Source organism: Salvelinus fontinalis, chromosome 6 (genome assembly GCF_029448725.1).
Source record: "Salvelinus fontinalis isolate EN_2023a chromosome 6, ASM2944872v1, whole genome shotgun sequence".
Taxonomy (NCBI): Eukaryota; Metazoa; Chordata; class Actinopteri; order Salmoniformes; family Salmonidae; genus Salvelinus; species Salvelinus fontinalis.
This window is the reverse complement of record NC_074670.1, coordinates 33408409-33552587: the sequence shown is the minus strand read 5'-3', so window position 1 is coordinate 33552587 and position 144179 is coordinate 33408409. Positions and strand designations below refer to the sequence as shown.

Here is a 144179-nt window from a genome sequence, read left to right as displayed (position 1 = left end):
AAGGATGGGACAAAAAACTCTCAAACTATGAGAAACAAGATTCTCTGGTCTGATGAAACCAAGATTGCACTCTTTGGCCTGAATGCCAAGCGTCACGTCTAGACGAAACCTGGCAACATCCTTACGGTGAAGCATGGTGGTGGAAGCATCATGCAGTGGGATGTTTTTCAGCGGCAGGGACTGGGAGACTAGTCAGGATTGAGGGAAAGGTGAAGGGAGCAAAGTACAGACATATCCTTGATAAAAACCTGCTCCAGAGCGCGCAGGACCTCAGACTGGGGCGGAGGTTCACCTTCCGAAAGGACAATGACCTTAAGCACACAGCCAAGACAACGCATGAGTGGCTTCGGGACAAGTCTCTGAATGTCCTTGAGTTGCCTGGACTTGAACCCGCTCGAAAATTTCTGGAGAGACCTGTGCAGCAATGCCCCCATCCAACCTGACAGAGCTTGAGAGGATCTGTAGAGAAGAATGGGAGAAACTCCCCAAATACAGTGTGCCAAGCTTTTGGCGTCATACCCAAAAAGACTTGAGGCTGTAATCTCTGCCAAAGGTGCTTCAACAAAGTACGGAGTAAATGTGATTTTGATGAGGGGAAAAAACTATTTAATCCATTTTAGAATAAGGCTGTAACTTAACAAAATGTAAAAAAAAGCCAAGGGTTCTGAATACTTTCCGAATGCACTGTACTTCCTTTCATTTTTTTTAACTGGTACCGGTCTGCCTTCAGGCGAGTCTCGTAAGGCTTGTGGACGTGTTCGTGAGAGACTCACCTATACATAGAGGTGTCATATTAGTGTTTGTGAAATACTGTTTTTTGGGATGTCTCAGGGACTGAATACTGATGTGATGGTAACTCGGGCCAGCTTCCACCACAGATATCTATAGCTGAAACAGACTGTTTTCTTATGCCAATTAGTTTTCCACAGGGCCACAGAAATTGACTTGAGTGTCTCGTTCGTTGTAAGGAGGAGATCAAGGCACAGCGTGATATGCATACATTCTTCTTTTAATGAAGAAAGAACATTGAACAAAGTAACAAAGTAACAAAACGAAACGTTAAGCTATACAAAACGAGTGCTGACAGGCAACTTCACATAGACAAGAACCCACAAATACCCAAGGGAAAATGACAACCTAAATATGATCCCCAATCAGAGACAATGATAAACAGCTGCCTCTGATTGGGAACCAATTCAGGCCACCATAGACCTACATATGCCTAGACTTACAAACACCCTTAGACAAACTAAACCCTAAACAATACAAAACACGCATACCCACCCTCGTCACACCCTGACCTAACCAAAATAATTAAGAAAACATAGATAACTAAGGTCAGGGCGTGACAGTACCCCCCCAAAGGTGCGGACTCCCGACCGCAAACCTGAACTTATGGGGGAGGGTCCGGGCGGACATCTACCCTAGGTGGCGGCTCTGGTTCTGGATGCCGCCTCCCCTCTTTACACTGATCCCTCCGCCTTTGTAGATCAAGACCGTCGATCATCGCCGGAGGCTCTGGACTGCGGATCATCACCAAAGGCCCCGGACCGGAGACCCTCGCTGGAGATCCAGGGCCGGGGACCGCCGCTGGAGGCCCCGGACCGGGGATCGCCGCTGGAGGCTCCAGACAGGGGGATCGCCGTTGGAGGTTCCGGACTGGGTACTATCGCCGCAAGCTCCGGACTGGGTACTGTCGCCCGGAAGCTCCGAACTGGGTACTGCCCCATGGAAGCTCCGGACTGGGTACTGTCGCCCGGAAGCTCCGGACTGGGTACTGTCGCCCGGAAGCTCCGGACTGGGTACTGTCGCCCGGAAGCTCCGGACTGGGTACTGTCGCCCGGAAGCTCCGGACTAGATACTGTCGCCGGGAAGCTCCGGACTGGGTACTGTTGCCGGAAGCTCCGGACCGTGTTCTATCGCCGGAAGCTCTGGACTCTGAAAGCGCACTGGAAGCCTGATGCATGGTGCCGGAACTGGTGGTACCGGGTTGAGGACACGAACCTCAGGGCGAGTGCGGGGAAGAGGCACAGGCCGTACTGGATTGTGGAAGCACATTGGAGATCTGCATCTTAGAGCTGGCACAATGCGTCCTGGCTGGATGCTCACTTGAGCCCGGAAAGTACGGGGCGCTAGCACAGGACGCACTGGGCTGTGCAGACGCACCTTACACACATTACGCAGAGCCGGCGCAGGATATCCTGGTCCAAGGAGGTATACTGGAGACCAGGAGCGCTGAGCCGGCACCATCCGTCCTGGCTGGATGCCCATTCTAGCCCGGCAACTGCGAGGAGCTGGAATAAAGCGCACCGGGCTAAGAATGCGAACTGGAGACATTGTGCGCATCTCTGCATAACACGGTGCCTGACCAGTTACACGCTCCCCGCGGTAAGCACGAGTAGTTGGCTCAGGTCTCCAACCTGACTCAGCCAATCTCCTCGTGTGCCCCCCCCCCCAAAGAAATTGGGGTTGCCTCTCGGGCTTCCTTGCTAACCGTGTCCCCTCGTATCGTCGCCGTTCCTCCCAGGTCCAGGATGTCCTCCACTCATATTTCTCCCAGGATGTTCGCTCCTCATTCACACGCTGCTTGGTCCTTTTGTGGTGGGTTCTTCTGTCACATTCGTTGTAAGGAGGAGACCAAGGCGCAGCGTGATATGCATACATTCTTCTTTTAAATGAAGAAAAAACACTGAACAAAGTAACAAAGTAACAAAGTAACAAAACGAACGTGACGCTATACAAAACGAGTGCTGACAGGCAACTACACATAGACAAGAACCCACAAATACCCAAGGGAAAATGGCAACCTAAATATGATCCCCAATCAGAGCCAACGATAAACAGCTGCCTCTGATTGGGAACCAATTCAGGCCACCATAGACCTACATATGCCTAGACTTACAAATACCCCTAGACATACAAAAACCCTAGACAATACAAAACACTCATACCCACCCTCGTCACACCCTGACCTAAACAAAATAATTAAGAAAACATAGATAACTAAGGTCAGGGCGTGACATTGAGGCTGATTTTGTGAAATAGCACAGTTACAAATAGAAATCAAACTGGATGGACATCAGAAATAGAGGAAAGACTAAAAACAAACGAAATATAACTATTGTAAAATAGATTGTGTCTGTAAAATGTGATTAATATGTATAAACTGAAGGTAGAATCCTAAGTGATATTGTTAATTAGTTTACTCCAATTGGGGGAAGGGTGGTAGGGTTTGCGTGGAATAATAAAGGTATTTTCTAAAAATAGAATGTATATGTATGTATGTATATATGTATGGGTATGTATGTACAGTATATATGTGTATATGTATGAATGTTAGTTTATGCATATATATATATATATATATATATACATATATATATATATGGGTATGTACGTGTATGTATGTATGTATGTATGTATGTATGTATATGGATATATATATTTACCCAAAAATGTATGGGGGATTGGAAATGATGCAGACAATTACATTGATGGAAGCAACAATCTAGCCGCAATATTAATGCTGATCCACCCCTTCATAAATAAATAAAAAAGAGGGTTCAGGGAGTGGGACATTTTGGAAGCAACTGAGAATACCTGTGTTGTTGATCTTAGCACATATTAATGGTTTAAAGATGCACTATGCAGAAATCACTTCTCCACTTCCTGGTTGCTGAAATTGTAATAGTTTGCTAGTTTGAGTTTGTGACAAAACAAGCAAGTATAGGGCAGAGAATCATTGCACCTGTAACGACTGTCCTCCTCCTCTTCGGATGAAGAGGAGGAGTAGGGATTGGACCAAAGCGCAGCGTGATGGTTTGACATAACGAAGTTTATTAAAGTCAAAACGAAAAACGAAAACACTTCAACAAACTACAAAATAACAAACGAACGTAGACAGACCTGAACAATGAGAACTTACATATAACACGAAGAACAGGTATAGACTACAACAAACGAACGACAACGAAACAGTCCCGTATGGTGCAACATACACAGACACGGAAGACAACCACCCACAACAAACAATGTGAAACAACCTACCTATATATGGTTCTCAATCAGAGGAAAACGTAAAACACCTGCCTCTGATTGAGAGCCATACAAGGTCAATTAACACTGACACTTAACATAGATACACAAAACATAGAATGTCCACCCCAACTCACGTCCTGACCAACTAAACACATACAAAAATAACAGAAAACAGGTCAGGAACGTGACAGCACCATCTAAATATATTTTCCATAACCAAAAAAATATTGTTTTTTCAGCTACTTGAAGCTGGTGTTCAAAAGTTAAAAACAAAATTTAAGCACAGGAAGCATAAACATAGCACACTCAGAACAGATCTACCGCTTCTTAGAATTGCTTTCAATGAGAATGACAGATCTATGACTCACATTTCTCTGTGGATTTGGTCACATATTAACTTAAGTTACATAATGCACCCCCCCCCCCCCCCCCAAACAATGGAGTCTATTAATGAACCCCAGAATCAATCTAAGTAGCATAATAAAGAAATCAAAATCAAAATATGTCAGATTAAACTAGTGATATCTGCATCGAACGCATCCGCGGTGGAAGGTGACCGAGCTAAAGTGATGTTTGTCAGGCCCTGAGACATCCCAGAAATCGTTCTTCTCACAAAAATGTCTGTAGCATCCAAACAGTTTGGCCTACAAACTAATATCATCACTCTATGGAAAGATGAGACTCTCATGAACATGATGGTTTTGAGGTACAAGTTTAAAAAATGAAAATTTGTGCCTGCCCAATAAAAGGGGTTAAATATGTTTATCCTAGAATTTTAAGAAATGGGCTATAGTAGTAAAGGCAAATTCAATATTTTATCAAATCATGTATTTTAAAAATAAATTGTTTTTAAATAGTTCCTAAAATTTCAGAGCTATACTGTAAAGAAAGCTCATGAAATAAAACAGTTTTTATTTGTTTACACATATTTAACCCCATTTTTTGGGTAGGCACAGAACTTCCTCTGTACTTCCATTAATTTTTTTAACTGGTACCGGTCACCTTCAGATGAGTCCCGAGGTACTTGTCGCAGAGCAAAACAGAGACCCCCGTCTTGTTCATGAGAGTCTCATCTTTCCATAGAGACAGACACTTCAAAACCTATCCCTTATGATTCATTTTTTTACTGTCTTTTTGGCCATTTATGAATGTGTTATTCAATCGGTTTCTATGGGCTATAGTAGTAAAGGCCCCCCCAATGGCTTGGACTTTTAGAGGTTAACGAGAGATCACCTCAAGACAGAACTGTGTCTAACATAGGCTCAACATAGGCCCTTCATGTTTTTGGGTCTTGATTTGAAACGGACCTTCTAAAGGCTGTAACTTTGGCAAACATGGAGTCCAACTAATATAGACTGACATTTAAACTGGTATGCTTTGTGAAACAATTGGTTTCAGGCTACTAACAGCCCATCTGCTTGCAAAAATGTCTAAAAACATGTTTTCACCTTGTCATTATGGGGTATTATGTTTAGATGGGTGAGAATTTTTCATATATTTAATCCATGTTGAATTCAGTTTGTAACGCAACAAATGTGGAATAAGTCAAGGGGTATGAATACTTTTTGAAGGAACAGTAGTTAATTATAGTAGCCTTGGTGAGTAACCCCCACTCATCAGACTTTGCCATGTAATCCACCCACCCACCCCATCCCTGTCCCCATCACTATCCAACGGTCCCTGTCCAGGATTGTTTAATTATTACATTGAACAAAACCCTGCTAGTGCCAGGGGTGAAAAGGTGACGTTGACACAGTGTGTGTGCTTACGGTTCTTCTCGTCACTGACAGGAATATGTATCTCAGTTTGGCCTGTTATCAAACACAGGCTGACCCAAAGATAGGGTCTACCTAGGGTTGCAAGTTTTCCAGGTGGATGTTTCAGGATAGGTCTTGAACTATGCATCTGTAGGCCTCACAAAATTATGCAACCACTTGTGTGTGTGTGTGTGTGTGTGTGTGTGTGTGTGTGTGTGTGTGTGTGTGTGTGTGTGTGTGTGTGTGTGTGTGTGTGTGTGTGTGTGTGTGTGTGTGTGTGTGTGTGTGTGTGTGTGTGTGTGTGTATTCCACATCTGTTGCTATGGGGTAATTATGTTAGGGACAATACAGGATAGTTCACAATAATTGTTTTTTCCAAAATAATAGTAATACATGCATGTTTTGTAATGCCAATCCTGGTTATAGGTAACAATCCTTCGTATGAACTGCCTACATTTTTACACATATTATCCATTAATTGTGGAAATGCATTAAGATATGCAAATGTTTTATTATATATTGAAAATATATATATACGCAAACATGTAAAGTGTTGGTCCCATGTGTCATGAGCTGAAATAAAAGATCCCAGAAAAGCTTATTTCGCTCAAATTTTGTGCACAAACTTGTTTACATCCCTGTGAGTGAACATTTTTCCTATGCCTAGATAATCCATCCACTTGACAGGTGCGGCATATCAAGAAGCTGATTGAACAGCATGATCATTACACAGGTGCACCTTGTGCTGGGGACAATAAAAAGCTTCTCTAAAATGTGCAGTTTTGTCACACAACAAAATTCAAAAGGGGTGAAGATATTAATTAACAATAATTTTGTTCAAATGTGCCAATTGTTCAAACAGACCCGCAAGGTAGATGGATTCTTTTAAATATGTTATTGAACCATTAACAGATTTGGCTCATTAATCTATACGTTCCAAATCATAATGATCAACGCTTCATTGGAAATATATATAATAATTTATCAAGCCTACAAGCAATACAATATTCTATTATTACGGCGGGAGATTATAATACGCTTTAATTACCTCAATGGACCGTAAAGAAAATCACACTATAAACTATCACCCTTATGCACTTAAGAAAATCACGAATATCATAGATATATTGGAACTATTTGATATAAGGAGGCTTAAATATCCTGACCTACTGAGATATACATGGGGGAGGCTCAATATAGCTAGTCGTATTGACTACTTTCTTATGTCATTCTCGATGGCACCAAAAGTTTAAAAAGTGTTGATAGTGGACAGAATGCGGTCGTCGGACCATCAAATAATTGGCATATACATTACTCTTACAGAATGTCCACGTGGGCAAGGATGTTGTAAAAACAAATAGGATGACAACTTGATTTTAACCAGGACAAAATATTTTATAACTGACGTTTTCCGACATAACGAACTGTAGGTATAGCAGATTCCCTTATTGTATGGGACATTTTTGATGTGCCTTTAGAGGCCATGAAATTCAATACTCATCTTTTAAACAAAAGCAATTTAGGTCAAAATAATTCAGAATTACAAAGGAATAGATGGACTAACAGTACAGATAGATAGCAATAAAAACTGAACCACAGAGGCACAGAATACGTTAGAGGAAAAACAAAAAGAAATGGAAGAACATACTCAAGAAAGATCAATTGTAATATATTATGAAAAATAAAGCGAACTGGATAGAATATGAGGGAAAATGCACCAAATAATTTTTTCATCTTCAACATAGAAATGCGACCAACATTTTTTTCCTATTAATAATGCAAAATTAGCAGAATATAACTTTTGTGAAACATCACAGCACAGTTGAAAAATATATGGCAAATAAAACAAAAAAATGCATGGTGTTCAGAGATAGATGGGGGGGTTTAAGTGAAACTGATGGGTGTGACTAACAATTACAAGATAACTAATGTAAAATATACTGTGTCCATAAAATGTATATAGGTTCAAAACAATTGTGAAACAGCATAGCTGAAAAATATATGGCAAATAGAAACTGATTGGTGTTCAGAGATAGATGGAAGGGGTTGAGAGTAGAGGAAGGAGGGGACTAAAAGACTCTCAGACCGTGAGAAACAAGATGCTATGGTCTGATGAAATCAAGATTGAACTCTTTGGCCTGAATGCCAAGCGTCACGTCTGGACTAAACCTGGCACAATCCCTACGGTGATGCATGGCTATAGTAGTAAAGGCCCTCCCAACGGGCTTGGACTTTTAGAGGTTAGCGTGAGATCACCTCAAGATAGAACTGTGGCTAACATAGGCTCAACATAGGCCCTTCATGTTTTTGGTTCTTGATCTGAAAGGCTGTAACTTTGGCAAACATGGAATCCAACTAATATAGACTGACATTTAAACTGGTATGCTTTGTGAAACAATAGGTTTCAGGCTACTAACACCGAATCTATTTGCAATAATGTTTTCACTTTGTAATTATGGGGTATTGTGGTCACATGGGTGACAATTTTCATTTTTTTAATCCATTTTGAATTCAGTTTGTAATGCAACTAAATGTGGAATAATTCAAGGGGTATGAATACTTTCTGAAGGAACAGTAGTTAATTATAGTAGCCTTGGTGAGTAACCTCCACTCATCAGACTTTGCCATGTAAGTTTTCCAGGTGGATGTTTCTCAATAGGTCTTGTGCTATGCATCTGTAGGTCTTACAAAATTATGCAACCATTTGACTGTGCAGATAATGAAGAAAACATGGCAGTTGGTGTTCAGTAAATAGGTACATTGTTTCGGATTGTTTCAGCTAGTTTTTCAACGTTAGTTGATTGCAAGCACTTTCCTAGCAAAACCACGGTAACAAGATTATTTGAGAAATACATCCATATAGTACTGACTGTGTGTGTGTGTGTGTGTGTGTGTGTGTGTGTGTGTGTGTGTGTGTGTGTGTGTGTGTGTGTGTGTGTGTGTGTGTGTGTGTGTGTGCTGATTCATTATGAGAGACACCGAGCTCTCCTTGGGATTTAGGGTGTTTCTGTTGTTTTGACAGTGACTGTATCATGCATGACCAGGTGACTTGTCTTGAAACCAGATCTGAACTAATGGAGTTAGTTAGCTTCGGCTTTGATAATAGCACATCCATGTCCATTTACTGATAAATAATATAACTTTTTTTGCCATTTTGTATTATTAAGTTGTTTGTTTCAGTGGTTAAATATAATTCACAGAAGTTCCACAGGTCCAGTACATTTCCAACCTGTATATCTCTGATAGATTTTGAGCTGTTTGTTTTGCTTAACAGTGGACTTTCCAACTACTCTTATCAAGCCCGCTGGTTACCCAACTCTACTGCTGGGAAGTAACGCACCCCACAGTGGATTCACCCCTGAAACTCCTCCCACAGAATGAGCTAACCCTAGACAGGATAAAAGCCAGGGCTGGAGAGGGAAGGCACTATTACAGACCCAGAATCAGCGGTGGAGATGTGGGTCGGCAAGTTGCTGTGTCTGGCCGCTCTGGCTGTAGCCCTCTCCTTACCTACCTTATCTGATGCAGCTGCACTACAAGTGTTGTCAGCTCCTAACCTGCTGCGTGTGGGCAGTAATGAGAACATCTTTGTGGAATCTCAGGACTATGCAGGAGGTCCCCTGAATGTTAAGATCATGGTGAAGAACCACCCTACGCAAAGCAAAGAGCTAGTCTCTAAATTAGTGGTTCTGGATCAAGCGAACAACTTCCAGGCTATGACACAACTGGTCATCCCAGAGGGGGACCACTTTGTGGATGACCCCAAGCAGAAGCAGTATGTGGTCCTGCAGGCCCAGTTCCCTGACCGCCTCCTGGAGAAGGTTGTCCTGGTCTCCTTCCAGTCTGGATACATCTTCATCCAGACTGACAAGACCATTTACACTCCGGCCAGCACCGTCTACTACAGAGTGTTCTCTATGACTCCTGGCCTGGAGCCTCTGACCAGGGAGATATTTGAGGACAAGGAGGTCGCCAAGAACAAAGAGATCGCAGTCTCTGTGGAGATCATGACTCCTGAAAACATCACCATCTTCAGGGAGATCGTCAACCCAGACAAGGGAGTCAAATCTGGACAGTTCAAACTCCCTGACATTGTCAGTTTCGGGACCTGGCATGTAGTCACGAGGTTCCAGAGCACTCCTCAAAAGACCTTCTCATCTGACTTTGAGGTCAAGGAGTATGTTCTGCCCAGCTTCGAGGTTAGTCTGAACCCAGCTAAAGCCTTCTTCTACGTTGACGACAAAGACCTGACTGTTGACATCACTGCCAGGTATCTATACGGTAAGGAAGTGACAGGGACAGGCTATGTGGTGTTTGGTGTCATCACAACAGAAAACGAGAAAAAGAGTTTCCCTACCTCTCTGCAGAGAGTAGAGATCAAAGAAGGTAAAGGAGTGGCTTGTCTGAAAAAGGAACACATCACACAGACTTTCGACAAAATCCATGATCTGGTCAAACAGTCCATCTTCGTATCAGTCAGCGTGTTAACAGAGGGTGGGGGCGAAATGGTAGAGGCAGAGAAGAGAGGGATCCAGATTGTCACTTCGCCATACACCATCCTCTTCAAGAGAACGCCCAAATACTTCAAACCTGGCATGCCCTTCGACGTCTCTGTTTACATTACGAATCCCGACAACTCTCCAGCAAGTGGAGTGGAGATTGAGGTGACTCCAGATAATGCTAAAGGGGTGACCAGGGCCAACGGTTTTGCCAAAATATCACTTAACACCGTGAAATCAGCCACAGAGCTGGCAATCACTGTGAAGACCAAGGACCCGGCGATCCTCCCCAACAGACAGGCAGAGGCCACCATGAAGGCTCTCCCCTACAGAACTTCTACCGGGAACTTTCTCCATGTCGGGGTTGACTCTAATGAGCTGAAGATAGGAGACCCCATTAAGATCAATCTGAACCTGGGACCCACCCCCATACAAATCCATGACCTTACATACATGTTCCTGAGTAGAGGTCAGCTGGTGAAAGTGGGCCGATTCAAAAGACAGGGCAACGCGCTGGTGACACTGTCAGTGCCTGTCTCCAAGGAGATGCTTCCGTCGTTCCGCATCGTAGCGTACTACCATGTGGGAGCAGCTGACTTGGTGGCAGACTCTGTCTGGGTTGACATCAAGGTCTCCTGCATGGGCTCACTGAAAGTGACATCGACCAGGCCCAAGGCATCCTATGAGCCTCGTAAGGCTTTCAGTCTGACCATCACTGGAGACCCGGGAGCTAAAGTAGGACTGGTGGCTGTAGACAAGGGAGTCTACGTTCTCAACAGCAAACACCGTCTCACACAGGCCAAGATCTGGGACACCATAGAGAAGCATGATACAGGCTGTACAGCTGGAGGAGGAGCAGACAATATGGGGGTGTTCTACGATGCTGGTCTGATATTTGAGACCAACACTGCTAAAGGGACTGGGATCAGAACAGACCCCAGCTGTCCTGTTAGTTCTAGGCGGAGACGAGCAGTGACCATCAGTGACGTCATCACTAGTATGGCCAGTAAGTACAATGGTCTGGCCAAGGAGTGTTGTGTGGCCGGGATGAAGGACAACACCATGGGATATACCTGTGACAGACGGGCCCAGTACATCACAGATGGGGACGTCTGCGTCCAAGCCTTCCTTGTCTGCTGCACTGAGATGGCCTCCAAGAAGATAGAATCCAAACAGGATGCACTGCTGCTCTCACGCAGTGAGGAGGATGATGATGATGCGTACATGCGGTCTGAAGACATTGTGTCTCGTAGTCAGTTCCCTGAGAGCTGGATGTGGGAGGACGCCAATCTTCCTGAATGCCCTGACAAAGAAAAGCATTGTGAGTCCACATCTTTACTTAGGAACAACTTCCTAAAGGATTCCATCACCACCTGGGAAATAACAGCCATCAGCCTGTCTAAAACTCATGGCATCTGTGTGGCAGATCCGTTTGAGATGATAGTTCTAAAGGAGTTCTTCATCGACCTCAAGCTGCCCTACTCAGCCGTCCGCAATGAACAGCTGGAGGTCAAAGCAATCCTCCACAACTACAGCGAAGACCCCATCATTGTGCGTGTGGAGCTGATGGAGAACGGTGAGGTGTGCAGCTCAGCAAGCAAGAAGGGTAAGTACAGACAAGAAGTGAACATGGACGCCATGTCCACCCGGGTTGTCCCCTATGTCATCATCCCTATGAAGCTGGGCATGCACTCCATTGAGGTCAAGGCATCTGTGAAAAACTCTGGCAGCAATGACGGGGTGAAGAGGGATCTGCGCGTTGTGGCTGAGGGAGTGCTGGTCAAGAAGGAAACCAACGTACTCCTGAACCCGGCTAAACATGGTGGTGAGCAGACGTCACACATACCCAGTGGAGTGCCCCGAAACCGGGTGCCAAACTCTGATGCTGACACACTGATCAGTGTGACAGCTGGAGAGCAGACCAGTGTGCTGGTGGAGCAGGCCATCAGTGGAGACTCTCTGGGCAGTCTGATAGTTCAGCCAGTCGGGTGTGGGGAACAGAACATGATCTACATGACCCTGCCTGTCATTGCTACACACTACTTGGACAACACCAAAAAGTGGGAGGATATTGGCCTGGACAAACGGAACACAGCCATCAAGTACATCAATATTGGTTACCAACGTGAGCTGGCCTACCGTAAAGAAGATGGCTCCTACGCTGCCTGGGTCAGCAGACAGAGCAGCACCTGGCTGACAGCATACGTGGTGAAGGTGTTTGCCATGTCCAGTACATTGATCAGTGTTCAGGATAACGTGCTTTGTACTGCTGTCAAGTGGCTGATCCTGAACACACAACAGCCAGATGGAATCTTCAATGAGTTTGCTCCTGTCATTCACGCAGAGATGACGGGCAACGTGAGGGGATCGGACAATGACGCCTCCATGACAGCTTTTGTTCTCATCGCCATGCAGGAAGCAAGCTTACTGTGTGAGGAGTCTGTCAACAGCCTACCAGGCAGTATGGCTAAGGCAGTAGCGTACCTCGAAAAGCGTCTGCCCCACCTGACTAACCCTTATGCTGTAGCTATGACCTCCTATGCTCTGGCCAATGCAGGGAAACGGTACAAGGAGACCCTACTGAAGTTCGCCTCTCCACAGCTGGACCACTGGCCAGTCCCTGGTGGTTACCAGTACACGTTGGAGGCCACGTCGTACGCCCTGCTTGCCCTGGTCAAGGGGAAGGCCTTCGAAGAGGCCGGCCCCATAGTCAGGTGGCTCAACAAGCAGAAGAAGGTGGGAGGGGGATATGGATCCACACAGTCCACCATCATGGTGTTCCAGGCTGTGGCTGAGTATTGGAGCCACGTGAAGGACCTGAAAGACTTTGACTTGAACATCAACCTAGAGGTGGCAGGCAGGGCATCAGTCACCAAGTGGTCCATCAACAACAAGAACCAGTTCCACACTCGTACAGACAAGGTCAAGTCCATAGACAAGGACTTGACTGTAAAAGCCTTAGGAAATGGTGAGGCGACCTTGTCGGTGGTGACACTCTACTATGCCCTGCCAGAGGAAAAGGCCAGTGACTGTGAAAGCTTTGACCTCTCTGTCACCCTCACTAAGATGGACAAAACAAGCCACGAGGACGCCAAGGAGTCATTTATGCTCACTATTGAGGTGTTGTATCGGAACTCAGAGAGAGATGCGACCATGTCTATTCTGGACATCGGCTTGCTGACCGGCTTCATTGTAGACACAGATGATCTGAAAAGGTTGTCCACGGGGAGGGAGCGCTACATAGAGAAGTTTGAGATGGACAAAGTTCTATCTGAAAGAGGATCTCTCATCCTATATCTGGACAAGGTGTCCCATAAGTTAGAAGACAGAATATCCTTTAAGATCCACAGAGTACAGGAAGTGGGAGTTCTACAGCCAGCTGCCGTCTCTGTATATGAATACTACAACCAGAAGCACTGTGTGAAGTTCTACCACCCGCAGAGGGAGGGTGGTACTCTGAGCAGACTGTGTATTGGAGACGTGTGCACGTGTGCGGAAGAGAGCTGCAGTATGCAGAAGAAAGGCGAGCCAGATGTCAACCGCATAGACAAAGCCTGCGGCGCGGGACTGGATTACGTTTACAAAGCTACGGTGGTGGACTCGAAGTTGACGACACACACAGATACTTACACCATGAAGATCGATTTGGTCATCAAGCCAGGTACTGACGAGGGAGTGGAGGGGAAGAATCGTGACTTCATGGGACTGTCTTACTGTAGAGAAGCTCTGGGTCTAATGCAGGGGAAAACATACATGATTATGGGGAAGTCTGAAGACCTGCACAAAGTGAAGGATGAAGGACCGTTGGAGTACAAGTATGTCCTAGGTGAACAGACATGGATAGAGTACTGGCCCTCACAACAAGAGTGCACATCCAGAAACTACAGAGAAGTCTGTCTGGGCATTGATGAGTTCATCAACCAGATCACAACCTTCGGCTGCCCTGTTTAGTTTCTCTTCTTGCTTTGTTAAATACATTTTTTTGTATCATTGCAATCCAGGTTGCATGCCCTGTCATAAGTCATTGTAACCTATAGAGTGTATGGAGATGAGTTTGACCACTTGGAATATATTCTGTTAGAAACTGACCAGTAAATGATGTACACCGTGCATAAAGAATTTTTTCTTTAAAGTTAACATATGATGATGACGACTGCAAATGGCACACTTATACATTTAAGTGTGCCATTTGCAGTTGTCATCGTCATTGATTACTATGACATGGTCACATTTCTATGGCTTTATTTTAGCACTAAAATGACCCGGCCTGCTGTAATAAGCATGAAAGAAATGCATTAAAAAACATATTAATTCTAATTCCTTTGTGTGCATACCACCAGTCATTATGGGGATGTAATTTTTTATTGGTTTTAAACACCAAACAAAGACATTTAAGTTTACGGTTGAGTGGGATGGTAACTGTTTCTGTTCACTATTTGAGCACCAAAATGTCCAAATATCTCATTCTGGTCCATATGGCAAGTCAGTCAGAGTACTATATATCTTTAGGCACTTCATCATTGTTTTTACCAAATGCGATCAGGATTAACAAACATTTCTCCTGCCCCATATGGCACGAAGCAAATAAGATATACTGTATACGTATCAGTCAGGGTAATAGACACTTTCATCACTGCTTTAACCGATGTGGAAACTTGTTGATAGAAACAAGATCATTTATAATCAGGGGTTAATATATTATGAGCAAGGTTTTGACATTAGTGGTGCAGACAAAGGACACTGACCCTTACCAGGAGGAAGTTTGTCCCCGTCATTGAGCTTTTGTTTTACAGACATGTCATCATGGGAGATATGCAGTATGTATTTTAGCAGACAACAGTTGTAGTGGGATCACACACACACACACACACTGATGCGTAACCTTTCATGTAAGCCTTGGGGATGACACAGCTAAAGGGCTCTGAGTGTTTGAAGGACATTTCAGTCTCAATCAGTGAAGATTAAAAACAAAAATACAAACAATCACCCCACATTAACCATAGCCCAACATCCTCACTCTCTTCCTGAACCCAGATGACAAAGCCTGGTGCTGACATGCGTCCTTTGTCGTGATCTTGTCAACATTCTGATTGTGTCCACATTTTTTTACAGGTGTAGACAATCCAAAATACACATTGTGAACTAATTGTAATCAGATCTTTCTGACCACATCCAGAGGTAGTCAGGCATGCATTGAATTTTTGGTATTATTTTTTTGAACCTTTATTTAACTAGGCAAGTCAGTTATGAAGAACAAATACTTATTTACAAATACGGCCTACACTGCATTGTATCTGGACATCTTACAAGTGTACAGATCTGGTTGGTAAAACAATTTAACTCATCAATATACTGTAGCAAAAGTAAAATGATTGGCTAAGCATGACATTATTTTGAAACAATAACTCTTTATTTGTATTTATTTAACTAGGCAACTCAGTTCAGTACAAATTCTTATTTTCAGTGATTGCCTAGGAACAGTCTGCCTTGTTCAGGGGCAGAAGAACAGATTTTTTGACCTTGTCAGCTCAGGGATTCCAGCGTTTCAGTTACAAGTCCAACACTCTAACCAGTAGGCTACCTGCACATGGAAGGACCAGGAAATCTGGTCATAATGCAGAGAGAATGGACAGATAACACATTGTAATACTCTTTATTATTTTAACAAACCTAACGCAATGGTAAATCTAAGCGCAGGTAATATTGCTACAGGTTCAGGGTTGTGTCAAAAATATTTTTGCTATTTTCCCTATCACAATTATCGGCTCACTTGCTGGAGTTGGCACGGAAGGGCTGGGTTTTGATGAATTAACAAGTTGTCGGTGTGTCGAGGCTTGGACCCTCACTGGCCAATCAGAACATGCTCCATGGCGAAATGTGTGGTTGCTTTAGGTTGTGTATTTACAGTTTTTTATGTATTGCCATGGAATCAACTCCAATTCCAATGTTAGTCCGTTATAGTTTGTTAAATGGCTTACATAAACGAAATAACAAACTATAGACATATCCTATCTTTGCCAAATAGGCTAACTAGAACCAGTTTGCACATTGTTCTAAGTAATTGCATGGCCTCAATCTCATTATCACTGATATAGGGGCTAGGCCTACTGTAAACTGCATTATGGCTGAGCATGGACATGACCACCATTGTCAATAGGCAAGATTAAATTCATTACTGATGAGGCCTAAAAAGAGAACAAATAATTCTAATCAAATTCTAATCAAAATTAAACAAATTGTTTTAAATAGGAAAATGGTATGTTTGAATCAATGTTACTGTTTCAACGTTATAGCTTGAGTAAAATAACATACAGTACCAGTCAAACGTTTGGACACACCTACTAATTCAAGGGCTTTTCTTTATTTTTACTACTTTCTACATTATAGAATAATAGTGAAACATCAAAACTATTAAATAACCTATATGGAATCATGTAGTAAGCCAAAAAGTGTTAAACAAATCGAAATATATTTTAGATTTGAGGTTCCATATTAGCCACCCTTTGCCTCGATGACAACTTTGCACACTCTTGGCATTCTCTCAACCAGCTTCACCTATAATTTATTTCAATTAACAGGTTTGCATTGTTAAAAGTTCAATTTGTGGAATTTCTGTACTTCTTAATGAGTTTGAGCCAATCACTTGTGTTGTGACAAGGTAGGGTTGGTGTACAGAAGATAGCCCTGTTTGGTAAAAGACCAAGTCCATATTATGGCAAGAACAGTTCAAATAATCAAAGAGAAACGACAGTCCGTAATTACTTTAGGACATGAAGGTCAGTCAATCTAGATTTTTTTTTTAACTGCTACGGGGCTGCCTTCAGGCGAGTCTTGTGAGGCTTGTTTTTTGGGGGATGTCTCATGGACTGACAAATACCGCTGCACTGTAGCTCAGACACCTTTCACCACAGATATCTCTAGCGTAAAAAGACACATTTCGATTGGGATTGTTTTGTTTTGCCAATTAGTTTTCCACAGGGCCACAGAAATTGACTCAAGAGGGTTAAGGGAGCAGGACATTTTGGAAGCAATTGAGAACATCAGTGTTATTGATCTTAGCACATATTGATGGTTTAAAGATGCACTATGCAGAAATCGCTCCTCCATTTCCTGGTTGCTGAAATTGTAATAGTTTGCCTAATTTTTGAGTTTGTCACAAAACAAGTAAGTATAGTGCAGAGAGTCATTGCACCATCTAAATATATTTTCCATATCCAAAAATATTGTATTTTCAGCTGTTTGAAGCTGCTGTTCAAAACCGAAAGGTAAAAACAAAACTGAAGCACAGGAAGCATAAAATAGCGCACACATAACAGATCTACCGCTTCTTAGAATTGCTTTCAATGAGAATGACTGTTAAGGCTGACGCTTTCCTCATCCTCAGACGAGGTGAGGAGAGAAGGATCTTCAGACCAAAATGCGGAGTCAGGGAAATAAGCCATCTTTTTATTTATAACAACGATGAACTGATGAAGATGGCAATACGAAAAAACAAACACTTTCAAAACTTACAAAATAACAAAACGTAACGAACGGAACCTGAACATAAACTCACATCACAAACGTAAACTCACGAACAGGAACGTTACATCAAAACACACGAACAGCCAAACAGCTCCGAAAGTGAATAACATCGACAACGACGAAGACATCACAGGAGACAATCACCCACCAACAAACAGTGAGAATGCCCTACCTAAATATGACTCTTGATTAGAGGAAAATGCAAACCACCTGCCTCTAATCAAGAGCCATACCAGGCAAACCGAAACCAACATAGAAACAGATAACATAGACTGCCCACCCAAAACACATGCCCTGACCAAAAACACATAAAAACTAACATAAATAGGTCAGGACTGTTACAGTACCCCCCCCCCAAGGTGCGAACGCCGGGCGCACCAGCACAAAGTCCAGGGGAGGGTCCGGGTGGGCAGTTGACCACGGTGGTGGTTCCGGTTCCGGACGCTGTCCCCGCACCACCATAGTCACTCCCCTCTTCTTTCTACCCCTTCCACTGACCACCCAAACATTACCTTCCCCTAAATAAACAGCTAGCACCGGAACAAGGGGCAGCACCGGGACAAGGGGTAACACCGGGACAAGGGGCAGCACCAGAACAAGGGGCAGCACCAGGATAAGGACCATCACTGGAATAAGGGGCAGCACCGGGACAAGGGGCAGCACCGGGACAAGGGGCAGCACCGGGACAAGGGGCAGCACCGGGACAAGGGGCAGCACCGGGACAAGGGGCAGCACCGGGACAAGGGGCAGCACCGGGACAAGGGGCAGCACCGGGACAAGGGGCAGCACCGGGACAAGGGGCAACACCGGGACAAGGGGCAGATCCCGGCTGAAGGACTCTGGCAGGTCCTGTTTGGACGGCTCTGGCAGGTCCTGGCTGGACGGCTCTGGCAGGTCCATGCAGGCTGACGGCTCTCGACACTCATGGCAGACTGACGGCTCTCGACACTCATGGCAGACTGACGGCTCTCTACGCTCATGGCAGGCTGACGGCTCTCGATGCTCATGGCAGGCTGACGGCTCTCGACGCTCATGGCTCTCTGACGGCTCTGGCTGCTCATGGCTCTCTGACGGCTCTGGCTGCTCATGGCTCTCTGACGGCTCTGGCTGCTCATGGCTCTCTGACAGCTCTGGCTGCTCATGGCTCTCTGACGGCTCTGGCTGCTCATGGCTCTCTGACGGCTCTGGCTGCTCATGGCTCTCTGGCGGCTCTGGCAGATCCTGTCTGGTTGGCGGCTCTGGCAGATCCTGTCTGGTTGGCGGCTCTGGCAGATCCTGTCTGGTTGGCGGCTCTGGCAGATCCTGTCTGGCGGGCGGCTCTAGCGGCTCCTGTCTGGCTGACGGCTCTAGCGGCTCCTGTCTGGCGGATGGCTCTGTAGGCTCATGGCAGACGGGCGGCTTTGCAGGCTCATGGCAGACGGATGGCTCAGATGGCGCTGGGGAGACGGATGGCTCAGATGGCGCTGGGGAGACGGATGGCTCAGATGGCGCTGGGGAGACGGATGGCTCAGATGGCGCTGGGGAGACGGATGGCTCTGGCCGGATACGGCGCACTGTAGACCTGGTGCGTGGCGCCGGAAATACCGGACCGTGCAGGCGTACTGGCTCTCTTGAGCATTGAGCCTGCCCAACCTTACCTGGTTGAATGCTCCCGGTCGCCCGCCCAGTACGGGGAGGTGGAATAACCCGCACCGGGCTGTGTAGGCGAACCGGGGAAACCATGCGTAAGGCAGGTGCCATGTATGCCGGCCCGAGGAGACGCACTGGAGACCAGACGCGTTGAGCCGGCCTCATGACACCTGGCTCAATGCCCAATCTAGCCCTACCAGTGCGGGGAGGTGGAATAACCCGCACCGGCCTATGCACACGTACAGGAGACACCGTGCGCTCTACTGCGTAACACGGTGTCTGCCCGTACTCCCGCTCTCCACGGTTAGCCTGGGAAGTGGGCGCAGGTCTCCTACCTGCCCTTGGCCCACTACCCTTTAGCCCCCCCCCAAGAAATTTTAGGGAGTTACTCACGGGCTTTTTCGGCTTCCGTGCCAGACGCGTTCCCTCATAATTCCGGTTCCTCTCTCCGGTAGCCTCCGCTCTCCTCAGTGCCTCCAGCTGTTCCCATGGAAGGCGATCTCTACCTGCTAGGATCTCCTCCCATGTGTAGACACCTTTTCCATTCAATACATCGTCCCATGTCCATTGCTCCTTCTTCTGTCCCTTACTCCGTTTAGCATTCCCATACCGCTTGGTCTCTGTATTTTGGTGGGTGATTCTGTTAAGGCTGACGCTTTCCTCATCCTCAGACGAGGTGAGGAGAGAAGGATCTTCAGACCAAAATGCGGAGTCAGGGAAATAAGCCATCTTTTTATTTATAACAACGATGAACTGATGAAGATGGCAATACGAAAAAACAAACACTTTCAAAACTTACAAAATAACAAAACGTAACGAACGGAACCTGAACATAAACTCACATCACAAACGTAAACTCACGAACAGGAACGTTACATCAAAACACACGAACAGCCAAACAGCTCCGAAAGTGAATAACATCGACAACGACGAAGACATCACAGGAGACAATCACCCACCAACAAACAGTGAGAATGCCCTACCTAAATATGACTCTTGATTAGAGGAAAATGCAAACCACCTGCCTCTAATCAAGAGCCATACCAGGCAAACCGAAACCAACATAGAAACAGATAACATAGACTGCCCACCCAAAACACATGCCCTGACCAAAAACACATAAAAACTAACATAAATAGGTCAGGACTGTTACAATGACAGATCTATGACTCATATTTCTATGTGGATTTGTTCACATAATAAGTTACATTATGCATTCCCCCTCAAAAAATGTGTACATTAATGAACCCCAGCGTCAATCTAAGTAGCATAATAAAGAAATCAAAATCAAAATCTGTCAGTTTAAACTAGAGATGTCTGCATCGAATACGTTTCAATCCACCACATCCGCGTGTGGCGGCCTTACCCATCTGTGGTTAAAAGTGGCCGAGCTACAGTGGTGCATGTCAGACCCTGAGACATCCCAAATATCGGTCTTCTCACAAAAATGTCTGCAGCGTCCAAACAGTTTGGCCTACAAAACTAAGATGATCACTCTATGGAAAGATGAGACTCTCATGAACACAATGGTTTTGCAGTTCCAGTTTAAAAAATGAAGTTTTGTGCCTGCCCAATAAAAGGGGTTAAATAGGTATCTCCTAGAATTTTAAGAAATGGGCTATAGTAGTAAAGGCCAAATTCAATCTAAAGGGGTCCTAAAATTTAAGAGCTATATAAGAAAGCTCAGGAAATAAAATGGTTTTATTTCTTTACACATATTTAATCCCATTTTATGGGTAGGCACCTTTGTACTTCCATAATTTTTTTTAACTGGTACCGGTCACCTTCAGATGAGTCCCGAGGTACTTGTCGCAGAGCAAAACAGAGGTCACCGTCTTGTTCGTGAAAGTCTCATCTTTCCATAGAGACAGACTCTTCAAAACCTAATTCCTTATGATTCATTTTTTTACTGTCTTTTTTGCCATTTATGAATATGTTATTCAATTAGTTTCTGTGGGCTATAAAGCCCCCCCAACGGCTTAGACTTTTAGAGGTTAACGAGAGATCACCTCAAGATAGAACTGTGGCTAACATAGGCTCAACATAGGCCCTTCATGTTTTTGGTTCTTGATCTGAAACGGGCCTTCTAAAGGCTGTAACTTTGGCAAACATTGAATCCAACTAATATAGACTGACATTTATGGGTATGCTTTGTGAAACAATGGGTTTCAGGCTACTAACAGCCCATCTATTTGCAAAAATGTTTTCACCTTGTTATTATGGGGTATTGTGTTAAGATGGGTGAGAATTTTTCATTTATTTAATCCATTTTGAATTCAGTTTGTAACACAACAAAATGTGGAATAAGTCAAGGGGTATGAATACTTTCTGAAGGCACAGTAGTTAATTATAGTAGCCTTGGTGAGTAACCTCCACTCATCAGACTTTGCCATGTAATCCACCCGCCCACCCCATCCCTGTCCCCATCACTATCCAACGGTCCCTGTCCAGGATTGTTTAATTATTACATTGAACAAAACCCTGCTAGTGCCAGGGGTGAAAAGGTGACGTTGACACAGTGTGTGTGCTTACGGTTCTTCTCGTCACTGACAGGAATAGGTATCTCAGTTTGGCCCGTTATCAAACACAGGCTGACCCAAAGATGGGGTCTACCTAGGGTTGCAAGTTTTCCAGGTGGATGTTTTTCGATAGGTCTTGTACTATATATCTGTAGGCCTCACAAAATTATGCAACCACTTGTGTGTGTGTGCGTGTGTGTGCGTGTGCGTGTGCGTGTGCGTGTGCGTGTGTGTGTGTGTGTGTGTGCTGATTCATTATGAGAGACACCGAGCTCTCCTTGGGATTTAGGGTGTTTCTGTTGTTTTGACAGTGACTGTATCATGCATGACCAGGTGACTTGTCTTGAAACCAGATCTGAACTAATGGAGTTAGTTAGCTTCGGTTTTGATAATAGCACATCCATGTCCATTTACTGATAAATAATATAACTTTTTTTTGCCATTTTGTATTATTAAGTTGTTTGTTTCAGTGGTTAAATATAAATCACAGAAGTTCCACAGGTCCAGTACATTTCCAACCTGTATATCTCTCTGGTAGATTTTGGACTTTCCAACTACTCTTATCAAGCCCGCTGGTTACCCAACTCTACTGCTGGGAAGTAACGCACCCCACAGTGGATTCACCCCTGAAACTCCTCCCACAGAAGGAGCTAACCCTAGACAGGATAAAAGCCAGGGCTGGAAAGGGAAGGCACTATTACAGACCCAGAATCAGTGGTGGAGATGTGGGTCGGCAAGTTGCTGTGTCTGGCCGCTCTGGCTGTAGCCCTCTCCTTACCTACCTTATCTGATGGAGCTGCACTACTAGTGTTGTCAGCTCCTAACCTGCTGCGTGTGGGCAGTAATGAGAACATCTTTGTGGAGTCTCAGGACCATGCAGGAGGTCCCCTGAATGTTAAGATCATGGTGAAGAACCACCCTACGCAGAGCAAAGAGCTAGTCTCTAAATTAGTGGTTCTGGATCAAGCGAACAACTTCCAGGCTATGACACAACTGGTCATCCCAGAGGGGGACCACTTTGTGGATGACCCCAAGCAGAAGCAGTATGTGGTCCTCCAGGCCCAGTTCCCTGACCGCCTCCTGGAGAAGGTTGTCCTGGTCTCCTTCCAGTCTGGATACATCTTTATCCAGACTGACAAGACCATTTACACTCCGGCCAGCACCGTCTACTACAGAGTGTTCTCTATGACTCCTGGCCTGGAGCCTCTGACCAGGGAGATATTTGAGGACAAGGAGGTCACCAAGAACAAAGATATCGCAGTCATTGTGGAGATCATGACTCCTGAAAACATCACCATCTTCAGGCAGATCGTCAACCCAGACAAGGGAGTCAAATCTGGACAGTACATCCTCCCTGACGTTGCCAGTTTCGGGACATGGCATATAGTCACGAGGTTCCGGAGCACTCCTCAAAAGACCTTCTCATCTGACTTTGAGGTCAAGGAGTATGTTCTGCCCAGCTTCGAGGTTAGTCTGACCCCAGCTAAAGCCTTCTTCTACGTTGACGACGAAGACCTGACTGTTGACATCACTGCCAGGTATCTATACGGTAAGGAAGTGACAGGGACAGGCTATGTGGTGTTTGGTGTCATCACAAAAGATAACGAGAAAAATATCTTCCCTGCCTCTCTGCAGAGAGTAGAGATCAAAGAAGGTAAAGGAGTGGCTTGTCTGAAAAAGGAACACATCACACAGACTTTCCACAACATCCATGATCTGGTCAAACAGTCCATCTTCGTATCAGTCAGCGTGTTAACAGAGGGTGGGGGTGAAATGGTAGAGGCAGAGAAGAGAGGGATCCAGATTGTCACTTCGCCATACACCATCCTCTTCAAGAGAATGCCCAAATACTTCAAACCTGGCATGCCCTTCGACGTCTCTGTTTACATTACGAATCCCGACAACTCTCCAGCAAGTGGAGTGGAGATTGAGGTGACTCCAGATAATGCTAAAGGGGTGACCGGGACCAACGGTTTTGCTAAAATATCACTTAACACCGTGGCATCAGCCAGAGAGCTGGCAATCACTGTGAAGACCAAGGACCCAGCGATCCTCCACAACAGACAGGCGGAGGCCACCATGAAGGCTCACCCCTACAGAACTTCCACCGGGAACTTTCTCCATGTTGATGTTTGTTCTAATGAGTTGAAGATTGGAGACCCCATTAAGATCAATCTGAACCTGGGACCCACCCCCATACAAGTCCATGACCTTACATACATGTTCCTGAGTAGAGGTCAGCTGGTGAAAGTGGGCCGATTCAAAAGACAGGGCAACACACTGGTGACACTGTCAGTGCCTGTCTCCAAGGAGATGCTTCCGTCGTTCCGCATTGTAGCGTACTACCATGTGGGAGCAGCTGACCTGGTGGCAGACTCTGTCTGGGTTGACATCAAGGTCTCCTGCATGGGCTCGCTGAAAGTGACATCGACCAGGCCCAAGGCATCCTATGAGCCTCGTAAGGAGTTCAGTCTGACCATCACTGGAGACCCGGGAGCTAAAGTAGGACTGGTGGCTGTAGACAAGGGAGTCTACGTTCTCAACAGCAAACACCGTCTCACACAGGCCAAGATCTGGGACACCATAGAGAAGCATGATACAGGCTGTACAGCTGGAGGGGGAGCAGACAATATGGGGGTGTTCTACGATGCTGGTCTGGTATTTGAGACCAACACTGCTAAAGGGACTGGGATCAGAACAGACCCCAGCTGTCCTGTTAGTTCTAGGCGGAGACGAGCAGTGACCATCAGTGACGGCATCACTAGTATGGCCAGTAAGTACAATGGTCTGGCCAAGGTGTGTTGTGTGGACGGGATGAAGGACAACACCATGGGATATACCTGTGACAGACGGGCCCAGTACATCGCAGATGGGGACGTCTGCGTCCAAGCCTTCCTTGTCTGCTGCACTGAGATGGCCTCCAAGAAGATAGAATCCAAACAGGATGCACTGCTGCTCTCATGCAGTGAGGAGGATGATGATGATGCGTACATGCAGTCTGAAGACATTGTGTCTCGTCGTCAGATCCCTGAGAGCTGGATGTGGCAGGACGCCAATCTTCCTGAATGCCCTGCCCAAGACAAGCACTGCGAGTCCACATCTGTAATAAGGAACATCATCCTAAAGGATTCCATCACCAGCTGGCAAATAACAGCCATCAGCCTGTCTAAAACTCATGGCATCTGTGTGGCAGATCCGTTTGAGATGATAGTTCTAAAGGAGTTCTTCATCGACCTCAAGCTGCCCTACACAGCCGTCCGCAACGAACAGCTGGAGGTCAAAGCAATCCTCCACAACTACAGCGAAGACCCCATCACTGTGTGTGTGGAGCTGATGGAGAATGACGAGGTGTGCAGCTCGGCAAGCAAGAAGGGTAAGTACAGGCAAGAAGTGAACATGGACGCCATGTCCACCCGGGTTGTCTCCTATGTCATCATCCCTATGAAGCTGGGAATGTACTCCATTGAGGTCAAGGCATCTGTGAAAAACTCTGACAGCAATGACGAGGTGAAGAGGGATCTGCGCGTTGTGGCTGAGGGAGTGCTGGTCAAGAAGGAAACCAACGTACTCCTGAACCCGGCTAAACATGGTGGTGAGCAGACGTCACACATACCCAGGGGAGTCCCCCGAAACCAGGTGCCAAACTCTGATGCTTACACACTGATCAGTGTGACAGGTGGAGAGCAGACCAGTGTGCTGGTGGAGCAGGCCATCAGTGGAGACTCTCTGGGCAGTCTGATAGTTCAGCCAGTTGGGTGTGGGGAACAGAACATGATCTACATGACCCTGCCTGTCATTGCTACACACTACCTAGACACCACCAAAAAGTGGGAGGATATTGGCCTGGACAGACGGAACACAGCCATCAAGTACATCAAAATTGGTTACCAACGTGAGCTGGCCTACCGTAAAGAAGATGGCTCCTACGCTGCCTGGGTCCACAGACAGAGCAGCACCTGGCTGACAGCATACGTGGTGAAGGTGTTTGCCATGTCCAGTACATTGATCAGTGTTCAGGATAACGTGCTTTGTACTGCTGTCAAGTGGCTGATCCTGAACACACAACAGCCAGATGGAATCTTCAATGAGTTTGCTCCTGTCATTCACGCAGAGATGACGGGTAACGTGATGGAATTGGACAATTACGCCTCCATGACAGCTTTTGTTCTCATCGCCGTGCAGGAAGCAAGCTCACTGTGTGAGCAGTCTGTCAACAGCCTACCAGGCAGTATGGCTAAAGCAGTAGCGTACCTCGAGCAGCGTCTGCCCCACCTGACGAACCCCTATGTTGTAGCTATGATCTCCTATGCCCTGGCCAATGCAGGGAAACTCAACAAGGAGACCCTATTGAAGTTCGCCTCTCCACAGCTGGACCACTGGCCAGTCCCTGGTGGTTACCAGTACACGCTGGAGGCCACGTCGTATGCCCTGCTTGCCCTGGTCAAGGTGAAGGCCTTCGAAGAGGCCGGCCCCATAGTCAGGTGGCTCAACAAGCAGAAGACGGTGGGAGGGGGATATGGATCCACACAGTCCACCATCATGGTGTTCCAGGCTGTGGCTGAATATTGGAGCCACGTGAAGGACCTGAAAGACTTTGACTTGAGCATCAACCTAGAGGTACCCGGCAGGGCATCAGTCACCAGGTGGTACATCAACAACAAGAACCAGTTCCACACTCGTACAGAAAAGGTCAAGTCCATAGACAAGGACTTGACTGTAAAAGCCTCAGGAAGTGGTGAGGCGACCTTGTCGGTGGTGAGACTGTACTATGCCTTGCCAGAGGAAAAGGACAGTGACTGTGAAAGCTTTGACCTCTCTGTCAACCTCACTAAAATGGACAAAACAAGCCACGAGGACGCCAAAGAGTCATTTATGCTCACTATTGAGGTGTTGTATCGTAACTCAGAGAGAGATGCGACCATGTCTATTCTGGACATCGGCTTGCTGACCGGCTTCATTGTAGACACAGATGATCTGAAAAGGTTGTCCACGGGGAGGGAGCGCTACATAGGGAAGTTTGAGATGTACAAAGTTCTATCTGAAAGAGGATCACTCATCCTATATCTGGACAAGGTATCTCATAAGTTAGAAGACAGAATTTCCTTTAAGATCCACAGAGTACAGGAAGTGGGAGTTCTACAGCCAGCTGCCGTCTCTGTATATGAATACTACAACCAGAAGCACTGTGAGAAGTTCTACCACCCGCAGAGGGAGGGTGGTACTCTGAGCAGACTGTCTCTTGGAGACGTGTGCACGTGTGCGGAAGAGAGCTGCAGTATGCAGAAGAAAGATGAGCCAGATGTCAACCGCAACACTACCGTGGTGTCCTAGGAGAACAGACATGGATAGAGTACTGGCCCTCACAACAAGAATGCACATCCAGAAACTACAGAGAAGTCTGTCTGGGCATTGATGAGTTCATCAACCAGATCACAACCTTCGGCTGCCCTGTTTAGTTTCTCTTCTTGCTTTGTTAAATTTAAATTTTTGTAATATTGCAATCCAGGTTGCATGCCCTGTCATAACTCATTGTAACCTAGAGAGTGTATGGAGATGAGTTTGCCCACTTGGAATATATTCTGTTAGAAATTGACCAGTAAATGATGTACACCGTGTATAACAACATCAAAAAAATCTTTAAAGTTAACATATGATGATGACGACTGCAAATGGCACACTTATACATTTAAGTGTGCCATTTGCAGTTGTCATTGTCATTGATTACAATGACATAGTCACATTTCTATGGCGTTATTTTAGCACTAAAATGACCCTGCCTGCTGTAATAAGCATGAAATAAAGCATTAAAAAACATATTGTCTCTTTCCTTTGTGTGCATATCACCAGTCATTATGGGGATTTAATTGTTTATTTTAAACACCAAAAAGAGACATTTAAGTTTAAGGTTGAGTGGGATGGTAACTGTTTCTGTTCACTATTTGAGCACCAAAATGTCCAAATATCTCATTCTGGTCCATATGGCAAGTCAGTCAGAGTACTATATATCTTTAGGCACTTCATCATTGTTTTTACCAAATGCGATCAGGATTAACAAACATTTTCTCCTGCCCCATATGGCACGAAGCAAATAAGATGTACTGTATACAAATCAGTCATGGGGTACCGTAATTTCCGGACTATAAGCCGCTACTTTTTCCCACGCTTTGAACCTCGCGGCTTATACAATGACGCGGCTAATTTATGGATTTTTCCCGCTTTCACAAATTCATGGCGCCAAAAAACTGAGCACCGTCACATAATGTGACGTAAATTGAGCGCGCTCAAACTTCCCATCATTCTGAGTACGGTAGTCATTTTGTCACCCTCATCATGGCAAAGACACGGAGAACTGCATATGATGCAGCTTTCAAGTTGAAGGCGATCGATCTGGCTGTTGGAAAGGGAAATAGAGCTGCTGCACGGGAGCTTGGCCTTAATGAGTCTATGATAAGACGTTGGAAACAGCAGCATGAGCAACTGACTCAGTGCTGAAAGACAACAAAAGCTTTCAGAGGGAAGAAAAGCAGATGGCCCGAACTAGAAAATGAGCTTGAAGACTGGGTCAACACACAGAGAGCAGACGGCCCGAGGTGTTTCAACTGTGCAGATCCGACTGAAAGCCAAAACAATCGCCAAATGAAGTTTGAGGATTTTAGAGGTGGACCATCGTGGTGTCTAAGATTTATGAGACGTAAAGGCCTGTCCATCAGGGTACGGACGAGTCTGTGTCAGCAGCTCCCTCCCGACTACGAGGAAAAAGTTTCAAACTTCCGTAAATTCACTGATGCAAAGATAGCGGAGCATTCTATCGGCCCGCACGACATCATAAATATGGACGAGGTTCCTCTGACGTTTGACCTGCCTCTCACTCGGACTGTCAACAGGAAAGGCGAATCATCCATCACGCTGAAAACAACTGGGCATGAAAAAACGCACTTCACCTGTGTTCTGAGCTGCACGGCATCGGGAGAAAAGCTTCCACCGATGTTGATTTTCAAACGCATGACGATGCCAAAAGAAAAATTCCCGAGAGGAATTGTTGTGAAAGTCAACAAGAAAGGATGGATGACGGAAGGCCTAATGCATGAATGGCATACGGAGTGTTATGGCAAGCGACCGGGAGGATTCTTTCACAAGAACAAGGTATTGCTCGTGTTGGACAGCATGAGGGCCCACACAACAGATTCTGTGAAAGAAGCCATCAAGAGGACAAACTCAATTCCAGCTGTGATTCCTGGGGGCACAACAAAGTATTTGCAGCCACTCGACATCAGTGTGAATCGTGCATTTAAGGTGGCACTCCGTGTTCAGTGGGAGGCTTGGATGACAAGTGGGGAGAAATCCTTCACTAAAACATGCGAAGAGCAACTTATGGTCAAGTCTGCCAATGGGTCCTGACAGCGTGGAGCATTGTCAAAAGATCCACTATCATCAACGGGTTTCGAAAGGCTGGACTGCTGCGTGTTGAAGAGGGCAGCATGAGCTCAGCGGGGAATTTGCCTCCGGATGAAAGTGACAAGAGCGACAATGAAAACGATCCAACATCGGATGAATCAATTCTGAGGCTATTCAACTCCGACACCGAAGGAGATGACTTCAGTGGTTTCAGTGCACAGGAGGAGGAAGATAGTGACCAATGACTTTCTTGGTAGGCTACTGTTTACTGCAATTTTTTTTATTTTTGTTACAAGCCGTGTTTCGTTAAAGCCTATTTATTTTTGTTACAAGCCGTGTTTCGTTTAAAAGACTATTTATTTTTGTTACAAGCCGTGTTTCGTTTAAAGGCTGAGTAAAGTTCATTTGTTTCAATGTACCGGTAGGCACCTGCGGCTTATAGACATGTGCGGCTTATTTATGTACAAAATACATATTTTTTTTAAATTCAGTGGGTGCGGCTTATATTCAGGTGCGCTTAATAGTCCAGAAATTACGGTAATAGACACTTTCATCACTGCTTTAACCGATGTGGAAACTTGTTTATAGAAACAAGATCATTTATAATCAGGGGTTAATATATTATGAGCAAGGTTTTGACATTAGGGGTGCAGACAAAGGACACTGACCTTTACCAGGAGGAAGTGTGTCTACGTCATTGAGCTTTTGTTTTACAGATATGTCATCATGGGAGATATGCAGTATGTATTTTAGCAGACAACAGTTGAAGTGGGATCTCACACACACACACACACTCACACACACACACACACACACACACACACACACACACACACACACACACACACACACACACACACACACACACACACACACACACACACACACACACACACACACACTAATGCTGAACCTTTCATGTAAGCCTTGGGGATGACACAGCTGGAGTGGCTCTGAGTGTTTGAAGGACATTTCAGTCTCAATCAGTGAAGATTAAAGACAAAAATACCAATAATCACCACACATTAACCATAGCCCAACATCCTCACTCTCTTCCTGAACCCAGATGACAAAGCCTGGTGCTGACATGCGTCCTTTGTCGTGATCTTGTCAACATTCTGATTGTGTCCACATTTTTTTACAGGTGTACACAATCAAAAAACACATTGTGAACTAATTGTTATCAGATCTTTCTGACCACATCCAGAGGTAGTCAGGCATGCATTGAATATTTTGTATAATTGTTTTTAACCTTTATTTAACTAGGCAAGTCAGTTATTAAGAACAAATTCTTATATACAATGACGGCCTACACTGCATTGTATCTGGACATCTGTAACGGTCCTGACCTGTTTTATGTTGTTTTTGTATGTGTTTAGGTCAGGGCATGTGTTTTGGGTGGGCAGTCTATGTTATCTGTTTCTATGTTGGTTTTGGTTGCCTGGTATGGCTCTTAATTAGAGGCAGGTGTTTTGCATTCTCCTCTAATTAAGAGTCATATTTAGGTAGGGTGTTCTCACTGTTTGTTTGTGGGTGATTGTCTCCTGTTTCTGTGTCAATGTTACACCATACGGGATTGTTTCGGTTTGTTCGTGCGTTTATGTAGTCTGTTCTTGTGTCGGCGTGCTTCGTGTATTTGTAAGTTCGTTTGTTCAGGTCTGTCTACATCGTTTTGTTATTTTGTTAGTTATATCAAGTATAGTTCGTTTTCGTCTTAGTTTGGTCTGTTTTGTTTATTTAATAAATAATCATGCATTCACAACCCGCTGCGCCTTGGCTCGATCACTACACCTCCTCTTCTTATGAAGAGAGAGAGGAACGCCGTTACAGAATCACCCACCATTCCAGAGCCAAGCAGCGGAGTAATTGGAGTAAGGGACAGGAAAACAAGGACTCCTGGACTTGGGAGCAGATATTGAATGGAGAAGGTCCCTGGGCTAAGGCAGGAGAGAATCGCCGCTCTCAGGAAGAGAGGGAGGCAGCTAAAGCCCAGGAGCGGTGGTTTGAGGAGGCAGCAAGGAGACGTGGCTGGAAGCCCGAAAAGCCATGGGAACAGCTGGAGGCACTGAGGAGAGCTGAGGCTACCGGAGAGAGGAACCGGAGCTATGAGGGAACGCGTCTGGCACGGAAGCCCAAAAAGCCCGTAAGTAATTCCCAAAAATTTCTTGGGACGAGGCTAGGAGGTAGTGGGCCAAGGGCAGGTAGGAGACCTGCGCCCACTTCCCAGGCTTACCGTGGAGAGCGGGAGTACGGGCAGGCGCCGTGTTACGCAGTAGAGCGCACGGTGTCTCCTGTACGAGTGCATAGTCCAGTGCGGGTTATTCCACCTCCCCGCACTGGTAGGGCTAGATTAGGTATTGAGCCAGGTGTCATGAGGCCGGCTCAACGCGTCTGGTCTCCAGTGCGTCTCCTCGGGCCGGCATACATGGCACCGGCCTTACGCATGGTTTCCCCGGTTCGCCTACATAGGCCGGTGCGGGTTATTCCACCTCCCCGCACTGGTCGGGCGACCGGGAGCATTCAACCAGGTAAGGTTGGGCAGGCTCAATGCTCAAGAGTGCCAGTAGGCCTCCACGGTCCGGTATTTCCGGCGCCACCTCCCCGCCCCAGCCTAGTACCTACAGTGCCTACACTACGCACTAGGCTATCAGTGCGTCTCCTGAGCCCAGTTCCTCCTCCACGCACTCTCTCTGTAGTGCGTGTATCCAGTTCGGTGCCTCCAGTTCCGGCACCACGCACTAAGCCTCCTGTGCGTCTCCAGAGCCCTGAACACACTGTATCTTCTCCCCCTACTAATCCTGATGTGCTTGTCCTCAGCCCGGTGTCACCAGTGCCGGTACCTCGCATCAGGGATAGAGTAGGCTTTGAGAGTACAGTGTGCCCTGTCCCTGCTCCCCGCACTAGTAGGAAGGTGCTTATCCTTAGCCCGGTGCCTCCAGTTCCGGCACCACGCACCAGGTCTACAGTGCGCCGTATCCGGCCAGAGCCATCCGTCTCCCCAGCGCCATCTGAGCCATCCGTCTCCCCAGCGCCATCTGAGCCATCCGTCTCCCCAGCGCCATCTGAGCCATCCGTCTCCCCAGCGCCATCTGAGCCATCCGTCTGCCATGAGCCTGCAAAGCCGCCCGTCTGCCATGAGCCTGCAAAGCCGCCCGTCTGCCATGAGCCTACAGAGCCGTCCGCCAGACAGGAGCCGCTAGAGCCGCCCGCCAGACAGGATCTGCCAGAGCCGCCCGCCAGACAGGATCTGCCAGAGCCGCCAACCAGACAGGATCTGCCAGAGCCGCCAACCAGACAGGATCTGCCAGAGCCGCCAACCAGACAGGATCTGCCAGAGCCGCCAACCAGACAGGATCTGCCAGAGCCGCCAACCAGACAGGATCTGCCAGAGCCGCCAACCAGACAGGATCTGCCAGAGCCGCCAACCAGACAGGATCTGCCAGAGCCGCCAACCAGACAGGATCTGCCAGAGCCGCCAACCAGACAGGATCTGCCAGAGCCGCCAACCAGCCATGAGCAGCCAGAGCCGTCAGAGAGCCATGAGCAGCCAGAGCCGTCAGCCCGCCATGAGCGTCGAGAGCCGTCAGCCCGCCATGAGCGTCGAGAGCCGTCAGCCCGCCATGAGCGTCGAGAGCCGTCAGCCCGCCATGAGCGTCGAGAGCCGTCAGCCCGCCATGAGCGTCGAGAGCCGTCAGCCCGCCATGAGCGTCGAGAGCCGTCAGCCCGCCATGAGCGTCGAGAGCCGTCAGCCCGCCATGAGCGTCGAGAGCCGTCAGCCCGCCATGAGCGTCGAGAGCCGTCAGCCCGCCATGAGCGTCGAGAGCCGTCAGCCCGCCATGAGCGTCGAGAGCCGTCAGCCCGCCATGAGCGTCGAGAGCCGTCAGTCTGCCATGAGCGTCGAGAGCCGTCAGCCTGCATAGACCTGCCAGAGTCCCTCAGCCAGGATCTGCCAGAGTTTATCAGCCGGGACCTGCCCCTTGTCCCGGTGTTGCCCCTTGTCCCGGTGTTGCCCCTTGTCCCGGTGCTGCCCCTTGTCCCGGTGCTGCCCCTTGTCCCGGTGCTGCCCCTTGTCCCGGTGCTGCCCCTTGTCCCGGTGCTGCCCTTTGTCCCGGTGCTGCCCCTTGTCCCGGTGCTGCCCCTTGTCCCGGTGCTGCCCCTTATCCCGGTGCTGCCCCTTGTCCCGGTGCTGCCCCTTGTCCCGGTGCTGCCCCTTGTCCCGGTGCTGCCCCTTGTCCCGGTGCTGCCCCTTGTCCCGGTGCTGCCCCTTGTCCCGGTGCTGCCCTTTGTCCCGGTGCTGCCCCTTGTCCCGGTGCTGCCCCTTGTCCCGGTGCTGCCCCTTGTCCCGGTGCTGCCCCTTGTCCCGGTGCTGCCCCTTGTCCCGGTGCTGCCCCTTGTCCCGGTGCTGCCCCTTCTCCTGGTGCTGGCCGTTTATTTAGGGGATGTGAGTTTTAGGGTGGTCATTGGGAGGGGTAGACAGAAGCGGGGGGTGACTATGGTGGTGGGGGGACAGCGTCCAGAGCCGGAGCCACCACCGTGGTCAACTGCCCACCCAGACCCTCCCCTGGACTTTGTGCTGGTGCGCCCGGCGTTCGCACCTTGAGGGGGGGGGGTTCTGTAACGGTCCTGACCTGTTTTATGTTGTTTTTGTATGTGTTTAGGTCAGGGCATGTGTTTTGGGTGGGCAGTCTATGTTATCTGTTTCTATGTTGGTTTTGGTTGCCTGGTATGGCTCTTAATTAGAGGCAGGTGTTTTGCATTCTCCTCTAATTAAGAGTCATATTTAGGTAGGGTGTTCTCACTGTTTGTTTGTGGGTGATTGTCTCCTGTTTCTGTGTCAATGTTACACCATACGGGATTGTTTCGGTTTGTTCGTGCGTTTATGTAGTCTGTTCTTGTGTCGGCGTGCTTCGTGTATTTGTAAGTTCGTTTGTTCAGGTCTGTCTACATCGTTTTGTTATTTTGTTAGTTATATCAAGTATAGTTCGTTTTCGTCTTAGTTTGGTCTGTTTTGTTTATTTAATAAATAATCATGTATTCACAACCCGCTGCGCCTTGGCTCGATCACTACACCTCCTCTTCTTATGAAGAGAGAGAGGAACGCCATTACAACATCTTACAAGTGTACAGATCTGGTTGGTAAAATAATTTAACTCATCAATATACTTTAGCATAAGTGAAATGATTGACAATATCTCTCTTTAATTTGATTATTTAGGCAGGTCAGTTAAAAACAAATTCTTATTTTCAATGACGGCCTAGGAACAGTCTGCCTTGTTCAGGGGCAGAACAACAGTTTTTTTGTTTTTTTGACCTTGTCAGCTCGGGATTCGATTTTGAAACCTTTCAGTTACAAGTCCAACACTCTAACCAGTAGGCTACCTGCCTATGGAAAGACCAGGAAATCTGGTCACAATGCCGAGAGAATGGACAGATAACACATTGTAATACTCTTTATTATTTTAACAAACCTAACGCAATGGTAAATCTAAGCGCAGGTAATATTGCTACAGGTTCAGGGTTGTGTCAAAAATATTTTTGCTATTTTCCCTATCACAATTATCGGCTCACTTGCTGGAGTTGGGACGAAAGTGCTGGGTTTTGATGAATTAACAAGTTGTCGGTCTGTCTAGGCTTGGCCTCTCACTGGCCAATCAGAACATGCTCCATGGCGAAATGTGTGGTTGCTTGAGGTTGTGTATTTACAGTTTTTCTGTATTGCAATGGAATCAACTCCAATTCCAATGTTAGTCTGTTATAGTTTGTTAAATGGCGTACATAAACGAAATAACAAACTATAGACGTATCCTATCTTTGCCAAATAGGCTAACTAGAACCAGTTTGCACATTGTTCTAAGTAATTGCATGGCCTCAATCTCATTATCACTGATATAGGGGCTAGGCCTACTGTAAACTGCATTATGGCTGAGCATGGAAATGCCAACCATTGTCAATAAGCAAGATTAAATTCATTACTTGATGAGGCCTAAAAAGAGAACAAATAATTCTAATCAAATTCTAATCAAAACGAAACAAATTGTTTTAAATTGGAAAATGGTATGTTTGAATCAATGTCATTGTTTCAACGTCATAGCTTGAGTAAAATAACATACAGTACCAGTCAAAAGTTTGGACACACCTACTAATTGTCACGTTCTGACCATAGTTCTTGTGTGTTTTGCTTGTTTTAGTGTTGGTCAGGATGTGAGCTGGGTGGGCATTCTATGTTGTGTGTCTAGTTTGTCCGTTTCTATGTTTGGCCTAATATGGTTCTCAATCAGAGGCAGGTGTTTTGTGTTGTCTCTGATTGGGAATCATTTTTAGGTGGCTTGTTGTGTGTTGGAATTTTGTGGGTGGTTGTTTCCTGTCTTTGTGTTTTCTCTGCACCAGATAGTGCTGCATCGGTTTGCCACATTTGTTATTTGTAAGTGTTCACATTTTCGTCTTGTTGATTAAATCATGTTGAACACTAACTACGCTGTGTCTTGGTCCGATCCCTGCTACACCTCCTCTTCAGACGAAGAGGAGGAAGGCTGCCGTTACACTAATTCAAGGGTTTTTCTTTATTTGTACTATTTTCTACATTGTAGAATAATAGTGAAACATAAAAACTATTAAATAACACATATGGAATAATGTAGTAAGCAAAAAAGTGTTCAACAAATCTAAATATGTTTTATATTTAACATTCTATATTAGCCAGCCTTTGCCTCGATGACAACTTTGCACACTCTTGGCATTCTCTCAACCAGCTTCACCTAGAATGCATTTCAATTAACAGGTATTTTTATTTTACCTTTATTTAACTAGGCAAGTCAGTTTAAGAACAAATTCTAGGAACAGTGGGTTAACTTCCTTGTTCAGGGGCAGAACGACAAATTTGACCTTGTTATCTTTCGGTTACAAGTCCAGCGCTTTAACCACTAGGCTGCCTGCCTTGTTAAAAGTTCATTTGTGGAATTTCTTTCCTTAATGAGTTTGAGCCAATCAGTTGTGTTACAAGATAGGGTTGGTATACAGAAGATGGCCCTGTTTGGTAAAAGACCAAGTCCATATTATGGCAAGAACAGTTCAAATAAGCAAAGAGAAACGACAGTCCATCATTACTTTAGGACATAAAGGTCAGTCAATCTGGAAAATTTCAAGACCTATAAAAGTTTCTTCAAGTGCAGTCGCAAAAACCATCAAACACTATGATAAAACTGGCTCTCTTGAGGACCGCCACAGGAAAGGAAGACCCAGAGTTACCTCTGCTGCAGAGGATAAGTTCATTAGAGTTACGAGCCTCAGAAATTGCAGAACTGTTCAGAGGAGACTGTGTGTATCGGGCATTTATGGTTGAATTGCTGCAAAGAAACCACTACTAAAAGACACCAATAAGAAGAAGAGACTTGTTTGGGCCAAGAAACACGAGCAATGGACATTCAACCGGTGGAAATCTGTCCTTTGGTCTGATGAGTCCAAATTTGAGATTTTTGGTTCCATCCGCCGTGTCTTTGTGAGACACAGAGTAGATTAACAGATGATCTCTGCATGTGAGGTTACCAACGTGAAGCATGGAGGAGGAGATGATGTGGGGGTGCTTTGCTGGTGACACAGTCTGTGATTTTATTTAGAATTCAAGGCACACTTAACCAGCATGGCTACCACAGCATTCTGAAGCGATACGCCATCCCATCTGGTTTGTGGGACTATCATTTAGTGGGACATTCATTTGTTTTTCAACAGGACAATGACCCAACACACCTCCAGGCAGTGTAAGGGCTATTTGACCAAGAAGGAGAGTGCTGCATCAGATGACCTGGCCTCCACAATCACCCAACCTCAACCCAATTGAGATGGTTTGGGATGAGTTGGACCGCAGAGTGAAAGAAAAGCAGCCAACTTGTGCTCAGCATATGTGGAATCTCCTTCAAAACTGTTGGAAAAGCATTCCATGTGAAGCTGGTTGAGAGAATGCAAGAGTGTACAAATCAATATATTTAGATTTTTTTACCTGTTAGGGCGAGGTGTCCTGCTACTTCCGGGGTAACTGGAGGATGCGCAATTCAAATAAATAATCATCGAAATTATGGATATTAAACATTTAGGTACATATAAGTGTCTTATATCAGTTGAAAGCTTAACTTCTTGTTAATCTAACTGCACTGTCCAATTTACAGTAGCTATTACAGCAAAAACATGCCATACGATTATTTTTTGGACGGCGCCCCACATCAAATATTTTTCCACTTGGTTTCATAAATTCACAAATAGCAATTATTCACTTACTTTTTAAAAATCTTCCTCAGATTTGTCATCCAAAATGTCCCAGGTATAACATGTAATGTCGTTTTGTTAATAAAATCCTTCTTTATATCCCAAAAAGTCTGTTTAGTTTGGCGCATCGATTTGAGTAATCCACTCATTCAACATGCAGAGAAAGGAATACAAAAATCTAAAAAAAACGATTTTAGCAGGTGCGTCCTGTCTTCATGGTGCTTGCAAACACGTATTTCCAAGACTGTGTCCTTGTACTAAAACTTAGATTTCTTATTCGTTTTTGAAGTTACAAGCCTGAAACCTTGTTGAACATAGACTGCTGACACCCTGTGGAAGCCATAAGAATTGCATCCAGGGAGCTAATTTTCAGTATGACCTTATACTTGAGGATGGTCTCTCAAAAAATAAATCTGGCTGGTTTTTCTTTGGATTTTCTCTTACCATATCTATTGTGTTATATTCTTCTACATTATTTTAACATTTCTACAAACTTCAAAGTGTTTTCTTTCCATTGTTACCAATTATATGCATATCCTTCAGGGCCTGAGCAACAGGCAGTTTACTTTGGGCACGTCAATCAGGCGGAAATTGAGAAAAAAGGGGCCTAGCCCTTAAACACTTTTTTGGTTACTACGTGACTCCATGTGTGTTAGTTCAAAGTTTTGATGCCTTCACTATTATTCTACATTGTACAAAATAGTAAAAAATAATGAAAAACCTTGAATGAATAGGTGTGTCCAAACTTTTGACTGGTACTGTATGTCTAATTAAATATAAAATTCAACATAATTTCACCAAACTTTAGGAACACCTTCCTAATGTTGAGTTGCACCCTCCACTTTTGCCCTGGAAATAGCCTCAATTTGTTGGTCCATGGACTCTACAAGGTGTCGAAAGAGTTCCACAGGAATGCTGGCCCATGTTGACTCCAATGCTTTCCACAGTTGTGTCAAGTTGTCTGGATGTCCTTTGGGTGGTGGCTTTTTCTTGATACACACAGGAAACTGTTGAGCGTGAAAAACCCAGCAGCGTTGCAGTTCTTGACACAAATTGGTGCGCCTGGCACCTACTACCATACCCCGTTTAAAAGGCACTTAAATCTTTGGTCTTGCCCATTCACCCTCTGAATGGCACACATACACAATCCATGTCTCAATTGTCTCAAGGCTTAAAATTACTTCTTTAACCTGTCTCCTCCCCTTCATCTATAATGATTTAACAAGTGATATAAGGGATCATAGCTTTCACCAGGATTCACCTCGTCAGTCTATGTCATGGGAAGAGCAGGTGTTCTTAATGTTTTGTATATGCAGTGTATAATGAATATAGAATGAGAAAAAAAAATACATTTCTATGTGGAAACGTCAACGCAATTTCTACGTATGCATTGTTCTGATGATTATGTTGGAATTAGATTGATGGAACAACCTGTTAGTGAGGTTAAGTAAATGTATTTAAGTTGAAAGTTATCCCCATTCAATGTTTACAACACCAGTTGAAATGAGGTGAAAACAGTAGTGTTTGATGACTTTTTTTATCCAATGTATTTCCCACACTGATTCCATGTCACAATATGTTGACAAATTACATGGAAAATGTTGATTCAACCAGTGTGTGCCCAGGGGGGGAGGTCCAGGGGCTCAATCTGATGTGGTTAAGGAGATAGAAGGTACTTCCAGTTCCATTGAAATACCTGGCATTCAGAGTTGAATATGAGAGAAACAGCATGCCTGCTCACTATTCAAGTGCTCAACTCTGAGGAAGTACATTTCCTTTGCTGCTCAACTGGAAAAGTAACTTGTCAAATATACTGCAAGCCTTGACCACCACTTCTGTCATGACCATGACTACTTCCTGTCCCTTTGCTAAGTTTAGCCTCCCAGGGCTGGCCAAATCCAGTCCTCTAGGGCCTGATTGGTGTCACAGTTTTGCTGCCCGTCCCAGCTAACACACCTGATTCCAATAATCACCTAATCATGATCTTCAGTTTAGAATGCAATTTGATTAGCTGTGTTTGCTAGGGATGGAGAAAAAGTGTGACACCAATCAGGACCTCGAGGACTGGAGTTGCCCACCCCTGCCGGGAGTCTAACCTGACCCAGTAAGGTGAGCAGCAGGTCAGTGTGGGTAACCAGAAGTGGGTGTCACTCTGTGAATAGAATTGTCCTTTAAATCAGACCGAATAGGAGATAACTCAGAGGCCACTGTCGTGGTGTATGGTAGATTTGTTTCGCCACTCCCCTCCTTCTCATTCAAACTCTCCAGGGTCCCAGAGCAGCTGTTCTCACATGTCACACAAACACTATGTCACACATGGATACACATACATGCACGCAGACACACGCATCTTATTGACCCCTTGGCAGTAATTGACTATGATCTGAGAGGTCGGAGGTCATTGATATAATCATTTTTCAATGGAGGATAAATTAAGAATGGTAAGATTCAGTGCTGGTCTAGAACCATGAACTGAGCAGGCCACAGGGAGGAAGGTAAAATTATACAGTAACATAATTGTCTTGAAAATGTTATTTATTTTGTTTAAAGGACAGAGAGGGTAATTGAAAGTTCACACCCTGAAAGGTTTTTCAAACCATTTGAGAAATGTTTAAACTACTGGATCATATGGTTTTAACATTCAAACCATTTCTATCCAGGGTATTTTTCAATTTAAGTGCTAAATTTGGGTGGTGGTGATATGAAAAACAACTTGTACTAGATAAAAGTAGTGCGTTACAGAGCTGCCTCGCGTAACCCAGTGGAAAAGAAGACACTACAGGTGCTCCCCAGAAAACTGTAGGGAGTCCGCCTGTACTACACTGAATTATAGCCCTTGTACTGAGGGCCTGATTTAGCTAGCCAATAATAACACAAGCTTGTGCCATGGAGAATCTCCTTTCTACTTTACATGTATCTGGCCATCATCATTATTCCTTAATTGGAAGGCATCCAAGAGGCAGTGCTACAGTAGCCTACAGCAACACATTATTACTGTAGCCATAGAAATAGAATGCCTAGAACATTACACTTATGGGTACACTTAACAGTAATTCTACAGTATTTATATGATTGTAGACTGCTACTGAAGGTGCAATGGGATTAATAGAGATAGAATTACTAGAATGAGAAAAGTCCCTCAGACCACAGCATTTTGACAGTACACTCAATATGTAGTAATTATATTTCTATGACTAGCTGTCAAGCCTACTCCTGCACGCTCCCTCCGGCGCTCGACTAACCACCAGTCCTGGCAACCCACATTGCGCACAGCTGTTCCCCATCATTAAGCACACCTGGACTTCATTACTCTCCCTTAATTTAGCCCTCACCTACTTGAGTCATCAGGCAGTGTAGGTTCTGTTTTCATGTCCAGACGCTGCTCTTGTTTTGTAACTCTATGTTCGTTATTATTAAACTCACCACCTGCACCTTCTTCCCGGCTCCCTATGTTGTCGTCACAGTAGCCTGCTACAGTACTAATGTGCAGTGCAATATGGTTGATACCCAACTATCCCTGGGAACTGAAAATAACCACAGCCTCTGGCAAAATTGAAGCCTGAGGCTGTGCTGGGCTAACGGCTGGGGATGTCGTAAACCGTGTCCACTGTCAGCGCTGAAATTAAGAGACAAACAGCTCCAGCAAATCAAGGCTATGTCACCGACTGAATCCGAGACGTGAACTCCTTGATTGAACCATGGTATATGGTGCAGAGAGTCAGTGACCACATCGAGCCGGGCTCCACAAGGGGGCAAAAAGGGGCTTAGCCCCATCAGTTGAAACTTGTGCCACCTCAGTTTACATTTTCTGAAATCTGCATCTGTGCTGTATCAGCGTCGTGGAGAGTGTGTATGTTTATGTATAGGGGGGCTATGGAAAGCCACTGGGTGGCTAGGTATGACGCTGCTCATCTAGGGTAGGCTATGTGAATAACGTGATACGCCTCCGCCTATAATATTTGATTTAGATTCATAAGGACGGGGTCAAGTTTACAGTTGAAGCTGCTTCACTCAACTCTGCCTCACGCCCCACTATTACAGAGTTTAGTAAGCTTTTTAGCCAGCTGTAAAAGGCGTTAGTGTTATTAGCCTATTTCGCTCTAACCAGCTAATCTGCCACTGCCACAATGGATATCAGAAATCAAACCACTGAGGCCTCCGCTGAGCCCAGCAATGATGATGCTGCCGAGCTCCAGCTAGCCTTCCACTAGTGCCGCCAAGATAATTGCTCCACAGCCTGCTCCACTTACAACTGTTCCTGATGATCTTGGAACAGAGGAACCAGCCCAGTTTAGCCTATAGAATCATACACTAGCCGCAGGTTTTCTGTAAAAATAAAAATAAATTAGTAGCAACTCGTTCATAGGAAGAGAGTGGCTGTAATACTCGGTTACTGCAGATTACTTCTTGGTCAAAAGCACTCAATGGTCTCAGCATTTGAACTTACATTTTTATTGTGGTATAGCGTGATATAAGAAGAATTCAATATAATTTCAATGCAAGAACCCAAATGGGTATAGCAACATATCGGTATATTTCATCATAGAAATAGATAGCCTACATTCTATTTTTATGGTAGCCTATTGCTTTTTGTGATTGTAAATGGAACTGTACGTACACTGTACGTATAAACATAATTTATTGCTTGATTGATTACGTTGGTGGGTTGAATTTGATCCACAGAAGTGTATTGGGACATATTACAATGTGTTGCTGAACTAATGAGCTGCATGATTTTCCATGTTTTACTTTTTTAGGATAGGGGGCAGCATTTGGAATTTTGGATGAAAAGCGTGCCCAAAGTAAACTGCCTGCAACTCAGGCCCAGAAGCTAGGATATGCATATAATGTGTAGATTATATGAAGAGACTTACTTGGGCAAAGAAACATGAGCAATAGACATTAGGCCAATGGAAATCTGTCCTTTGGTCTGATGAGTCCAAATTTGAGATTTTTGGTCCGCTGTGTCTTTGTGAGATGCAGAGTAGATGAACAGATGATCTCCGCATGTGTGGTTACATCCGTGAAGCATGGAAGAGGAGTTGTGATGTTGTGGGGGTGCTTTGCTGGTGACACTGCCTGTGACTTATTTAGAATTCAAGGCACACTTAACCAGCATGGCTACCCCAGCATTCTGCAGCGATACGCCATCCCATCTGGTTTGCGCTTAGTGGGACATTCATTTGTTTTTCAACAGGACAATGACCCAACACACCTCCAGGCAGTGTAAGGGCTATTTGACCAAGAAGGAGAGTGCTGCATCAAGAAGGAGAGTGATGGAGTGCTGCATCAGATGACCTGGCCTCTACAATCACCCGACCTCAACCAAATTGAGAGGGTTTGGGATAAGTTGGATCGCAGAGTGAAGGAAAAGCATCCAACAAGTGCTCAGCATATGTAGGAACTCCTTCAAGACTGTGTCGAAAAGCATTCCAGGTGAAGCTGATTGAGAGAAGAGTGCCACGAGTGTGCAATGCTGTCATCAAGGTAAAGGGTGGCTACTTTGAAGAATCTAAAATCTAAAATATATTTTGATTTTTTAAAACATTTTTCTGTTTACTATATGATTCCATATGTGTTATTTCATTCTACAATGTAGAAAATAGTAAAAAATAAAGAAAACCATTGAATAAGTAGGTGTGTTCAAACTTTTGACTCGTACTGTATCTATACAGCATATGCTTCCCTTCTCAACAACACCTGTCTGTTCTAACTTATCACCAATATGCTTGTATTCACAATGTCGTGCACCAAAAGGGAACATTGCATTTCTTCAGAGGACTGCAATGTGTGCGCCGATTGTCACAGACCTAAAGGACTCGAGGGCCCACACCACTCTACATCAACCCAGGGGGTCCTCATCAAAGAGTGGCCCAAGGAAATGCCTGAGTGAAAATTAATTCCAAAGGATAGGTCAGAGGCCATAAGAACCCGAGGGTCCACTCCATACATCAACCCCAGAGGTCCACACTCCTCATCAAAGAGTGCCCAAGAATGTGCCTGCATGAAAATGAACTCCAAAAGTTGTGTCAATGCTCCACCTTTCTAGAGTCAGCTACTTTGTGACCACTGTGGTTGGGCCACCCCCATGGGATGTGGGCCCTGAGACCTCCCAAACAGCAACTCCATAACAACAGGCACTGTAGGGAGGTGATAGGTTCTGGTGTGTGTGTGTGTGTGTGTGTGTGTGTGTGTGTGTGTGTGTGTGTGTGTGTGTGTGTGTGTGTGTGTGTGTGTGTGTGTGTGTGTGTGTGTGTGTGTGTGTGTGTGTGTGTGTGTGTGTGTGTGTGTGTGTGTGTGTGTGTGTGTGTGTGTGTGTGTGTGTGTGATGGGGTTTGGGGCAGCTGTTAGAAACCCTTGTCTCTCGTCAGAGCAGTTGAGAGGCCAGGTCAACTTGGAGGTGGAACAGCACCTCCAGGGATAAAGAAATGGGCTTATTTGGAGTGCCTGCCTTTCTGTGGCCTGCCATTAATGTGTTGCCATCAGATAGCAGCTGTGTTAAGGGATCCTGTTGTTGTTGCTGAGCAGATAAAGGGGGGTGCAATGTACTGTATTAGGGGAGTGAGTGGTGTGTGTGTGTGTGGTCTCTCTAGGGTTTTTCATGGTTCAGATGCAGGCATGGCTTGACCCCTCACTGACCTGTCTACCTCGTTAAATCCGGCAGTCACAGACGACACATTTGCGCTTCCACACCGTTTACAAGATTCCACGGGTCAAAAGGTGCAGGGGGTTTACGACAAGAACAACAGCGGACGCAAGTGGCACCACGTCGTGAATGGGAAGTGAGGCAGAGGTAGACATGACTGCCAAAGGCATCAGGCTTTTTACAGTAGTTGGATAGGTAATGGTAGAATAACAGACAACCAATGTTTGTCTGAGAATACCCAGATAAAATGACAAGCAAAGTCATAGAGGACTGAATTAGCTCTGTTAATTCCTGTTTTACCGTTCTCTATAAGGCTAACTCTAATGGCCTCTCCACCCTGTGAACAAGAATGTGATCTAAGAATAGGGTTGATATGGCAACATCTCCAGTACACCTATCAGCAGGCCGGCCGGGCAGCTCTCCGTCCCCTGATGAGGAGATAATAGACCGATAGATCAAAGTGATGTTGCCAAATCTGCACCGCCACTATGTCACCCAGCCCTGCTATCCCAGGAGTGTGAGTGGCATGCCCTAACTCTGACCGACAGGCACCTTTATCCTGCTCCATGTCCGTCAGAGCCTCGTAAATCTAACGAACACACTCTCTCTCTCACACACAAACACGTACAAACACCCACACCGCACCACACCACACCACACCACACCACCTCTCTCTCTCTCTCTCTCACTCACTCACTCACTCACACACACACACACACACACACACTTCTCCTCTTTTCACCCTCCATTCTCTGAGAATTCATTCAGCACCTTGGCATTGCCCACTGCCCCGTCCATTACTCATTACTTGTCTGCTGACATCCGCCTAAAAATAGTGCCCCTCACCCTCTAGGCAGCACTATGGGCAAACTGGTTCTTGACTAAGTGGATGAAGAGAGGGAACACACTAAAGCTTGACTATGACTATAACATTTCTATTGAATGACTGTCTTTTATGACTGTCTTTTAGATATGTTTGGGATTTGAATGTGTGAATCGCTATCTCTCTATGACACACACTGTCTTTCTCTGGTTTCGCTGGTAGGCTACACCATTGACTGAGAGCAATGGAGGCTGGCGGGAGGAGCTATAGGAGGACGGGCTCATTGTAATGGCTGGAATGGAATAAATGGAACGGTATCAAACGTATGGAAACACACATTTGACTCTGTTCCATTTATTCCATTCCAACCATTACAATGAGTCTGTCCTCCTATAGCTCCTCCCACTGGCCTCCACTGACTGAGAGAGTGAACATGTGTGGGCAAATGTGATCTGTGGTTTGACACCTCTGTGTTGCTGGGCTGCCCTCTGCTGGGCCGGATGAATACAGCTGTTAAATAGATTTTATAGTGACTATTCTAATCTAAGCAACTGCGTCAGTCGGCTAGATGTTATCCCAGTGAGATAAGATTTATACGGTTAGATCATGTGCTCATAAAAAGACGAGCCATCTAGTTTATACTCTACAGGGACACGTAACATTCTATCAATATTCACTGATCCAACTACACAGGGGAAGTTAAGTCAATAAGAAAACCATTACGTCATTGTTCCAAGACATGAATCAGGCCATACCCGAGTAACCAAACTAAATGTGATTCAAAGATAGAGAAGAGATTCTCAAAACATTACAGTGACTTCTAAACACACCAGTAGTGCGGGGAAGGCACCTCTGTGTTTGGGGTAATAAGTCAAACATACTTCTCCCTAGCCAAGTCCATTAGTGTCTAGCATTAAGTCATAGTCATTAGACTCGCCAAGGTGCATTAGCAGTTATAAGTCAAATTAGTCAAATGAGAGTTACGCGTGATGATCAGTACTGCATGTGTTTGCGTTGGGGAGTGGAGGGACATAAATCGTGCTGGTAATATAGTCCGGCTGCTTTGCAGGGAAAACGAATGGCGAAACAGCAAATGGCGAGCGTTCATCAACATTGTCAGCCCCCTCTCACCACCAGTATGTGGGAGCAGTGATGGGGTAAGAGCATGGGAGGCATGAACACCCACTGGGTTTTGGGAAAAGAATACCAAATTGAAGGGGACAGCTGAGCTAAGTCACTGTACCCCCCTAAAAGATAGAGAGAGAGAGAGTCTCTCAAAACCATCTCCAGATCTGGTTTGCTGGTGGTTGTGGCATTGTATTTTGTTGCTCAGGCTGTCAACAGCGTGTCTAAATGAGTTGGCATTGGACTTTGAAGGCAAAATATGTCCGACTTGTGTGTTTCTGATAAATGACGGACATTAAGAGAATCGATGAGCACATTCAACCTCAACATAGTCTACAGTGTGTCTGTCTTTTCAGCCTGGTCTCGCCAGTTTTTTAACAACAGTGTTTTCTTGGTCGTATTTTTGCTGGTTTCGAGTGTCATTCTAAATCTCATCCATCCAGATTGTGGACAGACTATATACAAAAGACAAGAAAAATAAAAATAAAATAAGGAAAACTAAACCACAGACTACTGGACAACAATGTTCTCTTTAATAAGACTCCCGATACTCCCTTTGACCCTTCAATACACAACGAAATATATTTATAGCATATACACACACCAGCATTTCATTTTCAAACACATTAGAATCTGTGGAATTTCGATGGAGGTGGCAGCATATCGTGCTTCTTGCTCAGGTTTAGAAAAAAACTAAACTGCACTGATTTTTAAAATAGTGGGATGGAATGCCCTTGTGTACATTCTGTTTCAACACTGATTAAACTGAATGGATCACTGATTTGACCCAAGGCTTACCAATCCTGAATCTGGAGTACCCATGCGTGTGCTGTTTTTCGTTCAACTAATCCCTTGTTCATTTCTATAGTGCTCCTTGGAGACAGCTGACGCTGTGCTGCAACAATGTCATTCTTACATTGTCAAAACGTTGTCAAATGTCTTCTTCAGTATTTTGGAGACATTCTATTTGCAGTGTAGCTCCATTTACAGAGCATTTACAAATACGTTTATAGAGACCATATCATTACATTTCCAATACATATTAGTTACTGGGAAAACCTTGAAAGGCAGGAGTTAAGTAAGCATTGGGATTCCTTTCATAAATTCACACACAATTTATTCCACAGACCACTCTCCCTCATTTATTCCAACTCTCAAGTTTTCATTTACATTATTCACATATAGCTGTACCCAGTCCTTACATTTCTCTTAAATAAACTAAACATTAGAAACAAAAAGCCAACTTACTTCTCTTTCAACTCGTCATCATAATAATAACAACAACTACTCATTTGTGTCAAATGTGTATTTTTCACCCCCAGGGCTACTGAAATCTACCATGGATGATACTGCTGTGGAAGAATTGATGCCGCGATATCTTCTACCATCTACAAATGGTAACACTGATGCACCCTGTCGGGTGGCGATGACGTCATATCCTGTTTTTGTGTTTTGCTTGTGTCTTTTTTGCAGAATGCAGAGTTGTTGCTTCTTCTTCATCTTCTTCTGCCCTTTTCCCAGGGAAAGTTTATGTTTTTTGTGGCCTAGAAAGCAGTCTGTGATTGGTTTGGCACAGATCATAGGGGATGTGCACCTTCGGGAAGAGGGGGGCCCTCACCCGTACGAGTGGAGGCTGGATTCGGGAAGGGGGGGGGGGGGGGGGGCTAAGAATCGCCTTTGTGAGTGGCACACCTCACAGGACCTCTGGAGAGATAATAAACGGAGAGGACAAGATGAGGGTCAGTTTCAACACAGTGATACACCACACAACAAGAAAAAACACCAGCGATCCAAAATGGTGTCCATTTAGAGACGTTCTGAATGCGCCATCTGAATGGTGAGCCAAAATGGTCGCCAATTTGAGCATTTGTAAAATGTGTGAGGCGGACCCACCCTCACTGACCATGCTAAAGACGAGGCTTATAAACCCTTGACCTGGCAACATTACTACATTTTAAAAGGTCCTGAGTGCATGTCACAAAGGGCATGAACCCATAAGGCTTTATAGGCTTGTTTTTATAGGGAAATGAAGAGGCTAATCAAACCAAGCACCAGAGGCTCCAGGCAGAATCCTGACTCCTTTTAATGACGGACCATCAACGACCATTCAGTCGCCCATCATGTGAGTGAGTGATAGCTAGCTGGCGCTACGAGTGTGATAAACACAGTGTGATTGATGCTAACAGTAGCAATAGATTGACAGAGGCACCTGTCAGGCAGCTAAACGGTCCACCACACTAGCTCACAAATATCGCCATTTGAACTAGCCCCCGGTGGTATGTTTAGAAATAAACATGTCCCCGATTCCCAATCTATGGAATTACATCATAACATTCAATCAGTGTCGATACATTAATCTCCCCAGTCACAAACCCCCAGCCCCACGGCCATAAACCAAATAACCCCTCCAAGTCATCATGGTAAGAGAGTGCGGGGTATGCAGACAGGGCAGATTAGAAATGTGATGTTAACTTGTGAAAGACTGTGACTTGAAGGCAGTGTGAGTGGCAGAGTGAATTCACTCGGATAAAAGTGGTTTATATTGTCTCGTCTGGCTGCAGCTCTGCAGCCCAGGTGACCCTCTTCTGTTTGCTTTGGATATAATGTATGACCTGCTGGCAGGCTGACAGGTGGGGACTAAGCCCTAGGGGGAGGGTGGAGGGGCGAGGGGCAGTAATGCTGACCCCGCCGTGGGGAGGGGGGTGAGGGTGACGGGGGTACATAACTGTGCCGGGGTCCTGTTTCCATTCCTGGCAGCTAGCTAGCTCCCCAACACTCAGGGAATTTGACACTGGGTGTTGAGCCTAGCGACCGGAGCTCTGGGAGTGAAAGCAGTCGGTATTAAGATACCTCACTCCCTCCGCCTCTCTGTGTCACCTTAGGCACTCTGGGGGCTGGAGGATTCCCCCTGCCACCTTCTACCTCCCTCTCTCTCCCCCTCTCTTTCCCTAGGGACACTCACGTACGCACGGGTGACGACTTGCATCTGAGACGACACTAAACCGACCGGCTCAGTCGGACGGGTCTTCGTTGCCAAGGACAACACTACGAACCCATGGCGCCTCTTTGTGGCACGTTGTGAACCCTGGCCCTAATGTGAAAAGTCAACCGCCAGAGCAGATGCGAGGCCATTATTACTGCTGTATTTGAACCCCAGCTTAATCTATAGTTAAGAACACTGTCAGGGGTTGAGGATACTCAGATAAGATTCCTTGCTTGAATCCCTGGATAATATTGGCACAGCTGATACAATATAATTAGGTTATGATGTCATTTGAGGACGGTTTCCAAGACACAGATTCCAAGACACAGATTAAGCCTAGTCTTAGACTGAAAAACAAGTTCAATGGAGATTCTCTATTCAAATGCATTTTAGTCCAAGACTAAGCATAATCGGTGTCCAGGAAACCGGCCCTTGGAGTTCCCTCTCTCTCTGTCTATGTACCTGCGACATGCTGAGGCTTCATGGGGCCCACTTTTTTCAGGAAGGGCTCATCACTTTCAAAGGCCAGGATTGGTTCAGTGGGCATGTCACTCTCTGATTTCTCCCTCCCCCCGTTGCTGCTGTTGCCTTGATTGGCTAGCTGGATGACCTCCTCAAAGTGTGCGGTGTCCCCCATGCTAGACAGGCCATTCTCGTGTCTGACAGGCTGGACACCGTTGACCACATGGACCGTGGAGCTGTGGGAGGGTGAAACATGGTTACAGACAAAAGGACTACGGCCCCAAGTGGTTCAGTTGCAGATTTTCCCCTCGGGCCTGTTCAGGAAGATGTAACATTATACTGTAGCTATAACGTAGAACAGAAATGATTGTCAGATAGATAGAACGATGCTAGACAGGCCATTCTCGTGTCTGACAGGCTGGACACCGTTGACCACATGGACCGTGGAGCTGTGGGAGGGTGAAACATGGTTACAGACAAAAGGACTACGGCCCCAAGTGGTTCAGTTGCAGATTTTCCCCTCGGGCCTGTTCAGGAAGATGTAACATTATACTGTAGCTATAACGTAGAACAGAAATGATTGTCAGATAGACAGAACGATGACAGCCACATTCATAACGTTTCACATCACTGAATACAACCCTGGTCTGCCCTCAGTGGCTAACTGAAGACCTCAAACCTTATATTACACTACCCCTCAAGAACAAAAAACATATTTCAATAGATAAATAAACAATATCTCTATTTCTACTGAAAGCCTATGTACTGAGACTCTCTGTTTTCTTTTGTGGTTTGAAACTATACAAATCGGCCCACGTCTTGATTAGAAGGCCACCTGTAGCACGCGTTCCAGCAGGTATATTTCACTGGTCATCCCCAAAGCCAACTCCTCCTTTGGATAACTTTCCTTCCAGTTCTCTGCAAAAATCACTGAAGCTGGAGTTGTATATTTCCCTCTCTAACTTTAAGCATCAGCTGTCAGAGCAGCTTACCTGATCACTGCACCTGTACACAGCCCATCTGTAAATAGCCCACCCAACTACCTCATCCCCATATTGTTATTTATTTTGGCTCTTTTGCACCCCAGTATCTACTTGCACATCATGATCTGCAGATCTATCACTCCAGTGCTAATGTTAAATTGTAATTATTTCGCCACTATGGCCTATTTATTGCCTTACCTCCCTAATCTTACTACATTTGCACACACTGTATATAGGTTTTTCTATTGTGTTATTGACAGTACGTTTGTTTATGTGTAACTCTGTGTTGTTGTTTTTGTCGCACTGCTTTGCTTTATCTTGGACAGGTCGCAGTTGTAAATGAGAACTTGTTCTCAGCTGGCCTACCTGGTTAAATAAAGGTGAAAAAAAATAAAAAATCAAATAAAAAGGCATCCAATACTGCTGGTTTCTGGTTTGCTTGTTATCTAGCGCTCATGGTGGTCTTGTAATAACGGTAGTGCACGGCTTGCTATTTTACATTTCTAATTGATATTTTGGACAAGAGGAAATAGAGGACACGGTTTTTGAACCTTACCTGTCTCTCAAACCACTATGGTCGTTCTCTGTATTCTTGCTGATCTCTGGGCTTGGCTGGTAGTCAGCAGAGGCTGCGGAAACAAATAAAATCCACTGTAAAACACACGCACGTGCAAGCACACACACGGTTCGCAGGGCCACCCTGAAGCAAGCACAGACAATATGCAGGATGGATCCAACCAGTGCTGGATTCCTGATTACATCCTTGGGCTGTGGCTGTGTGAGTGTGTGTGTGTGTATTAGTGCGTCCGTATTTGAGCATGTGGGTGCGTGCGCGCACGTGTGTGTTTGTGTGAGTATGTCCAAAGGCCTGATTGAAGAGGAGCAACGCCTGCCAACTTGCCTGGACTCCCCACCACATCAGTGCCTCCAAAAATGGTTTCCACCATACGGGAATCCTGGCCACATGTACTCAAATCCCCTATCCCTATTTCCTTCTCATCTGAAAATGTTGTGTGTGTGTGTGTGTGTGTGGGGTCAAATGGGGATGGGGGTTGTATAAGTAGGAGTAATATTTGTCTTTCTTTGTCGTGTGAACACTGTATTTATCGTGTCTTATGTACATCTGGATGCACAGTGGCTGTCCCTGCCGCGACAATAAAGATAGAATAAAACGGAATTAAATTGACGGGCTAAATGTGGTGAGTGGTCCATTTACAGTCATTAAGCCAACCCTGCAATGCAATACACTGCCATAAGCCCCCAGACTGGGTTTGGACTGCAAACAATAAGCACACACATGGGTTATACTGTCCTAAATGAAAGCAGTGGGGCTGGGATTCTAACAATAGTATTAAATAGTCTTCATATGAAAAGGGAACATAATGCAGACGGCGATGAAACCAAAGACAAGCATTCTAAATATCAGGAGGGAGGACAGGGACTGTTCATGGACCCTTTTTATCATTTTATCCATTTTGTCCGTAACTATAGCACTTTACAAGCAGCACTACATATTTATTTAATTCATGCTTTTAGCCTAGTCTAATGAGATAATTGTGCTGCACATTTACATTGACTCTTTTTGACTCTGCATGTTCACATGTATGTTTATATTGTTTTACTGTTTGCGAGCTCTTACGAAACGGGTATTTTAGTAGCTACAAATGGCTTAGATGAACTTGACTTGACAAAGTACTGAAGCGAAACCGTCTGCCCACGTGTTCTCGCACACCCCGAGAGCTTCTGGTCAGCGGGGTGGTGGCACCGGGATCCTCATCTCTCCCAAGTGGTCATTCTCTCTTTCTCCCCTTACCCATCTGTCTATCGCCTCCTTTGAATTCCATGCTGTCACAGTTACCAGCCCTTTCAAGCTTAACATCCTTATCATTTATCGCCCTCCAGGTTCCCTTGGAGAGTTCATCAATGAGCTTGATGCCTTGATAAGCTCCTTTCCTGAGGACGGCTCACCTCTCACAGTTCTGGGTGACTTTAACCTCCCCACGTCTACCTTTGACTCATTCCTCTCTGCCTCCTTCTTTCCACTCCTCTCCTCTTTTGACCTCACCCTCTCACCTTCCCCCCCTACTCACAAGGCAGGCAATACGCTTGACCTCATCTTTACTAGATGCTGTTCTTCCACTAACCTCATTGCAACTCCCCTCCAAGTCTCCGACCACTACCTTGTATCCTTTTCCCTCTCGCTCTCATCCAACACTTCCCACACTGCCCCTACTCGGATGGTATCGCGCCGTCCCAACCTTCGCTCTCTCTCCCCCGCTACTCTCTCCTCTTCCATCCTATCATCTCTTCCCTCTGCCCAAACCTTCTCCAACCTATCTCCTGATTCTGCCTCCTCAACCCTCCTCTCCTCCCTTTCTGCATCCTTTGACTCTCTATGTCCCCTATCCTCCAGGCCGGCTCGGTCCTCCCCTCCCGCTCCGTGGCTCGACGACTCATTGCGAGCTCACAGAACAGGGCTCCGGGCAGCCGAGCGGAAATGGAGGAAAACTCGCCTCCCTGCGGACCTGGCATCCTTTCACTCCCTCCTCTCTACATTTTCCTCTTCTGTCTCTGCTGCTAAAGCCACTTTCTACCACTCTAAATTCCAAGCATCTGCCTCTAACCCTAGGAAGCTCTTTGCCACCTTCTCCTCCCTCCTGAATCCTCCTCCCCCTCCCCCCCCCCCTCCTCCCTCTCTGCAGACGACTTCGTCAACCATTTTGAAAAGAAGGTCGACGACATCCGATCCTCGTTTGCTAAGTCAAACGACACCGCTGGTTCTGCTCACACTGCCCTACCCTGTGCTTTGACCTCTTTCTCCCCTCTCTCTCCAGATGAAATCTCGCGTCTTGTGACGGCCGGCCGCCCAACAACCTGCCCGCTTGACCCTATCCCCTCCTCTCTTCTCCAGACCATTTCCGGAGACCTTCTCCCTTACCTCACCTCGCTCATCAACTCATCCTTGACCGCTGGCTACGTCCCTTCCGTCTTCAAGAGAGCGAGAGTTGCACCCCTTCTGAAAAAACCTACACTCGATCCCTCCGATGTCAACAACTACAGACCAGTATCCCTTCTTTCTTTTCTCTCCAAAACTCTTGAACGTGCCGTCCTTGGCCAGCTCTCCTGCTATCTCTCTCAGAATGACCTTCTTGATCCAAATCAGTCAGGTTTCAAGACTAGTCACTCAACTGAGACTGCTCTTCTCTGTATCACGGAGGCGCTCCGCACTGCTAAAGCTAACTCTCTCTCCTCTGCTCTCATCCTTCTAGACCTATCGGCTGCCTTCGATACTGTGAACCATCAGATCCTCCTCTCCACCCTCTCCGAGTTGGGCATCTCCGGCGCGGCCCACGCTTGGATTGCGTCCTACCTGACAGGTCGCTCCTACCAGGTGGCGTGGCGAGAATCTGTCTCCTCACCACGCGCTCTCACCACTGGTGTCCCCCAGGGCTCTGTTCTAGGCCCTCTCCTATTCTCGCTATACACCAAGTCACTTGGCTCTGTCATAACCTCACATGGTCTCTCTTATCACTGCTATGCAGACGACACACAATTAATCTTCTCCTTTCCCCCTTCTGATGACCAGGTGGCGAATCGCATCTCTGCATGTCTGGCAGACATATCAGTGTGGATGACGGATCACCACCTCAAGCTGAACCTCGGCAAGACGGAGCTGCTCTTCCTCCCGGGGAAGGACTGCCCGTTCCATGATCTCGCCATCACGGTTGACAACTCCATTGTGTCCTCCTCCCAGAGCGCTAAGAACCTTGGCGTGATCCTGGACAACACCCTGTCGTTCTCAACTAACATCAAGGCGGTGGCCCGTTCCTGTAGGTTCATGCTCTACAACATCCGCAGAGTACGACCCTGCCTCACACAGGAAGCGGCGCAGGTCCTAATCCAGGCACTTGTCATCTCCCGTCTGGATTACTGCAACTCGCTGTTGGCTGGGCTCCCTGCCTGTGCCATCAAACCCCTACAACTCATCCAGAACGCCGCAGCCCGTCTGGTGTTCAACCTTCCCAAGTTCTCTCACGTCACCCCGCTCCTCCGCTCTCTCCACTGGCTTCCAGTTGAAGCTCGCATCCGCTACAAGACCATGGTGCTTGCCTACGGAGCTGTGAGGGGAACGGCACCTCAGTACCTTCAGGCTCTGATCAGGCCCTACACCCAAACAAGGGCACTGCGTTCATCCACCTCTGGCCTGCTCGCCTCCCTACCACTGAGGAAGTACAGTTCCCGCTCAGCCCAGTCAAAACTGTTCGCTGCTCTGGGACCCCAATGGTGGAACAAACTCCCTCACGACGCCAGGACAGCGGAGTCAATCACCACCTTCCGGAGACACCTGAAACCCCACCTCTTCAAGGAATACCTAGGATAAAGCAATCCTTCTGCCCCCCCCCCCCCCCCCCTTAAAAGATTTAGATGCACTATTGTAAAGTGGCTGTTCCACTGGATGTCATTAGGTGAATGCACCAATTTGTAAGTCGCTCTGGATAAGAGCGTCTGCTAAATGACTTAAATGTAATGTAAATGTAAAAGTAGAAGTTCAGTCCCTCCATTCTAAATCCTACCTTCAGTTATGGGTGTGTAACTTGGAATTTGGCAATGTAGGCAATGGCGATTTTGATTTTGAGTGAACAAATGTCAAAGTTAACATTAAGACTGATACAGCCATCCAATCAAAGAAGCCAAATTATCCCACTGGGCACACACTGGTTGAATCAACGTTGAACGAACGTGGAATAGACGTTGAATTGACGCCTGTGCCCAGTGGGATTAAACTTCTCCATTAATGTGGCAGTGAAACACAGGCAGGAAAAGAACCAGGGACACAGCACACTGATGTTTAAATCTGTTCCCCCCAGATATCATTGATGATATAAATGAATACATTTCCTTTCAGGATGAATTGAGACTAATTGTTTGACTCCGAGTCCAAACAGCGATTTCCTGAACACAAGAGCAATATAATGAACAAAGATGGACACCGGTTTACGCTGCATTTCATTTTCTGCTTACCTTTGCTGCTCTTGGCCTCTTTGCCATTGACCTGGGAGGGAGGTGGGGACTTGGTGTCTTTCTATAGAGAGATACATTATCACGTGTTACATGTATTTTAAACCGAGCCAATGTTGCAAAGGCATTGCCACTGCGCCTTTTCAACAAAAGTACCTTTTCCCCTCCGTCTGTCTTGCGTGTCCTCTTCATGATCTGCTCGAGACGCTAAGGAAGAAGGCACAAAGGTGACAATGGTCAGAGAGAGGGAATGCACTGAGAATGTTAACAAGGTGGAGGGTGCAGATGATGTACTCAGTCTCCATGGGTTGAATCACAGAGTAATACAGTAAACGGGCAGTAACTTAATCACAATGGACTCCTTGTTGGCACCGAACAGCTAAAACAACACCCAAATCCTACCGGGTACAAGATAACCATGATGCTAAGGGAAGAGCTACCTGCCATAAATCAAGTAAAACATACAGATATGCCAGTGGAGAGTAAAGCGGAGAGTAAAGTGGAGAGTTAGGTGATCCGTGTGTGTGTGTCACAGGAGGTTGGTGGCACCTTAAATGGGGAGGACGGGCTCGTGGTAATGGCTGAAGCGGAATTAGTGGAATGGTATAAAATACATCAAACACATGGAAACCATGTGTTTGATGCCATTCCATGTGTTCCGTTCCAGCCATTATTATGAGCCGTCCTCCCCTCAGCAGCCTCCACTGGTGTGTGTGCGTCGGTGTGCGTCCATGCATTCATGTGTGTGTGAGCGAGCTTCCACAGAACACAGAATCCATACTCAGTCAGGTATGTAAGAGCAGCTGTGGAGCAGTGTGCAGAGGCGTGTGACTAAGCAGGGGTTTGGGTAGAGGACATACTGTTCTTGTGCAGTAAATACCACTAGAGCCTGGCTCAACACACAATGTGGAGCTGCTTTGGCTGGCAGCCTCAGATAAGAGAAGGGAAAAAAAGAGGGAGATGAGGAGAGAGTGAAAGAGGGAGAGAGGGAAAGAAAGAGGGAGAGGGAGAGAAACAGACAGAAAGAGAGAGGGGTAGAGAAATAATGAGAATGGGAGAGCGAGGGATGAAGGTGGAGGACAAGAGACAGACAGAAAGGAAAAGAGAGGGTGAGTAAGAGCAAAAGAAAGAGCAAGAGGGAGAGAGAGCAGACTTAGCAGGTTGCAGCATGGTGTGACTGCGGGTGGTACACCAGGTGAGGGCAGAACACAAAACCCTGGGCTGCATACTGAACTGGGCCAGTTAGGACTCACTCTCCATCATTACTGTTAATATCTAGCCTGGGGTCTTGGACCTAGTATATAGTCTTCCGCTCACACAAATAGAGACTGTAAGCCCTATTAAATCAAAACAAGTAGCCAGGAAAAGCCAACAACGTCATTCATTTTGGCGGCAAGAATGTGAAAGTCGATATTATCTTCAACAAATCCTGGTCTAAAGAGTGAAACAAAAATAAACGGAATTAGAAGCAAAATCAAGCATGCTTTCCTGTTGCTACTAGAACAATGTTATTTTTGACTGATCCCGCAATAATAACAGTTTTGATTGAATAAGGCCCCGTGTGAGCTTACTGTAATGTACACTAAACATTTCACTCTGTACCTTTGGAATATGTACAGTACAGGCAGCACAGAATAAATACAGTAGTCTGCCAGTCTGTTTGGCATGACAATTCCATAAGGAGATGGCAATAGCAATAGATGGCAATAGCACAGAAACAGTCTGTTTCTCCTTTGGCATGACAATGGTTGGAATTAAATAGGAGTTGGCTACACAGCACAGATATGGATACCAGGGTAGAGAGGACGCTGGTGGGGTACACTCATGTAGTAGAATGAACGCATTGGATCTTTTCTTACCTTCTTCCTCTCCAGTCTCTCCTGCTCCTCCTTCTGGAAGTGTTTCTCTCTGTCCAGACGCTGTTTCTCGGCCTCCTCCTTGGCCTTAGCCTCAGCCTCCTCTCTCTGGAAAGCATACAGATTACAATGTGGTATGCTCTTCCCTTACAGAAAAAGAAAAAAAAAATCACATGTGTTTTTGGAACACTTTTCCACGTGGTCACATGTTTACACGTGTGTGGTTTCATGTTATCACACGTTGCTTTACATGTTGTCACGTGTTATCACATTAGCTTCACATAAGATCACATGAAAGTGTGTTTTTTGGAACATGGGATCACATGTGAAATTCATGTGAAATCCGTAATGGTTACCATAGAGATACATTATATTACTGACCAAGATGACTGCCCTTTTAGTCACACTGCTGGGATGCCAATGTCCATTCTAGTGTTCTATTTAATTGTATGGATTTTATAAGGCTAATAACATGCTACTACCACCAATAGTGTTGTTGTATATACGTTATCCTGAGGGAGATAGTGACTGTATAAAACTACAGGAAATACTATCTTTTTGTAGTAGTAGAAGTGAACATTTTCAGCATTGTGAGAATTTTGTCATTGTATTACACCTGTCATTGAACACAATACCCTTTCTAGGCTACTGTCTTTTTTAAATACATAATTATTGAAACGACGAAAGACACATCACTGACAACGCACTAGACGGTATCATAGGGTCGCCAGCCAGAGAAAACAACCACGTAGACAGGGACAGAAACCCCACAAACCCAGGGGCAGCTCCTCTCTCCTATCACACAGTCTATGTTGACACTGCAAACAAACACTTCTGTGAATCACAGTGTTTTCCGGTTAACTGACTGACGTCTGTTCCTCGGGGTCCTAGAGCTTCGACTGCTCCTGAGCAACAGCGGTAAAACCATTGGTAAATACAGGAAGTCGACAGTGAGTCAAACAGACTCAGGCCTTTTGTGCTGATCTCCAAAAAGTGAAATGGGGCCATTCAATGTGCATTAATGTCAATGTCTGTGGCCATTAGGAAAATATTGACCGATGCTAACGACAAATCACATTGGTTGAAAGGGATTTGAACAAATATACAAAACAAGCTTGATTATGAGATATGCCTTATCAAATGAGGTCAGGTAGATGACAAACTTGGCTAAAGTAGTGATATGGGACAGAGAGGGTGTTAAATACAGACAGGGTTACAGAAGGCTCTCTGTCACAAAGCAGGTGGACAATAAGAAAAGCAGACGGACAGACGGACAGAAAGATGGACAGACACAGCCCCCTCTGTGTGTGTAGACTAGCCCCCCCTCCCTCTGTGTGTGTAGAATAGCCCCCCCCCTCTGTGTGTGTAGACTAGCCCCCCCTCTGTGTGTGTAGACTAGCCCCCTCTGTGTGTGTAGACTAGCCCCCTCTGTGTGTGTAGACTAGACCCTCTGTGTGTGTAGACTAGCCCCCTCTGTTTATGCAGACTAGCCCCCTCTGTGTGTGTAGACTAGCCCCCTCTGTGTGTGTAGACTAGCCCCCTCTGTGTGTGTAGACTAGCCCCCTCTGTGTGTGTAGACTAGCCCCCTCTGTGTGTGTAGACTAGCCCCCTCTGTGTGTGTAGACTAGCCCCCTCTGTGTGTGTAGACTAGCCCCCTCTGTTTATGCAGACTAGCCCCCTCTGTGTGTGTAGACTACCCCCCTCTGTGTGTGTAGACTATCCCCCTCTGTGTGTGTAGACTAGCTTCCCTCTGTGTGTGTAGACTAGCCCCCTCTGTGTGTGTAGACTAGCCCCCTCTGTTTATGCAGATTAGCCCCCTCTGTGTGTGTAGACTATCCCCCTCTGTGTGTGTAGACTAGCTCCCCCGCTGTGTGTGTAGACTATCCCCCTCTGTGTGTGTAGACTATCCCCCTCTGTGTGTGTAGACTAGCTCCCCCTATGTGTGTGTAGACTAGCTCCCCCTCTGTGTGTGTAGACTAGCTCCCCCTCTGTGTGTGTAGACCAGCTCCCCCTCTGTGTGTGTAGACTAGATCCCTCTGTGTGTGTAGACTAGCTCCCCCTCTGTGTGTGTAGACTAGCCCCCCCTCTGTGTGTGTAGACTAGCCCCCCCTCTGTGTGTGTAGACTAGCTCCCCCTCTGTGTGTGTAGACTAGCTCCCCCTCTGTGTGTGTAGACTAGCCCCCTCTGTGTGTGTAGACTAGCCCCCTCTGTGTGTGTAGACTAGCCCCCTCTGTGTGTGTAGACTAGCCCCCTCTGTGTGTGTAGACTAGCCCCCTCTGTGTGTGTAGACTAGCCCCCTCTGTGTGTGTAGACTAGCCCCCTCTGTTTATGCAGACTTGCCCCCTCTGTGTGTGTAGACTACCCCCCTCTGTGTGTGTAGACTATCCCCCTCTGTGTGTGTAGACTAGCTCCCCTCTGTGTGTGTAGACTAGCCCCCTCTGTTTATGCAGATTAGCCCCCTCTGTGTGTGTAGACTATCCCCCTCTGTGTGTGTAGACTAGCTCCCCCTCTGTGTGTGTAGACTATCCCCCTCTGTGTGTGTAGACTATCCCCCTCTGTGTGTGTAGACTAGCTCCCCCTCTGTGTGTGTAGACTAGCTCCCCCTCTGTGTGTGTAGACCAGCTCCCCCTCTGTGTGTGTAGACTATCCCCCTCTGTGTGTGTAGACTAGCTCCCCCTATGTGTGTGTAGACTAGCTCCCCCTCTGTGTGTGTAGACTAGCTCCCCCTCTGTGTGTGTAGACCAGCTCCCCCTCTGTGTGTGTAGACTAGATCCCTCTGTGTGTGTAGACTAGCTCCCCCTCTGTGTGTGTAGACTAGCCCCCCCTCTGTGTGTGTAGACTAGCCCCCCCTCTGTGTGTGTAGACTAGCTCCCCCTCTGTGTGTGTAGACTAGCTCCCCCTCTGTGTGTGTAGACTAGCCCCCTCTGTGTGTGTAGACTAGCCCCCTCTGTGTGTGTAGACTAGCCCCCTCTGTGTGTGTAGACTAGCCCCCTCTGTGTGTGTAGACTAGCCCCCTCTGTGTGTGTAGACTAGCCCCCTCTGTGTGTGTAGACTAGCCCCCTCTGTTTATGCAGACTTGCCCCCTCTGTGTGTGTAGACTACCCCCCTCTGTGTGTGTAGACTAGCTCCCCCTCTGTGTGTGTAGACTATCCCCCTCTGTGTGTGTAGACTATCCCCCTCTGTGTGTGTAGACTAGCTCCCCCTATGTGTGTGTAGACTAGCTCCCCCTCTGTGTGTGTAGACTAGCTCCCCCTCTGTGTGTGTAGACCAGCTCCCCCTCTGTGTGTGTAGACTAGATCCCTCTGTGTGTGTAGACTAGCTCCCCCTCTGTGTGTGTAGACTAGCCCCCCCTCTGTGTGTGTAGACTAGCCCCCCCTCTGTGTGTGTAGACTAGCTCCCCCTCTGTGTGTGTAGACTAGCTCCCCCTCTGTGTGTGTAGACTAGCCCCCTCTGTGTGTGTAGACTAGCCCCCTCTGTGTGTGTAGACTAGCCCCCTCTGTGTGTGTAGACTAGCCCCCTCTGTGTGTGTAGACTAGCCCCCTCTGTGTGTGTAGACTAGCCCCCTCTGTGTGTGTAGACTAGCCCCCTCTGTTTATGCAGACTTGCCCCCTCTGTGTGTGTAGACTACCCCCCTCTGTGTGTGTAGACTATCCCCCTCTGTGTGTGTAGACTAGCTCCCCTCTGTGTGTGTAGACTAGCCCCCTCTGTTTATGCAGATTAGCCCCCTCTGTGTGTGTAGACTATCCCCCTCTGTGTGTGTAGACTAGCTCCCCCTCTGTGTGTGTAGACTATCCCCCTCTGTGTGTGTAGACTATCCCCCTCTGTGTGTGTAGACTAGCTCCCCCTCTGTGTGTGTAGACTAGCTCCCCCTCTGTGTGTGTAGACCAGCTCCCCCTCTGTGTGTGTAGACTATCCCCCTCTGTGTGTGTAGACTAGCTCCCCCTATGTGTGTGTAGACTAGCTCCCCCTCTGTGTGTGTAGACTAGCTCCCCCTCTGTGTGTGTAGACCAGCTCCCCCTCTGTGTGTGTAGACTAGATCCCTCTGTGTGTGTAGACTAGCTCCCCCTCTGTGTGTGTAGACTAGCCCCCCCTCTGTGTGTGTAGACTAGCCCCCCCTCTGTGTGTGTAGACTAGCTCCCCCTCTGTGTGTGTAGACTAGCTCCCCCTCTGTGTGTGTAGACTAGCCCCCTCTGTGTGTGTAGACTAGCCCCCTCTGTGTGTGTAGACTAGCCCCCTCTGTGTGTGTAGACTAGCCCCCTCTGTGTGTGTAGACTAGCCCCCTCTGTGTGTGTAGACTAGCCCCCTCTGTGTGTGTAGACTAGCCCCCTCTGTTTATGCAGACTTGCCCCCTCTGTGTGTGTAGACTACCCCCCTCTGTGTGTGTAGACTATCCCCCTCTGTGTGTGTAGACTAGCTCCCCTCTGTGTGTGTAGACTAGCCCCCTCTGTTTATGCAGATTAGCCCCCTCTGTATGTGTAGACTATCCCCCTCTGTGTGTGTAGACTAGCTCCCCCTCTGTGTGTGTAGACTATCCCCCTCTGTGTGTGTAGACTATCCCCCTCTGTGTGTGTAGACTAGCTCCCCCTCTGTGTGTGTAGACTAGCTCCCCCTCTGTGTGTGTAGACCAGCTCCCCCTCTGTGTGTGTAGACTAGATCCCTCTGTGTGTGTAGACTAGCTCCCTCTGTGTGTGTAGACTAGCCCCCCCTCTGTGTGTGTAGACTAGCCCCCCCTCTGTGTGTGTAGACTAGCCCCCCCTCTGTGTGTGTAGACTAGCTCCCCCTCTGTGTGTGTAGACTAGCTCCCCCTCTGTGTGTGTAGACTAGCTCCCCCTCTGTGTGTGTAGACTAGCCCCCTCTATGTGTGTAGACTAGCCCCCTCTGTGTGTGTAGACTAGCTCCCTCTGTGTGTGTAGACTAGCCCCCCTCTGCGTGTGTAGACTAGCTCCCCCTCTGTGTGTGTAGACTAGATCCCTCTGTGTGTGTAGACTATCCCCCTCTGTGTGTGTAGACTAGCTCCCCCTCTGTGTGTGTAGACTAGCTCCCCCTCTGTGTGTGTAGACAAGCTCCCCCTCTGTGTGTGTAGACCAGCTCCCCCTCTGTGTGTGTAGACTAGCCCCCTCTGTGTGTGTAGACTAGCTCCCTCTGTGTGTGTAGACTAGCTCCCCCTATGTGTGTGTAGACTAGCTCCCCCTCTGTGTGTGTAGACTAGCTCCCCCTCTGTGTGTGTAGACTAGCTCCCCCTCTGTGTGTGTAGACTAGCTCCCCCTCTGTGTGTGTAGACTAGCTCCCCCTCTGTGTGTGTAGACTAGCTCCCCCTCTGTGTGTGTAGACTAGCTCCCCCTCTGTGTGTGTAGACTAGCTCCCCCTCTGTGTGTGTAGACTAGCTCCTCTGTCTGCTGGCAGTTGGGGGTGCTTGTTCACCTGTTTCTGTAGGCGCTCATTCTCTTCCTGCTCTGCCCTGGCTCTCTCCTGCGCCTCCTTCTCCTCATCCACACGCTGGGCCTCGTCTCTCAGGCGCTGCTCCTCAGCCATGAGGCGCGCCTCCTCCTCTCTGCGCTTGTTCTCCTCCGCCTCCCGCAGCTTACGCTCCTCTCGCAGGACCCTGAGCAAAGGATGACATGCATTTAGCAATCCTACCTATAATACAGTCTCTTCCCCACCTTCGCTGTGTCGCCATGAGTATAGCGAGCAATACAACCTATTATGGATCGACAACCACTATACCAATCAAAACATAGGCTCATTTACAAATGTACAGTGCCTTCAGAAAGTATTCAGACCCCTTGACTTTTTACACATTTTGTTATGTTACAGCCTTATTCTAAAATGTATTTATTTTTAATTTGGGGAAAGGCACACACCTGTCTATATAAGGTCCCACAGTTGGCAGTGCATGTCAGAGCTACAACCAAGCCATGAGGTTGAATGAATTGTCTGTAGAGCTCCGAGACAGGATTGTGTCGAGGCACAGATCTGGGGAAGGGTACCAAAACATTTCTGCAGCATTGAAGGTCCAAGAACACAGTGGCCTCCATAATTCTTAAATTGAAGAAGTTTAAAACCACCAACACTCTTCCTAGAGCTGGCCGCCCGGCCAAACTGAGCAATCGGGGGAGAAGGGCCTTGGTCAGGGAGGTGACCAAGAACCCAATGATCACTCTGACAGAGCTATAGAGTTCTTCTGTGGAGATGGGAGAACCTTCCAGAAGGACAACCATCTCTGCAGCACTCCACCAATCAGGCCTTTATGGTAGAGTGGCCAAATGGAAGCCATTCCTCAGTAAATGGCACATGACAGCCCGCTTGGAGTTTGCCAAAAGGCACCTAAAGACTCTCAGACCATGAGAAACAAGATTCTCTGGTCTGATGAAACCAAGATTGAACTCTTTGGCCTGAATGGCAGTGTCACGTCTGGAGGAAACCTGGCACCATCCCTACGGTGAAGCATGGCGGTGGCAGCATGATGCTGCGGGGATGTTTTTCAGCGGCAAGGAATGGGAGACTAGTCAGGATCAAGGGAAAAATGAACGGAGAAAAGTACAGAGAGGTCCTTAATGAAAACCTGCTCCAGCGAGCTCAGGGCCTCAGACTGGGGAGAAGGTTCACCTTCCAACAGGACAACAACCTTATGCACACAGCCAAGTCAACGCAGGAGTGGCTTCGGGACAAGTCTCTGACTGTCCTCAAGTGGCCCAGCCAGAGCTCGGACTTGAACCCAATTGAACATCTCTGAAAATAGCTGTGTAGCAACGCTCCCCATCGAACATGACAAAGCTTGAGGATCTGCAGAGAAGAATGGGAGAAACTTCCCAAGTACAGGTGTGCAAAGATTGTAGCGTCATAATCGCTGCCAAAGGGGCTTCAACAAAGTACTGAGTAAAGGGTGTGAATACTTATGTACAGTGGCAAGAAAAAGTATGTGAACTAGAGGTCGACCGATTATGATTTTTCACCGCCGATACCGATACCGATTATTGGAGGACCAAAAAAGCGGATACCGATTAATCGGCCGATTTTTTTAAATGTATTTATTTGTAACAATGACAATTACAACAATACTGAATGAACACTTTTATTTTAACTTAATATAATACATCAATCAAATCAATTTTGCATCAAATAAATAATGAAATATGTTCAATTTGGTTTAAATAATGCAAAAACAAAGTGTTGGAGAAGAAAGTAAAAGTGCAATATGTGCCATGTAAAAAAGCTAACGTTTAAGTTCCTTGCTCAGAACATGAGAACATGTGAAAGCTGGTGGTTCCTTTTAACATGAGTCTTCAATATTCCCAGGTAAGAAGTTTTAGGTTCAGGTTATTATAGTAATTATAGGACTATTTCTCTCTATACCATTTGTATTTCATATACCTTTGACTATTGGATGTTCTTATAGGCACTTTAGTATTGCCAGTGTAACAGTATAGCTTCCATCCCTCTCTTCGCCGCTACCTGGGCTCGAACCAGGAACATATCGACAAAAGCCACCCTCGAAGCATCATTACCCATCGCTACACAAAAGCCGCGGCCATTTTTTTAAAATTTTTTTTTACCTTTATTTAACTAGGCAAGTCAGTTAAGAACAAATTCTTATTTTCAATGACGGCCTAGGAACAGTGGGTTAACTGCCTGTTCAGGGGCAGAACGACAGATTTGTACCTTGTCAGCTCGGGGATTTGAACTTGCAACCTTCCGGTTACTAGTCCAACGCTCTAACCACTAGGCTACGCTGCCGCACCATTGCAGAGCAAGGGGAACAACTACTCCAAGTCTCAGAAACGCTATTAGCGCGCACCCCGCTAACTAGCTAGCCATTTCACAATGGTTACACCAGCCTAATCTCGCGAGTTGATAGGCTTGAAGTCATAAACAGCATTGCGAAGAGCTGCTGGCAAACGAGCGAAAGTGCTGTTTGAATGAATGCTTACAAGCCTGCTGCTGCCTACCACTGCTCAGTCAGACTGCTCTATCAAATATCAACTCATAGACTTAATTATAATATAATAACACACAGAAATATGAGCCTTAGGTCATTAATATGGTCAAATCCGGAAACTATAATTTCAAAAATAAAACGTTTATTCTTTCAGTGAAACCGTTCCGTATTTTATCTAACGGGTGGCGTCCATAAGTCTAAATATTCCTGTTACATTGCATAACCTTAAATTTTATGACATAATTACATAAAATTCTGGCAAATTAGTTCGTAACGAGCCAGGCGGCCCAAACTGTTGCATATACCCTGACTCTGCTTGCAATGAACGCAAGAGAAGTGACACAATTTCCCTAGTTTAATATTGCCTGTTAACATGAATTTCTTTTAACTAAATATGCAGGTCTAAAAATAAATACTTCATTGATGTTTATGGTTAGATACATTCGTGCAACGATTGTGCTTTTTTCGCAAATGCGCTTTTGTTAAATCATTCCCCGTTTGGCGAAGTTGGAAGAAATAGTCTTCACAGTTCGCAACGAGCCAGGCGGCCCAAACTGCTGCATACACCCTGACTCTGTTGCACAGAACGCAAGTGAAGTGACACAATTTCCCGTTGTTAAAAGAAATTCATGTTAGCAGGCAATATTAACTAAATATGCAGGTGTAAAAATATATACTTGTGTATTGATTTTAAGAAAGGCGTGGATGTGTATGGTTATGTACACATTGGTGCAACGACAGTGCTTTTTTCGCGAATGCTCTTGTTAAATCACCCGTTTGGCAAAATAGGCTATAATTCAATGATAAATTAACAGGCACCGCATCGATTATATGCAACGCAGGACAAGCTAGATAAACTAGTAATATCATCAACCATATGTAGTTAACCAGTGATTATGTTAAGATTGATTGTTTTTTATAAGATAAGTTTAAGGCTAGCTAGCACCTTACCTTGGCTCCTTGCTGCACTCCCATAACAGGTAGTCAGCCTGCCACGTAGTCTCCTCGTGGAGTGCAATGTAATCGGCCATGATTGGTGTCCAAAAATGCCGATTACCGATTGTTATGAAAACTTGAAACCGGCCCTAATTAATCGTCCATTCCGATTAATCGGTCGACCCCTAATGTGAACCCTTTGGAATTACATGGATTTCTGCATAAATTGGTCATAAAATGTGATCTGATCTTCATCTAAGTCACAACACGAGACAAACACAGTCTGCTTAAACTAATAACACACAAAAAATGATATGTTTTCATGTCTTTATTGAGAACACCGTGTAAACATTCACAGTGCAGGGTGGAACCGCTCACTTGAGGTCATGTCAGTGTCTCAAATCGGGTTGACGGCAGGACTCTGACTGGGCCACTCCAGAAGGTTTATTTTCTTCTGTTGAAGCCATTCTGCTGTTGATTTACTTTTGTGTTTTGGGTCATTGTCCTGTTGCATCACCCAACTTCTGATGAGCTTCAATTGGCGAACAGATAGCCTTACATTCTCCTGCAAAATGTCTTGATAAACTTGCAAATTCATTTTTCTGTTGATGATAGCAAGCTGTCCAGGCCCTGAGGCAGCAAAGCAGCCCCAAACCATGATGCTCCCTCCACCATACTTTACAGTGGGGATGAGGTTTTGATGTTGGTGTGCTGTGCCTTTTTTTCTTCACACATAGGGTTGTGTGTTCCTTCCAAACAACTCAACTTTAGTTTAATCTGTCCACAGAATATGTTGCCAGTAGCGCTGTGGAACATCCAGGTGCTCTTTTGCGAACTTCAGACGTGCAGCAATGGGGTTTTTTGGACAGCAGTGGCTTCTTCCATGGTGTCCTCCCATGAACCCCATTCTTGTTTAGTGTTTTACGTATTGTAAACTCGTCAACAGATGTTAGCATGTTACAGAGATTTCTGTAAGTCTTTAGCTGACACTCTAGGATTCTTCTTAACCTCATTGAGCATACTGATCTGTGCTGCTGCAGTAATCTTTGCAGGACAGCCACTCCTAGGGAGAGTAGCAACAGTGTTGAACTTTCTCCATTTATAGACACTTTTATAGATACTTTTGTAACCCTTTCCAGCGCTATGCAAGTCAACAATTCTTTATCATAGGTCTTTTGAGATCTCTTTTGTTCGAGGCATGGTTCACATCAGGCAATGTTTCTTGTGAATAGCAAACTAACATTTTGTGAGTGTTTTTTATACGACAAGGCAGCTCTAACCAACATCACCTATCTTGTCTCATTGATTGGACTCCAGGTTAGCTGACACCTGACTCCAATTAGCTTTTGGAACTTTTTCCAACCTACATGTATTCAATATAGACAAGAAAATACAATAATTTGTGTGTTATTAGTTGAAGCAGACTGTGTTTGTCTATTGTTGTGACTTAGATAAAGATCAGATCAAATTGTATGACCAATTTATGCAGAAGTCCAGGAAAGTCCAAAGGGTTCACATACTTTTTCTTGCCACTGTAAATGTGATATAAGTTTTAATTTTTTTTTATAAATTAGCAAAAAATGTGTGTGTAAAAAACAATTAAATCAATTTTAGGCTGTAACCTAACAAAATGTGGAAAAAGTCAAGGGTTTTGAATACTTTCCAGAAGGCACTGTATACATCTAGATTTAGAATAAATCAGTTAACATGAGCTCTATCTTAAAGAGTGAATCTGTCTTCGTACAACATTGGCCATAGCTGTCAGGAAAATAAAAAGTTAAACACAATCAGGAAATGAAACTATTTTAAAAGGAAATAGTTGCCTGCTGATAAAATGGAGAGGAACAGAGAGTAACAGGAGCCCATTGCCCAGCCTGACAGCTGTCCCGATATAAATACCCAGTGGTCACATAGTAACTGTGGTCAACATGGCACAATAGGCTGACGCGGGAAATCCTTTTTAGCTCATAAACCTGAGCGGAGGGGGGCAACTTAAGCCGTTACACAAATGTCAACAGCTCCACACCTCTGGGGGTAACACGAGCACCACACATACTGTATCACAGACAGAGCTGAGTGGTCTAATTCTGCCATGCATACGATACGGTGGAGAACTGTACTGTATTCCATATGTTGATGTTTTACACTTGAAATTATTCAAATTGTGATGTGCTGCCATGGTTACTTCCACCTTGTCCCTTCAAGCTGGTAAGAGATAGGCTGTCTTTACAGTAGATAGGATAATGGATATAAGGTGTTTCTGGAAGACCTGGGAATATTGGGGAAATTTCAGGAATTTTGCAACCCGACTAGACGCTGCTCTGGCTCTCTCCAGTGTGGGTTTATGTACTGCAAATGAGGATAATATGATTCTCACTTCTCTCTCTCCTCCAGCTCGCGTTTCTCCTGCTCCTCCCGCTCCCTCTGCTCCCGGGCCTGCCTCCTCTTCTCGGCCAGGATCCGTGCGGCCTCCTCGGGGTTGTTGGTGCCCGCCATGGGCTTGGCTGACGAGGAGGCTGGGGCTGGGGACGATGCAGGGACACTGGGGGTTGATTGGGCAGAAGGAGGGACCTCAGAGGGAGTGGCGGTGGCCGTCGTGATTGGTGTACTCAGCGAAGGGAGCGTGGCCGGAGCAGAGGATACCACGATTGAAGGAACGGGGGAGCCTGGAGAAAGAGTTGAACAGGAAAAGAGGAGAGGAATGGGAAAGTCCAATAAAAATATTTTTCTATAGACAAATCACTGTTCACACTATCGTCTTCTTTAAGCTGAAACCTTGATGAAACTGTGTAATTCCACTATGACAAGTACACTAGACCCCTGGACTAGATTCGTCTTGATTGATTCAAACAGTGGCAAAGCATGGAAACTTTGGCCATTTTTGGATTCTGTAAACTTGGGAGACTCGTAATTATAGCATTTTTCCGTAATTAGCACCACCTCTGTGGTCTCAATGTGTGTGAAGGAGAGAAAGACAGATAAGCTGTGTAAACTCACTTAACGAGCTGGCATTGCTGGCGTGCCTAACTAACTACGACGGTAATCATCCTCTGGCTGTGCCGACGCTACCGCGCACCGACGCGCGCGCACACATTCACTTTTTCCAGTTTGAGTTTCAAGTTCACTCTTCTCAGCAACGGGAACAACTGAGCCAAACCACAAAGAACTAAAGAAGCAAAGTATGAATCAGCCGTGGCAGGCAATGGCCTACAGGAAACAGACCCACTAAAATCCAACTTGTGTCAGGGGGAAATTAAATGGTACTGAATTGTATGGGTACACATTGTTCTCTCATCCCCGTAAGAGGAGTACACTGTACTAACACATAACCCTCCACCTGGGGGTACTAACTAGCTACTGCATACTCACTCTTGCCTTTGGGCTCCTCGGGTGTGGCTGACCTACGGCCGCGGGTCTCCCTGGCCCTCTCCAGGGGTACGGGGGAGGAGGTGCGCCCGTGGTCCACCCGAGCCGGGGTCCTAGCCCTCTTGGGCCGGGCCTTGGGGGTGGAGGGACTAGCCCGGGCTGAGGAGGGGGGTTTGGGGGAGGCAGCAGGGCTAGGAGAGGAGGAGGAAGGTCTTGCTCTAGGAGTAGTGGCAGGTGAGGCAGCCCGCTGTCTGGATAAGGGACTAGGACTGGAGAGAGGGAGGGAGGGAGCGAGGGGGGGAGAGTGTGAGAGAGAGCTATTATGAAAAACATGAATACATACAGTATGTCTGACAAATCATTAGAAATCCTTAGAAATATGTAAATAATAATAAGCAAACAACAGTTAAGTAAAGTTTAGTCGAACATTTAGTCATATCCAGTCCTAGGGATGAAAAAATTGTCCGTCTCTATACACAATCAAGCAAGGAGACTACCACTAATACATCCATTGAAGTAATACTATTGAACTGTTTCTGTTACATATGTGCCTCCCTAACCTCAAGTCTCAGACAGCAGTCAATAAACATGACCTCACCAGGTAGCAAGGGTCAGACACGACACAACACAACATAACACGTGTAACATTGTGTGGTCTGTGACAGAGCATTATGGGATGGTTTCCCAGCAGTAGAGAGTGTAATAGTCGCAGCTCGGGATGGGAAAGTTCCATTATACCAGAGTGATGTGTGTGTGTGTGCACTTCTCTTCTTCCTTACGGCATTTGGCATTCTCTCTCTCTCTCTCTCTCTCTCTCTCTCCCTCCCTCCCTCCCTCCCTCGACCCTTTTTTAAGTCAGAGCACTCATTTTTGTCTCTCTCTTCCCCTCTATCTGTCAGTGAGCCCATCCATTTCCATGTCCCGCGGCCGGCTACGCTAAACACACTGGATAAATATCCTTTGGCTCAGGGGCCTCATGCTTTTAAGTCTTAGCTCGAGTTCAGTTAAACACACAGACACGCTGGTTTTACCATCTGCACTCACAGCCATGGTATCTTTGTCTTTTACTGTATCCCTAACCTCAGGAAACACTCTAAGCTCTAATTGTAGTATTTTACCCTATTCACACTATAATGTCGACCCAATCTATGTATGCTGTGCTGTCCTGTATATGTTCTTTACACAGGATCCTTTCCAGCAAGTTTTCAACAACTATGATGGATGTGTAACCAGGACAATACAGTACAGCCTTGGCTTGGTTCGACTCGGCTCAGTAGTGGGTAAAGGGTGTTTAATGCTTTACTGTGCCAAAGGCAGATACCGTAGATCTGTGTGAGGGCAGGTTACCTGGGGTCCGGTTTGTGTCTCATACTGGGTAAGCACGGTCTCTTCTTCAGCACCGTGTCTTTGCTGAGAGCACTTTTCTCCTTCTCGTTCTCCCGCTCCTTGTCCTTCTTCTCTTTCTTTTTCTTCTCTATCTGCAGAGAGACAAGGGCAAAGACACAAACCGTCAGAAAGGTATAAATGATAAAAACATCTCTCTCGAAACCCAAAAATATACGGTACATTCTAGCTGATTCAAAAGTGCCAAACAGTGTTGCATTGCATTTAAACGGTAAGGGATGGTAGTCGAGTCTGGTTGAGCAGCGCCGCTCCAGATTTCGGACCATGCAGGCCTGCAGGCGACAGGTGTCGAGTCCTGTCTGTCTGTGCCCTTCACTGTCTAGGACCCTCTTCGTTTTGTATCTCTCCATCTACTCTCCTCTCTATCCCGTCAATGAAATTGAAAAACACGAAAGGAAAGAAAAAGGGGTGGTTGACGTACCGGCGTGGAGTCGCGTCGGCGCTGGGTGATGTCGGGCGTGCTGGACGTCACCCTCCAGCGGTCGGAGCAGCGGTGGTGAGGCCGGTGGGCACACAGCGTCAGCGGGCTGGCCGAAGACGAACGAGTGCATAGGGGCGACTCTGGAGGGGCGGGAAGGAGAGGCACATAGAGAGCAGGCAGGAGATAGAGAGAAGGGCGGGAGGAGAAATAAATACGACACCCATATCTAAAAACACAAGCAGAGCACAGGCGACAAAGGTATTCATTGCCGCACATCACGTCACATACCCTACATCAGAGTTCCTCAAACCTCTTATCGTAGATCGTAAGCTCCTTCAAGGGCTTGATGATTAGTTGACAAGTGGAATCAGATGTGCTAGCTCTGACTGGAGCAAATTGATCAAATACATGGAACTGCTGGGGGCCAAGAGGATAGGTTGGAGAGATGCTGTTCTAAATGACAAAGATCCCCACTAATAGCAGGTCTCATCTATCCCAGTGTGACTGTGCTAACCACTTACGGTCTTTACCGTTGCTGAGCACGCTGGCGACGCTGCGACTACGGGCCAGAAAGGACAGGGTGGGCGTCATCAGTCGGTCCACAATGCTGCTCTCCCACGGGCTCAGCTGGAGGCTACGGGCTGCTGGAGGGGCCAAACATTACCAATGTTAACGCATATATATAAAATGCGACGGTGGCCCAAGGGGCAAACCAGCTTCAGTTCCAAAGCTGGTTTGCCTCTTAGAGCCACCGTGAATGTCTCCACTTCTGTATTGCTACGTCAGACGACGTCAGTGTTCAAACAGTATTAATATGCACCTTATACCAACTAACTGTTTGATAACTATTGCAACCCAATTTTAGTAAATTACTCAAATGTAATGATCCAATCTCGCATTCACATCACAGCATCACAGAAAGGCCTTTTGCTTCTCGTTTTATATAAAATAGTGACAATGAGCTAAGCTTTGCTCAGTTAGCTTTCCCACCTTATATATTATAATGACAGATCAAATAACACTATCTCACCCGCAAAAACCCTTATGTCTCTAGTAAACACGCTCTATGGGGAAATGGTGGGTTCCATATTAGACTGGGAAAACTTCCAGACACATAATAACATGAGAGGGAGGAAGAACACAGCCTATATGCCAGAGCAGTATAAAGTAAGCACTGCCAGAGTTAGCAACATCCTTTATTTAGAAAAACACCTCTGGCTATGGAGGCAGCTGTTCAGAACATTGACATTGAAAACGAGGGAGGAGAGAGATGAAAGAAGTCCACTGCAGAGGTTTGCTCGGGGGTCGTTTATGGTACACCAAATCACGTCCCACTTCCCTATTAAACCTGCACTGAAGGATAATAAGGTTATCCAGCAGAGCGGGAAAGAGAGAGAGACAAAGTCTGAGAGAGAGAGCGAGAGAGCGAGAGAGAGCGAGAGCGAGAGAGAGAGAGAGAGAGAGAGAGAGAGAGAGAGAGAGAGAGAGAGAGAGAGAGAGAGAAACTGAAATAAAGAAGAGAGGAGGGTGAGCTTTCGATAGACAACGAGTGAAACAAAAGAACAGGGGGTAGAGGAGAAAGAAGAGGAGTAGAGATAGGGTGGAAGACACGAGAGAGAGGAAGAAGAGAGAGACGAGAGTGAAAGATAGGGTAGGTAAGAGAGAGGGAGAGAAGGAGAGGAAAAGAGGGAGAGGGTTTACGCTTTGACCAGAGTCACCTTAATCTATTTTCAAGCATCACAGTTGTTCCTGTGGAGTTTTCAGAATGCATTATCTCTCAAAACGCTGACTCATCCCTTAGTGGCTGACTTTTTAAAATTTGAAACACTAAAGTTCCTATGTGTTCACACCGGTTCACTGCAACCTGAAAGAACCCTGTACCTGCAGTGGTGTTCTAGGTGCACTGAAACACCTCTGACTTGTGTGAGTAACTCTGAATATGAGTTGCTAGATTCAGCGTAGTACAGTGTAGTTATTTCGGGTTAGCATAGGCCTGATAACCCATTCATCATCATCATCATCTCCCGTCACCATCACCATTCAAGACATCCTCATCACCGTCACCATTCGAGACCTCATCATCACCATTCAAAACATTGACCAAGGCTTTCCAACGAGTGAAAAGAACATCTACTGACACACAACCCAAAGAGCACGAAATGACCATCACCAGCAAATTAATAACCCAAGAGAACACCAAAAAACGCGGGACATAAAATATGAAGACAGCGTAAATGAACCCATATATTCACACCAAAGTATGAAGTATATAAATGCAGGGACTGAACAAAATGCAGAGGGAGGGAGAAAAAGCATAACCCATGAACCACAGAAGAAAAAAAACGAAGGTGGATTTGAATTTGGAAGGTGAAAATGATACGGTAATCAACCATCGAACACAGACAGGTCGATTGGATTGGAGACGGCGGTGGGGAGGGAAAAAAATGTGGAGAAAAAAATGTGAGAGAACGAATATGAAAAGGGGGCGTTCCCGGAAAAGGGGGCCTGACGTGTCTTACTTCTGTTGGGGGAATTCCAAAGGGTGGCGGAGGACTTGGAGAGTCTCTTGTTTATAACCGAGTCCACGTGTTTGGGCAGGTTGACCGCCGACATGGAGCATCTGCCTGTGAAGCCAAGAGAGTAGTCCACAGAGATGGTGGGTCACACTGTTTCACACAGGGGAGGGAGACCTCCAGGATGTGTCACGGTGATATCTATCCCCCCCACACACGCATACATACATACAGCAAACATCCAAATACCAAAATGGTGTATTTCCAGAGGGCAACCATTTCTGATTCAATAAAGAAACAAAATAATAAAATATCTGTATTGAACTTTTCTCATCTGACAGTGTTATTTTACATTCCTTTTGACATGGAGATAACGGGAAACAGAACTGAAATTCAAACTCTCATGTCAAAGTATACTTTGAGGAGCCTCCACCAAAAATCGAATACAAACTGAAAACAGACAATTGATGGTAGAGGGAAATAACACAGCTAGGGGGCTTTTTCTACGCACGGAAAAAATATATTCAAAGAAATATTGTGTTGAGTCTAGTGGGTCATGCATCATTCAGTTAGATCTTGATGTTCAAAATAGATACACTTGACAGTAGAAGTCAAAAGTTTGGACACACCTACTCATTCAAAGGTTTTTCTTTATTTGTACTATTTTCTACACTGTAGAATAATAGTGAAGACATCAAAACCATGAAATAACACATGGAATCATGTAGAAACCAAAAAAGTGTTAAACAAATGAAAATATATTTTATATTTGATACTCTTCAAAGTAGCCACCCTTTGCCTTTGTCACGCCCTGACCTTAGTTCCTTTTTTATGTCTCTATTTTGGTTTGGTCAGGGTGTGAGTTGGGGTGGGCATTCTATGTTTTTGTTCTATGTTTTGTATTTCTATGTGTTTGGCCTGGTATGGTTCCCAATCAGAGGCAGCTGTCTATTGTTGTCTCTGATTGAGAACCATACTTAGGTAGCCTTTTCCCACCTGGTGTTTGTGGGTAGTTGTTTTCTGTTTTGTGTGTCTGCACCAGCCAGAACTGTTTCGGTCGTTATCTTTGTTATTTTTGTTATTTCAGTGTTCATTTAATAAATATGGACACGTACCACACTGCACCTTGGTCCTCTTCTTCCAACAGCCGTTACAGCCTTGATGACAGCTTTGCAAACTCTTGACATTCTCTCAATCAGCTTCACCTGGAATGCTTTTTCCAACAGTCTTGAAGGAGTTCCCACATATGCTGAGCACAAGTTGGCTGCTTTTCCTTCACTCTGCGGTCCAACTCATCCCTAACCATCTCAATTGGGTTGAGGCCAGTTCATCTGATGCAGCACCCCCACACCATTACACCGCCTCCTCCATGCTTCACGGTGGGAACCACACATGCGGAGATCATTGTGAAGCAAAATTACAAGATTATATTATAATACTGTTATTGCATCAAATGGTTGTTTTATAGAATAGAATAGGGTTCTTAAAACACTCTCATCTGTGTGTGGTCTTCTGAGTTGTGCCTCTGGGGCTTAATGCTGACAGTGGATTTACGATGCCTTTGGTGATTAAAAACCTAAAGACCGCATTCCATAGCATGAGTTGGTGTTTGTGTACTGGGAGGTACCAGGGTAGAGATGGCTTGGGTATGGATAATGATGAGGGGAACCTTGTTTTGGGGGCCAGACCCTGGTTTCCACACAATGAGAGACGTCTTTACAGCAGATACTATACTGGCTGCTGTGAATGATTATTTTCTTTCATACGAAATCCTAACCTTGTGCCCCATTCCACACATATGTTGTTTGTCATGTAAACTAAGGGGGTGTATCTTTGCCATATAAAATATCCTGGTATTCTTTGTGACAGGGCTCTCAACACAACAGTCAAGAGTGTTGTGTCATTCACTTATGTGTGTGGTGTGACATGCTTTCCTTATTAATAAGTGAATAAATATTTAGTTTAAGTATAACTCTGACTTGTGTGATAAGTTTGTCTCTCCTCATTTGATAATAAAGAAATAACCACCACAATCATCCGTTTACCTACTCTGCGTTTCACAAAGACAACTTTTTGGTTTTGGACTCATCAGACCAAAGGACATATTTCCACCGGTCTAATGTCCATTGCTCGTGTTTCTTGGCCCAAGAAAGTATTTACTTATTATTGGTGTCCTTTAGTAGTGGTTTCTTTGCAGCAATTTGACCATGAAAGCTTGATTCACGCAGTCCCCTCTGAACAGTTGATGTTGAGATATGTCTGTTACTTGAACTCTGTGAAGCATTTGGGCTGCAATTTCTGAGGCTGGTAACTCTAATGAACTTATCCTCTGCAGCAGGTAGAGGTAACCTTGGGTGTTCCTTTCCTGTGGCGGTCCTCATGAGAGCCAGTTTCATCATAGTGATTAATGGTTTTTATGACTGTACTTGAAGAAACTTTCAAAGTTCTTCAAATTTTCCGGATTGACTGACCTTCCTGTCTTAAAGTAATGATGGACTGTTGTTTCTCTTTACTTATTTGAGCTGTTCTTGCCATAATATGGTGTTGGTCTTTTACCCCCAAATAGGGGTATCTTCTGAATACCACCCCTACATTGTCACAACACAACTGATTGGCTCAAGCGCATTAAGAAGGAAAGAAATTCCACAAATTCACTTTTAACACTACCTCATGAAGCTGGTTGAGAGAATGCCAAGAGTGTGCAAAGCTGTCATCAAGGCACAGGGTGGCTACATTGAAGAATCTACAATGTATTTTGATTTGTTTAACACTTTTTGGTTACTACATGATTCCATATGTGTTATTTTATAGTGTTGATGTCTTCACTATTATTCTACAATGTGGAAAATAGTACAAATAAAGAAAAACCATTGAATGACTAGGTGTGTCCAACGTTTGACTGGTACTGTATGTCTGACCTGCATTGATATGATTAGAATGTAAATGTAAAAGAGCATACGTCCCGTCTTTGTCCCAACCTGAGCCTGCTGTACACAAAGTAGTAACAGTGTTTTTGTTACCACAACCTGCTGTACTACACAAACTAATACCAATGTCAGTCAACACAACTGACACAAATGTAACACAACTGACAACCAGCGGAGTGAACTACTGAGACAACCCACTGATTAAACACCATTCCCCTCCAGACCCTCTAATAGAGACTAATCATGTGAACATTGTGCCCTTTGAATTAAATGCCACCAGACATACGAAAGTAAAGTCTGATGTTAATGGGGGAATTGGATGTCTCTGTCCTAAATGTCCCTCCTCAGATATGGGTCTGTTGTTGTTAGGGATGGCCAGGGAGAGGTTCTTTGTCTGCAGGCCAAGATAGAGTTCTGCTGCCTTTTCCTAAATAACTCTGATGGATTCTCAGTAGTCCACTGTATCCTGTTTGTTTACGCTTGTTACCGTTCAGTCTTTCTTTTCCTTCTTCTTTTTTCTACCTTTCAGTCTTTGACAGCACTGGGTCTGAAAGAGGAGGCTGGGGGGCAGGTTGATTTGGCAGACAACATTTGCCATTACTCATGGCTCATAAGGGACGTAGTCTGTTCCCAGATCTGTTTGGCTGTCTTGCCAACGTCTATGGTCATTGTGACCATAGACGCATAAACAGATCTGGGACCAGGCTATTAGTAATTCCACGACTTAAGATAATATACTGTATATGAGACCCCCTGAGATTTAGACTTGCAAAGGTGGAGAACAGCTAATGACCCTGAATTAAACAACCAGTCAAGCAGTAGCCTACGCTATGTGCCTGAGGTTGGTTGTGCGGATAAGGCCATAACCCTGCTTGCGTGGGTTCGAATCCCGGTCAAACCCAGGACTCTTCTTCACACTACTTATATTCATTCTATCTGTCTCCCCTTCATTCCTTTCAATAAAATATGAATAATATAAAATCCTTTTTTTTTTAAATTGTACACTGTAGAATCACCAGAGACCGTACGAAAACAGGGGGAAAGAAAATAAGGGGACGACTGTTGAGTATGTCGCACAAACGCAAACCGGCAAACATTGGTCAGAATTGTTTGTGTCTCGCAGGGCATCACTACATATCTAACACCATCACAGCCCCACCCCCCACCCCCCACACCACACATATACACCTCAACCATGCCTGGACATCTCATATTCACCTCAGCCTTGACATTACCCATCTATTTCCTCACGGAATGAAGCCAATGTTCCCTCCCTCTGCAGAGAAATTAGACTACTGTAGTGTAGCACATCCCAGCAAGAGCAGATAGGGATATCAACCCACCTGCCGTGTGTGTGTGGGTGTGTGTGGTATCTCAGAGTGATTTAATTCGAGATAACGATGTATCTGTGATGAGGTTGAGAGGAGCTGTTCAGCAGTGTAGGCTGTTTGATGCCAGACTGAATCATGGAGAACCACCTCTGCTTAATAGGGTTGAAGGTGACTGGAATTCAAGTTTGACTGTCACTAATTGACTAAATACTTTAAAGTGAGTGACCTAATTGATGGTTTACTTTAGTGCAAAACATAAACAAAACATTTGTGAAAATATGTAGACTGTGAATGTCTGCACAGTAGTACCATTTTCACACTACTGAAGCGAGCCAAAACGAGCTGTACTGCACTGGCCTGGTAACGCATCCACCAAAGTCGCTGGAACTGTGCTGGGAAGGACCATGTGAAAAGAAATTATCCAAGCCAAAACAGTTGTTTGGCTCAGCAAGATAGTGTCAAATGAGTATAGATGAGGGAGTTGTCGTTGAAGGAAGGAGAGGCTTTGGCCATGTCTGGGTCAGTGGGCTCTGGTTCTGGGTTCCTGTTTCAGCGGTAGGTACTCACTTTCTCTCTGGCTGGAGTTCTGGCTGAGGCCTCCGGCCCAAGACAATCTCTGCTGACGGATCTCAGCCCAGGTCTTCTTAGTGGACCGCTGGAGGGCAGCCTCATATCGCTCCTTCATACCAAACATGGAGAAATACTAGGTTAGCACTAGTTAATAATTCTCTTACCCAATCTCTTCACCCACCTTATTCTCTTGTTTTGTTAAAGTGAGTGGAATTTAACCTCTCCTTCAGTATTTTCTAACCTTCATTAAGACAGTGTGGAAATAGATATGGGAGACAGGTTAATAGAATCAAATCAAATCAAATTTTCTTGGTCACATACACATGGTTAGCAGATGTTAATGCACGTGTAGCGAAATGCTTGTGCTTCTAGTTCTGACAGTGCAGTCACGCTTTCAGTTTTGCGCGAATGCTGCCATCAATCCACGGTTTCTGGTCAGGGAAGGTTTTAATAGTCACAGTAGGTACAACATCTCTGATGCACTTGCTAATAAACGCGCTCACCGAGTCAGCGTATACATCAATGTTATTGTCTGAGGCTACCCGCAACATATCCCAGTCCACGTGATCGAAGCAATCTTGAAGCGTGGAATCCGATTGGTCAGACCAGCGTTGGATAGACCTGAGCACGGGCGTTTCCTGTTTTAGTTTCTGCCTATAGGATGGGAGCAACAAAATAGAGTCATGGTCAGATTTACCGAAGGGAGGGCGGCGGAGGGCTTTGTTTGCATCGCCGAAGTTAGAGTAGCAATGATCCAGAATGCTACCAGGTCGTGTCACGCATTCAATATGCTGATAGAATTTAGGAAGCCCTGTTCTCAGATTAGCTTTGTTAAAATACCCAGCTACAATACATGCAGCCTCAGGATATATGGTTTCCAGTTTACATAGAGTCCAGTGAAGTTCTTTCAGGGCTGATGAGGTATCTGCTTGGGGGGGGATATACACGGCTGTGACTATAACCGAAGAGAATTCTCTTGGGAGATAATGCGGGCGGCATTTGATTGTAAGGAATTCTAGGTCAGGTGAACAAAAGGACTTGAGTTCCTGTATGTATGTTATGATTACACAGTGAGTTGTTAATCATAAGGCATACACTCCCGCCCTTTTTGCCAGAGAGATGTTTGTTTCTGTCAGGGGCGATGCATGAAGAAACCGGGTTCCTGTACCGACTCTGACAACCTATCCCAAGTGAGCCATGTTTCCGTGAAACAGAGAATGTTACGATCTCTGATGTCTCTCTGGAAGGTAACTCATTCCCTAATTTAGTACACCTAAAGATTGGACATTGGCGAGTAATATGCTCGGAAGCGGTGTGCTCGCCTTCTAAGTCTGACCAGAAGGCCGCTCCGTCTGCCTCTCCTGCGGCGGCCACGTTGTTTTGGGTCGGCCTCTGGGATTAGATCCCATGTCCAGGGTGGAGGCCAGAACAAAGGATCACGCTTCAGGAAAGTCGTATCCCTGGTCGTAATGTTGGTAAGTTGACATCGCTTTTATATCCAATAGTTCTTCCCGGCTGTACGTAATAACCCATAGGGTTTTATGGGCTAACAATGTAAGAAAATAAACGTTTTTTTTTTTTTTAACATAGTTTCCTAAGGACCTGAAGCGAGGCGACCATCTTGGTCGGCGACATCTTGCAGGGAAAGCAGGAAAGGAGGACGTTGGGATTGAACCCACGATCATCAGGGCTCTAATATTGGCTTGCTGTGAGGAGTGCTACCCCTCGTTCTGGGGTGAAGTTTTCTCCTAGGTACAGATCTAGGATCAGCTGCCCCTCCGCAAATACTAACCTTTGTCATTAGTTAAGAAAATGCTAAACTGACCTAAGATTAGCGTCTAGGGGTACTTCACCCTTCTCCCTCACAACCCACCTTGTTCTTTTCTAGTTTTTGTTTCTGCCTCTCCTCCAGGGCAGAGCGACGTTTCTCTGTCTTGATCCGCTGCTCCTCCAGCTTCCTGCGCCGCTCGTCCAGCTGGCTCTCCCTCAGCTGCCGGGCCTTTTCCTCTTTCTCCAGCCATTGGGACTTCTTCGCCGCTACGGGAAAACCACATCAGGAGGGTTAGAGAGGCAAGATAACAAAATTGGGATCAAGAGAGAACTCTCCCTCTCTCTCTTTGAGGCCCTGTTCAAATGTCTCAAAAGTGCATCGTTCATTTCTCCCTTCCTTGAGACAATCACTGATTGGAAATGACTAGACAAGTGAAAGCCATCTGGGGGAGCCCTCTTTTTCTTCCAGTCCACTTATTTGAGAATCTTCTATTCTCTCTTTGAATACAATACCCTTGCAGCTGATAGGCAGAGCCCTGTTGCATTGTTAGATGTTGACCAACATTTTAACGATGTGTTTTAATCTGCTTCAATAAAAAACAGTACTTCTTCCAAAAGCAAATCTGTGGTAAACAGTATTTTAAGTACTTTTAAATAAAACACAAAATGTCTCTTCACTCTGATCTTGACTGTGCTTTAAAATCTCAAATCCCTCTGAAGTGCGGGTGCGTGAAGCAGTGTTTCTTTTCAACGGGGAAATTCCACTTTCCCTCAGATATAAATTGAATTACTTCACTTTGCACAGAGCGACACAGAGGCAGCATTACGCAAGGTTCAGCTGATACCCCTGGACTGACACTTTACCACGTTAATCGCATCATGCGCCGGTTTCAATAAACCGCACGCTTTGATATGGTAAGCGCCCCCACCCCCTGAGCCATTCAAAGAGGGTGTATAAGGTGGTATTATGCCACCAACTCTATGGCTGCTCCTGCATCTTAAATGACATCTTATTCCCTACTTTATGACCAATGCCCTATAGGGAAATAGGGCACTAAATAGGCAACAGGGTGCCATTTGGGACACAGAGTGCTTCTCTCTCTTTGCACATAAGCCACTATATCTTTTGGCTTAATTTAATAAACCCCCATGAACGATCAGCTTCTTTGGTGGGGGGGGGGTACTTGCTGGAACAAAAACGACTGGTGGTTATCAGATTACGTTAGGGGAAACTGGGGTAACATCGGAGGCAACCGCTTAGATTTATCGCAAGGCGCACAGCTGTGCTTTTATTTGAGAGAAGCAGGCTCAAGAAGCACCTGGAAAGATGCCACAGCAGGCCAGTGGGCCCCAGCACTAACAAAATGAGTTACCACGTCTTATCTGCTACAGTCAGTGTGCATTTCGGTTCCACGTAATTACTTTTAATAACAGTACTTTGAATCCAGTAAGGCAAGGGCATAGTTGAGGTCTAGCAGTAGAGGCAATTGCATGCAGACTGTCTCGGGTTTCAACCTTGTGGAAATCTGAAGTATGGGGAGTGAGAAGGAGGGAGTGTGGGAGAAGGGAAGAGGAAGGAGAAACAAGGCTTCGAGTGTCCACAGAGGCTACATTACATTAAGGGCTGGCTATGGATGGAGAATTATACAGCTCTCGCCTCCACTGACTCAAAGGCACACTGACAAGGCCCACCTGAGATCTTGGCACATTGGCAGGGAGCAGCACAGCGACCATGCTAATTTAGAAGATGCATAGCATTGAGGAGTAGGGAAAAGATAATGCTATACGGAACTTTTATAATGCTGGTGTCAAATAGACAATTATTTTGTGCAATAAACGCATACTTTCAGTTAATAACTGATCTTAGGTCATTTAATAAATGTTCCCAGTGATCTGATTTCAGTTTTGACATCCGTCGTCGTTTGAATAGGATGGTGTAGTGCCAGTTGTGCCAATTAAAAAGTGTGTGTGTGTGTGTGTGTGTGTGTGTGTGTGTGTGTGTGTGTGTGTGTGTGTGTGTGTGTGTGTGTGTGTGTGTGTGTGTGTGTGTGTGTGTGTGTGTGTGTGTGTGTGTGTGTGTGTGTGTGTGTGTGTGTGTGTGTGTGTGTGTGTGTGCATATTGAAGAGATCAACGGCACTACATTCCCCTTGTGGATGTGACTTAAATATGGTCCTCCTTCCCTTCATCTCCCCTAATGCTTCCCTGCGTTGACACTCAACATCCTGGTCTGCTAGGCAGCAACTAGAGACATTAAATAATCATTAACTGAGTCATGTTCCCTCCCTGTCCACATTAAGTATGCATTACACTCTACAGAGAGCCAAGAACGGACAACTCATATGGTCACAGGGCCAAACACGTCTTCTTGGGCCAAAGGGGACATTTCATGCAATACTCACCTATCAAAATACTAAAACATACAGGGAGAAAATCGGATCTCGTTTGAGGAAAAAAAAGGAAAACAATGGAACAATATAGCCTACATTTGAAGAAGGCACAGTACACTCCAGCTTTTGATACTTCAAAAGACTGGCCTTCGTAGCCCGGGTTTTCCTTCATAACTGGGATTGCAAACACAAATATAGATTGCATCTCAGTGAATGAAGGAATTAGATCTGGGAGAAACCCTCTGTCTGGACTCCTGCCCCAGTGGAATGACAATTACACTGATCCATGATGGTATAACGCATTTATCCCAGATGTACTACACTTTACTATGATGATGAAGGCTGGATTTAACAGAAGGCATATATATTACTTCTATGAGGTTCTTTACTTAAGCAGCTCCCAGCTTTGTACTCCAATTGTGACAATGGAACATATAGGACAAGGAACATGACCTTTATAGTAAAAACTAGTCTCTCGTGACAGACTTGTGACATAAATGTTTAGAAATGAAGAAGCTGGCCAGGGAATGTGAAAATTCGATCTGGTTTCCGAGATGAAGTATAAACACATTTGCCATTCAGCTCAGGGACTAGGGTTAGGGTTAGGGTTAGGGTTAGGGTGACGTGACTTTTGATTCCTATCCCCTCTTTATAATTCCTGTATAAAAATGGCAAAATAACTGCATTTAGTGGTAATAAATTATATATTATATGGTTATACAGGTAACTGACAAAATAAAGGAAACACCAACATAAAGTGTTTTAATAGGGCGTTGGGCCACCACGAGCCAGAACAGCTTCAGTGCACCTTGGCATGGATTCTACAAGTGTCTGAAACTATTTTGGAGGGATGCGACACCATTCTTCCACGAGAAATTCCATAACTTGGTGTTTTGTTGATGGTGGTGGAAAACGCTGCCTCAGTGCACAAACGCAATGTTACCGACGGTAATGGATGAAGACCGCCATGAAATTAAAATAACCGTCATAATTTGTGGAACGAACAGCTGACTGAAGACCGACCGGCCCGGGCATTCATGTAGTTGAGTCCCTTTATGCGGAAACTTTGTTGCTCTTTGTTGAAACAAGCAGGGTCTTGTACCAAATGAGTCGTCGGTTGGCTAGGCAACACCCCCCCTCCCAGCAGCAGCAGCACACATAGAAATAGAATGAATAGAACAGGCTTGGATCCTCTAACCCTGACAATTTGACTGATAAACTCATTGGTACTCTCACAATGGCGGCCTGGTACTGTGATGCAATCATTTCCATGCAGAAAGTTCATTCAAAAGATTTTTTGTAGAGAGTGATTGAGCGACAAACAGACACAATTGTTAAAATCAATAAAGGCCACAGGTCAAAACTGCAGGTCATGACAACAAGAATTCTCACCACTACCACCTCCACCACTACCACCATGGACACATCGGTTGTGACTTACCTTGTATCTGGCCGAGCTTGTCTGGAGGGGGGGGGGGGGTGGGCGAAAGAGAAGACAAGAGCAACTGTCAATCATGCAAAGCAGTGCACGTCGCCAGTGTGTCACTAGAGCCAAGGACAGCGTGACTTGTGAAATAAACAAACAAAAAAACTCAAGCAGGTGACAGGCAGCCATTTTGACTGACAGAATAAATAGAGCCAGAGAGTGTTAAGGCAAGTGGAAGCAGGGCATTGACATATGCTACTATCAATTGAAAAACGATTATTTATCAATTGACGTTGGGTTAAACATATAAGTTCAGAGCTGGGGATCTTTAAAGCATTTGTGAGTTCCAAACAAAAAGGGGTTGGCTAGGCTATTGTTTTAATAAAAAGCACATGAACATTTATTTGGCGCATGCACGTTGAAAACTGTGTCTTGAAAGCCAAATACTAAATCATCATTGGCTTGGTTTTCGCTCTCATTGAAGTGCTCGGCTTGAGCTTGAGCCACAGTCCAGGTTGGTTTGACGTTCATTCAACGTTTCCTAAATGTTTCTGTGATACATGTGCACACCATCTGTAGGCTTGAAAACAAAGCCAATGCCGACACAACCTAAAACAAAATCTGCCACCACCCTTTACCCCCCAACACTAGGGGGCAACCTCTCCCTGTGTACAGAGTTTCCTCCTCTCAACCCCCCCCCCCTCTCAGCTTACCCAGATATTTGGCCTTCTCCTCTCTCCGCTCCTTGGCCAGCTTCTGTCTGTCCTCTGACTTCACTGTGTCTAGGGTGAGAATGAGAGAACAAGAGAAAGAGTGAGAGAGAGGAAGTGAATGTGACAGGTCCTTGTACAGAGAGAAGACACAATCCAGCCCCACATCGGCAGAGCGATGAAACGCTGGAAGCTGGCAGTCAAATCTGGCAACTATATCAGAGCCAGATAGAGACTCCACTCTAGTATCTAATAGATGTGAATGAGCAATGTGGAAAACACTCTGATTAGGACTGATGGTTAGTCACACCATGGCTACTGTGTCCTAGTGAGGATTCACGAGTGAACATGTAATTGCATTCGGTTAAGTAACGCACCTAATCCTAGACAAGATATGGCTATAAACAGGGTTTATGTTCTTTCAGCATTCAATTTAGCCGTTATTGACTTACGAGGAAATGCATACCACATAAACAATCATGCTCGAAAGGCAGAGATGGTCTTTGTCCAACCTCGAGACAAAAGCGTTGTGCATGAGAACAATCCGTTTCTATAGAGGTCCTCGTCGATCTTCAAGCAGAGCTGTCTTGCAAGTGATTGTATGTGTTCAAAGTCCCTGATGGTGCTGACTGGAAAAAGGTGTGTGTGTCTGTGTTACATTACTGGAAAAAGGTGTGTGTGTCTGTGTTACACTACTGAAAAAAGGTGTGTGTATCTGTGTTACATAACTGGAAAAAGGTGTGTGTATCTGTGTTACATTACTGGAAAAAGGTGTGTGTATCTGTGTTACATTACTGAAAAAAGGTGTGTGTATCTGTGTTACATTACTGGAAAAAGGTGTGTGTGTCTGTGTTACATTACTGGAAAAAGGTGTGTGTGTCTGTGTTACATTACTGGAAAAAGGTGTGTGTATCTGTGTTACATTACTGGAAAAAGGTGTGTGTGTCTGTGTTACATTACTGGAAAAAGGTGTGTGTATCTGTGTTACATTACTGGAAAAAGGTGTGTGTATCTGTGTTACATTACTGGAAAAAGGTGTGTGTATCTGTGTTACATTACTGGAAAAAGGTGTGTGTATCTGTGTTACATTACTGGAAAAAGGTGTGTGTATCTGTGTTACATTACTGGAAAAAGGGAGAGGAGTGTTGATCTTTTCCTACTGTAACATCTCTGGTGTCTGCATTCCTCAGAGCACCTTAACTCATGCCTGGGAAGCATAGTCTATTCTATTCTATTCTATTCTATTCTATTCTACTGCCCCCCTTTGGGTTGTTTGGTATAGATTCTTTGTGGAACATTTCCCCTGACCCATAACCAATTATCAATTTAACCCCAATTGGTTTTGAATTATAATTTAAAAAAAAGATTATGTAATTAGATGATCATGTGATTCTTTGCATAATTATGACCTAGGCAAAATTCCCTGAATGAAAACACCATACTGTAATTATTACGATGTAATTCTCAAATGCCAAGCACCATTTACTACCTTTTCATGACAATTGATCGGCATTTAAGCGGCCAAGTTGAATTCTACTGTATGTGTGAAGGTTTCGGGCATCATCTTCCTTCCATTCCTTCCACAAACAGAGCTTATGTTCCACATCCATGTCACGATTCACACCTCAGGGGATTCTAACACATTATACCAATATCATCACAGTGCTGAAACAATCCACCAGATACGGAATAAAAACAGCAGCCTCCCTAAAACATCCTCTGACCCACTTTCTTTGACACCACGTCTGATTCTGTATAGTGCTGTAAAAAGCTCTAGCGTGTGCGTGTGCGTGCGTGTGTGTGTGTGTGGGCCCTGACCATCACGATGAGTCACCCACAGGAGCCTCAGAGACCGAAACAGAATCAAGTTGACCCAGAAACATTGCAGCGTGTTTGGCTTCCAGACTGTTAGCAGCACACTCCTCAAATCTCAACAATATGGTCCTCTCTCATCTCTTTTACTTGCCTTTTTGAAAGGAATAGAGGAGCAGTTTTATACATAGCTCTCATGGCAGACTGTAGTACTAGCTAACGCACACAGGATTTGGTTCTGGGGTCCGAGTTTTAATGCATAGGGAACTTTTGTCTGGGCAAATCCAATGGGTATCCTTTAAATCAGGGGTGTCAAACTCATTTCGCATCGTGGGCCACATACGGCCTAGGGAGATGTCAAGTGGGCCGGACCATTAAAATTATACCATACTCTGCTATAAATAACCAAAATATCATGTCTTTCCTTTGTTTTGGTGTAAAGAAGCACAAGAACATTAGGAAAATATTGAAATTTAATGAACTATCCTTTTACAAAACATTTCATGAAACACCTCATATTTCCTTAGACAAATGTGCAATTTACTTTTATCATTCACAAATATGCATTGCAACTGATCCCACTGATTGTACAAAGGCACAAAACTTTAAGCAATTAGGTAGCTGGCTTTTACCGCTGCTTCACTGACTTCTCGGCTCTGGATGAAAGTTGACTGCTGTTTCCTCAGACCCGCCAGCAATTCGTTAATCTTATCTCTTCTCAGTTGTCCTTGCAAGCCGTCATATTTTTCGCTGTGATGAGTCTCGTAGTGGCGTCGAATATTATATTCCTTCAATACCGAAACTTGTTGCAAACACACCAAGCACGAAGGTTTTCCGTGCATCTCTGTAAATAAATAGGACGTGGTCCATTTTTCTTTGAAAATTCTACACTCCTTATCTACTTTTCTCCGTTTGGATAACGACATTTTGGCTAATGAGGGTGTAGCGGAGAGGTAGAGACCAAGGTATTAACAACGTCGTAACAAGCAGCAGATGGCGCATTGATACCGTCTGCTGTTTTCAGTCTGTCTCAGTGATGCGGCTTGTCTTCTACTCTGATGGAAAGAGTGCGCCCCTTAGCGGATAATCCATGAATTGCAGCGAATTAAAAATATTAATTCCATGTCTTTTATGCATTTTTTCCACTTTCAAATTATCCTGCGGGCCTGATCGAACCTCCTTGGGGGCCGCTTCCGGCCCGCGGGCCGTATGTTTGACACCCCTGCTTTAAATGGACCACTTCTCTCATTGGACGAAGATTGGACAGAGGAACTCTGCCTAGAAGGCCATCATCCCGGAGTCGACACTTCACTGTTGACATTGAGACTGGTGTTTTGCGGGTACTATTTAATGAAGCTGCCAGTTGAGGACATGTGAGGTGTTGGGTTCTCAAAATAGACACTCTAACGTACATGTCCTCTTGCTCAGTTGTGCACTTGGGCCTCCCACTCCTCCTTCTATTCTGGTTAGAGCCCATTTGTGCTGTTCTGTGTAGGGAGTAGTACATAGTGTTGTACGAGATCTTCAGTTTCTTGGCAATTTCTCGCATGGAATAGCCTTCATTTCTCAGAACAAGAAAAGACTGATGAGTTTCAGAAGAAAGATCTTTGTTTCTGGCCATTTTGAGAATGTAATCGAACCCACAAATGCTGATGCTCCAGATACTCAACTAGTCTAAAAAAGGCCAGTTTTATTGCTTCTTTAATCAGAACAACAGTTTTCAGCTGTGCTAACATAATTGCAAATGGGTTTTTTAATGATCAATTAGCCTTTTAAAATTATAAACTTGGATTAGCTAACACAACGTGCCATTGGAACACAGGAGTGATGGTTGCTGATAATGGGCCTCTGTAGATATTCCATAAAAAATCAGCCGTTTCCAGCTACAATAGTAATTTACAACATTAACAATGTCTTCACTGTATTTCTGATACATTTTATGTTATTTTAATGGACAAAAAATGATATTTTCCTTCAAAAACAAGGACATTTATAAGTGACCCCAAACTTTTGAACGGTAGTGTAATTATTTTCAAAATTCTTCAAGATCTGTCTAATTGGTTGTTGATCATTGCTAGACAACCATTTTCAAGTCTTACCATAGATTTTCAAGCAGATTTAAGACAAAACGGAAACACGGCCATTCACTGTCTTCTTGGTAAGCAAATCCAGTGTAGATTTGGCTTTGTGTTTTAGGTTATTGTCCTGTGTACAGGCTTCCTTCTCTTCACTCTGTCAATTAGGTTAGTTAGTATTGTGGAGTAACTACAATGTTGTTGATCCATCCTCAGGTTTCTCCTATCACAGCAGGTTGCCTGACTGCCGGTCTTATTTCCATCACTACCTCAAGCAGACCATAACATCTATAATTCACACAGGTTTCGCTGTGTGAATTATACATGTTATGGTGTTAGACTAAACTAAATATACATGTTAGACTAAACTCTGTAACTGTTTTAAAGTCACCATTTGGTCTCATGGTGAAATCCCTGAGAGGTTTCCTTCCTCTCCGGCAACTGAGTTAGGAATGACGCCTTTGTAGTGTGTAGAATGTAGATCTTTGTAGTGACTGGGTGTATTGATACACCATCCAAATTGTAATTAATAACTTGCTCAAATGAATATTCAGTGTCTGCTTTTTTATTTTTACCCATCTACCAATAGGTGCCCTTCTTTGGCAGACATTCGAAAACCTCCCTGGTCTTTGTGGTTGAATCTGTGTTTGAAAATCACTGCTCGAATGATGGACCATACAGATATTTGTATGTGTGTGGTACAGAGTTGATGTTGTAATTGAAAAATCATGTAAAACACTATTATTTCACACAGAGGGAGTTCACGCAACATACCACCCTGCATACCACTGCTGGCTTGCTTCTGAATCTAAGCAGGGTTGGTCCTGGTCAGTCCCTGGATGGGAGACCAGATGCTGCTGGAAGTGGTGTTGGAGGGCCAGTAGGAGGCACTCTTTCCTCTGGTCTAAAAAATATCCCAATGCCCCAGGGCAGTGATTGGGGACACTGCCCTGTGTAGGGTGCCGTCTTTCGGATGGGACGTTAAACGGGTGTCCTGACTCTCTGAGGTCATTAAAGATCCCATGGCACTTATCGTAAGAGTAGGGGTGTTAACCCCGGTGTCCTGGCTAAATTCCCAATCTGGCCCTCAAACCATCATGGTCACCTAATAATCCCCAGTTTACAATTGGCTCATTCATCCCCCTCCTCTCCCCTGTAACTACTCCCCAGGTCGTTGCTGCAAATGAGAACGTGTTCTCAGTCAACTTACCTGGTAAAATAACGGTAAAATAAATAAATAAATAAAATTATGTGACTTGTGCTTACTCCTGAACTTATTTAGGCTTGCCATAACAAAGGGAATGAATACTAATTGACTCAAGACATTTCAGCTTTTCATTTTAAATTAATTTGTAAACGTTTAAAAAATATATATATAATTCTTCTTTGACATTATGGGGTATTGTGTGTAGGCCAGTGACACAAAATCTCAATTTAATCAATTAAATTCAGGCTGTAACACAACTAAATGTGGAAAAAGTCAAGGGGTGTAAATACTTTCTGAAGGCACTGTATGTATGTCCATGGGAAATCCACAAGAAAGTGTTAGAGTAAAAATGAAGTCTCCATAGCAACAAATAACAAGTGCCATTGAGAGGGGTTTGGGGGAGCTGTGTGTGTGCGTGTGTGTGCGACATGCGTGTGTATGTGGTTGCCTGAACTGAAGCAGCAGGGGCCCCTGACAGTGATTGTGGAGAGTAAAATCCCTGGTCTTTTAAAGATCTCTTGAAAACACAGGGACCCTGAAAACCTCCCAGGAGGCAAGGGACCGCCGGTGGCCAAGTGCCACGAGCTGTCAGACCCGAGGCTGAGATGTAACAAAGTTTAATTAAAGAGGACATTATGGAGGTAGTGCTCCCAAATGCATGACTTGCCATTTCATTTAGCTAATTAAGAGCTGCAGAGTGTTTCTCGTCCCTTTCCTCTTCCTCCTACCCTCAGGGTAAGATTAAACACAGAGGTAAGCTTGCATGACTGAGCAGGAAGGCAACCTGAAGGAGAGGAAGTGACAGAAGTTGTTTGAGAATGTGCTGTCTCAGAGGTTTGTTGACTTATTGGTGCTCAAATGCTTCTAACAGACCTTCCAGAGACATAACATTATACGCCTTATCATAAGACACTACAAATGCTTATGATAGGTTATAAAGCATTATACCTGTAGGCTTTAAGTAAAGTCTTACCAATATCTTTTACATTACAAAAGCTGATCTGAGATCTGTTGTCTACTGAGGGATCCTGCAGTTCAATTAGACCGTCACTAAAATGAGCTCCTTGATCTGACTATCTGCTCTGGCACACCAAAACCAGTCTTCTACTTTGGAGTTACTGTGATATTTTCGGAAATCAGTCAGTAGAACTATTTTGGTTCAGCTCTGCCACCTCACGCTACTGTTAAATAGACCATGACCACAGTCAATAGATTACTGGGCAAAGAATAAAATGGGCAGAGAGAAAATAAGATTATGTTCACAAAACCCCCCAAACACATTTCTTAGTGTTTACATTAGCCAGCGCTCGGGGCAGAACAAGTAGTGGCATTGTGGAAACAAACGTGGTGGTGGTCCAACAGCGGGTCAAGCTAGTCTAAATGACCCCCTGGCATCACTCAGTAAAAGGTGATGCCCAGTCTGGTTAATTCCTCTAACTTTCATTAGACCGGAGGTGATTAGCAAGCAGGCTAGCTATAGCCCGTAAGCGACTAGCCTGTTAGCGAATAGCATTAGCCATCCACTCAACATTACATCAGAAATTACCCAAAAAATACAATTTTGGCTAAATTCTATAAACCCATAGCAACACAATTCTAGCTTAATGGATTTTGTCAAGTGAGCTGTAAGCGCTGTAACTAACCACCTGCACCATGTCTATTGGATTTACCCCCAGCACTGAAAGCCTGTGGCCCGGATAATTCTGGACTGAACCATTTTGTTTTCCCAAGGGGTCAGATGACATCATCTGAGCGCTGAGGTAATTGCTCAATACTCACAGGGCACTGCTGAAGATAGCCTTTATTACACAACCATGGATATCTAATGCTGTGTTCCTACCCCTGAAAATGGTCATAAACTACTTCAAATGCTCTATGGTAGATAGAAACACATACTAATGGGTAGCCATTTTCACACCATTTCCTTTAGTACCGGTAACACCACAGTATAGGGAGACTTACCTTTATTACGTTTGGGGCTAGAACTTGAGCCCGGCATGGGCGATGTCGGTGTAGCAGGTGACTTCGGGATGACGTCCAGTTTCATGGGGGTCCCCACTCTCCTTTCTTTGTCTTTTTTTGTGTAGGTTTCCATTATCTGGGCTGAGCCTGTTTTCGGGTGGCTTGTCAACCCCTCAGTGTCTTCCTTTGTGGGGTTTGGGTCCTGAGCCGGGTGGGGAGCTGGTCAGAGAAAGAGACAAAAAGAAGCCAGGTGAGAAAATGGCGGAGTGACAAGCGTAACACACCACAGTATAGAGATGGAATTCAACCTGTCCTCATTCCAAAACAACTGCTTGTCTGGAGGTGGGTCTGAGTGACGTTGCATTGCTCTACTTTAAAGTCTAGAATGTAACAGAACAGGTGCAACAGGTGGAATCAAGGTCTATTAAGGAACCCCTTCTCCATGGAAGAACTTTATATAGCACAATACCTATGATCATAAAATGCTTAGGATCATAATACGCTAGTGATCGTAATTCACATACCTAACAGTATACTGTACATACATACCGTACCAGCAAGTCATAGTATGAGATCAACAGAGAACACAGGCATTGTGCATTGTGGTCTCCGTTGAGCTACTCAACTAACTCTCAGCCTCAATAATGTAAAACTATAAACACACAAGAATGATAAAGCACAACATGACAAGAACGATACGATACATCTCACCCACTGGCAAACCTTAAAGTGTAACACTCTAATACAAGATCTCGGTTCTCTGTTCTCTGGTCTGGTCCTCTAACTTTACCCCACACTCCTCTCCCAGAATGACCGGCTGATTTATCGACAGTCAGGGCTGAGTGAATTCTCTCCCTGGCAGAACAAAACAAGGTAATTGCCTCTCTGCCTCTTGATGATTCTACCGGGGAGGAACGGATTGATTTAGTGAGAGGAAGGGGAAAAAAATAATTGCAGGTTCCTCTCTTTATGACAGAGGTCATCATTAATTTAGCCCGAAGAACATTTTAAAGGCGTACTCTGTAGTTTCATACTAAAAAAGTAGTGTCTGGTCTTTTTAAGTATCTTTTTGAGTAAATTGAACACGGACTTACGTGGCACTACGTTTGTTATTGTGTGTGTACAGTTTCATTGGGCCTTGATTGTGTGTGCATTTCATCCTGTGACCACATAAGACAATGGAATTACAGGTTGCACCTGCAAAAAACCTATAGGAATAAAACAGTTGGACAGGGTGTTGGTTACGAGAGCTCTACGGCTGGGTCAGTGTCTCAGTGGCAGTGTGACTCACACTTGGCAGCTTGAGCCTGAAGCTCCCTGCTCAAACATAACTTTGCCCAGACTTTGGAGGCCTCACAAAGTCCTAGGGAGAAATGTTTGGCTCCTTTGTCCACTCAGCACTGTCGCCCTACATTCCCTATGCAACACTCAGCATTGAGCCGTGTTTCTTCCACATAGTCTCTCAGGGTAAACACTGGGGCAACGTGCTTGAAATGATTCATCCTGGGCTAAAAACAATGACGGTGGAGCAGGTATGTCACAAAGGACCATTGACGGGAGATTTACTCTCTTCTGTGCAACACAGTGGCAAGTATGATAATGCCACACAGTGCAGCAATGCTGGAAGAAGCAAATAGTGTATGACTTTGGAAAGTCAATATGATGTACTTAGTATCGAATCTAGCTGCATGTAGCCTATACAGTATAGCTATACTGTTTTGAATAGTACTTTGATACTGAACAGTAGGTGTGTGTATAGAAATTGAATGACTAGAACGGACACGCCCATCTAGACATTCTATTTCTATGGGAACAAGTCTCCTCCATATTGACATTGTCGTTCTCAGTCACCTGCCATCTGTTGTACAGTCGACCTGGCACAGAGAGACACACACACAGCTAACCAGACCTCCTCCATCACATACACTATGCATTTTTGTGGGAAGCTGGCAGGCACCTGGCAGAGCGAAACCTGTGTGAATATAACATGTTATGGTCTGCTTGAGGTAGTGATGGAAATAAGACCGGCATTCAGGCAACCTGCTGCTTACCGCCACAAAGAAGAGAGAGTGGGTGGGCATGGGTGGCCAACCAAGTCAACAGGGAGTACCAATGCGTTATTACCACAAAAAAAGAAGGACCCACTCCATGAAGCATATTGTATATATATATTGTATATATATTGTCTTATATATGTAAGACAGCGACAGAGACATCGATGGAAAGAGAGAGAGAAAGAGAGAGAGTGCTGGCATGCGAGATAAGCTGAGACGAGTCTACGAGGGAGCTCAGCTGAGACGAGACAGATACACAGCGGTCCCCTTCTCAAAGCCTGCCACTGTTAAATAAGTACTGGGCCAGCGAGGTGGATGAGCTCAGTGATGCACTCCGAGAGAGAGGAGCCATTGTTGGCGTCTCTGTATGGCAACGGGCCTGCTGCCAAACACACTGCAATGACAGGGAGAAGTGTCAGAGGGGAAGATATATAGAGAGGGGGAAACAGGAAGAGGGCAGAGAGAGAGAGAGAGAGAGAGAGAGAGAGAGAGAGAGAGAGAGAGAGAGAGAGAGAGAGAGAGAGAGAGAGAGAGAGAGAGAGAGATAGGAGATATAAAAAGGGGGGATATATGGAGAAAGGGAGAGAGAAACAGAGAGGGAGAGAGAGAGTGTGCAGAGGATGGCAACTAGAATCTATGACTAGGGTGGCTGGATGGCAGGAAGCTTGGCCCCGGTGATGTACTGGGCCGTACGCACCACCCTCTGCAGTGCCTTGCAGTCGGAAGCCGAGCAGTTGCCATACCAGGCAGTGAGGCAACCCGTCAGGATGCTCTCGATGATGAAGCTGTAAAACCTTTTGAGGATCTGAGGACCAATGCCAAATCTTTTCAGTCTCCATAGGGGGAAAAGGTTTTGTCGTGCCCTCTTCACGACTGTCTTGGTGTGCTTGGACCATGTTAGTTTGTTGGTGATGTGGACGCCAAGGAATTTTAAGCTCTCGTCCTGCTACACTATAGCCCCATCGATGAGAATGGGGGTGTGCTCCGTCCTCCTTTTCCTGTAGTCCACAATCATCTCCTTTGTCTTGGTCACGTTGAGGGAGAGGTTGTTGTCCTTGCACCACACGGTCAGGTCTCTGACATCCACCCTGTAGGCTGTTTCATCGTTGTCGGTGATCAGGCCTACCACTGTTGTGTGTTGGAGTCGTGCCTGGACGTGCAGTCAAGAGTGAACAGGGAGTACAGGAGGGGTTCTGAGCACGCACCCCTATGGTGCCCCGTGTTGAGGATCAGTGTGGCAGATGTGTTATTACCACCTAGGGGCAGCCCATCAGGAAGTCCAGGATCCAGTTGCAGAGGGAAGTGTTTAGTCCCAGGGTCCTTAGCTAAGTGATGAGCTTTGAGGGCACTATGGTGCTGTACTCTGAGGGAGCATATCATAGCATACTCATTAACACCTGAGGACTATGGTCATAAAGAACACAATGGGTAGCAGTGCTGAGTGCGACCGCTCTGATAATCTGCATGATATATACAGTGTAGTGTCTATGATATAAATTTGCAAGAAAGCCCCGTCTGATGGCACATTGTGTATGCTGAATACAAATTAAACCGTATGCTACTAAGCGTAAGAGTTGGAGGAAATGAGAAGAGGTGTTGTTTTGTGTTGTGCTGCAGGCTAGGGGAGGTTTGGCTGATTAATATTCCATGGTGTTTTGGTGCAGTGGAGAGAAACGAGGGTCATTATGGATGTGATATTGTGGCTGCCTGCAGCCCTGCACTTTCGGACAACAGAGAAGGGATTGCTGATACAAAGACCAAGAGAATAGACACTCTATTTGTCTCACTGAATAATATTCTATGGGTTATTGACATTTAGTCATCTGTGCCCGTACTCTCAGAGTAAGAGTGCTGATCTAGGACCAGTTTGGACTTTAATATGATAATGAATAAGATGACATGGACAAACAGGACCTGATCCTAGATCAGAACTCATATTCTGAGATGCTTTATGAATACGGGCACTGAGCAACAAGCCTGGTAACCCCATGCCAGTTACCCTGACAGGATTGGGGCACAGCACAGCACAGCAACAAAATGTTAACACGCTAGCTACAATTTAACACGCTGTGGTTTTCAAAATGCAAATCTGATATTTGCACAGATGTACTCAATGAATTCCAACACTTACTGTCGAATAACCATTCAAATACTGCCTTCTGGCGTCGAACAGGGACCCAAGTCATCTGAGTGTAAAAACGTCTAAAAACAACTTAATTCCAAAAGTGAATGCAATAGGCATGTTATGAGGTAGACACTGCTATCCAGCTGTGTGTATATTCAAGTGCAAATTGTCTTAGAAATAACTGTTTCACAATCATTCAGTCACATTATTACTCACAGAATAAACTGGAACTCTGTTCAGTGAGCAGTAGGTACGTTCTTTGTTTGGTCTCTACATTTTGAAGAGACCAATTGCAGTGCGCATATACACATGCAAGCACACACACCGACTTAATGTGTTTTTATGCTTCTTGGAGTGTTCCTACCACTCTAAATGCCGCCTTGCACAGACCTTGAAAAGTGCCACTAGAATCAATCTAAATAATGAACACTATGACACTGCAGATTTCCATGTTGAAGGGTCGCTACTTTCTATCAAACCTGGGTTCACATACTATTTGACATTTTTCAAATACTTTGAGAATTTACTTCAGCCTGCCTGGAGCGCAAGATGGGCAGCGGTTGCACTTTTGCGACTATTCTAATGGTCCCATTGTACCAGACAAGCTCAGTAAAACACGGATAAAGTATTTGAAATACATAGTATTTGAGCCTAGGTCTGCTGTGCGTATATAGAGACAAACAGTGAAAAGCAGAGGGTGGAACAGGCCAGGCCGGGGCCCAGAAAGTGGGACAGACAAGCTTCGGTAATCTGAGGCATGCTGGTCCTGTACACTGTCCAGTTCAGTTATTTTATTGTTGCTCTTTAATTATTTGTAATTGTTATATATATACACTGCTCAAAAAAATAAAGGGAACACTTAAACAACACAATGTAACTCCAAGTCAATCACACTTCTGTGAAATCAAACTGTACACTTAGGAAGCAACACTGATTGGCAATAAATTTCACATGCTGTTGTGCAAATGGAATAGCCAAAAGGTGGAAATTATAGGCAATTAGCAAGACACCCCCAATAAAGGAGTGATTCTGCAGGTAGTGACCACAGACCACTTCTCAGTTCCTATGCTTCCTGGCTGATGTTTTGGTCACTTTTGAATGCTGGCGGTGCTCTCACTCTAGTGGTAGCATGAGACGAAGTCTACAACCCACACAAGTGGCTCAGGTAGTGCAGCTCATCCAGGATGGCACATCAATGCGAGCTGTGGCAAGAAGGTTTGCTGTGTCTGTCAGCGTAGTGTTCAGAGCATGGAGGCGCTACCAGGAGACAGGCCAGTACATCAGGAGACGTGGAGGAGGCCGTAGGAGGGCAACAACCCAGCAGCAGGACCGCTACCTCCGCCTTTGTGCAAGGAGGAGCACTACCAGAGCCCTGCAAAATGACTTCCAGCAGGCCACAAATGTGCATGTGTCAGCATATGGGCTCAGCATATGGGCTCTGAGGATCTCATCTCGGTACCTAATGGCAGTCAGGCTACCTCTGGCGAGCACATGGAGGCCTGTGCGGCCCCACAAAGAAATGCCACCCCACACCATGACTGACCCACCGCCAAACCGGTCATGCTGGAGGATGGTGCAGGCAGCAGAACGTTCTCCACGGCGTCTCCAGACTCTGTCATGTCTGTCACATGTGCTCATGTGCTCAGTGTGAACCTGCTCTCATCTGTGAAGAGCACAGGGCGCCAAAGGCGAATTTGCCAATATTGGTGTTCTCTGGCAAATGCCAAACGTCCTGCACGGTGTTGGGCTGTAAGCACAACCCCCACCTGTGGACGTCGGGCCCTCATACCACCCTCATGGAGTCTGTTTCTGACCGTTTGAGAAGACACATGCACATTTGTGGCCTGCTGGAGGTCATTTTGCAGGGCTCTGGTAGTGCTCCTCCTTGCACAAAGGCGGAGGTAGCGGTCCTGCTGCTGGGTTGTTGCCCTCCTACGGCCTCCTCCACGTCTCCTGATGTACTGGCCTGTCTCCTGGTAGCGCCTCCATGCTCTGAACACTACGCTGACAGACACAGCAAACCTTCTTGCCACAGCTCGCATTGATGTGCCATCCTGGATGAGCTGCACTACCTGAGCCACTTGTGTGGGTTGTAGACTCCGTCTCATGCTACCACTAGAGTGAGAGCACCGCCAGCATTCAAAAGTGACCAAAATATCAGCCAGGAAGCATAGGAACTGAGAAGTGGTCTGTGGTCACCACCTGCAGAATCACTCCTTTATTGGGGATGTCTTGCTAATTGCCTATAATTTCCACCTTTTGTCTATTCCATTTGCACAACAGCATGTGAAATTTATTGTCAATCAGTGTTGCTTCCTAAGTGGACAGTTTGATTTCACAGAAGTGTGATTGACTTGGAGTTACATTGTGTTGTTTAAGTGTTCCCTTTATTTTTTTGAGCAGTGTATATATATATATTTTTTTTTTCTTTTTTTTTTATACATTTCCTTTTTACTTTAGTTTATTTAGTAAATACTTTCTTAACACTTTTTTTTCTTAAAACTGCATTGTTGATTAAGGGCTTGTAAGTAAGCATTTCACTGTAAAGTCTACACCTGTTATATGTGACAAATAACATTTAATTTGATTTGATTTGATTTGTATTACACAAACAACCTCACAGTAGCCCCGAGACTGCTGCCCGGGGACTGCCGTGCAGAAGAAATATCAGCCCACAGAGGGAAGCACGAGATTGAACTACACTCAACTTTCTAGATCAGTGGTCACCAACTGGTCGATCGCGATCTCCAAAGAATTCCTAGTCGGTTGCCAAATATTTATGTAAAAAACCCAATGATAAGGCCTAGAGCTAGAGGACTAAAAGTCGTATCCAGAGATGAGACCTATATTTCAGCGGATGTTTGTGAGATCTCGATAAAGTCTGTTACCAAAACTAGAATCCGTTATGAACACAGTGGACAAAGATTTGTGGACTTTACACTTTTCCAACGTTTTCTTTTAATTGCGTTGTTTAGAAGGAGTGCAAAGGCGAACTGAGTTATTGCACACGGGCACTTCATAGAGTAGGTGTTCCCTAACAGAAATATGCACACGCACGCTAGAACGTGCCAATAGGATCTCAGTAGATCGTGCTTGGCTCTGCCCACCTCTTTGCTTGTTCTGCCCACTATGATTAACTTGTTCCCATTGGAAACGGCATACTGTGGTCTATCTTTGGTTAGTTATAAAAATCTCAGTCGTATCTGTCCCATTATGGCGTCTGTGAGAGCATGGGCAGAGCCATTGAGGCCATCTCCATTTTGAAGTAGTCCATTTTCTTCTAATACTTCTATGAGTTGGCAAACAAACTGAAAGGGAGCTTACTGCCACCTTGAGTGAATTGTTTAAACAGTTATATAGCTGGCGATTTACTGTCACCTGCAGTTATGTTTGCTCATGACACGAGTATAATTAATTGGCTAATCCCTCCTGGTGAACTGGATGGAAGTATGTGATCATTCCTTAACTCATAAGAAATCCCACCAAGTTAACTATTTAGAAATGGTGAAACTCCTCAATAGCGCTGCCCATGTTAAGAGAGGATGGATTTTAGTAAGGTAGGATTTCTTTCGTTTATTGCTTTGGTCATTAATTGTTCTGCACAAATAGAACAGGAATCTCAGAAGATTGATTTGGTGGTAGCAGCAGCAGAGAAGGGTTTGGGTGTCAGAGATTTTAGTGCAGAACTACAGCGGGTTTTGAGAGAAGGGGTTCCATCCTCCCAGGCAGACGGCCAGGTGTTGGATCTGTTAGGGCCAAAGTAGTGGGAAGGGGTGGTGGGTTTGTTGGGGATAGTGGCAGGGTTACCATGTCTGAGATTTTCTCTGAAAATTGGGCTACTTGGAAAATGATCACGGGTGAAATCGTTTTGGACGTGGAATGCAGGTTTTTGGACTACACTCATTTGCACCGAGGCCGCCATCAGGCAGTGAGGCAACCTGTTGCTGTGCTACTTTGAACTGGACTGTGTTTACAGCATGAGCGTGAGTAGATGAGCTTGTTTTGATCAAAGCGAAAGCTGCATTTAGCCACATGTGCACATTGTGTTCATATCCTTTGCTAGTTAGTGAGTTATTAGCCCAGTTATAGAGCATTTGCAGTCAGCAATAGGGGAGTGATTGCTTTCTACAAGAGCCCAAAACGTGTACATTTCTAGACATCTTTGAAAAGTGAGTCAGGTAAAGAGCTTTTTTGTCTTAAAGGGGCAGTATAGTATTTTAAGACAGGCTTGGATAAGATAAGTAGCCATTAGGCAGGGGGCAGCATGATTTGTATGATTCTCTGTAATAATGGTATGGGAGTAATAATGCATTCTTATTTTGTAATTTTTTTTTTGCATCAAACAACACAACAACAAATCTGAATGACAAGTGGATAAACAGGTTAATATCAAGCCCTGCAAGTTTTAAGGAAGTCTTAAGGAATGTAAGGCCAATATTGAACACCACACATTGGCTGCTGCTAAAAAGCTGAATAATAGAATGTTATGGGATGTTAAAATGTAAAAAATGTTATGGGAGGTATTTTCTCCATTGTTTTTGATGGTAGGCCACTTTGGAAGCCCTACATTATGATCGAATAGCCACAGTAGCCTACTTGGCCACTGTTAAAACTGTAACTTATTCAGCCTCAGTGTTCATAGTAAACGCATGCTGGAAATTGCACAGAATTTTCACAACGTTCAAGTTTTTGAGCTCAGCAGACCTGAAATTTGCATAGTGCCTAAATTTTTTTGAGCGAATATTGCTCTGTAGCACCTTGCAGTCAGATGCCAACCAGTTGCCATACCAAGCGGTGATGCAGCCAGTCAAGATACTCTCAATGGTGCAGCTGTAGAACCTTTTGAGGATCTGAAGGCCCATGCCAAATCTTTTCAGGCTCCTGAGGGGGAAGTGGCGTTTTCATTCCTTCTTCACGACTGTGTTGATGTGTGTGGACCATGATAAGTCCTTAGTGATGTGGACACCGAGGAATTAGACGCTCTCGACCCGCTCAACTACAGCCCCGTCGATGTGGATGGAGGTGTGCTCGACCCTCCGTTTCCTGTAGTCCACGATCAGCTCCTTTGTCTTGCTGACATTGAGGGAGAGGTTGTTGTCTTGGCACCACGCTGCCAGGTCACTGACCTCCGCCCTATAGGCTGTCTCATCGTTGTTAGTGATCAGGCCAACCACCGTTGTGTCATCAGCAAACTTAGGTGTTGGTGTTGTGCGGAGGGAGGTGTTCAGACCCAGGGTCCTTAGCTTAGTGATGAGCGTGGAGGGCACATTGGTGTTGAACTCTGAGCTATATATTCAAAGAATAGCATTCTCATATAGGTGTTCCTTTTGTCCAGGTGGGAGAGGGCAGTATGGAGTGCAATAGAGATTCTGTCATCTGTGGATCTGTTGGGGCGACATGCAAATTGGAGTGGGTCCATGGTGTCTGGGATGATGGTGTTGATGTGAGCCATGACCAGAATTTCAAAGCATTTCATGGCTACAGATGTGAGTGCTATGGGGCGATAGTAATTTAGACAGGTTACCATGGTGTTCTTGGAAACAGGGACTATTGTGGTCTGCTTGAAACATGTAGGTTTTACAGACTGGGTCAGGGCTAGGTTGAACATGTCAGTGAAAACAATTGCCAGTTGGTCAGCGCATGCCCTAAGTACGCATCCTGGTAATCCGTCTGGCCAAACTGCCTTGTGAATGTTAACCTTTTTAAAGGTTTTACTCACATCGGCTATGGAGAGTGAGATCACACAGTCGTCCAGAACAGCTGGTGTTCTCATGCATAGTTCAGTGTTGCTTGCCTCGATGCGAGCATAGAAGGAATTTAGCTCATCTGGTAGGCTCACTTCACTGAGCATCTCACGGCTGGGTTTCCCTTTATAATCCGTGATAGTTTACAAGCCCTGCCACATCCGATGGGAGTTAGAGCCAGTGTAGTAGGATTAGATCTTAGTCCCGTACTGACATTTTGACTGTTTGATGGCTTGTCGGAGGTCGGATTTCTTATAAGAGCTCGGAATAGCGTCCCGCTCCTTGAAAGCGGCAGCTGTAGCGCTTAGCTCAGTGCTGATGTTACCTGTAATACATGGCTTCTGATTGGGATATGTACGTACGGTCACTGATAGAGTTATGATCAGATTTGCCAAATGGAGGGCGAGGGAGAGCTTTGTATGCGTTTCTATGTGTCGCGTAAAGGGGAACTTGAGTTTTTTCCCCTCTAGTTGCACAGGTGACATGCTGGTAAAAATGAGGTAAGACAGATTTCAGTTTACCTGCATTAAAATCACTGGCCACTAGGAGCGCCGCCTCTGGTAACAGAATACAGCGATGTAGTCTGTTTAAAGAGGCTGAGGACGTCAGGGCTTTGCTGCACTGCATCTTTTCCAGGTCCAGAGGTAATCTGTAAATTCACTGCTCTAGCTCTTCTAAGTGGCTTTCCATATCATGGTCTGAATGGAAATACGGCTGCATATAGTAGGTGAGGAGGCCACTGAGATAAGTGCAAATGGCAACATTGCAACTGAAAATGTCAGTAATTAAATTTTCACACAACATTAGTGTTTTGTTTCTCAGAGGAGAAACCACTGCTTTTTTCGTAATCAATGTGCTGCTCCCAACTTGCTTCCTGGGGTCCGGTGAGTCATGCCAAATAAATGTCTCAAATCAAAGCACTTTACATAAAAATGACTGATGGGAAATCTTTGATTAAAAATTACACAAAAAGCCCCACGGCCTGACAAAAATGAAAATATATTTGTATTATCCAAAAAATTTGGCAGCCAAGAAAATCTAAAAATACTAAAAACATTTATGCATGCATGCTTCTATTTTCAAAGCCCAAAATACATATGATAGCTGTAAATGCCATCAAACCGGAAAAACATGTTATCATTGTGTCCTTGATAAGTTGATCCCATTAGAATGTAAGGTATTTCATATCTCAACACTGTTCACTCAGGCCTTAAGTAACTGCCTAAATGTGCTGTGCCAGTCTGGTTGCCTGATACCCTGGCAGTCGTGAAAATTGGGGTTTGTGTGTGTGTGTACCACACCCCTTTCTGTTGGCTACCTGTTCTTCAAACTCCGACTCATGTGATTGTGAGATTGTGAGGCGGTGTCATCATACAGGCATTGAGGAACAAAGAACGATGAGGTTGTCTCATCCACAACGCAAACATATGACTCAAACGCCAAAGTATGACTAAACATTACTGAATTACACCTGAGAAGGGATTTTGTCTTTGGAAGCAATCCATCAACTAAGGCAATGGGAATGTGAAACTCATATGGTCATTTTCACGCCAAACAATGACCATAGGATTTAGCAAGAAAACAGATATCGGACCAGGCTTGGATTCCCACTATCCACAGAAAAGCACATGGGTAAAACCCATGTAGATCCTGGTCCCAGGACATCAACCAATTAGATTAGATACAAACACAGTGAGTCACTCAACTGCACCCAAACATAAAATCCTGGGTATTAGCATTGGCACTGGCATGGCCCAGGAAATGATAGAAATATAGAACAGGGAGGGAATGAAATATTCATAGATCAAAGTATTGCTCTCTCAAGCACATCTCTCTTCCCGTCTCCTGCCAAACCAGGCAAAAAAGGACCGAGCACAGCAAGACAACCACTGGTAATAGTGGCTAGTGATATGTGGACTTGGAAGCCCACGCATAAAAATAGACTTCAAACTGAACGTGCCAGAAAGAGATCACTGAGTAAACAGGATGGGGACTCTCTCCTGGTTCTCTTGCAAAATGGAAATGAGACAAACAACAGGCTAGGAAATAGCATCGGGTCCCGAGCTGTGAAATCAGAGAGTGGAAAGGGAAAAGGGCTGCTCCGACAAAGAGTAAAGAGGAACTCGGGAGGCCGAAAGAGAATAGGTCTGCATCTCATTTGAGCGGGACAGGGAACTAATTAATTACCTCACCGTCACCCCCCTCGCTCCTCTCTTGGCCCTCACACTCTCACCCCGATGGGGTGATGTAAGGGGCTATGGTGGGGCCCCAGACACACTGGAAGCGCAGTGTAAACAACAACCACCAATTCTGCGCCAAAAGGCTCTCACTGTGTGTGTGTGTGTGTGTGTGTGTGTGTGTGTGTGTGTGTGTGTGTGTGTGTGTGTGTGTGTGTGTGTGTGTGTGTGTGTGTGTGTGTGTGTGTGTGTGTATATTTGTGTGTGCGTGCGTGCGTGCATGCGTGCGCATACTCATGCCGGGGTTTAAAAGTTCCAACTATCGGGCTTGCCAGCCTGCGAAATGAGTTTTTTGTACTTTGTTTTCAAATTCCTAGAGTTTAAGCGACGACGGGTGTGAGAGAGGAATAGATAAAACAGATAAATCACTAATTCACGTGTACACAGTTTCACTCCGCATTAGCACAATCAACACAACATTGCAGGTTACTTTTTAACTCCACAAAATATAATTGCTTGCTTGTGCGCATTATTATACATACAACAAATGAGAGGAGAGATGTGTGCAGGGTTTACAATGTAACTAAACTGAGGTTGAAACATTATTGGGCATCCAACTTCTAGAAATGGCAATTTATGGCCTAGTTAAGCAACATAATTTTGATTTGGTGCCGAAACCAACTTTTAAAGGCGGTGTCACATGTGCTCCCTCTCCGGCCTCTAGGTCAGTAGTCTGCTCGTTATGGCGCACACCTGTCACCATGGTTACGCGCATCTGTGCGTCATTAGACTCACCTGGACTCCATCACTTCCCAGATTATCTGCCCTATGTGTCACTCCCTTTGGTTCCTTCCCCAGGCGTCATTGTTTCTGTTTCATGTCTGTGCGTTGTTCGTGTTTGGTATTATGTTACGTTTACTTATTAAAACACTCACTCCCTGAACTTGTTTCCCAACTCTCAGCGCACATCTTTACAGGCGGTCTCTCATAGCATATAAATGTGCCTGTTAATAGTCATGTCTCTGTTAGGGTCTCTGCCACGGCTTTTCTACTGTCACCTGGCCTGGATGTGGAACAATGCCTGGCATTTTGCTAGCCGCTTTCCTCCCAAGCGCTGTCATCCTTTTCAAAGCCATCGTGGTGATGAAATGCCCAGCGGACGCACATGCACACACAAACAAACACACACCAGTATTTCATTGGTTGAGACGCCCAGCAGTAATAGGGAGTGATAGGACCTTCACACACAAGCCACCCTCAACTGGATATCTGGGCCATGCAGCTTGGCTGCCATCCATTCATAACTGAGCACTCTATCCGGCATACCGACCAGTCAGCCGTGGCAACCTGCTCCACCTCCCCTTGGGGGTTGGGAGCAGCAGCCCAGTCTAATCCTCCACTGGTCTATGCGAGGTGGCCTCATGGCACTAAATACACCCCTGTCACAACGTGTTTACACGGCGGCAGGACGGGCCATTAGCTAGGAGGAGTAACTGTTTAGTAGCTGTAAATGGTGTGGATTTAAGTTTCGATGTGTACAAACCCTCTACAAACAAACTCAACTGATTGTGCCAAAGTCCCCTTAATTGAACTATCCATATTTAATGGAGCATTTGTAAAACAGTCCTCAAGATGTATCTGACTAGCAGGGATTTCATTGACAACTTCACTGTTCTAGGAAGTGAGTAGTGACTGGCTGGGTAATGAACACATCAAAAAACGATACGAAAAATAAATGAAAATGGAAAGAAAAGGAAAAAACAGTAACAAAGTGCAATGCAATTCGTGAAATGACCGTAACATCACATTCCAAGACCAACACAGCCCTAGAAGAGTAGATAGAGGGGGTTTACATCCGATAATCAGATACAGTTTAAACAGTCATGCTCACAATGGAGAGACTTCAATCGCATGACCTTGTTGTTGGCCAGATGGCCATTACAAAACACAGCTGTGCCTGGATGGCTGATTAGTCATGACAAAAACCACATTGAACATCTCTGCTATCTGCTATTCCTCTTCTCTCTGTACATCACCGACGAGTGACACAGCCAAAATTCCTATACTCTCCCAGAGGGTTAGGTTTCTAACTCAGCAGTGATTTGGCGCCAGCAGACAGAGAGACGAACAAAAGAGTTGATTTCAAACTGTTTCTCGGTGGAAAACCGAACTACAACGCCAAATTCCACAAGCTCGCATAAACTGTAGCTAGATCATACATTGATGAAAACCAGGCACCACTATTGGTGTCATTTTGTGTCATTATGACTTTGTTGACAGTTTCTGGAGATAGGGATGTCTGGGACTGTGTGTGTTCCCGCGTGAGGTGCTGTAGGTGGGAGGATGACGGAGGTTGTTTTGTCTAACATAGTCATTTTCAGGGCCATTACTTCAGGCAAACATCATCAGGATGTTTGGGTTTTTAAGGTCCCACCCAACCGTTCAGAGATTCTCTGCATAATGACAATAGCTCTAATTATAGCTTTTACAAGAACACAACAGACCATAAGAGTCATGTGTAATCTCTCAAGGCCTAGACTCTTAGAAAAAAGGGTTCCAAAAGGGTTATTTAGCTGTCCCAATAGGAGAACCCTTTTTGGTTCCAGGTAGAAACCACCTCAAAAGGGTTCTAACTGGAGCCAAAAGGGTTCTACTTGGAACCAAAAAAGTTTCTTCAAAATGTCCTGCAAAAAATGTGAGGTTTAGTGCCAAAAGGAGTAGGGATGCACGATATATCGGTGAACATATCAGAATATGGCCTACCTGGTTAAATAAAGGTTAAATAAAAAAAATATAATCGGGCAAAAATAGCTAAAAATGCCCGGCCGATGTCTAGTTTAACGCCCGATGTGCAAAACCGAAGTCAAAGCTGACGTGCATACCTATATTACGAAGGTACATGACGTAATGACGCCACGTTGCGATTTACGTGCAACACAGCATTCCTAAACTAGCCCACAATATCTGCTGTGTGTTTCGAGGAGTCAACAAGTCCAGCAGTCAATTGAAAGAGTAAGGACATTTCAGCGAGACAACTCAAAGGGAAAATCCATTAAAGCCAAGATAATGAAATTCATTGCCCTTGACAATCAACCGTTCTCTGTCCTGGGTGATGTTGGCTTTCGCCGACTGGTCGAGCACCGGTTAACACTACCAAGTGCGCTATTAGTCCAATGTTTCCCTTCCGGAGTTACACAGTAATAGCTTCACTGCTATTAGCTTCACGACATACATACTATGGAACGCCGTTTGGGTGTTGCGTGTCAAAAAATATTCAGTAGCACTGTCAAAGCTGTACAAAAAGAGTCAGCAAACAAGCAAACACCGGCCACGAACGATGTGTTTACTATACCGCGTTGGTAATAAAGCATAATTTGTTCGACCACAACTTCTGGGGTAGCTAGCTTTAGCTTGGTACCTAGCTAGCACCAATACAACAAGCCTGAAAACAATGACCAGTAAAAACTGCAGTCATTTTCATTATTCTTAGCAATGATTTAGGAATCCTTGTGATTCTTAGCTAGGTTGCCACTTGTTATTCGCCTATTGAAATTGAACTTCAGTTCATGAAAATAAATAGCTAGCCAGCTACTTAACCCTGTTGCCCAAAGCTAACGTTATAAGCAGCCAGCTAGCTTCATCTGGCTAGTGAGGCTCGACCGGACCGGGTTATGTGTAGCCACAATAAGGATTAGGCACAAAAGTGGAATTTGTAGTTTGCCTTCAAAATAAAAGTATGTCATTGACGTTGATGCAAATGAATACAAATAGTAGAATTATGCCACACTTTTATTTTGAAGGCTAACCACAAAGTCCACTATTGTGGCTAGCTTCACATAGCTGGTTCATCAAATCAAAGTGTATTTGTCACGTGCGCCGAATACAATACTTACAGGCTCTAACCAATGGTGCGAAAAAATAAAAAAAAGTATGTGTGTGTGTGTAGGTAAGTAAATAAATAAAACAACAGTAAAAAGACATTCGAAAAAAGAGTAGCAAGGCTATATACAGACACCTGTTAGTCAGGCTTATTGAGGTAGTATGTACATGTAGGTATCGTTAAAGTGACTATGCATATATGATGAACAGAGAGTAGCAGAAGTGTAAAAAGATGGGTTGGCAGGTGGTGGGACACAATGCAGATAGCCCAGTTAGCCAATGTGCGGGAGCACTGGTTGGTCGGGCCAATTTAGGTAGCATGGACATGAATGTATAGTTAAAGTGACTATGCATATAAGATAAACAAAGAGTAGCAGCAGCGTAAAAGAGTGGTTGGGGGGGCTCACAATGCAAATTCTCCGGGTAACCATTTGGTTACCTGTTCAGGAGTCTTATGGCTTGGGGGTAAAAACCGGTACCGCTTGCCATGCGGTAGTAGAGAGAACAGTCTTATGACTGGGGTGGCTGGGGTCTTTGACAATTTTTAGGGCCTTCCTCTGACACTGCCTGGTGTAGACGTCCTGGATGACAGGCAGCTTTGCCCCAGTGATGTACTGGGCCGTACGCACTACCCTCTGAAGTGCCTTGCGGTCGGAGGCCGAGCAATTGCCGTACCAGGCAGTGATGCAACCGGTCAGGATGCTCTCGATGTTGCAGCTGTGGAACCTTTTGAGGATCTCAGGACCCATGCCAAATCTTTTTAGTTTCCATAGAAGGGATTAGGCTTTGTCGTGCCCTCTTCACGACTGTCTTGGTATGTTTGGACCAATCTAGTTTGTTATTGATGTGGACACCAAGGAATTTGAAGCTCTCAACCTGCTCCACTACAGCCCCGTCGATGAGAATGGGGACATGCTCGGTGCTCCTTTTCCTGTAGTCCACAATCATCTCCTTAGTCTTGGTTATATTGAGGGATAGGTTGTTATTCTGGCACCACCCGGCCAGGTCTCTGTCCTCCTCCCTATAGGCTGTCTTGTCGTTGTCGGTGATCAGGCCTACCACTGTTGTGTCGTCAGCAAACTTAATGTTGGTGTTGGAGTCGTGCCTGGTCATGCAGTCGTGGGTGAACAGGGAGTACAGGAGGGGACTGATCACGCACCCCTGGGGAGCTCCAGTGTTGAGGATCAGTGTGGTAGATGTGTTGCTACCTACCCTCACCACCTGGGAGAGGCCTGTCGGGAAGTCCAGGATCCAGTTGCAGAGGGAGGTGTTTAGTCCCAGGTTCCTTAGCTTGGTGATGAGCTTTGAGGGTACTATGGTGTTGAACGCTGAGCTGTAGTCGATGAAAAGCATTCTCACATAGGCGTTCCTTTTGTCCAGGTGGGAAAGGGCAGTGTGGAGTGCAATAGAGATTGCATCATCTGTGGATCTGTTTGGGCGGTGTGCAAATTGGAGTGGGTCTAGGGTTTCTGGGATAATGGTGTTGATGTGAGCCATTACCAGCCTTTCAAAGCACTTCATGGCTACGGACGTGAGTGCTACGGGTCTGTAGTTATTTAGGCAGGTTGCCTTTGTGTTCTTGGGCACAGGGACTATGGTGGTCTGCTTGAAGCATGTTGGTATTACAGACTCAATCAGGGACATGTTGAAAATGTCAGTGAAGACACCTGCCAGTTGGTCAGCACATGCCCGGAGCACACGTCCTGGTAATCCGTCTGGCCCTGCAGCCTTGTGTAGTTGACCTGTTTAAAGGTCTTACTCGCGGCTACGGAGAGCGTGATCACACAGTCGTCCGGAACAGCTCATGCTCTCATGCATGCCTCAGTGTTGCTTGCCTCGAAGCGAGCATAGAAGTGATTTTGTTCGTCTGGTAGGCTCGTGTCACTGGGCAGCTCGCGGCTGTGCTTCCCTTTGTAGTCTGTAATAGTTTGCAAGCCCTGCCACATCCGACGAGCGTCAGAGCCGGTGTAGTATGATTCAATCTTAGCCCTGTATTGACGCTTTGCCTGTTTGATGGTTTGTCGCAGGGCATAGCGGGATTTCTTGTAAGCTTGAAAGTGGCAGCTCTACCCTTTAGCTCAGTGCGAATGTTGCCTGTAATCCATGGCTTCTGGTTGGGGTATGTACGTACAATCACTGTGGGGACGACGTCCTCAATGCACTTATTGATAAAGTCAGTGACTGATGTAGTGTATTCCTCAATGTCATCGGAAGAATCCCGGAACATGTTCCAGTCTGTGATAGCAAAGCAGTCCTGTAGTTCACCATCTGCTTCATCTGACCATTTCCTTTATAGACCGAGTCACTGGTGCTTCCTGCTTTAATTTTTGCTCGTAAGCAGGAATCAGGAGGATAGAGTTGTGGATTAACCAAATGGAGGGCGAGGGAGAGCTTTGTACACGCCTCTGTGTGTGGAGTACAGGTGATCTATAATTTTTTTCCCTCTGGTTGCACATTTAACATGTTGATAGAGATTTGGTAGAACTGATTTAAGTTTCCCTGCATTAAAGTCTCCGGCCACTAGGAGCGCCGCCTCTGGGGGAGTGGTTTCCTGTTTGCTTATTTCCTTATACATCTGACTGAGTGCGGTCTTAGTGCCAGCATCTGTCTGTGGTGGTAAATAAACAGCCACGAAAAGTATAGCTGAGAACTCTCTAGGCAAGCAGTGGCATGCAATCTATCACAATATACTCTACTTCAGGCGAGCAAAATCTAGAGTCTTCCTTAGATTTCGTGCACCAGCTGTTGTTTACAAATATGCACAGACCGCCCCCCCTCGTATTACTGGAGTATGCTGTTCTATCCTGCCGGTGCAGCCTGCATCCCGCTGGGCTGAATATCCATGTCGTCATTCAGCCACGATTCCGTGAAGCATAGGATATTACAGTTTTTGATGTGCCGTTGGGAGGATACTAGTGACCGTACGTCGTCTAGTTTATTGTCCAATGATTGCACGTTGGCGAGTAATATTGACAGTAACGGCAGCTTTCCTAGTTGCCTTCTGCGGGTCTGGACGAGGCATCCGTCTCTTCGTCCTCTGCGTCGCTTCCTTTTGCAAATAATTGGGATGTCTGCCCTGTGGGGTGTTTGGAGAATATCGTGTGAGTCCTGCTTGCTGTTGTTGAAGAAATCTTTGTCTAATCCGAGATGAGTGATCGCTGTCCTGATATCCAGAAGCTCTTTTCTTCCGTAAGATACGGTTGCAGAAACATTATGTACAAAATAATGAACAAATATTGCGGGGAAAAAACACATAACAGATGAGATCATTACACTGCCTGATACACCAGAGCATTCTTTGCGCTTAACTCAGCGGTGAGTTAAAAAAAACACCATGGACTCAGTTATGGCTATCATAAACTTTATGCAGTCAACATCTAGCTTGCAACATTGCTTGTTGCTTAGTCTGCTGAGCATCATGATCTACCTTTACGCAATGATGCTCGGTGGCTAAGCAAGGGTAACAATGGTGTCAAGAGAGCAGCCCATGTGAACTTAAGGAGGAGATACGTTTCTTTTCTCCGTGATTGCCGCCACAAGAACGACAACACATATCTAGCGAAAATGCTTGATGAGGAGTTCAAATCAGATGTTTTTTTTGTGACATCTTCAAATCAATTGGATGCACTTCATTTGAGACTACAGGAGCGGGATAAAACAGTCATTGACATGATTGACTTGCATTTTTGTATTTTCTCCTTTGATTTGAGCCCCTCCAAAAAAATGCTCAAATTCTCTACACTGCGCAACTACATTCAGTCATCATCAGTACAAATCACTCCTGTGATGTCTGAGTTTTTAGATAAACTGAAAGATAACTTTGCAACGGAATTTGAAGAGTTTAAGTCCCCACAGAGGTTGTACTGTTTGTTATAGAGACCAGTTCTCCACTGATGCGGAGGTAGAGAGACTTCTCCGCAAAAGCTAGTCAACTGAGATATGCCATGCATAAAATGTTTCTATATGTAACAAAAAACATCTAGACAAAGAAAAGAACGAAATGATAAAGAAATAGAAAACAGAACAGAACATGATGCTGGTCAACTGATATATGCCATTCATAAAATGTTTACTATGTGTAAACAAAAACAAAAGATGAAGCTATGTATGTAAAACAGACAGGAAAGTAGAAATTATTTAATGTGATGCAGGTCAACTGTGTTATAAGTACAAATGTGTTCCATTATTTAAACAATTTGATGCACTGAATAAGGCTAATCTTAAAGCACTTAAAATGAACTTTTAGCATCATTTAATTTGAATAAAAGTGCTTTATAAGATTATAATTGTGTTAGTGCATAGTTTGTTATACCGGTTTTAGGAAGAGTAATCTCATGTAGAAAATATCTGTACCCCTTGTAAGAAAAAAGGTTTTCAAATCTGGCCCCAGTTAGAATATGGTTGAATAGCCCTGGTGTACAGCCTCCATCATCCACAACATAGGAGGCTAGTGAAACTCGTGACTATTTTAGGACAGTTTACTGCAATGACAAGCTTGGCAACTATCTTCCATGGAGCCAAGGTTCAGGACTATGAACCTGTGGATCAATAATACAACAGGACACTTGGTGGACAGTCAGAGGTTGAGTTCAAAGTGCTTTATTAACCAATAAATGACTACCACAACATTTGGTTCAAGATATTTCTGACAAGATGGCCACCACCATCAAGTGATCTTTCTGATCGGTGCAGAGGGGAGAACACATTGAGGTGGCCTATAAAAACAGTACCAATTCCTTTAGCTGAACAGGGCCTGGCTCTAATGTTAGCTGATGGGTCTGGTGACTGGGACTTTAAGAAGACCAAGAGAGCATAGAGCAGCCTGTCTGGGCTATTTTGAGAGGAGTGGAAATGGCAGGATAGGAAGCAGCTATGGAGCTCAGAGCTAGTTTCCTACCATAGCCCTTCACATTCAGCAACGACCTAGTCCGGGAAGTGGAGTACAGCTGTTTGGTGATATAATTAGGGCACGGCACCACGCCATGGGCTCAGAGTTATTCTGAAGTTACAGAGGAGTGACAGAGAGAAAGAAAGATAGAGAGAATGAGAGAGTGGGAAGAGAAAATAAAAAAGAGGAAGGTTTGTACGTAGCTGATGTGTGCGTTTCAGGGCCCCTCGTGTTTTGAGAGTGAGGGGTCAGGCGGCTATTAGACAGCATGTGGCTCTGGTATTCGGTCACTTCCTCTCTGTGTCCTTTTGGTTTTAAATTCCTGTGTAGCACTCTGTCGAGACCCTACTACGGTGTTTGTCCAATGTTTTGGATGACAAATTCATGAATGGATGAGCTCTTCAGACGATCTACATTTACAAACCTGAGTGTATACAGCAATGACCATTACTTTATAGGGAACCACTCCGCCATAAATTAGCTGTTGGTATTAGATTATATGTTACATTTAACTCAGCCACTCAACTTATTTCAAAGCACTTCGTTGTCATCTGCTATTAGCCTTTAATCACTATACCTGGAGCTTTGGAGTTACAGGTCCACATAAAGGAATTATAGGTCTGGAAGCATCTGAAACATCAATGGTCTCCTATTTCAGAAGGCTAATATTAAGTGGGGAAGACCAAAGAGATTAATAAGAGGCTACCGCAACTGCCAAGCCCCATTGAAAGCGTGACTAATAACATATTTAATGGAGCTGTGAATGAGCATGAATATGCATACAACTTAAGAGACCAAATTAACATCATAAGCATGGGCGACAAAAACGATCACATTCATTTTAAAAAGCAATGATCTTGCTCCCTAAGTAACATAAACAATGACTGATTATAGTTCTGACAGCACATTTCTGAGCATAAAAGGTTGAAAGGTAACTAACTATTTCCCCCGTTTTCTGTCTAAACATGAATGTTTTTGTTTACCTTTGAGCGTGTCTGAGGCGGAATTCCACCTATTATCAGCTAAATTTAACGACGGTTAGTCATTACGTTAAGTGGGGTAAAAAGTTCACAAAAATAAACAGAAACTGAGTCTGATTAATTCAGTCAAAACATTTAAATATCCACACACAGGGTGATAAAATAGTATGGAACCTTAAGAGTTTGCACACTTTGAGTGCCGGTTTCCAGTGAGTTGGGCTGGAGGGCTACCTCCACTCCCCTGTGAGAAGTCAGTGACTGAGGTAAGTGTGAGTGGTGTGATTTACACCAGCCGGGTGCTGTAGAGGGGACCCTAGCTGACATGATGCTATCTCTATGTGTGGGGATTCGGAAGGTTAGCCCTGGGGAAGATATCTTTTCACTGAGCTCTCCTTCATCTCTTTACCTCTTCTCCCCATCTCTTTGGCTCGCCTTTACCTCTTCTTGACCCTCACTGAAACTCTTCCTCTGAGGGAGAAACACCCCGCTGAAAACACACATAAGCACACACACATGCCCGCTGGCACGCACACACACAAACAGGGAGGCCCCTGCACCAGAAGAAAGAGAGAAATGCCACCCAAACATTGTCAACATTAGCCTCTCTAGCGACACAGACTTGCCTGTTGTTTAATTAAAGACCTGACTCCAAACACTACGAATCTGGCATGACTTCTGTCACTCTGTGGCCTCTCCCTCTCTTTTCTTCTTTCTCTCCAGTCCTCATTCAAAAGCCACCTCGGCTGTGCAATACACCGAGCATGGACCTTTTGAACATGTGGGAGAGGAGGACTGCTTCCTAACACTCTATCCTTCTGAATCATCCTCCCTCCTGCACCAACAACATACCAGCATTACTAGGGCCCAGAGTTTTCCCTGGTTAGGTTGAGTGGTCTGGAAAACTCCTGTTCCTATACTACAAACTTAGGAGGGTAACCCATTCCGTCAGCAATCGAGCAACGAGCCATACCTCTTAAATAGGATAGCAAAGTAAAGCCTTCTTATTCTGCTGATTTTATTTCCCAAATTCTATAGAGGATTTAGGATTTGCCTAATCCTTTTAACCATGCAAATGCTTTTTTAATTCTTCCCAAAAAGTCAACCGGATTAATATGTTGGGAAACGAGGCATTTGATTGGCAACATAATCTTGGGTAGAAGAACCATACATATGGAATTAACTGGATTATACTGGATATAGAGCCTTCATCCTTCTGGTGGGTCTTCCTTCTGCACTGTAACCGGTAATAAATAAATCAGGTTATAAGGAGTGAAAGAGTGAAATGATGATTTAGAACAAGACTTTCTATTTGCTCGTCATCTCTCCTGTCCTCCCTCAAATCAAGAGATAGAAAATGGGCCCCCCTTTGAAATCTCACTCTGTGAGCAAATTGAAATCTTCAGAGAGGATGAATTATTTCTGTGCTAGCCGGAAGCTCGTCGACACACACAGCAGTAACAACACGTCTTTTCTAGGCCAGCTTTGATGTCGATGAAGCGAAGGAACACTGCAATCACTAGGCTATAGTAGGATGTACAGCCTACATAGTCTCACCCACTCACTGACTCATTCACAAATGTGGAGGGAAAGAGTATGGTCATGTCCATATGTCCAGTTGAAATAAAGTATTTTCTGAAGAAAGTTATGCAAAACAATTTGATTCAACAATGACATTGTTAGAAGCTCAAGATGATCAGTAAGATGATCACATCCCCACAAATATTACCCCATATATCAAGTCTGACAGAAGACCAATCTTAGGCTACATCTCTATACGACAGCAATGTTTACATTTGTGATCACCCTTACAAAATAAATACCAAAACATTTTTAAAAAAATACCAAAAAAAACAAAAAAAAATATTCAAGTTTTGCTGAATTTTTTCCTCCCCCAAACACATTTATTTTTCACATTTTCACCACTTTAGGCTACATCTGGTCTCTGGTTCAGGGCTGACCAGAACCAACCCTGTTTAGCTTCAGAAGCAAACCAGTAGTGGGATGCTATGTTGCTGGAAGGAATGTTCCAAAACAGGGAAAGCAAAGGCCAGGGTAACATAACCAAAGATAAGTCAAATTGCAGGGAAGAGGAAGGCGTTTTATTTAGTTGCGCATCATTTTTCTTTTAACTAAAATTTAAAAACTTGCATCCATTTACAATTCATTTCCTCTCGCATTTAAAAAGTATTTCCTTGCTATACTATACAGTGTTTGTTTACATTTACTTTGTTTACAAACATTGGAGTCTTCTTACATGTGAAACTGCAAATTGGATTTTCACTTTCTCATATGGAATTGCAAGTTCACATGTGAAAAGCAATCACGTGTAAAAATCTAACTTGCAGTTTCATATGTGAAAAACTTTCACATGAAAATATCACTTTCACATGTGGAATTGCAAGTTTGATATTTTATTTTTGTGAACATGCGAAAGTGAGGTTTTCATGTGAAAGTGAGATTTTCACATGTGGACTTTTCTTACATGTGAACCTGAAATTTGCTAAATCCGCCAAATCTTAGACGGCATTTGTCTCCAGTCCACGAACCTCAATTTCCGTCTTTCTCACGTTCCTTCTGAAATAGCTGCGCCTGGAAAGAGTGTCAACTTTCCAATTTGGGGGGCTCCTGAGTGGCGCAGTGGTCTAAGACACTGCATCTCAGTGCAAGAGGTGTCCCTGCAGTACCTGGTTCGAATCCAGGCTGCATCACATCCGGTCATGATTGCGAATTGCATAGGGCGACACACAATTGGCCCGGGGTAGGCCGTCAGTGTAAATAATAATTTGTTCTTAACTGACTTGCCTAGTTAAATAAATAAAAATGTGAGACTCCTAGCACTAATTCACTAATGCAGCTTTCTCTCCAGGACACTGGCTTCACATAGTCTCCTAATTATGTAAGAGCTGTGCCTGTGTAGCTCGCTGAGTGATCCTGTTCACTGCAGGGGTGGTGCTTGGCTGGTGGCTCCCTGACTGAGTTACACAATAGAAAAAGTCCTGTCAGATGCTACAATTTGTTTCCCTGTCAAGTCTGCTAAGACTCTTTATCATCCGGATACAAACAAGCGTGTTTGTATAAACTAGGGTTAGTAACAGTAGGCTACAACATGGAACTCAGTGAGCAAGCTATGAAGCTTTAGGCAGAAGACACTCCCGCTCAGCTAGGCTCAAATATCTCCATAACAATGCAAGTACAGTCACAGCAATATTTGCTGTTGATTAATGAGGCAACTTACATGTATAATGCCATTTGGAATAAACGCACAACAAACAGTATTGACCTTAAAGATCATTGATCTGTTGGTTAGATCTATTGACCATTACAGTGCATCAGCAAGTGCGTGACCCAATATTACACACGTTGTCAAGATTTAAAGTAGGCCTAAACTGTGATACTATGGCCGACCCTCAATTCGTTTAAAGGCAGTTACCATTAGCTGTGCAGTTACACACTTGACATTTACAGTAAATATCAGAACATGCCAGTACGAAACACATCAATATTCACATGATCTGCCTCCAGAGTTCACACGTCAAGATGGCTTCTCTTCACTTTGCCCCTCACAGGTACCTGACAAGTTATTCAGAAGGCCTGAATTCTATATGATATATCCTGTACTGTCTGTGACGTCTACAGTAACCATTTCAGTGTTATTTTTATAGCCCTCTCTGATGTGTAGAGCATACTCTGTGTGTGTGTGTGTGTGTGTGTGTGTGTGTGTGTGTGTGCGTGCGTGCGTGCGTGCGTGTGTGCACGTGTTCATGCGTACACGTGAGTGAGTACACGTGAGTGCGGTCGTGTGCGTTTGTGCGTGTGTGATGGTTAGAGTGCACTAGCAATGGTATAGCTAGCCTCGAGAGAGAAAGAAAGCTCTTGATTCCAGTCAGCCTGCCTCAGATTTGCAGGTTAACAACCGAGAACAGATTAGAGCGAAAGACCAAATGGTTGCCGACTCCAAGGGCATGGAACGAGTGGCGGACTGGCGGTGCAGAAAGAAGGAGAGCTCAGAGGGGCGAGTGCCTGAATGCAAATCTAGGCTGCGTCCCAAATATTCCCTGTATAGTACCCTACTTTTGACCAGAGCCTTATAGTGCACTACATAGGAAATGGGGTGCCATTTGGGTAACAGCCCTAAAGAAAATAAGGATTAGAAGATGTTCTTCAAAAGCCCTGACGGAGGCAGAATTCCACAATGCCTGGGCCGGACTAAAGAGACTACTACAGCAGCCCCACTGCAAGGGCCGAGTGGGTCCTATCTACGGTATTCTACGCTACTTGCTTGTTGAACGTAGTAGCGTTAGCAATCATAAACAATGCACTCCAGAGGCACACTGTGCTAACACGAATGGGTAACTCCCTGATTCTTCTGAAGTGATGACACAGAAAAACATGTCTGGCTTTGGTTAGCAACAAAGCTGGTCTGTCCTCCAAGGTGTGAATGAATGACTGCCCCAACAACCTATTCAAAATCCTTAGATATCGAAAAATTCTCCAACCAGACCAATATAAACAACGATGGCATTAAAATATTGATTAACTTAGTGTCCCACTGAAGAAAATCCCCTCTATAAATGTTCTCACGTGATAACAGAGTTCCGCTAAGGCTCGACAAATAGGTCACCCTTCATGCTTGAGAAATGTGACGGTGAAGATTGACTAAGATCTTTAACAGGACCTGCCGGTCAGAGAGGGCTGCATGCATGAGTCGTGGCTTTGGTACATTTTTAACCCATGTAACATGTTCCACGTGAATCCTTCCAGACAGCTTCAGAAACAGCTTCTGACTGTTGTCAAGGGGGCGGAGATCAGAGAAGAAGAACACAGCTACATAATGAAGATGGCGCGTTTCCTGGACACGGCCTTCAATGACATAGCCCGGTTCCAGATTGGTGTGTGCTGTAGCCAACTCCTATTGTCATTGTCATCCAATGACCGTATGAGTTGGCAAGACCACACAAACAGATCTGGGACCAGGCTATCAATGGCATAGCTGCTCGATAGACACAGCAGAGTCTGGTCAAGGTTCCCACGGTCGACAGGGTGGCGCTCCATTCTTATGAATCTCAGCCAGAACAAGTAACAACCCACCCATCCAGCAGCCCACAAGAAGTAGGAAGGAAGCTCTTGGTTGGACATTGTTGTCCATGGTGTGTGTGTGTGTCCTACTAGCAGAGCGGGGTAATGGGTCAATGCAATGGTTCTAGCTCTTAGACAACCTCAGTTCTAACCAGTGAACACCACCTCACCTGCATTATGACACAACTACCTCCTCTCATGAATTGCCTGAAAGTTCCATCTTCCTTCTGGGGAGGATTTGTTTTGAGGAGCTTAGTTATCCGCCCCCCAGCCGCCCCTATTCATTACTGGGAGTATTATTACTCACACAGAGGTAATTGGCCAACAGGCTATTGCACAAAATAGGCCTGTTGATTATCAGGTATGTCTGATTCAGAGAGAAAGTGCACTGTCCACTATTTCCCAATAAACCTATCTTCATGTATTCAAATAGAGCTGCTTATCTGGCTGTGTAAAGCGCAACATTTAAATAGCCACTGACACTCTCTTAACTGGATGACATCCATGGCTGTGCTCTGGTCTTCAGTCAAAAAGTCCTTCACTCACTCATAAGTATACTTCATAATAGTCCTTACGCATTATGATGACACATGAAAAGCCATCGAGGCGAGGAGGCATATCCTGAACAATGCGACAATCCATGCTACTCTGATCATCTCTCATCTGACAAATAGAGGGTTATGGTGTGTGTGTGTGTGTGTGTGTGTGTGTGTGTGTGTGTGTGTGTGTGTGTGTGTGTGTGTGTGTGTGTGTGTGTACGGCACTCGTGCCTGAAGGGAATGCACAACTGCACTCATACTCCTGCCATATCCGTTTTGACTGGTCACGGTTAAACACTCTTATGCAAAAGCCCACTGACAGAATGACAGCATACTGCTTATGACATCCAGTGGATAACTTTGTCCGTGGACACTAGCTCTCCAGGACAACACAGTCACAGATTGTAATTGCACATATAAAATCATAGCAATTCAAGATTAACTCAATCAATCTGGCCAGATGATGAAGATGGCACCTGCCTGCACTTTGGCTCTGCACTTCTGATTAAAGGGCATCTGATCTCAGTAGGCTAAATCACAGTACTCATCTGTGTATCTATCTACCGATCAGAAGGCACCCGGATTAAAGATATATGATCGATGAATCCCTGCATTAGAACTAGGCTAGTCAATATCAAATGGCACAGAACAGAAAGCCGATCATTATCCCGGTTGATGGGTGCTCGTGTGATATGCCGGTTGAGGGGGAAACGGAACGGATGCCAGACCGGTGACCGCATAATGTAAACATGTGAGGGGGAGGGGACAGAGGTTACCTCATCAAGCGCCGCTGTATTATTTATTATTAATTCCGTTTTGATCGAATGGGCAGTGTTTGGGTCAGGCTTTTAGAGACACTCGTCATACATTTGTTGAGAAACCTGTTGAGGAAAATCCAATGCTTTAAACCAAGCATATTCCCATGTGTTGTTGTTGTTGTCATACGGATTGGATTAGAGAAGAATTCGCAGTGTGGCAGTAGACTAGGCTGTACTGTGAGGCTTTTTGGACGGAAATCAATCCGGACAAGTCTATGCTATTATGAATTGTTTGTGACTGTGGTGAATGTATAGCTCTGCTTCCTTCCTTTTGACCTGGCTAATAATCAACATTTAGACAAATAATCGACATGTGTTATTACACATTTATAGCGTGGAAATAAGCCGTATTAGACTACTCCACACATAGCCTAACAACGATACAGATAAGAAGAAATGAAGCTCGTTTGATCTCAAACAATTTCACATTCACACGCACAACAACCGTGCAAATTACCGGTATGATGATCATTCGATAAAAAGTTTGTCGGGAGATACGTGAGAAAGGCCACCAGAAACTCCTCGAATGCATTGACAGATCGAACAACAAACGTTTCAATGCGCGTGACATTTTTACGAGTTTCAATAAAATAATAGGTAACTTACATGTTGCTTCAGGCAACACATTTCCCACCAAATCGGTGTCGAGGTCTTTGCTTTCCATTTTATTCATTCAATCATGCGCTTTTCGGCTCGTCCTCTCCCGACCGTATGTATACTCATTCCTCAGACAGAAGGGAAACTTGGTTGAGTCACTCTAGTTGTTCACCAGCGCGCGCAGTCTACCCCCATTTCCAAATGGAAAACGCTGGAAACGCACGGGGTAGGTAGCGCTCTTTCAAAAATAAAACCGGTGCCACACACATAGCAACAATGTGTTTGGTTGGAAACTATTTTGGCTGCAATGCCATCAACGTTCACAAATTGCTTAGGATCGGAAAGATATTGAGGGAGAGGAGAATGGGGAAATAAGTTAAACCCACACAACAGCTGACGGTATGCTCATTGTACGCACAGTCGGATGCTGGCCTCCGGATCGGACTGTTCCATAGCCAGTAGGGGTGTGAATATGTTATGGAGCACATTTATTTTCAATCTTAATACCGCATTATCTAATTCACTAAGAATAACATATATTTGTATTATTATGTTGTAATTACTTATATTTGAATGTGTACATGTTTAAACGTGTTTAATCAAATACTTCACATATGATACAAATGTATACCCCTTTCATTCCAAATGGACCCATCCGTCTATAAAATAATACAACCTCTGGTCCATTCCAGTGTAAAATAATTCAATGCTTTTCATGTGTTGAATTCCTGACCTCTGCTTCAACGATGCTATCAAATCAAATGTATTTAAATAGCCCTTCGTACATCAGCTGATATCTCAAAGTGCTGTACAGAAACCCAGCCTAAAACCCCAAACAGCAAGCAATGCAGGTGTAGAAGCACGGTGGCTAGGAAAAGCTCCCTAGAAAGGCCAAAACCTAGGAAGAAACCTAGAGAGGAACCAGGCTATGAGGGGTGGCCAGTCATCTTCTGGCTGTGCCGGGTGGAGATTATAACAGAACATGGCCAAGATGTTCAAATGTTCATAAATGACCAGCATGGTCAAACAATAATAATCACAGTAATTGTCGAGGGTGCAGCAAGTCAGCACCTCAGGAGTAAATGTCAGTTGGCTTTTCATAGCCGATCGTTAAGAGTATCTCTACCACTCCTGCGGTCTCTAGAGAGTTGAAAACAGCAGGTCTGGGACAGGTAGCACATCCGGTGAACCCAAACAACATCGAAAACAAATGTTTTCAAAGGCATTTTTTTTGAGTCACATATGGTAGCCTAATTATTAGTGCATCCATCACCTGGTACACACACACTTCATACTTACACACGCACAGCTAACGCTGCTGTCCCCCATGTCATATAGAGAGACATTGAACCACTGGTCACTTCCCGTTTCACACTGAGTATTTATAAATTGTATTCGCGACATAGCTCATTCTAATATTTATACCACTGTACTTTGTATTCAGTTACATTGTTTATGCACACCACATATATATTAATGTAATGGATTATTGACATAGCTCACTCTAATATAGCCCAGGAGGAGTATTTCTGTCTATAATAAACTAATTCCAATTGGCTGCGTCTGGCTCCCCAGTGGCTGGGATTGTCTCCCAAGTGGCTGGGCCCATGGCTGCGCCCCTGCCCAGTCATGTGAAATCCATAGATTAGGACCTAATGAATTTATTTAATTGGACTGATTTCCTTCTATGAACTGTCACTCAGTAAAATCTTTACAATTGTTGCATGTTGCGTTTATATTTTTGTTCAGTATATTTTGGCACACTTATTGTCCTGCTATTGACCACGAAAAAAGTATAACCTAAAGTATAATTCACTCTCCCCAAGTGTTTAAATTTTATTATCTCTCGCCAGGGGTGCAACTTTGGTTTCAGAAGTGGGGGGAGACATAATTATTATATTTTTTTATCCAGTCGGATAAACACTCCAAACAGACACTCTGAGGCGTCCGCATGGGCCTAAAGCACACCATTGCCTCGTTTTCTATCATATTCCAATTAAAAAACTTGGGGGGACAAAAATCAAATTTCACAATGTCGCCCCGTCCCCAGTGAAAGTTGTGCCCCTGTCTCTTGCAGAAATGAAAATGAGACTGCTGTCTAAACTCAGTTACTTTATGTTGGCATGGCCAAAAGTCAGGCCAGGGTTTTGCCCTATGATTAATGCCTTGGTCTTAGTCTGCACAATTTCAACACAACATCAAGACACCACAGTGACCACACTCTCTGGGACTACACGTTTGTAGAAGTTTGTGAAAGGCCCCACCAGTTCAGGGCCATCATCGATGGTAACTAACAATATACAATGCAATATTGTACCATGTGAGAATGATATTCTCTGAACACATGTACTGTTCAAAACTCTCATGTGTGCATCTCAGGTAGGCCTAGACTGACTCTAGTCCCTAGGAATTAGGTTGCCAACATGCACAACCTTTCACACCTAAATCTCTTGACCTCTGACTCAGGAGTGGGATGTACACTCACTTTAATTAGGATTCTCATCACAGTGTGTAAAAGATGCTGATTCAGTCGACCATTCCAGTCTGAGGGATTAGAAATTAGCTGAGGATTTGGACTGTGAGGGTGCATGCAGTGATAACAAGAGAAGAGGGTGCACAACAGCACAATTATTGGCAGATGGTTTGGCATATCAAACACAATAATTGGCATGAAACATGTTTCTCCTTTCTAGTAAAATAAATGAAAATTTCAGCAAATTATATGATAAAGTTATCCTGCATACATTGTTACGATATATATAAACTCAGCAAAAAAAGAAATGTCCCTTTTTCAGGACCCTGTCTTTCAAAGATAATTCGTAGAAATCCAAATAACTTCACAGATCTTCATTGTAAAGGGTCTAAATACTGTTTCCCATACTTGTTCAATTAACCATAAACAATTAATGAACATGCACCTGTGGAATGGTCGTTAAGACACTAACAGCTTACAGACAGTAGGCAATTAAGGTCACAGTTATGAAAACTTAGGACACTAAAGAGGCCTTTCTACTGACTCTGAAAAACATCAAACGAAAGATACCCAGGGTCCCTGCTCATCTGCGTGAACGTGCCTTAGGCATGCTGTAAGGAGGCATGAGGACTGCAGATGTGGCCAGGGCAATAAATTGCAATGTCCGTACTGTGAGACGCCTAAGACAGCGATACAGGGAGACAGGACGGACAGGTGATCGTCCTCGCAGTGGCAGACCACGTGTAACAACACCTGCACAGGAACGGTACATCCGAACATCACACCTGCGGAACAGGTACAGGATGGCAACAACAACTGCCCGAGTTACACCAGGAATGCACAATCCCTCCATCAGTGCTCAGACTGTCCGCAATAGGCTGAGAGAGGCTGGACAGAGGGCTTGTAGGCCTGTTGTAAGCCAGGTCCTCACCAGACATCACCGGCAGCAACATCGCCTATGGGCACAAACCCACTGTCGCTGGACCAGACAGGACTGGCAAAAAGTGCTCTTCACTGACAAGTCGCAGTTTTGTCTCACCAGGGGCGATGGTCGGATTTGCGTTTGTTGTCAAAGGAATGAGCGTTACACCGAGGACTTTACTCTGGAGCGGGATCGATTTGGAGGTGGAGGGTCCGTCATGGTCTGGGGCGGTGTGTCACAGCATCATCAGACTGAGCTTGTTGTCATTGCAGGCAATCTCAACGCTGTGTGTTACAGGGATGACATCCTCCTCCCTCATGTGGTACCCTTCCTGCAGGCTCATCCTGACATGACACTCCAGCATGACAATGCCACCTGCTATACTGCTCGTTCTGTGCGTGATTTCCTACAAGACAGGAATGTCAGTGTTCTGCCATGGCCAGTGAAGAGCCCGGATCTCAATCCCATTGAGCACGTCTGGGACCTGTTGGATCGGGAGGGTGAGGGCTAGGACCATTCCCCCCAGAAATGTCTGGGAACTTGGTGGAATGATGGGGTAACATCTCACAGCAAGAACGGGGCAAATCTGGTGCATGAGGAGGAGATGCACTGCACTACTTAATGCAGCTGGTGGCCACACCAGATACTGACTGTTACTTTTGATTTTGACCCCCCCCCTTTGTTCAGGGACACATTATTCCATTTCTGTTAGTCACATGTCTGTGGAACTTGTTCAGTTTATGTCTAAGTTGTTGAATCTTGTTATGTTCATACAAATATTTACACATGTTAAGTTTGCCGAAAATAAACGCAGTTGACACTGAAAGGAAATTTATTTTCTTTGTAGAGAGAAAACTCTATTCAGTGTTCTTGTGTGTGAATCTGACCTTTTGTTTTGCTGTGATGGATCTGATTTATATCAGGACTTGTTAAAAAGGCCATGTTCCACCCAAGATAAGAGTTTTTACTGCAGTGTTTATGCTTACAAAAACACCATGCCAATCTGTGCCAAAACAATGTTGGAAAAGTATAACAAAATGATTCTTCTTCACAATTCTTTAATATGATCTAATACAGTATTCCAATAATATTTGTTACGCAGTCTAATGGGCCTCATAAGGTAATTAAGCAAACGGTGACTGCATGCCAAATAGAAGCAGAGTAGAAATCCATGTTTTGATTTCATTAGTTCATCATGCACTGAAAATTATACGAAGTGTACAAGCTTCTCCATAATGGATCTCTCCACTCATTCCAACTGAAGCACGCTATCCCCCACCTGTGGATCTCAAGGAGCATCTGCCAAGGAGGGGGCTGCGATGGGGGGGGGGGGGGGGGGGGTAATCGGCAGGCTTGAGAGGGGACCCCCCCCCCCCCCCCCCAAAAAAGACCCAGTGGGGCTCCTTTGTGCAGCTGTTCAGCCATTTTAGCACAAACCCCCAAGTGCCACCTATCACTACAACTGAAAAGGAGAGAGTTAGAGAGGGGGGGTCTGTGTGTGTGCTGGGGAGCAGGGGGCTTGTGTGTGTCTGTGCACATGCTTGATTGTTTAGTTTGCATATCTGACACTTAATCTTTTGAAGAGGGAATTTCAAATGAAAACGGAGGAGACAGAGATATTCAGTTGGACTTGGCTTGGGATGAATCCAGAAACCTATTCAACAATCTTGCATTCATTTTCATTTCATTTCATCATTTTCATTTCATTTTATGATTTGGTCCCAGTACTATACCCAAGAGCCTTTTTACAAAGATAGGAGATGAATAGGAGCAAATGAAGCACTTTCTATTGCCTGTGGAGGTCTTTACCACACATACGAAATTAAGATAAAATGAAGACTGATGTGGGAAAAAACTTCTAATAGGATCGAGGGAAGAGCATGACATTTAATTTTCAGGAGATGAAGAGTAAATTAAGAATGAATATCCTTCTGCCTTGCAGTCAGGCATAGATTCCTGTATAGTGGAGAGCAATAAGCTTATAAACATGTCAGATTACTATTAAAAATGGGGGAAATACTTTACATTTGGTGTTATCAATTTGATATAACATAAGAGCTCATGTTACATAGACTGGGTTGGACATGCTCATAGCTCAATGTTGCATAGTGCAATAACCTAACAACTGTGTTGGCAAAACAGATTAACTTCGTATGTTCTCTTTCTGAATACTAGAATGTGCTACTGTGAGTGCTGCAAAGCTGGAGTCCTAGAACATTGTACAGTTAGACCTTTCAGCATGACTTCCCTGCATGCAGTATTTGGCACATTTAGATGTGGAGGTTTAGTGCAACAGTTTAAAAGGATAATGCACTACCTTTTTCGAGCTCCTTGCTTTGGCTTTGTCATTGTAATCACAATGTTTCTGCCAATCTAGCAATGTTGCTGTACTCACACAGAACAGTGAAGAGCAACTTGCCATGGGTCATTTAATGAGGAACACTGCTTTTCTCAATTAGCCCTCTCCGTGATAAACTACTCTACATACTTTGCCTGTGTTGTAACTACCCATGGTGGAGCAGGGATAAAATGGCAATGTGAATAATTTGATCAACAATACAAACGCACTCTTTTCTTATTTCATCCTGTTTATTCAACTTGAGAAACCCTTTTAACATCCTTGAATGTTTCACATGGACTGTAAGCTGAACAAATGCTAAATGCTAATCCTAACCCTAACTTTTATTTTGTCACATGCTTTGTAAACAACAGGTGTAGACTAACAGTGAAATGGTTACTAACGGCCCTTCCCAACAATGCAGAGAGAAAAAAGAGAAATAGTAGAAGAAAAAATAGATTTTTTTAAAGAAAGGAGAAGATTAAAGGATCAGTGTAGAGTTTAGCACACAGAACAACGTTGTGTTTATGCCATTTCAAATGTGTCCATTTTTGCAGAGGAAACAAAGGAAATCCGGTCCCAGATCAGTTTGTGCTGTATAACCAACTCATATGGTTGTTATCAAGGCTATACAGCACAAACAGATCTGAGACCAGGCTAAAGTGAACTCATTGGTTTGATCACACATTTGTCATGTTCTGACCTTAGTTCCTTTGTTATGTCTTTATTTTAGTTTGGTCAGGGCGTGAGTTGGGGTGGGCATTCTATGTTTTTCTATGTTTTGTTCTATTGTTCTATTTCTATGTGTTTGGCCTAGTATGGTTCTCAATCAGTGGCAGGTGTCAGTCGTTGTCTCTGATTGGGAGCCATATTTCGGTAGCCTGTTTTTCATTGTGTTTTGTGGGTGATTATATTTTCTGTTCTGTGTTTTGTTTCACCGTACAGGAGTGAACGTTTGTCGTTTTATTGTTTTTGTTCAGTGTTCTTTATTCGTATTAAAACAATATGGACACTTACTACGCTGCGCATTGGTCCTCCTCTTCTTCCAACCACGACAAGCGTTACATTTTTATTTACCTCAGTTCTGATGACAAGAAAAACAAGCTTTTAAAGAAAGGTTTGTAAATTGGGCCAATCTATAGGCTCATAATACATAACTGTGACAATGACAGTAAAAGTAATATACATGTTTTAGATATTAAGCTTTTAATTTCAAGATACTTTTTCTACTGCCCTCTCAAACCCAAGCTTGAGGGAGACAGGCAGTCTTGCACCCTTTCATTCTATGTGCTGGAGCTCACTTCTTTATAAACTCCCTTTTCAAGAGATCTGCAAATGCACCTAATCTTTTGTACCCCCTCTTTCCAGGGTATTCAGACCCCCACCCCTCCCCCATCCTTTCATCTGTCTCTCAATGACCCCACGCGCGCAGTCAAACACAGGCTTAATATTTTGGATAAATCTTTTGAAAAACATGCATTTGCTACAGCCTGAAGTGCCAGTGAACTTATTTCAACTGAAGGATCTTGATTGCGTCATGCACTGGGTGTACAGTGGCTCTAAGTCCTCACCCTATCTAAAAAATATGGGTATGACTTTCTCTATGCTAATTAGATATTACACATTTTTAATTTTGACAAAGTGTTTTCAATTCAAGCTAAAGTGTACTGTTAGCTAGCTACCTAACGTTAGCTGGCTGGCTCCCTAGCTGATGTTATTATTCGTTTCCCAGAGCTGTTTGCTTTTCTAGTTAGAGCCTGATGTTTGCTAGCTAACATTGAACCTGGTTGATTAGCTCCCAGCACTGTGGCATTGTTGGCACTTCATTGTTGTTCATTGTTGTTTAACTAGCTAACGTTAGTTGGCTGACCCGTTAGCTAACATTACGTGATATTTAGGCTGGGAGGCCAGTAAGAATAACAAAGTAGTCATGACATTACTTTAGTTTCTCACTCAATCAAACATACTGACAAGCTTTGTCATTCACCCATTGAATATGACAGGCGTCAGTAAACGTCTGCAAAAAAGCTGTCACGTTCCTGACCTGTTTTCTCTTGTTTTTGTATGTGTTTAGTTGGTCAGGGCGTGAGTTGGGGTGGGCATTCTATGTTTTGTGTTTGTATGTTTAGGTCAGGTGTAATTAGCCTTATATGGTTCTCAATCAGGGACAGGTGTTTGACGTTTCCTCTGATTGAGAACCATATAAAGGTAGGCTGTTCACACTGTTTGTTATTGGGTGATTGTCTTCCGTGTCTGTGCACCACACGGGACTGTTTCATTTGTGTCGTCTGTACCTGTTCATGCGTTCTTCGTGTATATGTAAGTTCGTTTGTTCAGGTCTGTTGACCTCGTTTATTATTTTGTATATTCTCAGGTGTGTATAGTTTTCGTCTTGTTTAATAAATATCATGTCGTATCACAACGCTGCGTTTTGGTCCAATCCCTACTCCTCAGGAGGAGGACAACCGTTACAAAAGCGTAATGAAATTGTTGCCAGCGGAGCTGGTTAGGCTGTTTTACAAAAAGGTCTGCAATGTATTTGTCTGGTTATTTACACTAAAATATTACTGTTCTGGATCAGTCACTCGATAAACTTGTACTGCTTTGTACATGAGCTATGTAGATGAGGTTTTAATGTATTGGGGGTCTGTCCTTAATGCCTACAGTTGGACACTCATTCTCACCGCTGTACCATAGCAATATAGTCCTCATTGAAAGGCCACTACACAACACAATGTTAGGTACATGTTTTGAGGTCCTAGCCTCCAAGGAATATGACAAACTAAAACAACAAGGATGAAGGGACTGTCATTAAGGTCATCTTTATTGTGATTTGTAAAGTGTGACTAAGAAAAACAGCTAAACCAAGTGTGTAGCTCACAACATGATATATATAAAACCGTCATCATCCAGAGGAAGAGAACACATGTGTGCACATATTTTCCAAACCACATTCCAACATTTACTGTAGGGTGCCACGCGTGACAGCAGCAGCATCCTGGAAAGACACTTCAACCGTCGTGGAGCACGTCTATAGCAACTCTGGTTGCTCTGTATGCCGACATGTTTCTTGGGTCCAGGAAGCTGGTGTCCCCTTTGTACCAGTTGTCTCCAATCTCCTGTCCCCAGTGGGTGTGGAGTGGTCAACAAGCGTGGGGGCGAATGAACCGTGTTGATGACTGTGTTGCCAGTGTCTACAGTGCAAAGGTAATTGTGGAGTGCCACGCAGGACTTCACAATGGTCTCAGCTTTCTCCGGGGCAACCTCAAGGGCTCGTTCCAGGATCCTCCATCTTGCAGCAAGGATCCCAAAGCAGTTCCTTGAAATTGAGAGTGGAAGGTAGTTGTAGATATTCTTGGCGTAATAACCGTGTGGCCTATGCTTTGGACATAGGCCTTTATCCTCTTACTGGGATGCCAGATCACTTTTATGTGAGGTATATAATCACAACATCTATAATGATATCATTTTCACATCATACTGTATGTACAGTCACATGTATTTAGCATATCTTACCTGGATATGGTCGCATTAGGTTTACCATCAGAGGGAATGCTTCGTCTCCCACGAAGACATATGGGCTCAGTGTTTGGGTCCATCGGCAAACACTCTGGCCTTGATAGTGGCAGCTGGCCGAACTTGCTCCAGACTATGCGGCAACGTCGATCATGGTGAAGCCCATTTCACCAAGGAGGGATCAGCAACAAAATCCTCCTTCAGGACATGCCAGATGGCACGGCACACTTCCGTGACGATAACACAAACTGTTGAGATTCCTAGCTTATAACTCACAGCAATACTTTGCTGTTTGCTGCCAATCGCCAAAAGCTGAAGGGTCACAGACAGTCTGCATCAATTACGGGCAAGCTGTGAGTTCTCTCGCAACCACGATGTGAGGGGCAAGCCGCTGAAGCAAGCCATCAGATCTGACAACAGACAGCCGAAAGTATTGAAAATGTCTTTCCTCGGTAATGCTTTGAATAGGTTGGACAAGAGACGTGTATTCTCCATCGTCCCCTCTTGTAGGGTTCAGTTTTGCAATTGCAATTCATAGAGAGACATGTTTGCTTCTGTAGCTAGCTAGCTTTCGTAAACAGACATATGACACCGGGTCCCGAAGTTCAAATGTTGCTGCTAGCTAGAGTCAAAAAGAGTGCTCCGGCCCCTCTTGCTTGGTAAGCTACACTGGCTTACCCCAAGCCCCCTAGTGGATATATACTACACAAGGCAGACTTCTTCTCTGGGTGTAACGCAGCGAAAAGAGTCTATGCACATAAACCATGTAGCCTGCCTTCAGACTTCATTGCATTGCACACACTTCACTGCACACAAGGAAGCGGGGTCCCACCCTCCCCTTCTCTCATCCCTCGCTTATTCACTCACTGCTCAATAAAGGGCTTGATTTGAGAGTCGCAGCTGCACTCTCTTCACCCAACCACTCAAAGAGAGAGGGAGAAGCCCTCAAACTCAGACACATTCATAATCGCTAATAGGAACAAGTGCACAAGCAAGCAGGACAGTAAGCAAGCCGAAACACACACATGCAATCACACGTCGCTCATTAAATTGCTACTGATTGCTTTGAGTGGCGCAGGCCTGAGGCCCAGCAGTTAATTATGGAAATTGGGGAATAGGGGGGTAAATAAATGGCACTGAGATTTTCAAACTATCACTGAGGAAACAAATGAACAACAAACAAACAATAGAAAGACAATAGAAAGAACGATAGAAAAGCAGAGGAAATACAGATGATAGATGGTGATAGCAGACAGACAGATCATAGATCTTGCCATAAAATTATGGAGAGCCTTTGCAGGGAGACTGAAAAGCGACTGATACCACAAAGAATGAAAGAAAGCCACACAAGATAACTAACTTATCTACAGACAGATAACACTCAAAACTCGCCCGATCTGATTATATCTTTGTACAGGTCCCTTTTGAGCATTATACTCTTTGAACATATTGGCTATGGTTGTCCCTAATGGGTAAAGATATAGGCCACAAGCAAGGTTCGTTAGGTTACTTTCTAAATGTAATCTGTTACAGTTACTAGTTACCTGTCCAAAATTGTAATCAGTTATGGAACTTTTGGATTACCTAGAAGACAGGGTGCCAACAAACGCATTTGGTGTGTCGTCATAGTCGTCTCTGACTTGTGGTCAAACTCAGGTGGAACAAACTTAAACTTGCGCCTTTTTTCAATGCTGAATTGAATGTCATTGAGGAAAGAGAAAGGTGTCATAATGTATTTTTTCACAAACATCCTTTCTGAATTTAAAAGTAATCTAAAAAGTAATTATCTAGTTTTTCAAAGTATCTGCAATCCAATTACAATTTATTTACTGGTAACGAAACTGATTACAGTTACATTTTTGGGGGGTCTGATTACATGTAACTGATTATATGAAATCAATTACTCCTCAACCCTGGCCAGAAGATAGTTTAAATGCTGTCATTTTGTAAGAAAAAAAAAATCTGATAGCTGTGTGTGTGTCCGTGTGCATATGCGCAAGTGAGTGAGAGAGCACTCGTTTTAGAGGGCGCAGTGCAGTGGCCACAGACTTGTTCTGGTCTCTATTCCACGGAGCCTAGTGTCCACCGCCACAATGAGTTTGGACTCTGGAGGTCAGCTACTGTGAATGGCCGAGGTCATCCGTGGCCCCTTAATGAAATAACAATAGCAGGAATGTCCAGAATGTCCCAGGAGAACGTACGCCGAGGCAGCTCGTATAGTCTACTGAACATGCTATCTCTGACTGTTGCCATTGCTTTCTGTGATGCGTGGGTAGAGTAGCATCAAGGAAGCTTGGTCAAGACAGTAGTTAGCTGTCAGCCTATATGTTGGATTTCATGGTGTCTGAATTTATTTTCATGCTAACCTGAAAAGCACAAATTGCACAATTATTGCTATACAAAACTATTGGTCAGAAATAAGTGTTTCGTTCATGTTTTTTATTATGTGTTATATCCTATAATACAACCCTGAAATTACTTACTAGCAACAGACACTGGTGTTTGTACAATGCCTTCGAAAATGATAAGCATAATTACACAATAGCAGCACATTGAGCATGTTAAGACCTGACAGATACGTGCGAGGTGAGCCATCCAAACACATGAGTTTGCTTTTAAATGACAGGTCTGGACGTGCAAAAGACCCATTTTGCCCTGATATTGTTCTGGCTGCCCACCTCTGGAAGTGTTCCGGAACAATCAAGTGCAACGTGTCTCTAGTAATGTTAACTATTTATGTTGTGAGAGGATAGCCTAAATATCCTGTAATTAACATTTTATACTATGTGTAGGAGGCAGGGGTGGGCAACTCCAGTCATCGAGGCCCTGATTGGTGTCACACTTTTTTTCCATCCCTAGCAAACACAGCTGATTAATCAAATTGCAATTGCAGATCATGATTAGGTGATTATTGGAGTCAGGTGTTTTAGCTGGAGCTGGGGCAAAACTGTGACACCAATCCAGCCCTAGAGGACTGGAATTGCCCACCCCTGGTATACAGGGAGTACAGGAGGGGACTGGGAACTCACCCTTGTGGGGCCCCCGTGTTGAGGATCAGTGTGGAGGAAGTAGTGTTCTCTCCCTTCACGACCTGGGGGCTGCCCGTCAGGAAGTCCAGGACCCAGTTGCATAGGGAGGAGTTCAGACCCAGGGCCATGAGCGCGGGAATGATAGTGGACATCTTTTTTTTTTTTTACGTTTTATTTTTTATTGAATATTCGAAACATACAATATACTTGCAGTGAAGCCGCTCAATAACTACATCATACCAGTCATCCAACAGATTCCCATTCAGAGCGACACACAGAAGCATCCAGGGTCAATGTCCTGCTCAAGGCCAAAAACGTGAACCCGAACCCTCCAAGATCCCCCCCACAGTTCCCCAATAGCTGTCCCTCAACCATTCGAGACCCCTCCCACAGACCCCTCCCACACTCCAGGAAGAAAAAATTCATAAAAAATACAATTACTTCCATTCCGCACCCCGAAGAACCCCCCAATGCACCAACAACCAAGAGAATGAACTAAAGAGAAAAAAGGAAACGACAGAAGAAAACAGCAAACAATGCAAAAAAAATAAAAAATAATAATAATACATTTAAAACAAAGGACATCAAGGACAACTAAAATCATAACAGCAATGCCAACTGTATATGTTTGTATGAATGTCTGGCACTATTACATGTATGTGTGTGTTCTTTTATATGTTTATTTGAATGAGAGTGTGTGTGTATATGCATGTGTACAAACACCTACACGGCATCAGCCTCAGGCAAACCGGCATTAGTTGTAAAAACACTGCCACTTAGTGTCATTCAAATGTACTTTTTATTATGTTTTCTTTTGACTTATTTTTTTTGTTGACTTTTATCTTTTACCATCATTCTATCTCTGACACAGCAACTCCATTCCCACTTGTCTCCAATTCCACATACCAACCCTCAGCTTCCCTCAGCCCATCCCATCTATCTCTGCTGGCCACCCACTTCGGGTTTCTACGCAACACATATCTTTCAACTATGCTGTGATGTTTAATGTACAATTTCAATCTATCTAATCGAATAGAATCCAGATTGCGAGTTGAAGATAAATACTTTACTAAGAGTACTAGTAATTGACTGACCCGGTCTCTCCAGATCTCCTAACAGTACTATTTCTAGGGTCAATTTTATATCAATGATATGCATTTTCAGCCATTCCTGAACCTGAGACAAGAAACAGGCTACCTGAGGGCTATACCAAAATAAATGGTCTATTGATTCTGTATCCTCACAACAAAATCTGCAGAGCTTCGATGATTTCATGCCCCAAATATTCAACATTTTGTTGGTGGCAAAAATTCTATTTAATAATTTTAGCTGAAAAGTACGAAAAGTCTTGAATCTTGAGTTGTTTTATACACTGCTCAAAAAAAATAAAGGGAACACTTAAACAACACAATGTAACTCCAAGTCAATCACACTTCTGTGAAATCAAACTGTCCACTTAGGAAGCAACACTGATTGACAATAAAAAGGTGGAAATTATAGGCAATTAGCAAGACACCCCCAATAAAGGAGTGGTTCTGCAGGTGGTGACCACAGACCACTTCTCAGTTCCTATGCTTCCTGGCTGATGTTTTGGTCACTTTTGTACGCTGGTGGTGCTTTCACTCTAGTGGTAGCATGAGACGGAGTCTACAACCCACACAAGTGGCTCAGGTAGTGCAGCTCATCCAGGATGGCACATCAGTGCGAGCTGTGGCAAGAAGGTTTGCTGTGTCTGCCAGCGTAGTGTCCAGAGCATGCAGGCGCTACCAGGAGACAGGCCAGTACATCAGGAGACGTGGAGGAGGCCGTAGGAGGGCAACAACCCAGCAGCAGGACCGCTACCTCCGCCTTTGTGCAAGGAGGAGCACTGCCAGAGCCCTGCAAAATGACCTCCAGCAGGCCACAAATGTGTATGTGTCAGCATATGGTCTCACAAGGGGTCTAAGGATCTCATCTCGGTACCTAATGGCAGTCAGGCTACCTCTGGTGAGCACATGGAGGGCTGTGCGGCAGTTTGATTTCACAGAAGTGTGATTGACTTGGAGTTACATTGTGTTGTTTACATTGTGTGTTCCCTTTATTTTTTTTGAGCAGTGTATATCAACTCATACACCCTGTACCATGGAATCGGTACATCAAAAATCTCTTCCCAACTATTTTGCAATCTGTATGGCACAGTTGTCAACATCCTGGTCCTCAAATGAAACTAGTATACTTTCCTATTTATGCTATTTTTATTCCTCCGCCAGTTTTGATCCTTTATATTGGGCAGACAGACCAGTTCCCTACCTCCTCCCGCTGCCACCCGCCTCCTCCATTTTTGGGGCAATGCTGTAATCAATTGGTTGTACTCTTGGATTGAGCAGACCTTCCCGTACAATTCTAATAACTCCATGAAGGACATAACTCTACCATTCCAATTTACAATATCATTTAAGAACAAAATGCATTTTTCAAACATCTTTCCCATAAATACAGGTATTTTATCAACAAGCACATTTGAGTTCAGCCATAATATTTGTTGTAATATAGTGGACATCTTGAAGCAAGTGGGGATAATGGCCTGAGTTGAAGACTGATTGAAAATGTCTGAAAACTTGATGATAGCTGGTCTGGGGCTATGTTGCTGTCTGGGTTAACACATTTGCTATCAGTTATTTGTAATCTAACTATTTAGTTATAGAAACGTGATACCATCAATGCAAGCTGTAAAATGACTCCCGATTTAGAACACAGCAACCTTAGTAATATGCAGTGCCTTCAGAAATGTATTCACACCCCTTGACTTTTTCCACATTTTGTTGTATTACAGCCTGAATTAAAAGGGTTTAAATTACAATTTTGTGTCACTGGCCTACACACAATAACCCCCAATGTCAAAATAGTAAAAAATAAATACAAATGTGCTTAACAAGTCACATAATAAGTTGCATGGACTTAATGATAGTGTTTACCATGATTTTTAAATAACTACCTCATCTCTGTACCCCACACATACAATTATCTGTAAGGTCCCTCAGTCGAGCAGTGAATTTAAAACACAGATTCAACCACAAAACAGGGAGGATTTCCAATTCCTCGCAAAGAAGGGCACCTATTGGTAGATGGGTAAACACAAAAACAAGCTTACATTGAATATCCTTTTGAGCAGAGTGAAGTTATTAATTACACTTTGGATTGTGTATCAATACACACAGTCACTACAAAAACACAGGTGTCCTTCCTAACTCAGTTGCCAGAGAGGAAGAAAACCACTGTGGATGTTACCATGAGGCCAATGGTGGCATTAAAACAGTTACAGAGTTTAATGGCTGTGATAGAAGAAAACTGAGGATGGATCGACAGCATTGTAGTTACTCCACAATATTAACCTGGAAAGAAGGAAGCCAGTACAGAATAAAGATATTTCAAAACATGCATCCTGTTTGTAATAAGGCACTAAAGTAAAACTGCAAAAAATGTGGCAAAGAAATGAACTTCATGACCTGAATACTAAGCGTTATGTTTTGGCCAAATCCAACACAAAACATCACCAAGTAAATCAAATCAAATCAAATTGTATTTGTCACATACACCTGGTTACCAGATGTTAATGCGAGTGTAGCGAAATGCTTGTGCTTCTAGTTCCGACAATGCAGTAATAACCAACAAGTAATCTAACCTAACAATTCCACAACTACTACCTTATACACACAAGTGTAAAGGGATAAAGAATGTGTACATAAAGATATTTGAATGAGTGATGGTACAGAATGGCATAGGCAAGATGCGATAGATGGTATAGTGTACATTCTATACATATGAGATGAGTAATGTAGGGTATGTAAACATAAAGTGGCATAGTTTAAAGTGGCTAGTGATACATGTATTACATAAAGATGGCAAGATGCAGTAGATGATATACAGTACAGTATATACATATACATATGAGATGAGTAATGTAGGGTATGTAAACATATTAAGTGGCATTGTTTAAAGTGGCTAGTGATACATTTTTACATAATTTCTATCAATTCCCATTATTAAAGTGGCTGGAGTTGAGTCAGTATGTTGGCAGCGGCCACTAAATGTTAGTGGTGGCTGTTTAACAGTCTGATGGCCTTGAGATAGAAGCTGTTTCTCAGTCTCTCGGTCCCTGCTTTGATGCACCTGTACTGACCTCGCTTTCTGGATGATAGCGGGGTGAACAGGCAGTGGCTCGGGTGGTTTTTGTCCTTGATGATCTTTATGGCCTTCCTGTGACATCGGGTGGTGTAAGTGTCCTGGAGGGCAGGTAGTTTTCCTCCGGTGATGTGTTGTGCAGACCTCACTACCCTCTGGAGAGCCTTACGGTTGTGGGCAGAGCAGTTGCCGTACCAGGCGGTGATACAGCCCGACAGGATGCTCTCGATTGTGCATCTGTAGAAGTTTGTGAGTGCTTTTGGTGACAAGCCGAATTTCTTCAGCCTCCTGAGGTTGAAGAGGCGCTGCTGCGCCTTCTTCACAACGCTGTCTGTGTGGGTGGACCAATTCAGTTTGTCCGTGATGTGTACACCGAGGAACTTAAAACTTTCCACCTTCTCCACTACTGTCCCGTCGATGTGGATAGGGGGGTGCTCCCTCTGCTGTTTCCTGAAGTCCACAATCATCTCCTTTGTTTTGTTGACGTTGAGTGTGAGGTTATTTTCCTGACACCACTCTCCGAGGGCCCTCACCTCCTCCCTGTAGGCCATCTCGTCGTTGTTGGTAATCAAGCCTACCACTGTAGTGTCCGCAAACTTGATGATTGAGTTGGAGGCGTGCATGGTCATGCAGTCGGGGGTGAACAGGGAGTACAGGAGAGGGCTCAGAACGCACCCTTGTGGGGCCCCAGTGTTGAGGATCAGCGGGGTGGAGATGTTGTTACCTACCCTCACTACCTGGGGGCGGCCCGTCAGGAAGTCCAGGACCCAGTTGCACAGGGCGGGGTCGAGACCCAGTGTCTCGAGCTTGATGACGAGTTTGGAGGGTACTATGGTGTTAAATGCTGAGCTGTAGTCGATGAACAGCATTCTCACATAGGTATTCCTCTTGTCCAGATGGGTTAGGGCAGTGTGCAGTGTGGTTGCGATTGCGATTGCGTCGTCTGTGGACCTATTGGGTCGGTAAGCAAATTGGAGTGGGTCTAGAGTGGAGGTGATATGGTCCTTGACTAGTCTCTCAAAGCACTTCATGATGACGGAAGTGAGTGCTACTGGGGCGGTAGTCGTTTAGCTCAGTTACCTTAGCTTTCTTGGGAACAGGAACAATGGTGGCCCTCTTGAAGCATGTGGGAACAGCAGACTGGGATAAGGATTGATTGAATATGTCCTTAAACACACCAGCCAGCTGGTCTGCGCATGCTCTGAGGACGCGGCTGGGAATGCCGTCTGGGCCTGCAGCCTTGCGAGGGTTAACACGTTTAAATGTTTTACTCACCTCGGCTGCAGTGAAGGAGAGCACGCAGGTTTTGGTAGCGGGCTGTGTCAGTGGCACTGTATTGTCCTCAAAGCGAGCAAAAAAGTAATTTAGTCTGTCTGGGAGCAAGACATCCTGGTCCGCGACGGGGCTGGTTTTCTTTTTGTAATCCGTGATTGACTGTAGACCCTGCCACATACCTCTTGTGTCTGAGCTGTTGAATTGCGACTCTACTTTGTCTCTATACTGGGACTTAGCTTGTTTGATTGCCTTGCGGAGATAATAGCTACACTGTTTGTTATTCGGTCTTGTTTCTGGTCACCTTGTCCTGGTTAAAAGCAGTGGTTCGAGCTTTCAGTTTCACGCGAATGCTGCCATCAATCCACGGTTCTGGTTTGGGAATGTTTTAATCGTTGCTGTGGGTACGACATCGTCAATGCACTTTCTAATGAACTTGCTCACCGAATCAGCGTATTCGTCAATGTTGTTGTTGGACGCAATGCGGAACATATCCCAATCCACGTGATCGAAGCAGTCTTGAAGCGTGGAATCAGATTGGTCGGACCAGTGTTGAACAGACCTGAGCGCGGGAGCTTGCTGTTTTAGTTTCTGTTTGTAGGCTGGAAGCAACAAAATGGAGTCGTGGTCAGCTTTTCCAAAAGGAGGGCGGGGGAGGGCCTTATATGCGTCGCGGAAGTTAGTATAACAATGATCCAAGGTTTTACCAGCCCTGGTGGCACAATCGATATGCTGATAGAATTTAGGGAGTTTTGTTTTCAGATTAGCCTTGTTAAAATCCCCAGCTACGATGAATGCAGCCTCAGGGTGTGTGGTTTCCAGTTTACAAAGAGTCAGATAAAGTTCGTTCAGGGCCATCGATGTGTCTGGTTGGGGGGGAATATATACGGCTGTGATTATAAATCGAAGAGAATTCCCTTGGTAAATAATGCGGTCGACATTTGATTGTGAGGAATTCTAAATCAGGTGAACAGAATGACTTGAGTTCCTGTATGTTGTTATGATCACACCACGTCTCGTTAATCATAAGGCATACACCCCCGCCCCTCTTCTTACCAGAAAGATGTTTGTATCTGTCGGCGCGATGCGTGAAGAAACCAGCTGGCTGCACCGACTCCGTTAGCGTCTCTCGAGTGAGCCATGTTTCCGTGAAGCACAGAACATTACAATCCCTGATGTCTTTCTGGAATGTTACCCTTGCTCGGATTTCATCAACCTTATTGTCAAGAGACTGGACATTGGCGAGTAGTATGCTAGGGAGTGGAGCGCGATGTGCCCGTCTCCGAAGCCTGACCAGGAGACCGCTTCGTTTGCCCCTTTTACGGCGTCGTTGTTTAGGGTCGCCGGCTGGGATCAGATCCATTGTATTGGGTGGAAGGCAAAATACAGGATCCGCTTCGGGAGAGTCATATTCCTGGTTGGAACGATGGTGAGTTGACGTTGCTCTTATATTCAGTAGTTCCTCCCGATTGTATGTAATGAAACCTAAGATTACCTGGGGTACCAATGTAAGGAATAACACATAAAAAAACAAAATACTGCATAGTTTCCTAGGAACGCGAAGCGAGGCGGCCATCTCGGTCGGCGCCGGAAGTCATTCATATTTTCATGCGTGGTGGTAGTTGCATCATGTTTTTTATTTTTATTTTACCTTTATTTAACTAGGCAAGTCAGTTAAGAACAAATTCTTATTTTCAATGACGGCCTAGGAACAGTGGGTTAACTGCCTGTTCAGGGGCAGAACGACAGATTTGTACCTTGTCAGCTCGGGGATTTGAACTTGCAACCTTTCGGTTACCAGTCCAACGCTCTAACCACTAGGCTACCCTGCCGCCCCAGGGGGGGTATGCTTGTCATCGGCAAGGACTATGGAGTTTTTTAGGATAAAAAGAAACAGAATACAGCTTAGCAAACTGCTAAAGGAAAACCTGGTTGCCCAGCTGCGGCTGTCAAGCTACCAACCCAATTTGCTGGGTTTGTGTCACAACCCAACACACTGGGTTGAGTTAACCCAGTAATACAGTCTAATTTACCCAGAAGTTGGGTCAAGCCCTCAACACAAGGCACTGGGTTGAATTAACCCAATTCTGTGTTTGTCCGATATTGACCCAGCGCTGGGTTGTCGAAATTCCCCAAATTGGGTTATTTTTAACCAAGCATTTTTTAAGAGTAACAATAAAAATATATATATATAATATGAATTGCCATATTAGGCATAACTAAATTTGTACCTTTTAAGGCGCCAACATATACATATTTTTCAGTAGTTGTTTTCAGTATCCTAATTTTGTTTTGATTGTTTAAGTGCATGCATTCAACAAGCTTTGGATGAAGGACTTGGCCTTCATCTCTCCTCTACTCTCCGAAGTTCACTCAAAAAGACAATAGGTCTGAAATGGGTTTGATTCAGTTTTTCTTGTTTTAGTTATTAATATTTTATTGATTCTCTTTTAAACTTCCATTGGTTAATCTATTGCTCAGTTATCATTTGGCTCATGTAAATCATTCTGTAGTCGTCCCTTTAAACATCCTAAGGTCAACATCCCCATAGTGTTCACACTTCTCTCATGTAAATGTTGAAGCTACATAAAAAGATGAAACCATTTATTTGCCTTTGCTATTTTCTTCATTACCATGCTGCTGATTTCAAGTTGTATTGGATTTATTTTTTGTATGTTAAAAGACATTGAATACATGTTGTAGTAAATATATACAGTATATTTACTACATTTAGTATGTTTCATTTTTTTATTTGAAGTAAGTTCATTTTAAGTTATGTGATTCGATTTATTTAGATATATTTCATGTTAAACACACAGTAACCAAAAACCTGGTTCGCAGTAAATAACATTTTCGCCAGAAGTTTACCAGAATAGTTTACCAGAAGTTGAGAAGTTACCCCAACAGTTGGCAACAAAACAAATTTTCATGTGAAAATATGTGTCACGCCCTGGCCTTAGTATTTCTTTGTTTTCTTAATTATTTTAGTTAGGTCAGGGTGTGACATGGGGAATGTATGTGTTTTTTGTAGTGTCTAGGGTGGTTGTAAGGTTTAGGGGGTTTATTAGAGTAGTTGGGTTTATGTTTAGTATACAAGTCTAGCTGTGTCTATGGTTGAGTGTAGGTATCTAGGAAAGTCTATGGTTGCCTGAATTGGGTCTCAATTAGAGACAGCTGGTTATTGTTGTCTCTGATTGGGAGCCATATGTAAGGCAACCATAGGCTTTAGCTGTTTGTGGGGAATTGTCTATGTTGAACGTTTGTTGCTTGTCCATGCACTTACGTCATTAGCTTCACGGTCGTTTGTTGTTTTGTTTTGTGTATAGTGTTCGTTTTTGTGTTTTTTCCTCTCTTCTAATGAAAGAAGATGTACTTTCCACACGCTGCGCCTTGGTCATCTCTCTCTCCTATAGACGATCATGACAATATGAGTTTGCCGCAAATTTGCGACAAATTGACCAAAGGTTTGCCACAACTGTTTGCCAGAAGCCTGTGTTTTTTGGTAAGGGTCTACCGTATTAAGTTGAGCATTGTGTAAGTGGAAAACATTACACACATTTCAGACTAATGTGACGCCAAACGTGTTTTCTGTTGGGCAACAGGGCACAGGAGGCTAACTCCAGACCGCTCCACAACACGTGGGCCTGCATGGCTCCATGCACTCAGTCCACCTTGCCTGCCCTCAGGGTCCCGCGCCATACCCCCTTTCCACCCCCTTTTTCCTCCTTCTGCTTCAGTGCACTCCATGTTTATATGACTGCATCGCTCCATTTCACCGAACTCCCCCCCCCCCCCCCCTCACATGCACAAAACCCCGTCAGTAGCAGCTTAAAGAGCCTCCCTTAGTGCCTTCATTACCATGACAAACCAGAGAGAAAGAGAGAGAGAGAAAGAGGTAGAGAGAGGGAAAAGTAAATGAGAGAATGCCACCTCCTTCCCTTGACCTCTGGTTGCAGCTGAATATTTGGATTCTTCCCCCTCTCCTACTGGCCCTAACAGAGTATTCCTTAACCTCCAATTGTTCAGCACATTTATGAATTGTTGTGTGTCAAGAAATGTAATTGCGTGTATTTAGATACACTCTGAACACATCATTTAATTGGAGCGGGAGTACATCAGTGCTTTTCATTTACAAGGATGATCAAGAGAAGGACAGATTCATGCTGTTAGGAAAGACAACATGTTTTTTAAGGAATATATTCACGTAAATAATTGTCATTAAAAAAGAAAGAGACAAGGAAGCATTGTGCACTGGGTTTATAGACTGAGCTATTAGGTAGAAATGCTCACATTTGCTTTGCCGTCTGCAGCCAACTGTTGGGCTTAGGTCACTGTTCTGTGAAAAAAATGTATTGATTAGATGTCACATGGGCAGACAAGTGTAAAAGTGTCACACAGGCACAGCAGGTTGAGATAACTAAGGGGAAAGGTTAAAAGGTCGAGCCCTGGTGACTGTGACGCTCCATTTTCCATTAACCTTCACACACACACACACACACACACACACACACACACACACACACACACACACACACACACACACACACACACACACTCTACGGGTACATTTGGACAGCTGGCAGATGAACAGCTTTTCTTATGACTATGTCTGTTACAGTAAATAATTATCTCTCATCATTGTCCATATATCATACCATTGCCGCCAACATGGTCATTAAAAAGTCCCATTCCCTATTAACTGGCCACCACGAGACTCAGTCAACCAACTGAAATATAGGCCAACGTCCCTTACCCACGGGAGTAATCACAGTCTTATCATCAAAAGGGAATGACGACACTGTGAGGAGTGAGCTCACACGCTGCCTGCTATATGCCCTCGCTACACAGTTATAGAGTACACACTCAGAAGATAAGAGTCTGTGCTCTGTGTAGAATGTCCTTAGCTTCCACCTTGGGATACGATCTCATTAGGAGTTAAAATAATGAGGATGATGTCCCTGACCTGTTGTGCACCACATGCACACAAGATCTCAGTAGAAGCAACGCAGCATGTTATTGATTTTGAAAATGGTCTGTAGTTTGCAGTATGATTAGGCAGATGAGTTGGTTATTTACCAGCTGTGCCCCTCAATATGACCCATGAGGGGTATGTACTCTTTAGGATGCAGTCAGATGCAGTCGTACAGAATACACTCTACTTGTATACTATTAGTCCAAAGAGATGTTTACAAGCAGTACACCAGAATGATCTATTTTAGCATAATCCCCCCCGTGTTAGTCCCCAGTGGTTTAGACCGGACTCTTAAAGAGACCCCAATCCCCTTGACATAGATTCTCATTATTCGCCTATCAATGGATTAGC

At 44.8% G+C, this 144179-nt stretch overlaps 3 protein-coding genes across 7 annotated transcripts; 2 read left to right on the top strand and 1 right to left on the bottom strand.

The window, feature by feature from the left end:
* Nucleotides 1-9221: 9221 nt before the first annotated feature.
* Nucleotides 9222-14413, top strand: LOC129857714 (complement C3). The gene has a single exon (XM_055926221.1). The coding sequence runs from the start codon at nt 9251-9253 to the stop codon at nt 14243-14245; it is 4995 nt and encodes a 1664-aa protein (XP_055782196.1). The 5' UTR covers nt 9222-9250; the 3' UTR covers nt 14246-14413.
* Nucleotides 14414-22671: 8258 nt separating this feature from the next.
* Nucleotides 22672-27780, top strand: LOC129857713 (complement C3-like). The gene is given in 2 exon segments (XM_055926220.1): nt 22672-27277; nt 27280-27780. Coding segments are annotated over 2 exon segments (4731 nt in total). The 5' UTR covers nt 22672-22689; the 3' UTR covers nt 27423-27780.
* An 18942-nt stretch (nt 27781-46722) lies between these two features.
* Nucleotides 46723-121561, bottom strand: LOC129857711 (MAP7 domain-containing protein 1-like). 5 transcript variants are annotated; one of them, XM_055926214.1, is made up of 19 exons: nt 121155-121561; nt 92269-92487; nt 85216-85284; nt 84518-84538; nt 80792-80955; nt 78916-79027; nt 74097-74201; nt 72099-72221; nt 71578-71717; nt 71100-71230; nt 69756-70021; nt 68764-69052; nt 62936-63116; nt 57518-57622; nt 55815-55865; nt 55662-55722; nt 51196-51268; nt 49657-50105; nt 46723-47915 (listed from the first exon to the last, which is right to left on the bottom strand). In XM_055926214.1, the coding sequence occupies exons 1-18, from the start codon at nt 121219-121221 to the stop codon at nt 50027-50029; spliced, it is 2256 nt and encodes a 751-aa protein (XP_055782189.1). In that variant the 5' UTR covers nt 121222-121561; the 3' UTR covers nt 46723-47915; nt 49657-50026. The 5 variants fall into 5 exon arrangements, with proteins under 5 accessions (XP_055782189.1, XP_055782190.1, XP_055782192.1 ...); XM_055926215.1 differs by having other exon boundaries at nt 72108-72221; XM_055926217.1 differs by lacking the exon at nt 74097-74201.
* Nucleotides 121562-144179: the final 22618 nt, after the last annotated feature.

Bases quoted from the DNA above. Each gene is read 5' to 3' on its own strand.
- LOC129857711 (XM_055926214.1), bottom strand. From the start codon at position 121,221: ATGAATAAAATGGAAAGCAAAGACCTCGACACCGATTTGGTGGGAAAT. The intron at 85,285-92,268 runs GTAAGTCTCCCT...TTCTCACCCTAG, and splicing joins TAGCCCCAAACGTAATAAAG to ACACAGTGAAGTCAGAGGAC. The intron at 70,022-71,099 runs GTAACCTGCCCT...CCCTCTCTCCAG, and splicing joins AGACACAAACCGGACCCCAG to TCCTAGTCCCTTATCCAGAC.
- LOC129857714 (XM_055926221.1), top strand. From the start codon at position 9,251: ATGTGGGTCGGCAAGTTGCTGTGTCTGGCCGCTCTGGCTGTAGCCCTC.